The sequence below is a fragment of the Prorops nasuta genome, unplaced genomic scaffold, assembly GCF_024137725.1.
Source record: "Prorops nasuta isolate Cenicafe-Biocafe unplaced genomic scaffold, Cenicafe_Pnas_1.2 PNAS00023, whole genome shotgun sequence".
Lineage (NCBI taxonomy): Eukaryota > Metazoa > Arthropoda > Insecta > Hymenoptera > Bethylidae > Prorops > Prorops nasuta.
In genome coordinates this window covers 3,741,197-3,866,878 of record NW_027116820.1, presented here as the reverse complement: position 1 = coordinate 3,866,878, position 125,682 = coordinate 3,741,197, and the positions used below count along the sequence as shown (strand labels likewise).

At 35.9% G+C, this 125,682-nt stretch overlaps 5 protein-coding genes, 2 long non-coding RNA genes and 2 pseudogenes across 7 annotated transcripts; 4 read left to right on the top strand and 5 right to left on the bottom strand.

Annotated features, from left to right (window-relative positions):
* Positions 1-13,836: 13,836 nt before the first annotated feature.
* Positions 13,837-14,505, bottom strand: LOC136781626 (uncharacterized). Its single transcript, XM_066740520.1, has one exon. It carries the CDS (start codon positions 14,413-14,415, stop codon positions 13,837-13,839), a length of 579 nt encoding a protein of 192 aa, XP_066596617.1. The 5' UTR covers positions 14,416-14,505.
* A 21,233-nt stretch (positions 14,506-35,738) lies between these two features.
* On the top strand, positions 35,739-40,016 carry LOC136781625 (uncharacterized). Its single transcript, XM_066740519.1, has 5 exons — positions 35,739-36,532; positions 36,665-37,409; positions 37,638-38,151; positions 38,392-38,888; positions 38,976-40,016. Exons 1-5 carry the CDS (start codon positions 35,739-35,741, stop codon positions 40,014-40,016), a joined length of 3,591 nt encoding a protein of 1,196 aa, XP_066596616.1.
* A 21-nt stretch (positions 40,017-40,037) lies between these two features.
* On the top strand, positions 40,038-40,622 carry LOC136781624 (uncharacterized). The gene has a single exon (XM_066740518.1). It carries the CDS (start codon positions 40,038-40,040, stop codon positions 40,620-40,622), a length of 585 nt encoding a protein of 194 aa, XP_066596615.1.
* Positions 40,623-44,676: 4,054 nt separating this feature from the next.
* LOC136781623 (GPN-loop GTPase 3 pseudogene) lies at positions 44,677-45,508 on the top strand (annotated as a pseudogene).
* An 8,110-nt stretch (positions 45,509-53,618) lies between these two features.
* LOC136781622 (uncharacterized) lies at positions 53,619-54,988 on the bottom strand. Its single transcript, XM_066740517.1, has 4 exons — positions 54,786-54,988; positions 54,452-54,675; positions 54,024-54,168; positions 53,619-53,841 (listed from the first exon to the last, which is right to left on the bottom strand). The coding sequence occupies exons 1-4, from the start codon at positions 54,986-54,988 to the stop codon at positions 53,619-53,621; spliced, it is 795 nt and encodes a 264-aa protein (XP_066596614.1).
* Positions 54,989-59,759: 4,771 nt separating this feature from the next.
* Positions 59,760-73,324, bottom strand: LOC136781621 (GPN-loop GTPase 3-like; annotated as a pseudogene).
* Positions 73,325-83,236: 9,912 nt separating this feature from the next.
* Positions 83,237-85,810, top strand: LOC136781560 (uncharacterized). The gene is made up of 6 exons (XR_010823947.1): positions 83,237-83,612; positions 83,691-83,885; positions 83,979-84,116; positions 84,666-84,828; positions 84,915-85,150; positions 85,244-85,810. It is a non-coding gene; the product is annotated as an uncharacterized lncRNA (long non-coding RNA).
* A 6,375-nt stretch (positions 85,811-92,185) lies between these two features.
* On the bottom strand, positions 92,186-94,759 carry LOC136781559 (uncharacterized). The gene is made up of 6 exons (XR_010823946.1): positions 94,384-94,759; positions 94,111-94,305; positions 93,880-94,017; positions 93,168-93,330; positions 92,846-93,081; positions 92,186-92,752 (listed from the first exon to the last, which is right to left on the bottom strand). It is a non-coding gene; the product is annotated as an uncharacterized lncRNA (long non-coding RNA).
* Positions 94,760-99,787: 5,028 nt separating this feature from the next.
* LOC136781620 (uncharacterized) lies at positions 99,788-100,552 on the bottom strand. Its single transcript, XM_066740515.1, has one exon. It carries the CDS (start codon positions 100,550-100,552, stop codon positions 99,788-99,790), a length of 765 nt encoding a protein of 254 aa, XP_066596612.1.
* Between the last annotated feature and the right edge of the window lie 25,130 nt (positions 100,553-125,682).

Here is a 125,682-nt window from a genome sequence, read left to right as displayed (position 1 = left end):
AAATTCGACGCTGTCAGCATCTCTCTTCTCATTGACGTCCATATTTCAGACAGAGCCTGATCTCTCGTTCTATATCAATTGATTTCATCTGATTATCCTTCAACTTCTCAAAGTGAGATTCCCGAAGAATATTCAGTACTTCAGACGAGATATCAGGCTTTTGCGATTGAAGACCATAATAAGCATTTTGGCCAGTAGAGGTATAATCCTTTTTCCGAATTCGACTTTTCTCCGAACGCATAATTTTTGTTTGCAAAACCTTCTTTTGACGTCGCTTCACCAATGATGTTATTGCGGAAGGAACTTGCTTCGACAAATCTTTATAAAAGCCTGTCAAGACATCTTGCTTGTTGTACTGCAGGACAGCTGCACTAACGCGAGCATTGTACGAGCCTCGCGAGCCGAAATTGATTCGTTTTCCTCCAATTTTCTTACAAATAATGGAGTTAAACGATTCGACTGCGTTGTTCGTAGCATTCAATATTAAACTCGCTGAATAAGCACTCAGATATCTGACAGCATTATCCACTTTTTCATAAAGGCCGTGACACTTTAAAAATGGGACATAATTTTCTCCAGTGTCACACTCGCCGTTATAAATACGAGCAGAACATCTGACGTGCTCACCAAAGATATGCTTTGGGATATTTAAAATATCCCTCTGCAATTCTTTTTTCTTAAGTAATTGAGAGCTATTTTCTTGGCGACGCAAAGCAATTGCTTTTACGATAGCTTTACGAATTTTACATTGATTTTTCAAAACAACATTTCTTATTTCGTAAAAGCCACGATTCTTTTTGCCTTCTTCCGGCTGAGCCTTCTCAGAAATAACTCTCAATTTCTTACTTAAATTACGGAGCAAATGGTTCGTGCATTCAATTTTTTGCACTTGCACGTTTTGCTCCCGATAAGGATTATTATCACGAATTGATTTATGAACATTACTGTCACCATCAGCGATAAATGTTCTATAAATCAATCCGTGCATTTCGATACTTCTTTGAAAACCCTCCACTATGGCGTCAGCTTCCATCTTGGCAGAGTTTTCAGCACGATCGAAATTCTTATAACAATTATGTGGTCGGGGTTGGTCGTCGGATGACATTCCTCTTCTTATATCGCATATAATGCAAAACTTATTGCGAACACCTACAAAGAGAACTTTTTTCGTACGGTAACCTATTATCGCTCCGACTCCTGATAACGAATTATAATTTGTACCGTACGATCTTTTCATCCAACTTCCATCCACGATCACAGTAATCACTGGAATACCGTTGAGAATGTCAGCATTATCTACAGCTAATTGTTTTTCTGCTTCTGCAGCTTCTTTCATTTCATTTAACGCTGCTTTAATGAAATTCTCAACGGTATCGTTCATATATTTATTATATGAACTTTGGCACATGCTTCGAACGTTCAATGAAGCTAAGAACTCCTCCAGCTGGTAGAATCCTATGCCGCTAGTAATACTACCAGCTACAGCAGCTTCATTCAACGGCATGTGAAAATCGTTATTTGGTTCCGACCAAATATTTGTTTTAAAGTGACACGTGTCACATTCGAAAAATAAATGCGTTAGGAGGCCATGTCGTATTGTCTTTACTAATTTCCAATGTTTAAAACGACATTCATTTCCCGTTAAATGATTACAATAAGATTTTTGTATTTCATTATACAGAAAATTAACATCTACGATTTGTCGTCCCTCGCAAATATTTTCCGTTTTGATGCAATTCTGGCTGACATTTTCTTCCGTTGTACCAGCAATTGCATCGCTTACCTCAGAGCTACTGCTAAAAAGAAGGTTCGATGAGCAAGCAGAACTGTACAATGAATCCACGACGGTTAGATCACTCTCTCCTTCAACAGAGTTCTCAAAACCGTCCTGGTCATTATTTACGTTCTGCTCAGCCAGCTCCCTCTTCTTTGCAGCTCGCGTCTTCAGCAGTTTCCGCTTCACAGACATCCTTCTCGATGGAGCTATGGATTTCTGTCTCATTTCTGCTAAAATAAAAGGTTTTTAATGTTAATATATTGAAAATTAATAAATATCTAAAGTACTGATTGTACGTCTTATATTTCTGAAACGAGAATGCATTGTTATATTTTAGTATTAACAATAATGCATGAATTGCAAACAAAATAAATGACATAATTATAAGGGCAGTGTACACAAATTTATAGACTTTATTCCACGTACTAAATCTGCGTATATTATTCTATTTTATAAATAGTTCTATTTATTTTCACTAAAATTATACAGGATGTCCTATGAACAATAATCATGCATAAAGCACAGTGAGAAGACCTTACAATTTTAAATAGAAAATTCTTATAAAATTTGTTATTATTGTTAATTATGGATTAACGTTAAATTAACTGTAAACCATAAATCCACATCAATTTTTGTGCCCTTCGGTAAATACTGAAGTATTATAAAAATTGTAACATTTTAAACAATTTCCTATGTATGAAAATTAGATATGCATAAATAATTGTAAAATCACGTTTTATTTCTAATAATGATAATAATTACTTTAATAAATCAATTTTTAATTTCACTAAAACTTATTTAATAAAAGTGTAGCGTTTTCCTTTTGAAAATATATCAATTTCCTAATACTATTGAGATTTTGGGATAACAGTGGTTCTCTCTTGTCGCCGTGTGAACCGCAAGCTTCAGCTTCATTTTCATTTCTTGTTTAAAACTATTATTTACTCACTTTTTGAGAATACTGCAAAGTATTTTAAAAACTATATTTTTTCAACAAATGTAAAATAATACTTCCGTAATTATGTATAATCATTTGATTGTAATAGGATAAAAAAGTCTTATTTTGTTAAAAATTGGAAGAGAACTGTTGCAAGAAATTTATTTTCTACGCGTATGGTTGTATGAAAATTGCTTTAAGATAATACAAATTGGATTAATCGAAGAATAACTATCACAAATTCAAATTACAAGAAAGTAAAATAAAATGTAATAAAATAATAATTAGTAGACATACTATGCCGATTCTAGCCCCCCCCACTCCTGTCCACTCGGCTGAGCCTGGTTGCGAGGTAGTAGGGAGCCAAGAAATGCTAAGTGGTGGTGGGGGAAATTGGAGGCTCCACGTGAGCTTGAAGCAAGTATAGGCGAGAGGATTGCGGGGGTGCGGGAGGATACTTGCAGCATTTTGACGTCACACCCCCACTCGTCTGACGTCAGGTTCCAGTCGGTAAAATTAATTTCCTATATGTGGTAAACTGGATTCTTATAAGGTTAAGGAGTTCGGGTAGGTAAATAAATATACGATTAATTCCTGTGAAGTTAATAGTTCAATTACTTACCTAGGCATAAAAACCTCCGTAAAGAGGGAAAAAGCCTTGGTAAGCTGCATCACTAATATTATTGTTTTATTGATATAAATGAAACACATAGATATTTAAATAACTCATAATAGATAACTATTAGCATTAAAATGAAATTACAATTTATTAAAATAAGCTTAACTATACTTTTTACACATTCTTCACATTCATATCCATTACCTCAATCATTTCCATGCATTCATAGTCCTCTCACTCCGACCCCACCTCTTTTACATCCATGTCTTCTACCATAACTATCTCCATATCTTCATTGTCAGAATCAGTTTTTTCATCCATACTAAAAATCTCAAGTATAGTTTCGGCATCACTATCAATCGCTATCAATCACAACTACACTCTTATCCTCCACTATATCACTACTAAATAAAAGTTCGATTATAATTTCAATATCCCTTTCAAATCCATTTAAAAGTTCTAAAATGTCAGCATCTACTTCTGTTTCTGCGTCTATTTCCACAATTTGTTCATGAGCACTGCTACCAATCACAACTACACTCTCATTCTCACTGCTATCTTCATCCATACTCAAAATCTCAATTATAGTTTCATCATCACTATCAACCTCAACCACGCTTTCATTTTCACTGTCAATTACAACCACACTCTCATTAATGTTTGTTTCTTCATATAAAAACTGTACTTCATCCTCACTTTCTACAACTATCACTTCCATTTCTTCCATTTCTTCCTCATCGCCCTCATCGTCCTCCACTACTAGATCCATTTCACCCTCTTCATCCCTCAAAACCTCCTCCTCTTCATCATCACCATCATAACCATCGTCATCACTACTCATTTCCTCCACTTCTTCAATGTCATTTAATAAAAGTCTTATTATCGCCCCTAAATCTGTCCCAACACCAATTTCATCTAAAAGATTTATCATATTACCATCGATTGAGGATTCTCGGATTATACTATTACCATTATACATATTTTCGGTGCACATGTTTACGTTTATTTTAATTGAAACAGATCGGAGGTAGAAGCAAACTTTAATGAGCAGTCTGGAACTACTCAGATTTTTATAACATCTCTAACACCAGCTATCTTAATAAGAAACGCCCTTTCAACGACAGTGTTGAGGGTACTTATGCGTGTCATTTGATGAAATTACACCCCAAGTTTAGATAAACAAACACACATCATCATCTTACTAAGCAATGAAATTAAAATCATCGTGAGAATGCATTTAATAAAGATTCAAGAGAGAAGCATGCTTCAGATATACAAATATCTTTGTGGTATTAATTTCAGCACGAGAAGAAAATTAAGAACTTCTAATACGCTCCACGCTAGACCTTACTATAAAACAATATGTCTACGTATGATGAAATTGAGATCTCCAGCAAGATTATATCCCTTTTAAAAAATTTTAATGTAAATTTTGGATTTTTATTCAGACGATAGATCTTTACAGATCAGTGGTAAAATCTCTTTCTCTGAACTGAAATAAGAGTAAGTTACTTCCAGGAAAAAATATCATCCTTTCTTCTCACTCCTCGAGAAGTACAAATGTCTTACTAAGCAATGGAACCAAAAATCATCGTGAGAATAAACGTAACTACTATGATTTTTATACCATCTCTAACACCAGCTATCTTAATAAGAAACGCCCTTTCAACGACAGTGTTGAGGGTACTTATACGTGTCATTTGATGAAATTACACCCCAAGTTTAGATAAACAAACACACATCATCATCTTATTAAACAATGAAATTAAAATCATCGTAAGAATGCATGTAATAAAGATTCAAGAGAGAAGCATGCTTCAGATATACAAATATCTTTGTGGTATTAATTTCAGCACGAGAAGAAAAAATTTGTCAAGAAATTTTATTAATAAGCCTATGTCGTTTAATTCTTAAATAAGATACATATTAGAAAGGTTTGTATGAACGATGTATGTTTTGGATGTTCAAATACTTTTGATGCATCAAATTTCAGCGAAAGAGAAGCCTGCTTTAGATATACAAATATCTTTGACGTATACGCTCCACACTGGACCTTACCGTATAACGATATGTCTACGTATGGGGGTGAAATTGAGATCTTCAGCAAGATCATATTTTTTTAAAAAATAATAATATATATTTTATCCAGATGATAGATCTTTACAGATATGTTGATCGCTAACACATTGAAGATCATCAATATGTCCTTGAATGATTCATGCATATTCTTTTAATAGAGTCATAATTTGATTAATCAGCAGTATATCATCTTACACGTTTTCAACAAAAAATTATTTACCCCTTCCACCAATGAATTTTACCCCTTCCAACAACATTTTTTTCTATATAAATGGATTCGAACAATAGTGAACCAGCTTGAATCTGTTCAAACTTTAGTTAGTGCATCGACCACACAACCAGCAAGAATCTTCAAATCAGTACTTTAGTTAGTGCATCAACCACAACCAGTAAGAATACTCAGATCAGTTTATACCTCAGTCTCAACTGATAAAGAAAGGTAGGAATATATTATTCAAATATTGTTTTAATTTTCAATAATAATAATAATAATAGTTTTCTGCAATACAGGGTCTAGATAAAATGGCATTTTTAACTGGAGTTAATGCATTCGCTTTCATCCCTGAGAAGACATTTGTTAAATTAAACAGTCTCGAGGAAAATAAAGAATATGAAATAATTGAAATGATGAAAATAAAGACTAAATATGGAATGAGGATAATAGCGAAACTATCAACGGAGGATTGGTTTTATCTCCCTGCCCGGATGGTTGCCTTACTCGAATCGCAGGATCAGTTTACGGAGCTGATAAATGCAGCATCACAAAATATTTTAATCATGAAATACTTAGGCGGGAATTATAATAATTTAGAATTTAAGATTAAACAATAAGTGTTTTGCATAATAAATGAGTGAATAAAATGCTTTATATATATTTATTAAAAAGTGCTTTATTTTTTTTCTAACCTTACATATCTAACTTACATTTCTAACAATATTCGTAAGCGGATTATAGTCTACAATTTTATCATGTATAATTAAACAATAGGCTGTAGTATTACTCGGAATATTTTTCCAACACTCGATTTCAATCTTAACATCGACCGTGCCGGTTTTCACTGACTCGTTTTGATGCGAACAATCAATTACAAAGAGCGGACCGTATTGCAAGAAGTTTAGGTAATCGAGCATTGGTTTCGACAGTTTTTCTCCAGCATAATATGAGTGGAAAAACTTTACATACATATCATAGAGTACGGAGTAGCGAGATTTCGTGAAATCAGTATCGAGACGATCGTACGGATAAAATTCAGAATTTAAATAGACTTTAACATCACGTACATCGCAATCGCTAAATTTAAGTACATTCGAATATTGATCGTTCTTCTTATTTTTTCTAAACGCCAGTGTCACGTACCGAGGCTTCTCCAATTGTGTAGCTGCTTTAACAGCCCATGTATGTCGCTGTGTTTGAGGTAAAAAGGGATATTCGTAGAGCTCCCAGGAACGAAAAGCCATGGTGAGATTTTTATTCTGCTCGATAATGCGTAGAAATTGTAGTTTGGTAAATTCATTTAAAGTTACGTGAGGCATTCTCCATTGCACTCGATGCAGTTCAATCCCAGAATCGGTAAACTGATTCGAAGAAAATATTGAATTTATATCATTACGCGCTAGTATCAGAACGAGCTCATGGCGTGCATTGATAACGACACGTTTGTAATCTTCGCAGAATCCCAACAGCATATGCAGGGGAACGCAAAAGCTGAATGTGTCAGCAACATTTTCACGCTCTTGAGTGGCAACGAACCAGCCAGAATGACGTAGACTCATACTCTCTTCACTGCTTAAAGATACGAGATTCTTCATACTGGTAGTGATACCAACGTTTTTGCACCGATCAATCTCAATACCGTTCAATTCATAACGAATTTCATCGAACAGAAATGCCATGGAATTAGCGTCGAGCATAACTTTATCCGTCAAAGGTGTAGTAGCAGCACGAGTACCTTCAATCAGCTTCCCCTCTATGTAGAGGTAACTACCACTGGGCAAAAGAATCAAATCTTGCTGTTGTATTGGGATACGAATTTCATCGCTATTTCCCAATGATGCATTCGCATACGGATTGTAAGCATGTATTTCCAATTTAGTGATGCGGTTGTCGTACGCAGGCTGTGCGGTAACGTTCAATGGATCCATGATTTCTTTTCTTCACAGTCAGACCCAATGAGTGTAAAAAATTTATATTTTTTCTTGTCAAAACTTTTTTGTCACCGATCACGTTTTTCCCTATTTCACTCTGAACTGATGTATTCAGCTCTGTTGCAGCTAATTGACTGATTGGTTCATCGAGTAATGTTGGTTTATAATCGTCGGTATTCTTATAAATCAACATCTTCTAATGTGTAATCGTATGGTGATTTCCTCCTTTCCAAAATTTACAGGACGATTGTCTTGATCGAGAATACGTAATGTGAGACGATCGATTACCCTTGCAATGACTGGCAAGTAAATGACGTTCTTCGGTGTTTCCGAGATTTTATAGCCTGGTGGAACGCTTGGGAAAAATTCGTGGATGACATGTCGTGGTCTACCGTTCGTATATGCACCAGCGGTAATATTACATTCGATACGTAGAATATTTACTTTTAAAATGTTCACAGGTTCCTCCGATTCAGCCCAAGTGTTTGGTAGGATTACGCGGTCTGACGAAAATCCTAGCAGAGAACCAATATTATTAATTTTTGTAAAATCAATAGAATATTTGCACATTATTTCACTTTTCAGTGTGTTATTATTGGCACGCAGAATAATAACATTATCATCATAAGGTAACTCCGACCGCATACGCAAGTATTCATTTATCGCACTCAACTCATAACAGCCTGTAGGTATGGTTATTAGTTTATTTTTACCAAAGTAAAAATTATTATTCGTCTCATCTACATTGGCGATCGAGTAGAAACTTTGAAAATCTACGAGCCCCAGTTCATAGTGACCGTCGTCTAGATTGATCGGAGGGAAAAAATTTGATTCCAACACATGACCGTGTCCTGATAGCGTAAATGTTAAAGACATTTTGTCTGTTCTCTTAGAAATTTAACACACAACTGACCACAAATGCTCGTATCATACGACTGATATTGGTCGTGATTGTAATAAATTGTACTAAGCGGACCGAAGTACTGAACAAGTTCAGTCGGTGGTTTCAGATTACCGAAAGAATCGAAATACTTTACAAGATTATTGCATTTAACGTAGGCAACCCAGTGAGTGCCTGGACCATTAGAATCGTCAAGGTTAACGATTGCACATTCATTAGACCATGGACCGTTTCGTGGTAGACTTGTACGCATAAAGACTCCACGGAAATTTGGTATATCACGACATACGTGAGATAATTGAATATTACTTGTAGCACCAGATCTTGGTAGACCGTGTACAGTTACTTTTTTGTTCGCTTCTTTGACATTGATTTTTTTGCTACGCCTCCTCCGCTTCGTTTGTACGGTGCGAGATACAGCCCCCGTCCGTCTCTTGCAGTTGCTTCTATCATACGATTGTGACGCTGCATTTCTTCCAACTGTTTTTTCGCAGCTTTGGCATCGTTTACAGCTTTCGCTATACCTGATGCTCCACCTGCTAGTGCTCCCACCGCACCTAGCAGTGGGAGCAGAGGCAACAAGCCGCCCCGTTTTTTAGGCACTCGAATTTTACGTTTTTTTACAGCACTATTTCCAGTTTTTCTCACTGCTGCTTTCCTCACCATATCTGTTTGTAATCCTAAACCAAGTTTACGCTTTGCGTTCATAGACGCCCAGACAGCTGTTGCTGCAGCACGCTCACCCAAGGTTGCGTCACCAGCTGTGATACGTCTACGTGCACGTTTTGCGAGCACTTTATTAGCTTGATGACGCTGCGATAGGTCTTTGTATTGCGAATATGCGATATCGTGTTCCAGACAGGCTTCGTCCAGCTGGTTCACACCTCGATCACCGCGTGCTAATCGTTCTTGAAGTCGAGTTCCTGGTCCACAGTAATTGTATCCCGGTAAATGAAGCTCAATCGGTAGTTTGTTTATTGTTTTATTGAGAAATGATCCACATCCAACGCACGACATGTATAACAATCTTTTATCAACGGTGGTAGTCCATCCGCATGAGTAGTATTAGGTAGATTGAAATGTTGTAAACAATAGCGATATTTTTGAACCTCAGGATCTGCACGAATATGCTTGGGTAATTTATTCCAATATCTGTCAATACTGTGTGAAAAGTACTTTAAAAGTACAATTTTCGGTACGTATTCCAATTGATCACTGCTTAACTCCTCCAAACTTGTAACATCCAACACAAATGCAGGCATAATGAAAACTGATTCAATTCTCTGATTTCATGCCTATAAATAGCTCGTGCAATTAAGATTTAACCTCACAGTCGTTCGAGAATGCATTTCGTAAAGCAGCCATTAAGTATCAATATCTCTAATACCGATTATCACACTGCCACCGTTAGTGATATGAAACGTCATGGAACTTTGCTACCGTCAACTATAAGCTGTATAGTTTGCGGACCCTCAAATTGTGGGAAAACAAACGTATTGCTAAGTCTTATTGAGAGTCCTCACGGTGTAAGATTTGACAACCTGTACGTTTACTCGAAATCGTTACAGCAACCGAAGTACCGTTACTTGGAATAGCTATTGACAGATATGGAGGAAATTGGTTATCATCAATTTTCAAATAATAGTGAGGTTATAAATGTGACAGATGCATTACCAAATTCAATCTTTATATTTGATGATGTGGCAAGCGATAAGCAGGACAATATCAGAGACTACTTTTCAATGGGTCGGCACTCGAGCATCGATTGCTTCTATCTTTGTCAGACCTATGCCAAGATCCCAAAACATCTGATTCGTGACAATGCAAATATGATAATCATTTTTAAGCAGGATGGGACTAACTTGAAGCATGTTTACAAAGATCATGTAAACACTGATATGACATTTGAAAAATTTTGCGAATTGTGTTCAAAGTGTTGGCAGGAAGATTATGGATTTTTAGTAATTGATAAGGACAGTGGTATGCAAAATGGTCGATATCGGAAGGGATTCAATCAGTATGCAACCATCGAGTAGCATAAAGCATCATATCAGTGCTGGAAAGTGTTAGTTTAATGTAGTGCATTGAACAGTGTAAAGCTTTTAATTACACAAAACGGACCGGTTACATTATTAAGCAAACCAGTTATACAGATAAACGGGTCACTTGGATCGGTAAACCGGTCAGTCGAATCGTTAAAGAGGTCGGTTAACCGCTAAACCGATTGATTGAACCGCTAAACAGGTCGGTTGAACCGCTGAACAGCTCGATTGAACCGCTAAACAGGTCGGTTGAACCGCTAAACAGCTCGATTGAACCGCTAAACAGGTCGGTTGAACCGCTAAACAGCTCGATTGAACCGCTGAACCGGTCGGTCGAACCGCTAAACCGGTCAATCGAACCGCTGAACAGCTCGATTGAACCGCTAAACAGGTCGGTTGAACCGCTGAACAGCTCAATTGAACCGCTAAACAGGTCGGTTGAACCGCTAAACCGGCAGGTGAACCGTTGAACCGGTCGGTCGAACCGCTAAACCGGTCAATCGAACCGCTGAACAGCTCGATTGGACCGCTAAACAGGTCGGTTGAACCGCTAAACAGGTCAGTTGAACCGCTAAACAGATCGGTTGAACCGGTAAACCGGTCAGGTGAACCGTTGAATCGGTCGGTCGAACAGCTAAACCGGTCAATCGAACCGCTAAACAGGTCGGTTGAACCGCTGAACCTGTCGGTCGAACTGCTAAACTAGTTGATTGAACAGCTTTAAAGATCGATTGAACTAGCACATTAACTGCTTAAACAATTAAAAGTTTACAAAAAAAAATGGATGAAAAGTCACTACTTAAGAAGATTGCTGAAACGAGTGAGGTGATTCGTGAAAAACATCGCGCACTGAAATCGGAAAGATCAATGGTGGAAAGTAAATTGAATGAAACTTTTAAACCAATAGTTGATCCACTGAAAAAACTAGTTATGCAAACAGATAATAGCAATGAAGAATCTTATGACTTAAACATTAATCTAAATCATGACAAGAAGCGGAAACGTTATCATACTTCAACCCCCAATGAGTATATTATCAAGAAAAAAAAGAAATTGCATAACAATGACGGTACTCTTACAAATAAATCATTGATGATCTATGATGATAATGATGAAAAATCTACTTTTGATAAATCAATATTACCAATGAAATCAATGCCAGAATCTACATCATTACATTCAGAGCCTGGACAAGAATCTGCATCATTACATTCAGAGCCAGGACAAGAGTCTACATCATCATCACATTCAACATCAAGACAGGAAACCTTAGGATTGCTCAAAAAACAAATAAATCATTCCATAGATTGGAGATCATTTCCACCTATTGCACGTCATTATATGCATTTGCTCCTTTTCGGTAATAAAGATGAAATCGATCACGGTTTCGGAGTTACATTAGATGAAAGGAACCAATATGTGATGGGAAGATGTACATTTGATATTAGTCATGAAGGTGATATTTTAATTGATAAAAAGCGCTATATTGGTACGAGAGGGCTTTTTGAATTAATCTTCATGAAAGAACCTGATAGAAAGCTCTACACCATTGATGACAAGATCATATATAAGCAAATCCTTGAACAAACTAAATCATATAAAAGAGCAAATGATAGTTACCAACAGGTTCAAGGGAATAAGGGTCCAAAGTATAAGAAAATTATTCAACCACTAATTTACAATAAAGTACCATCACAACGAGTGATAGCTGGTAGTGGATTTATGCGTGTTACTGATGAGTCTGTAAACTATATACATTGGAACGATCCTAATGAATTAGTTGATCGATTGCGACTTTTAATTGCATCAACCACCGCAGGTCATACAAACCACCATAATGAAATACAGTCAATAATAGAAGAGTTGCGTGAAGAGGATCTTATTCTATAAAAGGGTACAGTTTATAAACATTTTCTTCAGTTGCGTACCACACGTCAATATGTCAATTAACAAATTTGGTAGTGGTTTTAACGTAAGGAAAGAATTTAATATTGGTACATTAAATGTGACTAAAAGAGCACTGGATTTGAATAATAAAAAAATAGTAAATTTGACTATTGATTCTGATAATAATACATGTGCTGTGAATATAAAGTTCTTGCAACACAGTTTAGCTAAATTGGAGGAGAAAATTGAAGAAAGAATAAATAAAAAAATACAGGAGATTGAGGCAAAACTTTTGCAAACAAACAGCAAGATTAATGATGGATCCAAAAAGTGAATGTTTAGGATGCATCATATATTTCATACTCATGATAATCGATTGCTTTCGAAAGAAAAAGAATCATGAGTGAAAAAAAGAAACAGAAATTATATGTGCCTGGGGGAAAGGTTGTAAAAAGCGAATCAGGGAAAATCGTGAGTGAAGAAAAGAAACAACTGGTGCAAGAGTTACATGTCCCTGCGAGAAGAAATTTTCCACGACGAAAAGTCATAATACGTGGTTTCGATGATCTCTGGCAGGCTGACCTTGTTGATATGCGTTATTATGTGATACTGGTCATCACTATATTCTGACAGTGATTGATACCTTATCGAAGTATGGTTGGGCAGTAGCGCTTAAGACAAAAAGTGGTAAGGAAGTGACCACAGCTATGGGAAAAATTTTAAAGAGTGGAAGATGTCCCAAAAATTTGCAAACTGATAATGGTAAAGAATTTTACAACAACGAGTTTCAACTGCTCATGAAAAAACGTGGAATAAATCATTACTCCACGTACAGCACGTTAAAAGCGTCAATAGTCGAACGTTGGAATCGAACCTTAAAAACCGAAATGTGGAAACGTTTTACACTGGACGGTAGTTACAAATGGCGAAATATACTGCAACAGCTGGTAGATGATTATAACGCGCGAAGACATCGTACTATAGGAATGCGACCCGTTGACGTGAAACCTGAGCATGCTGAGCATCTGCTTGCTACTGTATATAGCAACATTAAGATCGTTGGACGTACCAAGTTCAAGGCTGGTGATTTCGTGCGAATCAGTAAATACAAAAATGCGTTTGCTAAAGGTTACACACCGAACTGGACTACTGAAATATTTCAAATTACAAAAGTGCAAAGGACAAATCCTGCCATGTATCTACTTAGAGATTCTCGTGGTACAGACATACATGGTGGATTTTATGAATATGAACTTTTAAAAACAGCTAATCCTGATGTATACTTGGTAGAGAAGATATTGCGTAAGAAAGGGAATAAGGTATTTGTAAAATGGTTAGGAATGGATAAAACGCATAATTCGTGGATAAATAAGAATAATGTTTTGTAATAATAATAATAATAATAATTTATGTAATATAATATAATACAATAAATACAGCTATTAAAATCTACTCTTTTAACCTATAATGTCCCCAAGGTAGAGTCGCTACAGAACCGGGTGTTATGTGACGTTTATCGTCATACGGACTGAGAGCAATTTTTCGCTGAGTAGTGGAAAACACCTTGTGCAATTTCGAACGAATTAAATTTTGGTTACGGGACTGTACGGTGAAATTATCCAAACAATCCTTGTAGTCGTCAAAAGTTATGTTTCTATCGATAACATAACCTTTGACCCCCTTAGCCTTTTTGGTAATTTTCGTACAGTCCTGCACCTTAAAGGTATACATTTTCGCTCTCAGTCCAACGAACTCGGTCATGATCTTTCCATTGTTCTCATCCTTCATTAGCCCAGGCACTTTTTTATTGACTCGAGGTAAGCCGTACCGATTATCAGGAGGGTAATCGCTGGTGTCGAATTTGACCAGATCACGTTTCATGACCGAGTAAACATCGTCACACTCGATACTGTACACTAGACTGTCCGTGTCGGTATACATCGCTTTACATTTACTGCCGAATGTAGGAAGCATATAATCGTAATGGAATTCATACAGACAGGTCTTTGAAATATCTAAAATGCTCATGCCTACGTACACGGGCTTATCAAACTTCGCGGATAATTTCGACAATTGAATAGCGACCAAATTCTCTTTAAATATCGCACGACTGTGAAAATTCGGTTTGGAAATCAACGCTTCCGCCCCGTATCTTCCCTCCCACTTGGTTACGAGCCTCACGTCAACTTTATTCCTAACATTTTCCATAGTCTTACCAAATACTGCATTGTTCATTAGCTTGAAGAGATTCTTCTCGAAATCGTTTGTCGAGGCTGTCCGCAAGCGTGTATTTAATTCGATATACGCCTTTAGCCAGGTGGACTGCCGGAACTTTAAACCGCGATAAATGCGTTTTAAGACGATACCGTTACGTATACACTGCTGTAGAGCACGGTAGTGTATCACATAACGCGTCTTATCGTCGACGGTTGCGAGCAGTTTCTCCTGGTGTGAACCTGGCGGCTTCTCACGCACCGGGCAGAATGGTAGATCGGAGTATTTGTCGTGAAGCTCGCGTGGATATTCCAAGTCCACCTCCAAAATATAGCCTTCGGACGAATCCTCGGACACATTAAGGATGTCGAGATTGGCAGCGTCATCGATCCATTGGAAACCGTGGGTAGGCAACGGTTGACACATTGCCCATCCATATAGATTATTAACGTCGTAATACATAAAGTATTTCGACGGTTCCGCCGGATCGTAGATTCGCATGTACCGATTGTTGGCCCTCTCATAGCGGTGGGAGCACTGGCTCAAACCACCGCGTATACCGCGTTCAATAAAAAGCAACATGTCCACATCGGTGAAGAGTTCCAGACGGATTCCCGAATGCTTGAGCATCGCGTCCCAAGTGAAGCCTGGAAGCGTATAATAGTGAGCAGGATCTAAACTATAATTTTTCATGCAGCTATCGCGAAAACTCTCGAAAACATCGGCCAACAATAGGACATCGGTCTTTAAATAAAGATCGCTGTACTCCCCGAGTGTTGTCACAGAGAATTTGGTCCATACCTCTTTGGCATAATTATATGCTTCTTCCGTGATATCGCTATCGGACAGTCTATTGTAGAACAACTCTCGTGCAGGTAAAACCGTTTCTTCCAAGCGAGTAATGTTATCCACATAATCGTAAGGAAAAATACCTTTTCTCGTAAGCAGGCTGAACTGTTCAATACTTAATTCCGAAAATTGTGACTCTAAATTTTTCAGCTGAGATCTATTCAGATATGAACTCAATTTATCCAAACTGGATGCCATAAATTTGAACGAATCGATGAATCTTAGCTGTATATTATACTTTCGCAGATATTTACTAAATGAAGTGTATTTTTCCTTATTTACAGGCAGCAAATTTACCGATCCCTCAAGCGTATTCACGATCGCCTCGAAAATAAAATGTGAATCATAGCCGGATAAATTATGGAATATTACGGGAATAACATGCGAGTCTTTAAAGTTTAAGTTGCAATTATTATGAGCCGGTCCTCTATATCTACCAGTTAGGTGATCATGATCGCGAATACGCACTTGATTTGGAAGAAACGGTTTTCCACAAATGTGACAATTAGGTTCACTGTAGTGCCGCGAAATTTCAACATCACTAAGAGTATTCATCGGTATTACAGTCTTCAATTTTTCGCTGACGATGCGTGCAATGCTCTCGAGCTCGCATACGAACCATTCGATGCAATTAGCATCTCGATGTGAATTATAACATGAGAGTGACGCATTGCGAGCACTTTTTAAATAATACCCTACACTAAAAGGTACATGTTTCTGATAATCGTAACTATTTTTACTACTATTACTACTATTGTCAATTTTCTCTAGTAAACATTCAAAGTCTGCATAGACGACAAACGGCACTCTTTCACTGTTCTTCTGGTTCTTAAAAGATACCCAACAGTCTTCTGCATTCTTTGGCAGTATGACACGGATATTGTCATTAAGCTGCACACAATCCCTCTCATGAACCTGAAGTTTATCTGCCGTATGAAAATAGTGTAGACAGCTAAACAAAAAAAATGAATATGATTTTAGTATGAATATAATATTTATGTATACATATATTTGTACATCCATTACAAACCGTTCACAAATATGAATAGTATGTCCCCTTTTATTTGTCTGGTTGCTTATTAATCTAGAAAGATTTCGTATACATAGAAAGTGTGCATTTCCTTGGTCATCTGTGATAAGAAGGAGATTAACATGTCTCGATCGCTTCTTCTTCGTTAGCTGAAGAGGTGTGATGTTTATTTCAGTTTTGCTTTCATTTTCCTCCTCCTCCATTGTGAACACATTGACTGAAATGTCATTATCCGATTCAAATTTCGGGATCTGTTTCAGAGTGGTTGGAAAGGTTAAGCTTCCAACGTCTAAAACAGACCGATAATGCGGATAGGAGGATGTGCGGTAGGTTTTGGCGGGTGGTTTTGCAGGAAAAAGCGCTACCGTCACAGCCCATGCAAAACATGCACTATCCTCATTATCAATGTTTATCACAGCTCTTTTATGTATTATACTGGGTGGTAATTTGACTCCACATCCAGCACGCAGTGGATTATAATGATTTATATTGACTATCAAGTTCAATATTCTTTCCAAAGCCCATCCACTATCGCGTTCTTGAAACTCGCTCAAGTCATTCAATATTGTCTCTACAATATTTTGCCTATACCAATCGCTAAAATTATCAGTTTTATATAAAACATAATTTTTTGTACTAATGTTCTTATCATCACTAATATCCTTACTAATAAATTGTCCATTTAACACACAGTTTATTTTAACACAATTTACACTACAGAATACTTTATTTACACGGGTATGTACAATTTCTTGTGCATTTAACAGAAAATCACGTGGTTCTATATAATTTGAGTTTATCACCATACCACTGCATATTCGGCTATTAAACGCTGATTCAAGCTCGTCCCAAATGAGTCCTTCCGCTGCATTGGAGCCAGAACCAAATTTAATGAAACTCTTATCCTTTGCCGATCGGAGGAGGAGGCATTTAATGCTCGCGATCTCGGCAAAGTGTTTCTGTCGCGTACCTACTGAAGCATTTCGATCAATGTTTCTTAATTCCTGAATATAATCACGACATTCGCGAACCCATGTAGAGTATTCATCCTCTGTTCTAATTGAGCTAAACTTTTTTCGAAGTTCGGTATACATTTTGTAAATGTATGATCACTGGAAGATCTCTGATAAGTTGCTTCGTGTCCAACAATAAATCGCTGGGTGAAACTATAATGAAACTTTTCACCCGCGATGAATCTTTTTATAATTCGTATGAAGATGAAATTTGATATACTTAGTCATCTATTTATGTGTATGTGTGAATGTTAAAATCGTTTGAAAATGGAAAAAAATCAGGTATCAGATATCCAATATGCTGATTCTTCATTTTAAACACGTGCCGTGAATCAGAACAATAAGAATACTGCAGGAGTTTGATACAATAATGCAAATTGAATTTTCAAGCTGATTTATTTATTCCTTCTTTTTCTCATACATAAATTTCATATAATAAACATTCCTCAACGCACACATAATATTATGGTTTAGACATGTAGGTAGGTGTGTATTGCTATTACTATCTTTCAGTCTAAAATCACCCCACTCATATTCATCGATATCACTTATAACAAAATCGCAGATATTACTAAGCCAATTCTTCTTTTCGAGTCCCTTCACGAAAATCTCTTCATCCTCATTTGAACTCACATATTTCCTTATAACCTCTTTGTATCTATAGTAAGGCGAATAACCATCCATCCAATTTAAACCATGATGATTATAATATAACCAGCTAGATGGAATGAAAAACAAGAAACTCATCATTTAAAAAGATATACATTTGGAGAATCAATTATACTTACTTTGATTGCTTTATCTCCGCCTCATTTAACCATGTATATGGAAACGGTGGTGAAAATAAAATGTGAAACACTTTTCCATCACGTAAGACTGCAAATTCTTTCACTATGAATGATTTATCTTTCAATCGAAAACCTTGAAAATCCACAAATGTTGGAGCCATCCTTTCAATCTTCAAGATTTTTTTGGAAAAATTGTGTTAAACTGTTGTCCCTGCTCCCTCAACCGATTTATATACTCGAGAGAGTACTGGACAGTAAGTTGCACCCCAAGCACACAATGAATAAATCAAATATTTGCACATGCTATTATATATTAGTTTAAAAATTGCTGAGCTATGGAAAAAAGTAACACACTCAGCTACATTTAGGGTAAAGCGGCTTCAGCGGGGTCAGTAACATGCTGCAAAGATTCAAGGTTATGCGAGCGAAAAAATCACCCCAAAGAGAATCTGTTTTACCATCTAGGAAATTGCTTTTACCGACTGGGACCTGACGTCAGACGAGTGGGGGTGTGACGTCAAAATGCTGCAAGTATCCTCCCGCACCCCCGCAACCCTCTCGCCTATACTTGCTTCAAGCTCACGTGGAGCCTCCGATTTCCCCCACCACCACCGCTTAGCACTTCTTGGCTCCCCCCACTACCTCGCAACCAGGCTCAGCCGAGTGGACAGGAGTGGGGGGAGCTAGAATCGGCATAGTATGTCTACTATAATTTTCTATTAATGATTGAATTGACCTTTTAGAATTTTACGGAATAGGATATTTGTTGATAGACAAAGAATAACACGAAAGACAATAATTAAAGCGAAAATGCAATGCAAATAAAATTCTATTTGAATTAATTTTGTTTTTAAATAATTAAATTGCAACTGGGGCATACAATTTCCTCTAGTATGCCTTTGCAAATTATTTTTAATAACTCAAATGGAAATTAAAATACACGCCTTACAAGTTATCGTAATTCATATTTTTTATGATGAAATAAATTGTCAAATTTCACGTTCCCTATACACAGGGTGGCCATTCATTATGAACAAACCGATCTAATATAATAGAAAAGCTAATTATGGAGAGTAAATTATTAAACAATTTGCTAATGTTACGTATATTCTCCAAGTTATGAAACAATTGATTCCATCAGATGGTCTTCATAAATTTTTGGGTACTTATCAAAAAGTTTTTTTTGAATAACAATGTATATTATTTATTTGAAAAGAAACTATTTTTTTTAAATTTGTACGGTCTCATGAATCTTACAATTTTACAGTTTAACGTAAAACGCAAAGTGGTAATTGCATTATGTTAATCTTCCGTATTTTGTATTAATTTTCATAATAGATACCTATTAGTGTATGACTGAACATAATATATCACACAATGTTACCAACCAAACATGTTAAAAAAATTTATTTCTATAGGATGATTGGATGTTGAATTTAGAATAATATCCAATGCTTATTGCTTGAAAAATGAGGTTTATGAAGTTAATCATTTGTTCGCGCGCTTGAAAAGCCCCGCTCAAGATGTATCTTCAACCTATTCCCCACTACATATCTGTTACTTCTTACGCTATACACTGGTGAAGTATTCTCCCTCCATTTTGATCAATATGGCGTCTCTTGTAACGCGTGCATCCTCCTTGACAGCATGAAAGAGGGAGGAAGCGAAGTGAGAAATGTTTCTTGTGTGGAGAAATTGGGAAGTCGAATTATTCTATCTGTGCAGATTACGAAAGTGCAAAAAATCATCTGTTTTGGTTACAAAATTGCAGTATGCAGACATCATTCTTCTTGAAACTTACAATCCATCTGTTGATCGGAATGGTACACCATGTTACAGCAATTTCCATGAAATAAAATTAAAATTATAAAAATGCTATCACCTGAGTAAGTTATATATTGGAATATTTAATAGAAAGTAATAATCTTAAAGTGGAATGTTACACGTTTGTTTCATAAAATAATGAAGAAAAATATAACAATTTTTTAATTCCAAAATGGCTTACAAAGGTAATAACATTATATAAATATTGAAATTACGAGCAAAACTTAAGATGTTGAGAAATTCAATAATTACAAGCCGGAAACAAACGTGACCGATAGTTTTGAATAATATCACTGTCAATATAAAGTTAGTATATATATATGTAGATACGTAATTTTTTCAAATATTATTATAATCAACTTTATTCAAATTTATTTTCAATCTTTTTATCATGCACATATAACTTAACGATACATGGTTCATGTAATGCGGCTTATATTACTAAAATAATTACACATTAAATTGAATTTCGATGAACAATGCAATTGTAGAGTATTATAGGTTATGAAATATTGAAGGTTAGAAACCATGCATTATCCTTAGTTATCAATACTGAAATGCCTTTTCATAATACTGAGTTTTTGGAAAATTACGCTAATTCTTGCGTAACCGAGAAAAGCAAACAACTATTATTATAAACCAATTTTAAGATACCAGTAAATTTTACCAGTAAATTTTTGAAAATTGTTTGGCAACACATACTTCTACCCAATGAAATTAAGAAAATAATGATTGCTAGGGACGGAGCTAAACTACGAAAATGCTTTTTATAAAGAATATATGCAGAAATGCACCTGCGAAAATAAGTTGTCCAGTAATCACCAATATCAGTGCAATCAATTATTTTTTACAAGTCTCTAATCTAAAATATTGTTGAAAAAATCACTTCATATAATTATTCATATTATCGAATTTGTTACAAAATTTTGATTCATTGAAGCATTTCGGCCTATTTTATTTATGAAAAAAATGGCGGCCTTGCTCTCTCATGAGAATATCACTCTTTTATTAAATATTTAATTGCCTAGAAGGATGTGTAGCCAAATATATTTGCTAAATTCTTTGATATGAATTGCTTTATAGTAATAGTTCTTTACATTTATGGTAATTTTAGGCTGAATTTTTAAATTTATTTTTTATTGATGTTTGGATAAATATTAAATATAGTAAGGGAAGTCTTTAGCATTGATTTATAAATGCCAAAACAATTTTTTCATCCGTTTTTCAATTTCTAATTTTTCTCATACTTTTCATTAAAAATTGTGGCCACTTTCAATATTATATGTATTTTTATCATGATAATTACCATGATTTTCTTTTCATGCAATTATTGCAGCTTTTATATTTTACTAACACAAATGATATAAATTAATAAATTATTTAGAAACATGAAATTACAATATTTCCTTATTTCAAAAATCATGCTTTCAAAGTGAATAATATAATTAATTTTTAATACAATCTTATTTAAATTTAATAAAATTGATTAAAATCTTTTGATGTAAAATGCATTCTGTTTAATTGAGAATTTAATGGGCTAGAAGACTGTTTATGTGAAAAATATTAAAAAAATTTCTTGCTATTTCAAAAATCCAGCCCAAAGATGGAAAACGTTAGTTTATCCATCTATTCTGAATTCTGTTTAGTTCTTGGTTAAAAAAGGGCATTAAGGGAGTCGCGAACCCTCACGAAATGCATACTGTCTTATTCAGAATTTAGTGGGCTAGATGACTGTGCTATTGCAAAAAATTAAAAAAATTTGCTATTTCAAAAATCAAGCCAAAAAATGGAAAACGTTAGTTTATCCATCTATTCTGAATTCTGTTTAGTTCTTGGTTAAAAAAGGGCATTAAGGGAGTCGCGAACCCTCACGAAATGCATACTGTCTTATTCAGAATTTAGTGGGCTAAATGACTGTGCTATTGCAAAAAATTAAAAAAATTTGCTATTTCAAAAATCAAGCCAAAAAATGGAAAACGTTAGTTTATCCATCTATTCTGAATTCTGTTTAGTTCTTGGTTAAAAAAGGGCATTAAGGGAGTCGCGAACCCTCACGAAATGCATACTGTCTTATTCAGAATTTAATGGGCTGGATGACTGTGCTATTGCAAAAAATTAAAAAAATATCATGCTATTTCAAAAATCCAGCTCAAAGATGGAAAACGTTAGTTTATCCATCTATTCTGAATTCTGTTTAGTTCTTGGTTAAAAAAGGGCATTAAGGGAGTCGCGAACCCTCACGAAATGCATACTGTCTTATTCAGAATTTAATGGGCTAGTTGGCTACTGGAAAATACACCAAGTAATGCAATGGAAGTCTCAGTTTTTTAGGTCTACAGTTTTTAGTTTCCTAAATTTATTCGCTGTATGCTCTATTACATACAAAATATTGAAATCTTGAATTATTTTCATATTTACAATATCTACATGATTTTATAATAATTTTGATCAACTATTTGATTTATATTTTCAAATTTTAATCCAAACTCACCTGCAAGGCCTTCGCTCTCAAGGATTGGCTTAGAAATTCATCCCTTTTTCGACCTTTTTCTTAACTGTTACCCTCGATATCAACTTTGAATTATGGCTCTTTCTCTGGCAAACTAGTGCCATTTATATTTAGTTTTTATTAACAGAAACTAGGAAATATACCTATTAATAGAATAGGAGCCTCAACTTCTTAGATATTATGTTCCCAATTTCTTAAATTTATTTACTGTATGCTCTTTCGCCATGCATAAGAACAAATTGTGTTAGATTGTTTTCATCAGTATAGTTTACATAAACTTTTTGATAACTATTATATACATTTTGAGGGTATAATAGGCTGTAAAGCTTTGAATTTACATAATATTGATAGAAAGTTAATCAATTTTTTACATTTGTGAGGGGCTGGTCTTACACATGAAAATTTCATTCTACTAGTTTCTGTGCAGAAATTATAGTCTTCCAATACAGTTATAATTTGACTACACTTGAACACAAAAGGTAATAATGCAAGCTGGATAAGAAATAAAAAGAATGCAGTGTGTATTTTGTCCATAGATATTGAAAGTTGAATGCCTAGCAGCTTTTGTTTTACGTATTAAATATTATATATAATATGTTTTCTGACAACCGTTACACTCATTATACATTGTTCTCCAAGATTATTTATTATTAAATCAAAAATGCTTTTACAGTCTACCCATGCAGCATGCATAATCAAAAATTCATTTTTACTGTCTTTCAGTCAACTTTTGGCTGCAATGTTGTGGCTAATATCAGTGTCATCTAAAAATATGTCCTATTTATGGAAAATACTTGTACATAATTGTGAAGTTTGTAAGAAATCCCTTCGGCAGTACAGGTACTAATAGGGAGGCTTGAACAAAAGATAATTCAAGTGGTACGTAAGACAATTATGTAATAGATACATCTGTTAATTTACTTCTTTATTCGAAGGTTTGGCATTTTGGAATAATCTGATCTTATAATATTCCAACATGCCAAACCTTCGAATAAAGAAGTAAATAACAGATGTATCTATTACATAATTGTCTTACGTACCACTTGAATTATCTTTTGTTCAAGCCTCCCTATTAGTACCTGTACTGCCGAAGGGATTTCTTACAAACTTCACAATTATGTACAAGTATTTTCCATAAATAGGACATATTTTTAGATGACACTGATATTAGCCACAACATTGCAGCCACAAGTTGACTAAAAGATAGTAAAAATGAATTTTTGATTATGCATGTTGCATGGGTAGACTGTAAAAGCATCTTTGATTTAATAATAAATAATCTTGGAGAACAATGTATAATGAGTGTAACGGTTGTCAGAAAACATATTATATATAATATTTAATACATAAAACAAAAGCTGCTAGGCATTCAACTTTCAATATCTATAGACAAAATACACACTGCATTCTTTTTATTTCTTATCCAGCTTGCATTATTACCTTTTGTGTTCAAGTGTAGTCAAATTATAACTGTATTGGAAGGCTATAATTTCTGCACAGAAACTAGTAGAATGAAAAATTGTCTTACGTACCACTTCACTTATATTCTGCTCAAGTCTCCCTATTAGTGCCTGCACTGCCTGAGGGATTTCTTACAAATATCACAGTTATGTACAATTATTTTCCATAAATAGAAAATTATTTGAAGCACCTATTGATAGCAGTAATTGTTTATTGCCTTTCGGGTTGGCCACAAATTGTTAAAATGGTATTCCAGGAATTTGGCAATTCACAAAAATTGTAGGATAAACATTATGGTAAACCACTTGCACTGTGCGAATCACTTTTTTTAAAGGAGACCTTTGGAAAAGGGGTTTACAAAAATACATATTTTTACAGGTTACATACATAAGTATTACCTGCTACATTGAAATTTAATTAAAGAAAAATTAAATTGTAATAACAATGTAGAAGGATTTATCTGGTCATTAGAACATCTTAATTACAACTGAAAATAGGATATTGCAATGACCAGAAGTCAAATTAACCAATTTTTCATAAAATGGAAAATTAGTTAATTATTTAAAAATAAGCATTTCTGCTGGTATACGGAAAAACCTTACCTTATATTTTATCTCCTTCCTCCTTTTTGAAGAGTGTGATGAAGTGTCGGTGAATTAGCACAAATTAAAATTTTTTTATGGAGCACTTACGTTCACTATAAGACATTCGATCACACACTGAATACGTCACTTTCAGTTTTCACGCAAATTGAACACATACATATGTCAAATCACATACATGAAGATGCAGCATTGAACACACTTTTTACCGTAAAGAAAATGAGATTGCAATTGTTATGTACTAAGATATAATTTTCAAAGACTTTCAGGTAGAAGAATAATTTTAGGAAACTCAAATTATATATGTAACAATAAAATAAATGTTGCAAGCTTGAAGCTCATGTTAGAACAGCATTTTCAATTCATTAAAAAAATGAAGGAAAACTCTCCAGTTTAATATTAATAAGTTTAGAGATGTTCGAAAACAGTAATTTTCGGTATTCTCTGTGAGAAAAATAATTTATAAAAATTTTAAACTAAGCGACAAAAGATCGATGGGACATATTCTTTCTGATTGGCTGATACATCGTGCTAGTATTATTATGTCTATAGGTTTGTTCTTGTTACCTACACTTTCTACACTTTTTCATATTTCTGTCTTCATCCTTCGTATAAGTTGGAGCCGTAAAAAGTACATAAAGTGTCAAAAGTGTTGGCAACAAAAACAGACCTTATGATTGCATAGAATGTGGCGGGGAGAAGAAGAAAGATCATACATAAACACAGTGATGTCAGATCGAGGATGCTGGGACCCCCCACTATCCGTCCGTCCTCTACCCAACACACTGTGTTGACTAGAGAACGGACGATAGTGGGGGGTCCCAGTATCCTCGATCTAACATCACTGCATGAAGAGTCGCCGAAAGTGATACACAAAGCCGACTGCAACAAACTGAAACAAATGTAAGTATTACATTATATATGAATATTATCATTTTCTATATGCCATCTAAACTTTCAGTATTTAGTTTTGTTCATTTCTGTTGCATGCAGCACCAAATTACTCGTCTTGTAGTCGTATTTTAATCAAATACATGACAAAAATACGACTACAAGAGAATGAATGTTATACGTAAGTGACTATTGCATTAGAATTAACTTCAATTTACGTATATTTTTGAATAGATTTTGCATGGATTGACACGTAATGATACATGGAGTGTGAATAATAGTGTTGGAAGTTTTCACAATAATCAAAATATGGCATATTTGAAAAATAACAAAATTTCTTATTTTATTGTCGTTTTTTTTAACTAACAAACTTATAATATTTTTCAGATGTCATACGAGGAAAAATATCCGGCATTGGGGGCCGTTCGGCGAAGTAGCCGGAGATCGGCTGGGGGGAGTGCCCCACCGCAGGTGGAACAAGTGCCGTCCCAGGCGCGGCAGGAGGTACCTGCTCCACCCGCGCCACCAGCGCCTCCCGCGCCACCCACGCCACCAGCGCCACCCGCGCCACCAGCGCCTCCTGCGCCACCCGCGCCCCAAGCGCAAGTAGAGGAAAATGGCCCACTGGCAGCACCCGCCCCCGAAGTAAGTAAAATTATTATATTATATATTTAATACTTAAATGGTTTTTAAAATAAATAATAATTCTGATTGTTTTCAGACGCGGGAAGATATTATACGCGAATATTTGCGTCAAAAGCGGAGGGAGAAGAGGGGGCGGCGTGCTGCGAAAAAAGCAGCGGAGAGGCAGCTGCAAGGAGAAAGAGGAAGAGGAAGGGGGCAGCGGCGTCAACCGCGGCAACAACCGCAGCATCAACAATGGCAGCAACAACAAAGCCAACCGCAGCAACAACAACTGCAAATGATGCAGCAACTGCCGCAAGTTGTACAAATATCTAATCGACAACAGCATCCACTGCAACCGCAATTTGCATTGAACTGTTACAATGGAGTTCAGTAAATGCAAATTGCGGTTGCAACAGTGGTTGCTGTTGTCGAAAAAAAAAAATAAAAACACAAAAAAACAATAAAATTGTAAAAACAAAAAAAAACTACAAAAATTGTAAAAATAACAAAAAAAATAAACTTTTATAAAAACATATTTCAAAGATTTGTATTTACTGGGAAAGGGAAAATTATTTCATCTTATACGATGCGTGCATGCGTAGATTTTATAGACCTCAATATAGCATAATGCTTTGCAAATATTATCATGGATTGTAGACATTCTATCCACTCTCCCTAACTTCCAAAATTTAAATTACGTGTAAACTATAGACTGCGAATAATAATTGTCATTTTATTAACATATATGTATTTTTATTAGGAAGGGGGATCTCAATACGCTTTTTGGTTGGAAGTTTCTGAAATAATACTTTTTTTTTATAATACCAAGTGAAGAAACTTTTACATTACATGTTTTTATTAGTATAATAAAAATAAAGTGAGAAATAATAGTGAAGTTAAAATTAACAATATTTATTACAATTTAACTGATTAATACAATATTAAAACGTATTATAAAGATGGAATGTATAACAAAATATATTATGGTTAAAGTTGGTTGTCTGCACAAGCTTTAGGATAAGCTGATACATGAATATACATATCAGTATGTAAAAGAATATTCTAACTAAATATATAGAAACAGAAATATATGACAGATTGAAGTGATAAAAGAGAAATGATTGTGGCAATCCCGTTACCTCATTACCATTAAATACAAAATTGTCTGTGTATTAAAATATTATCTCTACATACCATTACATGATATACATCTATATTTTTGCAACCGTTTACCCTATCCATCTTTTATTGCTGTAGCTATTTTCTACTTGCTTTTTGAAAATCCTGTGAAATGGAAATAAATAATAATATTATCAAATTTAAAAGTGAACTAATTGATTCAAATTTAGTCATTGATATATATATATATATATATCAAGAGACACGGTAGTGTCTCGACGGCAAGTACATAAAAGTAGGTATAGACATGTCTATACCGCCGTCGAGGCACTACTGTATCTTATACAGCAAGTTTGGCTGTCTCAATTTTTAAATAGATTTTTCTCCGTAAATGAAACACTGTCATGATTTCAGTAAAGCTTTTCTTGAAATGGTTTGGAACAAGCTTTTATTTGAGCCCATAAACATCATAATTGGTTCACGCAATCCAGAGATCTCATAATCTGTTAGCTATATATATAACGAATTTAATTTCTTTCCGTCATCTTCTTCTTCTCCAGTCAGAATGTATGTCTCGGGCTGAAGTTAATCGCTAAAGAAAATGACGTAATTTTTACAAACGCGACGTTTAAATAATCGATATAATCGATAACTAATATGGCGACTACTGTTAGCTGTCAATTGAATGTCAATTGAATTGTAAGGTTTACCGGTATAACCTTAATATTTTTATAAAAATGAATTGGCTGTAATGATAGTGTAATAGTGTAATATAATCAAAACTACGGATAATTTAAGGGAGAAATATGAAGGAGCCAGCAAGATTATCAGATAAGTCACATTGTATTGAAAAATATGTATAAAATTTAATGTTTGGTGGTACTTTGTGGGATTTTTTTTATTGCAGGTTATATAATATTCCTTATATGCATATTCCTTGTATGCAGCTCTGATTTGAAGTCCTAGCAATGCCAAATGCTCTAACAATTCTTGGAAATATCCTGTTATTGAAGAATGTAGATTGAGGAAGATTGTAAATGAAACAGAGAAGGATGAGGTTGTTACGTTAACTTATAATCAAGACACATGGTAGTGTCTCAACAGCAATTAACATAAACGTTTTTCAGTAAAGTAAGTGCATTGTAAAAAAAATTTGTTTTATTAAAACAAAGTTATATATAAGGCACCATTTCATAGTTTGCAGTATGATGCCAAACCAGTGCCAAATAATGTATCAAATCTTGGAAATACCCTGTTATTGGAGGATGCAGATTAAGGAAGATTTTAAATAAAACAAATATCATATATGCATACAAATATTTCAGACTAAATTATAGTAATGCTTGTTTGGAAAATATGAAGCATTCCGGTGAACCTTCATTTACGTAGAGTACCAGTTGACTAGTGTTTGGATTTAAGCTAATTATACAATAATAGATGTTTACAAAAGACGCAAAGACACCCAAATATTACAGATCTTTAGTCTCAAGGAAGTTAAGTCACCAAGCACTAAAGAAAATGGAGATGGAGCAACATCAAATACTGGTAAGTAACTGAGATGCTTCATGTTTCTTCAAAAATTTATTTTCTTTGAAGATTGAGATTGTTAAATGATGAATTTGATTTTAGGTTTACTCGTAGTGTCAACATTTATTATTTTACAGTCACTGTGCAAGTGTATTATAGCAAATAGTAATACTTGTGCTTTGACTTAAATACATTTGGTACAATTGAATTAAATATCCAAGGAGGAAGGTTCGCATACATACTGGCTATTGGAGTTGAATCAACAATTGTGCTTTTCACTCCTGCATTCTGGTACTTGAAACAGGCAAAGATGAAAGCATTGAAAGATTGGCAAAGTAAGAATAAGCCAATATTCAGAAAAACGTCATCCATTGCACAGCCATAATTTAAGGATGAGACTCATTGGATGAAATTCTGTAAAATTGAGTTAATAACTGTTGATTGTTTTCCTCTGTTACCTATACTAGTATTCTGCGCTAAAGGTAGTATACTGGTCATTGGTATGGATGAAAAAATGAACGTTTATTCTCAATTGAAGCAAAGTCTAAAAATTAATGGTTTCCACTCCATTTTGTAGCACCAGAAATCCGACCAGTTTCAAAAGTGCGTAGAAATTTGCGAAATGAATATCTGAGGATTCTGGCATAGGAAATGTTATAAGGACGACTCGCCAATGTATCTCCCATGCCACCTTTGTCAAGAGTTAGCAGCATAAATCTAACAATGATTGGTGTTAAAAAGAAACGTGGTATACAAAACGACAATGTCTGCTTTGATTATATGCTTAATTGTAGCTTATTCAAAGCTTTGCGAATTGCTTGTCCAGCCTTGCCCCAGTATCATCTCAAGCAGTTGATGAAACCAGTGAAGTCTGGCGAGGTCAGATGGTGATAGAATGTCAAATGTCGGTAAGCAAATAAGATGCTTCATGTACCTTCAAATATTTATTTTCTTTGAGGAATTATAATTCTTAAATGATGAATTTGATTTCAGGCTTACTCATAGTGTTATCATTTAGTATTTTACAGTCACTGTGCAAGTGTATTATAGCAAACAGTAATACTTGTGCTTTGACTTAAATACTTTTGGTACAATTCAATTAAAAATCCAATGAGGATTTTTCGCACACATACTGACTATTGGAGTTGGATCAAAGATTATGCTTTTCGCTCCTGTATTCTGAGACTTGAAACAGGCAAATATAAAAAGTATTGAAAGATTGGCAAAGTAAGAATAAGCCAATTTTCAGATAAACGTCGTCCATTGCTTAGCCACAATTTAAATATGAGATTTATTGGATGAAATGATATAAAATGCAGTTAATAGCTGCTGATTGTTTTTCTCCATTACCTATGCAAGTATTCAAGACGAGAGGCAGTATACTGGTCATTGGTATGGATGAAAAAATGCACGTTTATTCTCAGTGGAAAAAAACTCAGTCTAAAAATTAGTTGTTTCGACTGCATTTTGCAGCACCAGAAATCAGACCAGTTTCAAGTGTATAGAAATTTATGAAACGAAAATTTGAGAACTTTGGCACAGGAAATGTTATAAGGACGACTTGCCAATGTATCTCTCATGTCACCTTTGTCAAGTGTTAGCAGCATAAAGGTGACAATGATTGGTGCTAAAAAGAAACGGCGTATGCAAAACGACAATGCCAACTTCGATTATATGCTTCATTGTATCTTATTTGAAGATTTACGAATTGCTTTTCCTGTCTTGCCCCTGTATCACCTGAAGCAGCTGAGGGAGTTACTGAAGTTTGGCAAAGTTAGATGTTGGTAAAAAGTCAAATGTTGATAAACAGAAAATGTAAATTAATTAAAATATATACATTTTATTTCATTATTTTTATATGTTGAAAGTATGTTTATTGATTATGAAAAATTCCAGTCTTGCCCCTGTATCACCTGAAGCAGCTGAGGGAGTTACTGAAGTTTGGCAAAGTTAGATGTTGGTAACAAGTCAAATGTTCATAAACAGAAAAGGTAAATTAATTAAAATATACAAGGTGTAACATTGAGCTAGGTCAATAATTTAAAGGGTTATTGGGGAGGTCATTTATACCAACTTTTGTTAATGAATATAGGGTCGCTGAGCCCTACATGAGTTTCTACCAGTGTTTAAAAAAAAATTATGTTAGAAAATGATATGTCAAATTAAGACGTTCTCAATACTTACGAGCAACTTTAGATTCATTTCCTTCTTGAAACAAGAATATCTTCATAGGCCCGGTGTCACTTGCGCAATCTTAACACACTACACTAAAGTGTTACACCACTGTATTTCGTTTGCCTGGTCACTACACACACACACAACATTAATTATAAGTTTAGAAAAATATTCAAATTGTTTGCCCTCCAGGTATTTTTGTTCTAAGAAGGAAATTAATCTAAAGTTGCTCGTAAGTATCGAAAACGCCTTAATTTGACGTATCATTTTTTTACCATAATTTTTTTTTAAACGCTAGTAGAAATTCATTCAGGGCTCAGCCACCCTACATTCATTAACAAATGTTGGTATAAATGACCTCCGTAATAACCCTTTAAATTATTGACCTACCTCAATGTTATACCCTGTATACATTTTATTTCATTATTTTTATATGTTGAAAGTATGTTTATTGATTATGAAAAATTTAATCATACTTTTATTATGGTGAAACTGAAAACATTAAAAAACTAGCCTGAGCATTAATTATAAAGTTCATTTATACAAAATACATTACAAATATCAATAAAATCAATGTGTTGACTGCGATATTTTTTCAATATAAATATATATATTTTTATTAGTTAAGCGCTGCTGTTTCAAAACATGAGAAGGGTGGAGATTTTCTTTAAAATCTGTAGAAATTAAAAGAATAATTTAATTTTTTAAATATTATACTCTTACAAAACGTTATGAAATTCCACAAAAAACAGACTTCGCCTGTAAAAAAAGGCGGCAAGTACATAAACCATCTAGCATAAATAATATAGTAAAATTATCTAATTAAAAAAAGTAGTGAAATTCAAATATTAGGCAAGTATATTTTTTCACCTTACCAAAGTTAAATTTTTGAAAAAAAAGGAACAACAAAATTACTTGCCGGGCCCGTAATGTCCATGCACAGTGAGAAATAGAATCGTCTGTGGTTCGGCTAACTTCACTCTGTATTTTAACATGAAATTTGCTGTACTACGCTATAGCTGAATCTCACACATGATTCAATTTCCCACTGTGCATGGACATTACGGGCCCGGCAAGTAATTTTGTTGTTCCTTTTTTTTCAAAAATTTAACTTTGGTAAGGTGAAAAAATATACTTGCCTAATATTTGGATTTCACTACTTTTTTTAATTAGATAATTTTACTATATTATTTATGCTAGATGGTTTTGTACTTGCCGCCTTTTTTTACAGGCGAAGTCTGGTGTTTGTGGGATTTCATAACGTTTTGTAAGAGTATAATATTTAAAAAATTAAATAATTCTTTTAATTTTTCTACAGAATTTAAAGAAAATCTCCACACTTCTCATTTTTTGAAACAGCAGCGCTTAACTAATAAAATAATATATATTAATATTGAAAAAATATCACAGTCAACACATTGAAATTATTGATATTTGTAATGCATTCTGCATAAATGAACTTCATAATTAATGCCCCGGCTACTTGTTTAATGTTTTCAGTTTCACTATAATAAAAGTTTGATTAAATTTTTCATAATCAATAAACATACTTTCAACATATAAAAATAATTAAGTAAAATGTATGTGCGAAACAGTGCCCCAAGTTGGCTCCGAACCTGTGGTAAGAAAGGAAGGTCTTATTCTAGAATAAAATATTCAAGGCAGAGGTAATAGGTAAAAGTGTTTTTTATTCAAATAAATAAAAAATATACAAACGTTTACAAAGTATTTTTATGTACAAGAAAAACCGCGATATTTACAATGGCGAAGGCCTAGGGAATTTGCTGTCGTTAAATTCTAGGGAATTTCTTTTCGCAGAAGATTCCTTAGAACCCCAAGACTCAAAATTCCCCAGGAGGGAACGCGGACTTAGAAACTCCCTGACTGGACAATTTTTCCTAGGGTATTCCCTAGTAATATCCCCAGCCACGGGAGGAAGCGAAGTAGGAGAGGTGGATTTAGGGAAGGGGAAGTCCCCTTACCCCTCAGCCCCCTTCTCCCAGAGCTATGGTGGCTCCGAGCCACCCCAACCCCTAGGGTGAATCTACCCCTCCCACTACCCGACTCGTCGAGAGCCCTGGATTTGAGGGTCGGAACACTGGGTCCGAAGTAGTCCTCGGAGGCAGTGTGGAGGGGAAGGAGAGGGTGGACTTCTCCCGGGCAGTCCCCGGAGAAATTTCCCTTAGGAGGGAGGAAATGCCGCAGAGGGGTAGTCCCCTCTTGGTTGGCAGTGGGTGGTGGGTGATACTTACCAAAGTAGTCGACCCGTACAGTTCGCCGGTGGAGGCGCTCGTTGGCTGGCCTGGTGGAGGCGTCAAAAATGCCGTGGAGGCGGTGGTGCCGAAAGGCTCAAAAAAAGGTGATGCTGTTGCTGCGGGTAGCAGCGGTCGAGCAAGGCTGAGGTGCGATGGGTCCTTATCAAGGACCCATCTATATAATTACGCGACACTAATCTTGCCAGCGAGAGAGCTGCCGCGGGCGCTGGCCACCTAGTGGCCAAGCGCGCAAGTAGTGTCGCTTCGCGGCCGCGACGCGCCAGGGCCAGAAGACGCGCAAGCGCGCCGTGGAGAGAGAGACAGATAGAGCGGCTAGACGCTGTCGGTCTAGCCGTCTATTGTGAGCGCAATAGAGATGGGAGATATAACAGAGAAATGCGGAATCTACTTCGCAACATTTTCTGCTCCTCCCAATCTCGAACAATGTATGTTTTAATTAATTTACATTTTCGGTTTAACAACATTTGACTTTTACCACCATCTGACCTTGCTAGACTTCCCTAGTTTCATCAACTACTTGAGTTGATATTGGGGCAAGACTGGACAAGCAATTCGCAAAGCTTTGAATAAGCTACAATCAAGCATATATTCAAAGCTGACAATGTCGTTTTCAATACCACGTTTCTTTTTAGCATCAATTACTATCACATTTATGCTGCTAATTCTTGACAAAGGTGATATAGGAGATACATTGGCGAGTTGTCCTTATAACATTTCCTGTGCCAGAGTTCTCAAATGTGTGTGTGTTCGTTTCGCTAAATTCTATACACTGTTGAAACTGGTCGGATTTCTGGTGCTGCAAAATGGAGTGGAAACCATTAATTTTTGGACTGAGTCTCAATTGAGAATAAACGTGCATTTTTTCATCCATACCAATGACCAGTATACTGCCTTTGGCCTAGAATACTAGCATAGGTAACAGAGGAAAACAATCAACAGTTATTAACTCAATTTTACAGAATTTCATCCAATGAGTCTCATCCTTAAATTATGGCGGTTCGAGATCGGGAGGAGCAAAAATGCTGAGAAGTAGATTCCACATTTTTGCTATATCTCCCTGTCTCTATTGCGTTCACAGGGGACGGCTAGACCAACAGCGTGTAGCCGCTCCACCTGTCTCTCTCTATCTCGCACCGCGGCGCGCTTGCGCGTCTACAGGCCCTGGCGCGTCGCGGCCGCGGCACAGCTTGCGCGCCTGACCACTAGGTGGCCAGCGCCAGGAGCAGCTCTCTCGCTGGCAAGTTTCGTGCCGCGGAATTATAGATGGGTCCTTGATAAGGACCCATCGCACCTCAGCCTTGCTCGATCGCTTAGCAACAGCAAAGCACCGCAGCAACTTTTTGAGCCTATCGGCACCTCCGCCTCCACGGCATTTTTTGACGCCTCCACCAGGCCAGCAAACGAGCGCCTCCACCGGCGAAATCTACGGGTCCACTACTTTTGTAAGTATCACCCAACCACCCACCGCCTACCAAGAGGGGACTACCCCTCTGCGGCAATATCCTCCCTCCTAAGGGAGATTTCTCCGGGGACTTCCCGGGAGAAGTTAAACCCTCTCCTTCCCCTCCACATTGCCTCCGAGGACTACCTCGGCCCAGTGTTCCGACCCTCAAGTTCAGGGCTCTCGGAAGAGTCGGGTAGCGGGAGGGGTAGAATTCACCCTAGGGGTTGGGGTGGCTCGGAGCCACTATAGCTCTGTGAGAAGGAGGCTGAGGGGTAAGGGGACTTCCCCTTCCCTAAAACCACTTCTCCTACTTCGCTTCCTCCCGTGGCTGGAGATTTTACTGGGGAATACCCCAGGGAAAATTGCCCAGTCCGGGAGCTTCTAAGTCCGCGTTCCTTTCTGGGGAATTCTGGTTTCTGGGGTTCCTGGGAATCTTCGTCTACCGAAATTCCCTAGAAGTTGACGAGATCAAATTCCCTAGAAATTCGATAATTTTAGTCTAGCGGTTTTTGTAAATATATATTGTAAATTGTGTATATTTTTATTTATTTAAATAAAGAATTCATTTTGCCTATTACCTTGGCTTTGAATTTTATTCTAGAATAAGACCTTTCCTTCTGACCACAGGTTCGGAGCTCTTTTGGGACACTGTTTCGCACAAATTTTTGGTCCTTCGAGCCGGATTTCCGGCAAAAAACGTTCGAAGTACATCAGTGTTCCTGAGTGGGCATTCCGGGCTGTGTTTTGGATTGTGGTTTTGTTCTGGAATAGGGTTTCAAAAATGGCTAGCTCAGGGGAATTATAAGAAGCCATCAACTACGTGCCCATGATTCGGGATGAATTCGTTCGGTTGGTCGTTAACGTTAAGAAGCGTGGAGTGCACAATTTCACCCTTCCCTTTTTGGAAGATAGGCTTGCAGCCGTAGAGAAGTGGCTTAAAATGTTGCATATAAAACTCACATTAAGATCACTACTCACACTAAACCGGCAGAATTAGCTAAAATGGAGTACGTAACCGATAGCTGGTATCAAGCGGCCCTTGATGCCATTAGTGACGCGGAAGAATTCATCCTAGGACATCTAGATGAACTTCGGTCCAATCAGGTAATGTCGGCATCAGGTCCCACTGCACCTTCAGGCGAAATAAACCACATTAGGCTTCCAGTTATCGATTTACCGAAATTTTCCGGGGATTACTTAGAATGGAACAACTTTTATGAAACGTTCCGTTCCATTGTTCACGACAAAGTGTATGTCTCCGGTCGGGACAAGTTCCATTATCTAAAATCCTGTCTGCAAGGAGAAGCAGCTACGGTCATTAAATCTTTAGCGATAACCTCCGAGAACTATGAGATAGCATGGGACACTCTGGTAGCTCGGTACACTGACAAACGGATGATCACGGATACGTTCTTAGATCAGACCTCGCAAGTACCCATGCTTCGGGGTGACAATTTTAAGGTTCTGAAAGAAGTTAGGGACTCAGTTACGGTTGCTCTCAACGCCCTTAAAACTATGGGATACGGCGTCGATCAATGGGATCCCATAATTGTTCATTCGCTGAAGAACAAACTGGATGACACCCTTCGTTTGGCTTGGGAGATGTATCTGGGAAGCAGCAAGGATTATCCCACGTTCATTCAATTCTCTGAGTTTCTAACGCGTCATATTAACTCCTTGCAATCATTAGGTAACAAACCTAAGACTTCCAAGAAGGAATCGGGGAGATCCTTGAAGTCACACGCTACTAGCGTGAATAGTACCGGTTGCGCTCACTGTGGTAGTAACCATCTCTTGTATCAGAACAAGGACTACCTTGCATTGACCCCTCAGGCCCGTTCAAAGTTCGCATTTTCACAGAATCTTTGCATCAACTGTCTGAGGCCCGGGCATAGTTGCTCCAATTGTTCTTCTTCGTCACGATGCAGGAAATGTAGTAAAATGCATCATACTTTATTGCATTTTGACAAATCTGGCACCGGGGGGAGCAAGGCACGGGGGACTACCCCCGGGGTCAACACCTCTTCCGAGCCAGGACCCTCTAGCTCGAATACTACAACACATCTCAGTGTTTCCGACACTCGATCAGTTCTATTGGACACTTTCTCTGCCAGAATTGACGCTCATGACAGTTCTCGTATTATAGTCCGCGGTTTAGTGGACACGGGTTCAGAAACTTCCTTTATCTCGGAAAATCTAGCTCAACAACTACGGGTATCACGAAAACGTGTCAACGCGACCATTCATGGCGTCTCTCTGAATTCGGCTCAAAACGTTCGAGCAGAGGTACAGATTACGCTTCATTCTCTATCACGACACGGTGTTTCGTTGGACATAACTGCATTGATCTTACCAAGGATTACGCAATATATGCCTTCGACTTATTCTCCGTCGTCGTTTCCAGCACTCAGCGAAATTGATCTGGCCGATAACTTCGCGTCAACCAGGGCTCCAATTGACATGCTTATTGGGGCAGACTATCTTGCAGCATTGATGGAAGGTCCGTACTTGCATTCTCCTGATCATACGTTGCTTGCCCAGCGGACTATTTTCGGGTGGATCGTAGCTGGGGTCGTACCCAAGACGGGTCACTCTCATACTGTCACGATGCATCATTGCTTTGAGGTGGAAAAAACTCTTCGCGACTTCTGGGAACTGGAAGAAGTTCCGGAAGTCAAACCCATGTCCACAGAGGACTCCCTCTGTGAACAACATTTTGTGAATACGGTATCACGCACCACCTCAGGTCGTTTTGTCGTTGCTTTAGCTATTCGATCCGACATCGAGAAGCACAGCTTAGGTTCTTCCTCTCGGGTAGCAGAGAAAACCTTAACACGAATACTTCGGCGATTGGAAACCTCTCCAGAATAAGCTGAAAGCTATTCTCAATTCTTACGGGAGTATCAATTGTTAGGACATATGTCTCCTGTTCCTATGAACTCTGAATTTCGCGTCTTCCTGCCTCATCATGCAGTTTTTAAGATCGAGAACCAGAAGACAAAGATTCGCGTTGTATTCAACGCATCTTCTAAAACATCTACGGGCGTATCGCTTAACGACACGTTATTCACTGGACCCAAGCTCCAACAGGACATCACGCGGAACATAATGAATTGGCGTGCCTTTCGATATGTTGGCGTGACGGACATTGTTAAAATGTTCCGACAGATTCTTGTGCGTTTTGAGGACCGCAAGTATCAGAACATTTTATGGAAGACTGATTCCGGTGTGCTTCAGGCTTTCGAACTCAACACGGTGACCTATGGTACGGGACCGGCACCTTTTTTATCCTTGCGAGTTTTGCGCGAATTAGCTTCCACGGACGGGGCTGACTTCCCTCTCGCGCAGGATGTTTTATTAAATTCTACATACGTAGATGATATACTCTTCGGGGCTCATGACTTAAAACAACTCAGTTCGGTCAGGGAACAACTCATCGCTCTACTAGCGAAAGGGGGCTTCTCCTTGAGCAAATGGGCATTCAATCAACCGGGGACTTCCCCGCTTGAACCTACCGAGCCGCACTCTTTCTTTGAGGATCCTGCTGGGTCAAGTAAAGTCTTGGGCATATATTGGGATCACGGGGATAATAGCTTTCGCTTCCGTGTTTCTCCTTCATCTATTGGTGTACTAACCATACGCATCCTCTTATCAGAGAATGCTAAGATCTTTGATCCATTGGGATGGATCTCTCCCATAGTCATCACTTTAAAGCAGTTAAGGCAATCCACCTGGTTACTTAAACTCTCTTGGGATGAAGAGATTCCTGAGCCTATTCAGTCCAAGTGGCTCAAGTGCTATGAGCAGCTCTGCGACTTTCAGGCTTTGAGTATTCCACGGTGGACTGGACAATTACTTACTACTAGAAAACGCGAATTAATCGGATTCTGCGACGCCTCAGAGCTGGCCTACGGTGCAGTCGCTTACGAACGTCTCACGGACGAAAACGGTCATCTTTCGGTACATTTAGTAATGTCTAAAACAAAGGTCGCGCCTATTAAGACCACTTCAATACCTCGGTTGGAGTTGGTTGCAGCCGCACTTCTAGTCAAGTTGTTGGTTCACGTCAAGGCAAGCTTGGTCGGGAATTGTGATGCGATTCGGTGTTACTCGGACTCGCAGGTCGCGTTAGCTTGGATAGCAAAGCAACCCGTACATTGGAAGACATTTGTGGCCAATCACGTTTCGTATGTTCAAACGCATTTACCTAAAGCCAGCTAGCATTATGTACCCACTAAGTTGAATCCTGCAGACTTGTGCTCAAGAGGAACCAGTGTTCAACAGTTATCAGAGGACTCACTTTGGTGGCATGGGCCTGCTTTTCTCCGTGAGCACACCGCAAATCCTGTTCAGGTCTTTGAAACCGCAGAAGAAAGTCGAAAGGTAGCGTTAACCGCTCAACTAGACACAACTAAGTGTTGGTTTTTTGATAAGTTTTCGTCTTGGTCTAAACTGGTCCGAGTTATGGCCTATGTTCTTCGATTTGTCCAGCGGACCAGGAAAACCGGCCAATGGGAGGACTCCCTCCTGTCCGCTTCAGAGATTCGCGACTCTATAGTCGCTATAGTACAGGTTGTTCAACGGACACACTTCGCAGCCGAGCTTTCAGCCTTGAATCATGGGTCACGTATACCGTCTCGGTCAAAGCTTCTTTCCTTACATCCGGTCATTGATTCACAAGGAGTCTTAAGAATAGGGGGGCGGCTTCGGAAAGCCGAAATTTCTGAACAAATGAAGCACCCCATTATTCTACCGGATTGCCACACAACTGCCACACTCATTAGGCAAACCCACCTAGATACACTTCACGGGGGACTCCAATTGACTTTGTCCACGTTGCGACAAAAGTTTTGGGTCATGAATGCGCGAAATCTAGTAAAGTCATGCGTTCACAAATGCATCACGTGTGTTCGCGAACGCGCTAAACTCGGTAGCCAACTCATGGGTTCACTTCCTGCCGCTCGGGTTTCTCGCAGTTTTACTTTTGAACACACCGGAGTAGACTATACCGGGCCCTTTCTGGTGAAATTACATCGCGGTCGTAATGCAAAATCTATAAAATGCTACGTGGCAGTGTTCGTATGTCTATCTACCCGTGCTGTTCACTTGGAACTCGTCTCTCGACAGGATACCGAGGCCTTCCTCGCCGCGCTGTCCCGGTTTATCTCTCGTCGTGGAAAACCCGCCTTTATGTACTCCGACAACGGCCTTAACTTTCAAGGAGCGGCCGCAGATCTCAAACGCGCCTACCAATGCGCTCTAGAAGCCGCCCGCACTTAGACAACGGATTCCCTCAGCGAAATGGAGTGGAAATTCATCCCGGTCGCTACACCCCACTGGGGTGGTCTTTGGGAAAGTGCTGTAAAAAGTATGAAGCACCACCTGAAGCGCTCCATCGGAGTTTTCGTGCCTAATTTCGAGGAAATGACCACACTGCTGTCCAAGATTGAGGCCTGCCTCAACTCACGGCCTATTTCGCGGTTACATGATGATCCTGAGTCGTTGGACGTACTCACTCCGGGGCATTTCTTGTCAGGTCGGGCGTTAAATTCTCCCACGGAATTTTCCACATTGGATTTACGCGAATCGTCATTAAACCGTTGGCAAAACGTGATTAGAATCACCGAAACATTCTGGAAGAAGTGGTCTTCCGAATACCTCCACACGTTGCAGAATAGGCCAAAATGGCAGAACACGAACTCGGAATTTGGTGAAGGAGATTTGGTCCTGATCAAAGTACCCAACAACCCCCCGCGCATGTGGACCTTGAGGCGGATTCTCAAACTAGTCCCAGGGGTGGATGGGGTAGCTCGCGTAGCTATACTTAAAACCGCGAGAAAAGAGATTCATCGGAGTCTCTCGCAACTTTGTAAACTCCCTTCTTAGCCGTTGCTTTCGGGTCGTATCAGGGTCTATCTTTACCCTGCCTTACGTCATCCTGGGACTCTTCAGGTTGTCATCTCTCCTTCTCAAGCTTCCTGGGACTCGTCAGGTCGCTTAACTTTCTCCTTCTTAGCTTCCTGGGACTCTTCAGGTTGTCTATTATCTTTCCTGGTTTCCTGGGACTCTTCAGGTTACCACCTCCTCTCTCGGGCGTCCTGGGACTCTTCAGGTCGTCCTGTCTCCTGTTCCAACCTTCAGGAACACTTATGATTTCCGCCATGTCTTTTCTTCCAAAACTCCCACGATACTTACTGAGTCTTCGTACTCATCATTTGCCTTTTTTGGTGCAGCGCGATTGATCATGGCGGATTATCCCTTGGCTCACCTATTAGGCATCGGATATGAGGACGAGGGGGACGATGCCCTCGAGTTACATGCCCCCCGGGAGGAGTCTGAATTTCGGTTACTTTTCGGCCATATTCTCCTGGAGGGGCAAAAGAAGACGCCGGCACCGTCACCACCTCCAACCCCAGCGTCACGACCGCTGGCGAGACGGCAGAGGCCCGTCATCGCCTCAAAGAAGAGCATTGCCTCGGCGAACTGGTGTGGGAAAGTCCTCGACGATCCCAGCGCCAGGGAGTTCGAGCGCAATGCTAAAAAAATCAGAGTCCGGGCATTCGGGCAGGAGATAGAGGTGCCCCTCTATACGGCCCTGAAGTTGCGCCGCTGGAAGGACTGGGCCCCGCAGGGCAAAATAACCCTGCGGTGGTCGCCGGCCCTAGAGCTTCATTCAGCCAAGCTGCATATGAAGCTGAAAAAATAGTCGTCTCCTCCCTATCAGTTTTATATCTTTTATTTTTTTTTTGTAAATAAAATTTGTTTAAACTGAGTTAACTTTCTTCTTCCTTGTCTTGACGCCATCGCGTCAACGGAAGGAGTTTGTTCGAGATCGGGAGGAGCAAAAATGCTGAGAAGTATATTCCACATTTTTGCTATATCTCCCTGTCTCTATTGCGTTCACAGGGGACGGCTAGACCAACAGCGTGTAGCCGCTCCACCTGTCTCTCTCTATCTCACACCGCGGCGCGCTTGCGTGTCTACAGGCCCTGGCGCGTCGCGGACGCGGCATAGCTTGCGCGCCTGACCACTAGATGGCCAGCGCCACGAGCAGCTCTCTCGCTGGCAAGTTTCGTGCCGCGGAATTATATAGATGGGTCCTTGATAAGGACCCATCGCACCTCAGCCTTGCTCGATCGCTTAGCAGAAGCAAAGCACCGCAGCACCTTTTTGAGCCTTCCGGAACCTCCGCCTCCACGGCATTTTTTGACGCCTCCACCAGGCCAGCAAACGAGCGCCTCCACCGTCGAACTCTACGGGTCGACTACTTTGGTAAGTATCACCCAACCACCCACCGCCTACCAAGAGGGGACTAACCCTCTGCGGCAATATCCTCCCTCCTAAGGGAGATTTCTCCGGGGACTTCCCGGGAGAAATTAAACCCTCTCCTTCCCCTCCACATTGCCTCCGAGGACTACCTCGGACCCAGTGTTCCGACCCTCCAGTCCAGGGCTCTCGGAAGAGTCGGGTAGTGGGAGGGGTAGAATTCACCCTAGGGGTTGGGGTGGCTCGGAGCCACTATAGCTCTGTGAGAAGGAGGCTGAGGGGTAAGGGGACTTCCCCTTCCCTAAAACCACTTCTCCTACTTCGCTTCCTCCCGTGGCAAGGGATTTTATTGGGGAATACCCCAGGGAAAATTGCCCAGTCCGGGAGCTTCTAAGTCAGCGTTCCTTTCTGGGGAATTCTGGTTTCTGGGGTTCTTGGGAATATTGGTCTACCGAAATTCCCTAGAAGTTGACGAGAACAAATTCCCTAGAAAGTCGAAAATTTTAGTCTAGCGGTTTTTGTAAATATATATTGTAAATTGTGTATATTTTTATTTATTTAAATAAACGACTCATTTTGCCTATTACCTTGGCTTTGAATTTTATTCTAGAATAAGACCTTCCCTTCTGACCACAGATTCGGAGCTCTCATGGGACATTGTTTCGCACAATGGATGACGTTTTTATGAATATTGGCTTATTCTTACTCTGCCAATCTTTCAATGCTTGCATCTTTGCCTGATTCTAGTACCAGAATGCAGGAGTGAAAAGCCCAATTGTTTATTCAACTCCAATAGTCAGTATGTGTGCGAACCTTCCTCCTTGGATTTTTAATTCAATTGTACCAAATGTATTTAAGTCAAAGCACAAGTATTACTATTTGCTATAATACACTTGCACAGTGACTGTAAAATACTAAATGATAACATCTGAGTAAACCTAAAATCAAATTAATCATTTAAAAATCTCAATTCTTCAAAGAAAATAATATTTTAAAGAAACATGAATCATTCCATTTGTTAATCAACATTTGACTTTTTACCAAAATCTGACTTTGCGAAACTCCAGTAACTCCATCAGCTGCTTGGGGTGATACAGGGGCATGACTGGAAAAGCAATTCGCAAAGCTTTAAATAAACTACAATCAAGCATATAATTAAATCTGACATTGTCGTTTTGCATACCACATTTCTTTTTAGCACCAATTACTGTTACATTTATGCTGCTAATTCTTGACAAAGGTATAACCTATCGGACAGTTGAAACCCACATCAGTTTAAAGAGAAGAAACAACTAAAAATGTATTTTGTTAATGATTTCAATACCTGGAAGTTTAGCATATGGTTTTTAAATACTTTAACAATTTCTTGCAATTAATATACTCTTGATAATCACCGATGCACATAAATGTTGAAAGTATACTTCTCCTTAGCACAGTGTTGAAAATATATAAATATCAAGTAACACGGTAGTGTTACGCGGCAAGTAATTAAAAGACAGCGTGACACTACCTACTTTTACGCCAAGATTGAAAAAAACTATACCTATGGATATTTCCGATTGATATATCTGGTAATTGGTTTATTTAATCAAATCTAATAAATTTTTCATATTACAATGTCGATATAAGCTTTCCAACAAGATCACAAACATTCAAATCGGTTCGAACATTGTAGAGATATTAATATTTGTATTTTTGAAGTGCCCTTTTCCATTAATTTCTTCCGACCGAAAAATTTCTTCCGACCGAGGTATAGTGTCTGCATCGGATCTCTCACTCTTTCACGTTACAGATCCATCTACTGTATCTTCTATCCTTTATTAGCTGTGATCTTGGCTGCGTTCATTTATTAACTGCAAGTGCTGAAACTCTATAATGTATGTAACGTAAACTATAGGTTTTCAATACTGACAGTACATAAATGAACACAGCCGCAGAATTATATTCTCAAACGTTGCAATTGATGGCAATACATATAGTGGCTATTCTTATATTTTAATAAAATGAATATGCAATACGTTTAACTAGTTACGGAAACTGTTGGCTCATCTAATAAAATGAAATTGAGATACGTTAAATTAGAGTTTTGTGACCTGCAGGTAGTGGAATAGTGGAATAAATATTAATAACACATTTTCTGTAAATAACCTCTCGTATTATTATTATATTTTTATAAAATGCTTAACAGTCAACATATTGTTCAATAAAGCAACAGTAAGCATTACATGAAAAAAAAGTAGTGGAAGTAATAATTTGGATATAGCAGCTAAATATTTTGAGTCTGAGCCATATGTGAATATTTCAGAATTTATTCAATTAGATGATGCTATGAAGGATAATGAATTGGGAGTTGTACCAAACGAAGGCCTTGTATTTAGTATGGAGTAAGATATATAAAATTCAAAGATAAAGATATTAAAATTTATAAATACATATTTAAGTTTTTTGAGCTATATTTTGTTGTATTATTTTCAGATATATGGTGGAGAATTCTGTTTGGTATACGATGATACATGGTGCCTATTCTTGTAGTCTAATAAAATAAAAATGAGATAAGCTCAATTAGTTACGGGAGCTACAGGTAGTGGATATGTAAGTATTATCACAATTTCTGCTCATAACCTTGAATTATTATTACATATTTATGAATGATAGGCAGTCAATATATTGTTAAATGCAAGAACAACAAGCATTGGAAGAGAAAAGAGTAGTGGAAGTAATCAATTTGGATCTAGCAGCTGAATATTTTGAGTCTGTGCCATATATGGATATTACAGAATTTATTCAATTAGACGATGCTATGGAGGATGATGAATTGGGAGTTGGACTAAACGAAGGCCTTGTATTTAGCATGGAGTAAGATATATAAAATTCAGAGACCAAGATGTTAAAATATAAATACATACTTAAGTTTTTAAAGATATATTTTGTTGTATTAATTGCAGATATTTGGTGGAGAATTATGTTTAACTGGATGAAATATTAGGAGATGTAGATAGTGGCTACAGGATCTTTGATAGTCCAGGTCAAATTGAACAGTACACACAAATGACAGTCATACGCCAACCGATTAACATGCTGCAAAATCTAAATTTTCATATATGTAGTGTATTTTTAAAAGATAATCTATTTATGATGGAGCTGTGTTTTTATCTAGCACTATGGCTGATCTTAGTGTTATGATAAATCTTAAAATACCTCATGTAAGAATTTAAAGCAAGGTAGATTTATTATCAAAGTATGCAAGAAAAATGTATGGTTACTTAGAGCCTAATCCATATTGTTTATTTGCAGATATGAGCAATGAATCTTGAAATGTAAAATATTTTTTGAAGTTGACAGAAGCTTTTGGTAGGCTGTTTGAGGATTACTGCCTAGTTCGTTTTTATCGATTAAATGTCAAAGAGGAGGAATGTATATCAGATATTAAACTTACAACAATTGACATTATACAATATGGAGGAGATGCAGATGTTAAAACACAACACTTTGATGAACCTAATTAAAATGAGTGATAGTGCAAATTATTATAAAATTAATGTAACATTTTAAACAGTTTAATTATGCATTTTTTTATATTATTCAGAAAAACTTGGAGACTAAAGCTAAATTATATAAAGAGCAAACTTATAATTAAGTGAAGCTCTCATGGTAAATTATGTAAATTTATTTTTACATAAACTTATCTTGCATGACAAAAAAGTGTTCAATTGATTTACCTAATTAATCTTTTTCACAGTAATAGGAGCTATATAGTTAAGTATGAAATTCTTATAACAAAATTTTTTAACCTTATTGGGCTTTAGGAGAACTACAACGAATAGATTAACAATGAGTACAAATCACTGTTATAACAAAACTAAATATTTAAAGCTTAATGAGAATTAGTAGAAATTTTTTTAAATGTACCTAAAATGGCCACTCATGAAAATCTGATAAAAATACATATTTTTCTTAACTATAATCCCCATGAAGGTACAAAGTACCTGGAGAGAGCATAAGTTTACGGGGTTGCCAGGTAAAAGGTGAGAGGAAAGAAGACTGGCTACCATTTTAGTACCTGTAGAAATGTAGCTATATATATTATTATATATATGTCATATTGTTAATCTAGAATATCGTGAACCAAGATAAATTAATAATACGAAGTGAATGTAGATGATTGGTGAATGGCGGGAAATAGGAATATTTACCAAATGCAAACTGATGCAACCTGTCCATTGAACTCATTAGAATGTAGTGTAATCTATAATGGGCTATTACCGTTATTATATAAACCTATTAAGGTATTTAAAGTATAATACTTTAAATAAATTAAAAAGAAAAAAACAATAATTTATATAAAAATACGTTATGGAAAATATTGCACATTCAAATTAGCACAAGAAGTTTATAAAAGTTTGATTGAATTTAATAATTGCATATAGAATAAATAAAAAGATATTAATGAAATTGCCCTCTCCAGGTACTTTATACTGCCATGTTATTTGCACATCAACACAGTAACAATAAAGTAAAAGTGTTAGGCTGTAGTATATACACATACTAAGTCCATACTGCATATTACGTAAAATATCCGTCAAAAATAAAGAAATTTATTATTAGAAAGTGTTGATGGCATGAATGCATCATATATCATCTAGACTCTACCAGAACTATATCCATTACCTTAATGTTACTGTATTGGTATAAATGGAGAAAATACTTGAATTTTAAAATACTTTTTCAATGAAACTATAAATAATCATAAAAAGTTTTGCTTTTAAATATTAAATTTTTCATTAACTTACAAAGAATCTCGGAGAATCATAATGTCAATAGTGTATTCTTATCCATCTATGAATTTATTAATCTTAAATCTAAACATTACTACGGTAGAAATAATTTAATGTAAGCTTGCGTTACTGTATAATTTATGCTTTGAATTTTGTAAAAAGTGAATGCTGGTTTGCTGTTGAAGAGACAGAAGAGTTCTTATATTCATAATAAACGGCATAATCAGCTCCGGAAATTGATGTCATATTACCAGCTTTCCGTATAATCTAAAATGCATAAACGGTAATGTAATATATGAAATAAATATCCTATATTGAAATATAAATCAATAAATATCAAGTAACACGGTAGTGTTACGCGGCAAGTAATTTAAAGAGCCGCGCGACACTACCTACTTTTACGCCAAGTTTGGACTCACGATTTTTCCGATGGATATATTTTCCGATCGGTTCATTTAATGAAAATTTTGATGAAGCTTTCATTGTATAAATCGATTATAAGCTTTCGAATGAGACTACAAATGTGTAAATTGGTTCACCCAATGCTGAGATCTCACGATTACGTTCCACTAATAGCTCAAGTCATTTCATTCAGCGTTTCTTCTCTTCCTGACCAAGATTTTGGTGTCTCCATCGGACCTCTCACTCTTACACGTTTAAGCGTTATCTTCTGTCCTTTACTTTTGCTCTTTCGAATGTGTTGGTGCTATAGGTGTGAAACTGATTCCAATATGGCCGCAACGCAGGCGCGACGTATATGTTGTATCCATCGAAGTGTTCGTTTTGTTAGTATGATTCGCACGTAAGTTTTCCACGTGAAGTCATGGTTTAAATTTGGATGCATCAATTATATGGCAGTGATTCAGAAATCAATTAGATAAGTATTGTTTGTTAGAACAAATATTTAAATATTTGAGCGATGGTACTTTGTGGTTTCTTTGTTTTATAGGTTACAGGAAATAGAGTGACTAATAGAAAACCATGCGTTTATAAACGCTCATCACATTCCAATTAATAAAGTAATTGATAACAAAATGATGCCAAAACAAGGAAAATAGTTGTGGTATAGTCTATAACCCTTAATACGCGCGCGCGCAGATAATTTAGGTTAGTTTCAATGCATCTTAAAGAACAAATTAAAAGTTAAATAACATTTTTCAATATCTGATTTTTATTTACTCAGTTTTAATATTAATTGTGTTTATCAATATTATTATTATAGTAGGTGTTTTCAAAATTACAGATTGTGTTAGGAAAATGCAGAAAGCAGATGAACGAATGGCAGATCGAACAGCTTACATATATAAAGGTATGCAGAAACAAGAATTAAACATACATTGATCTTTTGTGACTAATTTTTATGAGGTTAGAAGGTTGTATTAATAAATATATCTTCTTTCATCATTTAAATTTGCCATAACTTGCTTTGTAAGTATGTTTAAAAATTGAATCTAGATATTTTTATATATTTATATACGCAGATACATACCAGCATATACTTTAAACTTACTCGATTTAGATCAGATATAATGGATTACAATGGACAAATTAGAAGGTAAATAACATTTAACAATTAATATTTAGATTTAATTCAGTCTCAGTCTTTCTGTTATATATGTTAGTGAATATTATTATTGTTTCCTAAATAACAGATTGTTTTGGAAACATGCAGGAAATAGCTGGAATAATCGAAGATCGATGAGAATGATATATATCCCCAAGTAAAAACAATTTCGTGTAAAAAACAACGGTAAATAATTTGGTCCTTTCTCTCCACAAAAATTAAAATCCCAATAAAATACCATCAAAAAAAAATTTACACAAAATAAATCTCAAGCAAAAATACCGGCAACACAAAGAATTGAAATCACTTAAATTCGATAAGTAATTATTTGATCCCAAACAAAAATAGCGGCAACACAAAGGATTGAAGTCACTTATAAATTCGACAAGTAATCAAGCGGTAATATAAAGCACTGAGGTCGCATAATTTAGGCAACTAAAAAAATGTAAATAAATAATTAATTATTATATCATTTATGTATACATACTACTTGCCAGGAGGGGCCAAATAGTGTTATGTATATTTAAATCTTCGTTACAATTGCATATTGAAATATATACTACTCTACACTTTTTGGCCCCTCCTGGCAAGTAGTATGTATACAACAATGATATAATAATTAATTATTTATTTACATTTTTTTAGTTGCCTAAATTATGCGACCTCAGTGCTTTATATTACCGCTTGATTACTTGTCGAATTTATAAGTGATTTCAATCCTTTGTGTTGCCGCTATTTTTGTTTGGGATCAAATAATTACTTGTCGAATTTAAATGATTTCAATTCTTTGTGTTGCCGGTATTTTTGTTTGAGATTTATTTTGTGTAAATTTTTTTTTTGATGGTATTTTATTGGGATTGTAATTTTTGTGGAGAGAAAGGACCAAATTACTTGCCCTTGTTTTTTACACGAAAGTGTTTTTTTTTTTTAGGGATCTCAGAGCTTTTTGTAATATGTGACAAAGATACATCTTAAGAATTTCTTTATGCAAATAATACAAAATGTAGTGAAACTCTTAAAGAAAGAATGTGTATTCTAATAAATAAATTTTATTGGAAGGGAATATAAATTGAAATATATAAATATTTATAATGTGAACAATAATCAATTTTATTTAACAATATTAAAAAAGGAAAAGTACAACATTTTAAATACTACATTGAAAAAATATAGCTAAAAACAATGAAAAATTACATATCAACTCGTTATAAATAGTTTTGATGAAAAAAGATACAATAATTTTCTAAACAAAAAATATGTATTACGGGATTTTATTTGAAACGGCGCGATACTCAGTGAGAAAATAATTTTAATAATGATAGAAACTCATTTTGGAAATCATATCATTTTTAAATACTTTACTCACTAGATATATTGCAGCCGAAGGCGCTATAATTGCGGCTAATATTTAGTGAAATGGCGTTTTAAACGCAGCCGTGGTGCTAATATTGTTGAACATGTTATCACGAGTAAAACGTTTTTACCCATGATAACAACTTTCAACATTTATAAAAGCAGCCGTTAGAGATACGAATAACGTAATATTGAATTAATTAAATTTCCTCAAAGAATATGATAAACGAACCTTTTGAATTTCTGGGACATGTTTTCTTTTGAACGATATGATAGTTCGCATATATCCATGATTTATCCTTTCGAATCAAAAACGTATAATGACCAGTTGCAGCATCCTTGCCGTTATGGAAAATCGCACAATTCGCTTTATAAACTTTATCACCCATTTCTAATTTCTCAATAGGTATACCTTTAATGTTTCAGTTTTTAAGAACAATCCAATCTTTAACGTTTTCTATATATTCAATTTTGGTATTATATAATGATAATTTAACAATCAGAGCTTTGTTAGTAACTGTACTAGCAATTTTTTGCTGAAGTTCTAAAGAACTCATGCAATTACTGCACAAAGAATTCTATAGTTTTTTTCCACTTAGAGAAGTTGCTCTGAATTATTTCTTTCGTGTGCTCCAAGAATTACTTATGCATAATTTTTTGGGAATTAACAAACTCTTCATACCATCAAATAGCGTAAGTAATAAAATATTATTACAAGATTGGGTAATATCTGTATGACAACATGAAGTACTGCATTTGTCCGTTTTTGTTAGATAATATTGCACAACGCGATTCAAGCAACTTAATTTATCACACAGAGCAGTGATTAAATCACCAGCATCATACTGCCGCTTTCCAACAAATTGGATTTCAGCATATTGTCTAATATCAATATTTTTTACAGATTTATCAATAGTTTCTGTAAGCAAGAATAAAAGTTTTTAGATCATTGTCTGCTCCTATACGAGATAGTACTTCTAATTGAATAACAATTTACAATGCACTGTATAACTGCATTTGCGTATGAAGAAATATAATCACGTTTCATTATTCCTCTAATGTATTAATCAATATCATTTACATATACAGAAATTAATGACAAATTTAGATGATGAAAGTTCTACTTATTACTAAAACCTTCTATCCTCATTAAAATTAGTCACCAAAGATTTTCGTAAGTTATGTTTCATCTGCATATCTTTACGCAAACAAGTGACTGCTTAGCCTATTTCCCACTATTCTAGATGCTCCTTCTTGTTTCTGATATAACCTGTAAATAAGAAAATTATAATATAAACATTGCTAATTAAGATAAAATATGTATAAATTAAAATTAGATAGGTATTATACGATACAATTTTCTTTCAATTGTTGCTTTGCTACTTATAGCTCAAGTCATATATAATAGTTCCCAGGCTTACTTTTTAAATATACATATACATCGATTAATGAATAATTAAAATGATGAAAGATCTGTTTATTACAACAACTTTCTATCCTCATTAACATTAGTCACCAAAAGTTTTTGTAAGTTATAATGTTTTATCTGCATATCTTTACGCAAACATGTGACTGCTTAGCCAATTTCCCCCTATAGAGTAGCGGAGTAGCGCTTTAGGACGGAGCGCGTGCCATCTGGTGGGCTTTTCGGGCAATAAATGTGAGCAAGATATATCTAGCTATACCTGGCTGTAGCCGATATAGGATAAACATTTAAAAAATTTTATTTAACATACGGATATTTGTCTTATTATAAACAGGGCAAATAATTGTTAAACATGAATAGAATGCTCTACGGTCATTTTCAATCAGTTAATTTGGATCTTTTTCGCAAAAAGACTATAAGGAAAGGTCAAAAGTTGGTTACTGGTTATCACGTCAGTAATGTTAGAGAGAAAAAAAACGACAATTTGTCCGTTATTCAGGGTACAGTTCTTAGAGAGACTCCTGGCTCTCTGAGCACACGAACAAAAGAAAATTTATACTTTCCTGCTGCAGAGGTACCTATAAACATTTCCCTTTCCTTTTTTTGTTCAAATACTTCATTTCTTAAGATCCCTACAGAAATCTACGTATTATTAAAATAATAAACATATTGTATTTAAACGGAATATTTATGCTTATTGGTTATCTAATGGTGTAGATATTTATAAGGGTTTCGATATCAAAGAAGCAATTCCTCCATTTCTATTTTTTTCTCATCTTCCAACAGCTTAATGCCACCCGAAGTGTGGTGAATACAACATGTACGTGTAAAGCCGGTAACGGCTTTTGCAAACATGCAGCAGCAATCTGTTTGTATGTAAATACAGAGAATACCCTTTCTAAAACAGATGAACCTATGATATGGAAGAAGCCTTCAGAAGTTCAGTTAGAAAAATATCGAAAAGGTTGCAGAATAAACGAAATTTTGACAGGGGTGAAAGAAAATATTATGCTGAGAGAGTTTTTTAAATTCGATGACGTCCAAAATGTCACAGATTCTTTCCTGGCAGAAAATTGCTCCTTTTCTATTATGATGAAATGTGAGAAACGTTGTACCGATATGAGAGTAGATAGAGAAGTAATAAGAATACAACGAGATTGCAAATGAAAAGATTTGATAGGATGTCTATATGATCTCCAAGTCTTCAATTCTTTTATATCATATCATGCGTTTAAGTGTTCAACCGTGGATAAATCGAAATTAAAATTCTCAATTATGAAATGTCCGCAACAGTATAATGCCTTATATGACGAAAGAGTTGTTGTGGACAATAAAAGATGGAGAGAAATTTGTTTCGATTCAATTGGTCAGTCTCAAACAGCTTCCTGGTACCGCGAAAAATTCTATAGAATTACAGCAAGCAACAAGGCCCATCGCATTAAAACGAGACAAAAAAATTTCGAAAGTTTAGCAATCCAATTTATACGTCAAAAATACGATGGTAGAATGACAGAAGCCATGCGTTATGGATTGGAAATGGAGCTACGTGCTAAAGAAGATTTAGCAAAAATTATAAATAAAAAAATTTCCATGTTAGTCTAGTGATATGTGTAAATCAGCCTTTTCTAGGTTGTAGTCCAGATGGAATCACTTGGAACGAGTCTGTACTGCAACTTATTGAAATTAAGTGTCCTTACTCCTGTAGAGACAAATTAATTATTGATAAGAAAAATAAAGTATCGTTTATCGATTATTTAATTTTTAGTGCTGCTCATGAGCTTGAGTTGAAAGAGAGCCATATCTATTATACTCAAATACAAATTTCCTTGTACGTAACACAATTAAAAGAATGTCAATTATTCATTTGGTCTCGAAACAACTATGTTTTACTGACAATTCATCGAAACGAACAATTTTTGGAGGGTGTAATCTCTAATACTGAAAACTATTATTGCTAAAGAACTTTTTCACATGCTCTGTATATTTCATATTTTATTAATGTTAAAAATAATAGTAATATTCTATTGCCAGATAAACCATGTTTCTAACACTTGCGAATTTTATACTTGTAATATATGCTGCGAGAAACAAATATAATATTTAAATTTCAATATCAAAAGTTTATTCAGACATTTGTTCAATACCATCACTTACATCATTTTAATTATAGGCTGTTTAAGATTTGCTAAAACACAACACATGTATATAATTTGATCAATTTTCGGCAACAAATCCATAGTAATATTTTGTGTGATCTTAAAAATTTTAATTCTTTGAATTGCGCGCTCAATATGAATTCGAACACTTGCTATTTTATAACCTTCAAGAACTTCTTCTCTTGAAAATTGAGGATTTGTTGCGAATGAAGGCATAACTAGTACACATTGGCGTTTAAAGAGTTCAGTCCTAATTGTTGGAAAGCCTTTATCAGCCATAATTTCATCTCCAGTCTCTACCAAATTAATAAATCCTGAATCAATAACAATGAATACACCAGTTCATCGGCCACCATATCCTTTAGATACAAACGTTATCATGCCAGATGGACTGATTCCAATTAAAAATTTGATAGTAAAGCCAGATTTGTATGATGAATACATCATAACACGCTGATCTACCCCAGCTGGAGTCTGAACTTTAATTTCTGTACAATCTATAATTGCCCGACAGTTTGGGTAGTTTTTAAAAGCAGTCGGCAAAGACTCTTTAATAGCTTCTTTGCTTAGCCAAAATATCCAAGTTTTGTATATTCATACAATGTTTCCAAAACTTAATAGAATATATCGGAAACAGCTTCAGGAGAAATTTGCAAAATAATCCCAATAGCTCCAAAAGTTAAACCTAATCTAATTTTCATTAAAAATAAAAGTAATCTGTTTGGAGCATTTAATACTTTATAATACTGAGGCTGCCCGTGATTTTTAGGCTTGATAAATTTTAAAAGAATATTAAAAATCGATTGACTAATTCCAGTCAATTGTAATATATCTTGATCTGATTTTATTGTGTTCCAACCTGAGAATCCTGATTTCATTTGAGCGTCACAACCTACTCGAGCATTTTTCGTTAAAGGCTTATTTCGTTCTTCTACGATAATCTTCTTGGAACCATTTGAATATTTTTTAATAATAATGTATGCTTGGGTGGATGCTTGTTGGATTCTGTCAACAATAAATATTTGATATATCAGCCTTTTCCTCTATTGCGGTGTTCCACTCTGTTTGAGCAGACACATTAATCCCTAATTTAGGGGAATGTAAAATCTGACTGACTTCTAGAAAAAAATAATTTTTATTTTCTTTCTCACATTCAAAGCTTACAGAAAAAATACCTTCAGATATGAGAATACCAGAGCATGATGATTCTAATTTACGGTTCCTAGCTTCAAGTCTCTGTGTTCTTTGCAAGTCAACCTTTTTTAACTTGCCATAGACATCCGGAAATATAGTTGGATAGTATGCAGTTTGTCTTGGATCTTCGGATCGCTTACCTCCCTCGAAATGTAAACTACAAATTTTTGAATTTTTGTTTGGTTGCCATAATTTCCCTTTTACACTAACAGGAAAGAATGAAAAGAAAATGTAGGACATCTATTACATAATAATTAATATATTGATATTTATATCCGAATTTATTTAACAGAAAATATCAGGTAATATAATTACTCCAATCTGCGAACTGAAATAACCCACTTCTTCCGATGCTCAGTCTCCCAAGGTCTTCCTGGAAAAGAATAAAATTTAACATCTGGATTTCTAGAATCGCGAGATGTACATCCAACAACACAACAAACTCGAGATGACTTTTTAATAATATATTTTTCAGCATTCATTTTAGTTAGAGTTTGCGATGATTCGCTTTGATCCATGCTTCGTTCCCGCAGTCTCTTGCTTACAAGAATTGCTACCTATGGCCGTGTGGCGTCGCCACTTGAGCTACTCCATAAACGTATTATAGATGCTCCTTCTTCTTTCTGAAATAACCTGTAAATAAAACAAAATTTTAATATAAACAATGCTAATTAAGAGAAAATTTGTTTGGATTAATTTTAGATACATATTAATATAAACAATATAATTTTCTTTCAATTGTTGTTTTGCTACCTATAGCTCAAGTCATACATAATAGTTCCCAGACTTACTATTTAAATATACATATACAACAATTAATGACAATTTTAAATGATGAAAGATCTACTTATTACTTAAACCTTGTATCTTCAACAATTAGGCATTAACAGTTTACGTATGTTAAAATGTTTTATATGCTTACCTTTACGAAATATGTGACAGCTTAGTCACTTTTCCACCATTATAGATGCTCCTTCTTCTTTCTACGATAACCTGTAAATAAGACAAATTTATAATATAAAAAAATGCTATTTAAGAGTCAATTGGTTTGAATTAAAATTGGATACGTATAATACAATATCATTTTCCCTTCAATTGTTACTTTGCTACTGAAACTTTATCTCAAACATAATAGTACCCAAGCTGACTATTTAAATATATATACACAACACTTAATGACAATTTTAAATGATGAAAGATCTATTTATTACTTAAACCTTGTATCTTCAATAATTATAGGCACCAACAGTTTACGTATGTTAAAATTTTTTTCTGCATACCTTTATTCAAATATTTGAGAGTTTACCCAATTTTCCACTATTCTAGATGCTTCTTCTTCTTTCTGACATATCCTGTAAATAAGACAAATTTATTATATAAATAATGCTACTTAAGAGAAAATTGGTTTGAATTAAAATTGGATATGTACGTATTATATAATATAATTTTCCTTTTAATTGTTGCTTTGCTACATAAAACTCATCTCAAACATAATATAATTGAATAATTTTATAATATCCACAAATGGCTCATACTCAACATACAGCTGCTGGATACAAATTATTTCTACTCTTTTTTTCCATTCGGATGCTTGTTGTTGCATTATTTAAGAATATATTGCCTGGTAATCATTTTATAAGAATATAATAACAATACAAGAGGCTATGAACCGAAAATGTGATAATATTTAAATTTCCACTACCTGCAAGTCACAAATTAAATTGAAATAAGTATCTCAATATTATTGTATTAGAGTTTATTGATAAGCACCATGTATCACTATATACAAAACAGAATTTTCCAACATAATCTGAAATTAATACAAAAAAATATATCTGTATAAACATGAATATGTATTTATAAATTTTAATATTTTTGTCTTACAATTTTATAGATCTTACGCAGTGTAAAATACCAGGCCTCTTTTTATTCGAAATCTAAATTTATCATCCTCCGTAGCATTGTCTAATTGAATGATTTTCTAATATCCATAAATGGATCATACTCTACATAATCAGCACCTGGATACAATTTGATAACTTCTACCTTATTTTCCCATTCCGATACTTGTTGTTGCATTTTTGAAGAATATATTAGCTGCCAATCATTTTATAAGAATATAATAACAATAGCTTAAAATATATGTTGGTATATGACTGCATATAAGTATATAAAAGTACTTATATAGATTCAATTTTTAAACATACGTACAAACCAAGTTATGGCAAATTTAAATGATGAAAGAAGATTTATTTTGTTAATAAAACCTTCTAACCTCATTGAAATTAGTCACAAACAGTTGCTGTATGTCAATATCATTCTCATCGATCTTCGATTATTCGGCTATTTCCTGCATATTTTCAAAACAATCTGCTATTTAGGAAACAATAATAATATTCACTAACATATATAACAGAAAGACTAAGACTGAATTAAATCTAAATATTAATTGTTATTTACTTTCTAATTTGTCCATCGTAATCCATTATATCTGATCTAAATAACCTGAGTAAGCTTAAAGCATATGCTGGTATGTAACTGCGTATATAAATACATAAAAATATCTAGATTCAATTTTTAAACATACGTACAAACCAAGTTATGGCAAATTTAAATGATGAAAGAAGATATATTTATCAATACAACCTTCTAACCTCATTAAAATTAGTCACAAAAGATCAATGTATGTTTAATTCATGTTTCTGCATACCTTTATATATGTAAGTTGTTCGATCTGCCATTCGTTCATCTGCTTTCTGCATTTTCCTAACACAATCTGTAATTTTGAAAACACATACTATAATAATAATATTGATAAACACATTTAATATTAAAACTGAGTAAATAAAAATCAGATATTGAAAAATGTTATTTAACTTTTAATTTGTTCTTTAAGATGCATTGAAACTAACCTAAATAATCTGCGCGCGCGCGTATTAAGGGTTATATACTATACCACAACTACTTTCCTTGTTTTGGCATCATTTTGTTACCAATTACTTTATTAATTGGAATGTGATGAGCGTTTATAAACGCATGGTTTTCTATTAGTCACTCTATTTCCTGTAACCTAGAAAACAAAGAAACCACAAAGTACCACTGCTCAAATATTTAAATATTTGTTCTAACAAACAATACTTATCTAATTGATTTCTGAATCACTGCCATATAATTGATGCATCCAAATTTTAACTATGACTTCACGTGGAAAACTCACGTGCGAATCATACTAACAAAACGAACACTTCGATGGATACTACATATACGTCGCGCCTGCGTTGCGGCCATATTGGAATCAGTTTCACACCTATAGCACCAACACATTCGAAAGAGCAAAAGTAAAGGACAGAAGATAACGCTTAAACGTGCAAGAGTGAGAGGTCCGATGAAGACACCAAAATCTTGGTCGGGAAGAGAAGAAACGCTAAATGAAATGACTTGAGCTATTAGTGGAACGTAATCGTGAGATCTCAGCATTCAGTGAACCAATTTACACATTTGTAGTCTCATTCGAAAGCTTATAATCGATTTATACAATGAAAGTTTCATCAAAATTTTCATTAAATGAACCGATCGGAAAATATATCCATCGGAAAAATTATGAGTCCAAACTTGGCGTAAAAGTAGGTAGTGTCGCGCGGCTCTTTAAATTACTTGCCGCGTAACACTACCGTGTTACTTGATATTTATTGATTTATATTTCAATATAGGATATTTATTTCATATATTACATTACCGTTTATGCATTTTAGATTATACGGAAAGCTGGTAATATGACATCAATTTCCGGAGCTGATTATGCCGTTTATTATGAATATAAGAAATCTTCTGTCTCTTCAAGAGCAAACCAGCATTCACTTTTTACAAAATTCAAAGCATAAATTATACAGTAACGCAAGCTTACATTAAATTATTTCTACCGTATTAATGTTTAGATTTAAGATTAATAAATTCATAGATGGATAAGAATACACTATTGACATTATGATTCTCCGAGATTCTTTGTAAGTTAATGAAAAATTTAATATTAAAAGCAAAACTTTTTATGATTATTTATTGTTTCATTGAAAAAGTATTTTAAAATTCAAGTATTTTCTCCATTTATACCAATACAGTAACATTAAGGTAATGGATATAGTTCTGGTAGAGTCTAGATGATATATGATGCATTCATGCCATCAACACTTTCTAATAATAAATTTCTTTATTTTTGATGGATATTTTACGTAATATGCAGTATGGACTTAGTATGTGTATATACTACAGCCTAACACTTTTACTTTATTGTTACTGTGTTGATGTGCAAATAACATGGCAGTATAAAGTACCTGGAGAGAGCAATTTCATTAATATCTTTTTATTTATTCTATATGCAATTATTAAATTCAATCAAACTTTTATAAACTTCTTGTGCTAATTTGAATGTGCAATATTTTCCATAACGTATTTTTATATAAATTATTGTTTTTTTCTTTTTAATTTATTTAAAGTATTATACTTTAAATACCTTAATAGGTTTATATAATAACGGTAATAGCCCATTATAGATTACACTACATTCTAATGAGTTCAATGGACAGGTTGCATCAGTTTGCATTTGGTAAATATTCCTATTTCCCGCCATTCACCAATCATCTACATTCACTTCGTATTATTAATTTATCTTGGTTCACGATATTCTAGATTAACAATATGACATATATATATAATAATATATATAGCTACATTTCTACAGGTACTAAAATGGTAGCCAGTCTTCTTTCCTCTCACCTTTTACCTGGCAACCCCGTAAACTTATGCTCTCTCCAGGTACTTTGTACCTTCATGGGGATTATAGTTAAGAAAAATATGTATTTTTATCAGATTTTCATGAGTGGCCATTTTAGGTACATTTAAAAAAATTTCTACTAATTCTCATTAAGCTTTAAATATTTAGTTTTGTTATAACAGTGATTTGTACTCATTGTTAATCTATTCGTTGTAGTTCTCCTAAAGCCCAATAAGGTTAAAAAATTTTGTTATAAGAATTTCATACTTAACTATATAGCTCCTATTACTGTGAAAAAGATTAATTAGGTAAATCAATTGAACACTTTTTTGTCATGCAAGATAAGTTTATGTAAAAATAAATTTACATAATTTACCATGAGAGCTTCACTTAATTTTAAGTTTGCTCTTTATATAATTTAGCTTTAGTCTCCAAGTTTTTCTGAATAATATAAAAAAATGCATAATTAAACTGTTTAAAATGTTACATTAATTTTATAATAATTTGCACTATCACTCATTTTAATTAGGTTCATCAAAGTGTTGTGTTTTAACATCTGCATCTCCTCCATATTGTATAATGTCAATTGTTGTAAGTTTAATATCTGCTATACATTCCTCCTCTTTGACATTTAGTCGATAAAAACGAACTAGGCTGTAATCCTCAAACAGCCTAACAAAAGCTTCTGTCAACTTCAAAAAATATTTTACATTTCAAGATTCATTGCTCATATCTGCAAATAAACAATATGGATTAGGCTCTAAGTAACCATACATTTTTCTTGCATACTTTGATAATAAATCTACCTTGCTTTAAATTATTACATGAGGTATTTTAAGATTTATCATAACACTAAGATCAGCCATAGTGCTAGATAAAAACACAGCTCCATCATAAATAGATTATCTTTTAAAAATACACCACATATATGAAAATTTAGATTTTGCAGCATGTTAATCGGTTGGCGTATGACTGTCATTTATGTGTACAGTTCAATTTGACCTGGACTATCAAAGATCCTGCAGCCATTATCTACATCTCCTAATATTTCATCCAGTTAAACATAATTCTCCACCAAATATCTGCAATTAATACTACAAAATATATCTTTAAAAACTTAAGTATGTATTTATATTGTGACGTGGCCAATCCTACGCGGTTGGATGGCGTCACAAACTTAATTGCTAGAATCCACCTCTCGCTATCGGCTGCTCCCTCGAGTTTGACTATTGTAAAAATTAGACTAGAGGTCGACAAATAAACACTTTCATGCGCAAGTTAGACTAAGCGTTTCAGCCCAAGGTCGGGAGGAGACTCCAGGGTCGCCGCGGAATCCCACCACCACTAAAGGTCAGAAGTTTCATTTAGCCATTATATAACTTGTGTTTATCGCGTCACCAGGTGGTGATATCTAGTCATTTATCTCGAGTTGCACTTTTTGGCTTTCTTCTCACACATTATGCCTTTTATAACCTGTAATCGCTTGTACGGCGTGTCGACCGGAGTGTGGGGCCTTGCCTCTCCGCTCTCCTATTCCTCTGCCACCTCAAGGAAGGACACCGGCATCACCAGGATCATCACCCATAGACCCTTCAGCTTCGCCCTCTCGCTTTCCGGACTCCCGATAGTCGTCGCATCCCAACTCAACCAGATTGGGGCTAGAAGAGAAGCTCTATAGGTCGTTGTGCTATGCCAACTAGGCCTGAGTTAACGTAAAGTACGCCTAATATAAAGAAGGATCATATCCGGATGGAGTAATTATCGCCTAGCCGCCCTCGCGGAGAACATCTATCGACAATTGATTACGAAGCAGCCTCAGCCTAGGACTACCGCTCCCGCTACCGCCAACCACAATATTTGGAGTCGTTCAGGACGGAACTTCCGCCTGACGACGAGAAAAGAGGAGAGAGGAGTTAAGAGAGGAGGATCGCATGATGCCGCGGATCCTCGTGAAGATTCGGTAATCCGATCGATATCCGAGCCTATTAATCACTAGGTGGGGATGATCGTGAGATACTGAGAGCACTGTACCGCTATCGCAGTCGAAATTTGGCCCTTGTTGGAATCCGAAGTGAATCTGGAGCTCTCCGAACCTGACCTACGACTGTCTCCAGGAGCCTGGTTGAATCCACCGGACCGACTTTGTCCTGAGGAAAGTTGCCGTAATCGAGAGGAAGAGTTTGAGGTGTCGAAGCCGGAAGAATTGAGCGGATCGGTGAGTGCCTCCCTCGGGTCGACCATGCCAGTAATTGCCTAATTTGCGTTATATCGAGTCAATTCTCGTAGTTGCCAGAAAACCTTTACTTTTAGTTTTGCGTAGGATCATGGCCCGGAATTCAATACCGATGCATTGAAGAATTGTTAAAGTAGAGTCCCGAGAAGTCAGCTGGAGAAAAACGAATTATCTTCCTTATTATTTTAGTTATTTATCGTTGGCGATGTCGCGCGTCGAGGCCTGCCTGTTGTAGGCTCGACATAATTTTCGATATCTTTATAGAGTCTTACCGGGACAAAATTGCCCGAGTTTGGTATCGTTTAACGGATTGATAGTCCGAGATTGAGGGTCGCCGGGCATCAATTCCGTCTCCAGTTCACTTTCAGCTTGAAGAATCTGTTCTCCGCTTTTGAGGCGTGTGAGATAGTTAGAGTTCTCGTTGAGTAAATATTCGCGTCTGTTAATTGTCGGTATGGGTGATTGGCCGTGATCATAGGCAATATTCACCACCTTTTTCTCTAAAGTGAGTTGTATCCTCTTCATGTACCTCTACCTGATACTTATAATCCTCCGAGAAATTATCATAAAGTGTAATAGCTTGTGGCGGGCCAATTGATTGGCGAATTTCGACTTTTGCTCTTATAATCTGATTCTGAGGTGTTATTGATCGTTGTAAATAGCTTATTTTGTGAATAAACCTCAGAATTTTCCTAGGTAAATCATGCCTTCTCCTTTATTCGTATTTTGCCTCTTTAGTTAAGGATTATCGTAGCCGCTTTATCGAAAGCCTCTCCTTACCTTGCCCCTCTCCATTATCCAGCTAGGGACAGAGCTAGCCCAGCATTTTGGGGAATTTTAGTTGCCGATTAATAGATTTTTCGTATCGAATTCAGTTATAGAGAAAACTGGTCTACGTGGACCTGGCGCCCAACATACCGTTCATAGAGTTTCTTTAGAGCCTTTGAAGAAAGACGTAGGAATCATCGCGTATTAGTTTTTTTTTGGCTGTAACGTATCGTTTCCCCAAAATACCGTTTGATAGAGACATGCGTTATTTTGCTCTACGCGGCAAGTTTTATCCACCAGGGATTTTTGCCGCGTAACAAATTTTTGGCGCCCAACGTGGGGCTGAGAGGCCAAAAATTTAAGGAAATTTTTGTAGATATTTTTGAGATAACGGAAATTTTGTAGTCAATATTGAGAGTTATTAAGTAACCTATTATAGGTTTAATAGTGCTGATTTAGCCGTTATAGATTTTGGGTGTATATTCTTAGCGAGTTTTTGCGTGTAGGTCACGCTTGTTTGTTTACTCCGCGTAGGTGTACCGAGAGTAAGGCGAGTTAAAGCCTTACAAGTAAGCGCCACGTAAATAGTGCTATAAAAACGGGTTAGGATTTTATCCTAACACTATTTTCGCTTATAGTTTTATTATATGTAATCTACAAACAGTAGATTTTTAATTGTCTTACTGTACCTGTCCTATTGCTATTCCGTTTTGGCGAAATAGTATTACTCTTATTTCTTTTTCTCTCCCGAATCCTACGGTTTTGCGGCTTCGTTGTTTTTGGAGTAATCGTCTCAAGTCCACTTTCACGCCTTTTCACGACTTTCCGGTAACGCGTTTTCGCGACTTTTCAGGCACCTCGCTTCCATGAACCCCTCGTATTCGGTTTCCCCGGATTATAGATTCTAAACTATCGGTTATATATATATATACGGTAGTTCGGATTTTTCAAGGGATACAAGGGTGGCTCGGTAAATCATGCCCCAAGATTTGAAGGACATACCCGAACACCTACGGTGGGTGTTCGAACTCAACGAACATGACGCGAGAAAGAAATTGGAAACATATGGATTGGACACAAAGGGGCTTATTCCGGTTTTACGTTCGCGGTTATTTAAATATTTACGGGATATGGCTACCGGTCAAGACGTTACCCGGAGCGCGAGTATCGAAACCCCTTCTGTACGAGAGACCCCACAAGAACCGAAAGGTACCCCGATCCCGGTTTCTAGCCTCCCTACCGTTCACGAAACGATATCGGGAGCGAGACGTAAAAGTTTCCAACCGGACCTCTCCCTACCGCGACCCAGGAACTCCAGTCCGGTGAGAGAATCGTCGACCGACAGACCCAACCCAACTACTATCGCGCAAATTCGCGAAGAGATAACGGCCGACATTCTAAGAAGGCTAGGACATATCGGCCTCGATTCGCAGGCAAGGAATCTCTCCCCCGTACGAACACTAGACGCGGAGGAAATTGAGGAGGAGATTTTGAACTCTGCGGGGAGAGGAGCCCCAGGAGACCTCGTTAATTGGAAACTACCCCGTCGTCCGGGTCCCGAACGTTACCACCGAGTTCCGCCTCCCACCCAATATAGTATTCACGCGAATCGTTACCGAACGCGTGATAACGTGCAACAATTTTCCCACGTGCATGCCACTCTCAAGCGAATGAACGTTTCTTTCAGTGGCCGAGCGAACGAGGACGTAGAGGCCTTTCTACTGCGGTTGTCGGAAACACGTGGCGTTTTTAATCTTCGCGATTCCGAACTTCTGACCTACGTTCCGTTTGTGGTTACCGGCATCGCCCTACATTGGTTCCGAAGCCATCAAAGAGAGTGGGTGCAGTGGCGAGATTTCGAGGCTGCCTTCCGGTCCCGATTTGGAGCTCGATCCTTCCAAGTTTCGCTACAAGTCGAAATTGCGCGGAGGACCCAGGGCGACAGCGAGCCCGTCGCTGATTACCTAACCTGTATACGTGCCCTGATGGACCGCGTTACTCCTCCCTGGTCGGAGACAGAGAGATTAAATTGGGCTCACATTAATATGTTGCCGCGATATCAGGCCCTGATCGATATTCAAAGTGTATCGAGTTTAGACGCTCTTGAGTTCCGAGCGATGCGGATAGAGGCTAGTTTTCTTCGGCATTCCGGCTTCCCGCAACCTCCGACCCCGGAGCGCTCCTTGTTCCCTGACTTAGCGTACCGGCCAACCCCAAGACCTACGCGGCGTGCTCCTCAACCTGTCTTTTCGTTAGGAGAGCTCGAAGATCCTACCAGGGAAGAAACCGGGGAAAATAACACGAACCTATCGTCCACTACCGATCTCGTTGCTCTCGCCAACTCTAACGGCCGAACCTCGAATTCTACCGCCAAGTCTTCACCACCAATACCGACGACAGTCCCCGTCAATGCTTCACCGGGCGTGTCTACCGTTCACGCGATGAACACTAACCCTTTCGTACCCTCATTGGATTCTGACTCACGGACGTCGCCAACCACCGCCCGCACATTAATATGTTGGAATTGTCGAAAAGAAGGACACCGGTATGCTGCATGTACGATACCTCGAAATCTTTTCTGCTATCGTTGTGGGCATGCGGACGTTATTAGGACAAATTGCTCTACATGTTCGGGAAACCAGGGAAAGGCGTCGTAAACATGGCTACGTCTCCTTCCGCTATCGCCTCGGGATCGCAAGTCCATGTACCTCTCTCCATATCGTCACCCACTCTTACGCCCAAGGATACGGTCAAGCTTGACTCCTTTTCGATAATTTCGGACTCAGATTCTGGCATTTTTAAGATCGGATGTCAACCGAAGTCATTGTTCTATCTACCAGTCACCATCCAAGGCCAATCCATCTCGGTATTAATCGATAGTGGAGCCTCGCGGACTTTCATAGGAAAACGTGGAATTTTGTCTCTTGCTGAACTACCAATTCGAACCTCCAATACCGAGCCTGTCAAAGTTATGACCGCGGACGGACACCTAGAACTGTTGGAAGAACAAGTAACCGTAGCCATTTCCATCGAGGATCGGACTCTGCCGATTAATGTTGTTATTTTTCCGTCGCTAGCTGTTCCTCTAGTACTCGGATTAGACGCTCTTGCTTCCTTTGCTATCGTTATTAATTGCGCCGAGGCTAGTTGGTATTTCAGTGACGAACCATCTCACGTATACCCTTTCTATCGTGTTCTCGCGGAAATCGAGGATGAAGGCCTACCGAAAAACATTTCGGGATGTCAAGGAATAGTCGAATTATGCGATAAGGAAAAGTCTCGCTTAGAACAATTTTTAGATGAGCATATACCGCGTTTGCGGCAAGCTCCGGGGCTTACTCATTTAACCGAACACCGGATCGACGTAGGAGGTCACCCCGCAATTAAACAACGGTATTATCCTGTGACTCCTATCGTACAACAGTCTATTTACCAGGAGGTCGACCGTTTGTTAGCCGAAAATATTATCGAACCATCCCAAAGCGACTGGTCGTCTCCTATCGTGATGGTTAAGAAGGCCAACGTAACATATAGGTTTTGTTTAGATTTTCGACGGGTTAACGCCGTCTCCAAGAAAGACGCGTATCCTTTACCGTATATGAATGCCATTTTAGACAAGCTTCGCTCTGCTCGATATATTACCGCTCTCGACCTTAGTCAGGCTTATTTTCAGATCCCTATGGCTTCCGATAGTAAGGAAATTACCGCGTTTACCGTTCCGGGAAAAGGCCTGTTCCATTTTCGTAGGATGCCCTTCGGATTGACCGGTGCTCCGGCAACCTTTCAACGTTTGTTAGACAAAGTGATAGGGCCCGAGATGGAACCTCATGCTTTCGCATATTTGGATGATATAATCATCGTGACTGCCGATTTCGATGAACATTTGGAATGGCTGAGGCGAGTCTTTGCGCGGATTGTTGAGGCGGGATTGCTCATTAATCCCGAAAAGAGTGAATTCTGTAAATCCAAGGTTCGATACTTGGGTTTCAGAATTGATGAAGAAGGCTTGCGTACCGATCCCGATAAAATCTCGCCAATTTTACAGTATCCCCGACCCAAGGACGTTAAACAAATTAGACGCTTCTTGGGAATGACCTCCTGGTACCGCCGGTTCGTGCCAAATTTCGCTACCGTCGCCGAACCTTTAAATCGATTATTGAAGAAAAAGCAAATGTGGGTGTGGGACTCGGAACAAGAAGAAGCTTTTCAACTGCTCAAAACACGCCTAACGACTACTCCGATACTAACCTGTCCCGATTTCGATCTACCGTTCGTCCTTCAAACTGAAGCGAGCACGATCGGATTAGGTGCCGTATTAACGCAGAGCAAGGATGATCAAGAATTCGTAATAGCGTATGCTAGTCGAACCCTGACCGACCAGGAACGAAAGTATTCTGCTACCGAATTAGAATGTCTCGCCGTATTGTGGTCAATCAAGAAATTTCGAGGTTACTTGGAAGGGTACTCGTTTACTGTCGTGACCGACCACAGCAGTTTGCGATGGCTGCAAAATCTCAAAGATCCGACTGGTCGACTCGCCAGGTGATCGCTCGATCTTATGCAGTATAATTTTGACGTGATGTATCGAAAGGGGTCCTTAAATTTGTTGCCGGATGCTCTGTCAAGGATGTACGAGCCACTCGAAGGAGAAACTGACGATTCTACCGCTATCGAACCACCCAATCCCGATTTGGCGAACATAATTCTCGCTTTTCCGAACGACACCGATTCCGCCCTCTATGAGTCACCCGATGAGTCCGGTTCGAAATTAGTAACCAACGAGTGCGTTCCGCTCTCCGTACCGCCGAGACTTGGTCAATTTTCCGGCACCCCTTGTGAAAATATCCATGCAATCACTCGAAGCCAGGTGACTGACCCCACCACCTCTGTCGATGACTCTCCCGTTCCAACTGATGAGCCCAACGAGTCCACCCTCTTGTCCGACAATCATAATTTCAATGATACCAGAGATGAGTGGTACAATAAACGTCTTTCGATTCTTGCCGAAACCCCAGGAAAACTACCCAATTATCAGCTCTATCGAGAAAGAATTTATTACTACCGACCACGTTCCGATACCGATGCAGAATTAGAGGACCTTCAACCGTGGAAGCTGGTCTTACCGCAAAATATTCGTAGAGAAGCCATAACCAATGCCCATTCGTTGCCGCAATCCGGACACCTTGGTGTAGAGAAGACCTACCATCGCCTGACCCATCGATATTTTTGGCCAGGAATGTATCGCGATATCGCTACTTTTGTGAGATGCTGCGATATTTGTCAACGATGCAAGGTCGAGCAACAACCCCCAAAGGGATTCATGGGTCGTAGGATAGCGGAAACCCCCTGGGATATCGTGGCTGTTGATTTAATGGGCCCTCTCCCGAAAAGCGCTCGCGGATTCGTATATATTATCGTTTTTCAAGACCTCTTTACAAAATGGATAGAGTGTTGTCCTCTACGTGTCGCTACCGGAGCGAAGGTCAAGGAGTCATTTCACGAATTGATACTTTCTCGTTGGGGAGCCCCACGAGTCCTCCATTTGGATAATGGAGCTGAATTTGTTAATAAAATTATGAAAGACTTGTGCTCCGAATACCGCCTCGTACGTTCGACGACTCCTCCGTACCAACCCGAAGCCAATCCCGTGGAGCGAACTAACCGAGTCCTGAAAACTATGATCGTTTCGTTTTTAGGGGTAAATCACCGCGATTGGGATGTGCATCTTTCCGATTTTCGTTTCGCCTATAACACGGCCTGGCACACGGCTACGGGAGTAACTCCGGCCTTCCTGAATTTAGGACGAGAACCCGTACCAATTCGCCATTACCGAGAAGTCGAAACTGAGGAGCCTAGCCCTACCTTACCTACCGATATCGATACCTCTCTGTGGAAACAGCGCGTAAAACGTATGCGCGACTTACAGGAACGAATAGCGTTGAAATTAGAAGAAACCTTTGACAAAACTGCTCAGCGGTATAACGCTCATAGGCGGGATATTCGCTTAAGAATTGGCGATTTAGTATTGACAAAAACTCACAAATTATCGTCGGGCGAGGATCGAATAGCGGCCAAGTTGTTCCCGAAGTATCACGGCCCTTATCGCGTCATTAAACCCCTATCACCTACCGTCTACGAAATTGAAAGTTTGGAAAAGCACAAACGCGTTAAAACTCATATATCCGATGTTAAAATATACACTCCTCCGTCGTAGGATATTCCCGTTACGATTGATTCCGCTCCTTCTTATCCTACCCGGTTAACCAAAAAAAAAAAAAAAAAAAAAAAAAAAAACTATTGCTGGACTGGACGGTAAAGGTACCGATGAGTTACTTGGTTGAATGTAAACACGATCAGGGACCCCCAAACTCTCCCTTACTCGCAACCGATGGCGGCCACGGAGTTTCTCTTGTTCACTCTCGACGTCGGTCGCGAGCCATCAGTTGTGCACGACTGCTGTTGGTCGATCGCTATTACTACTACGATCTCTAATCCAAACATTGCGGTTCGCGGAAAAAGGGGCTAGCGTTCGACAATAACATTCGGGCGAGGAGTATCAAAGGAACACATCGTATAACGTCGACTGTTCGCGTACTCACTCGGGGACTCGAGTCCTGCCGAACCAAATAAGCCCGGGGTGGGGTGAAACGAACTTGGGCGAAGCATTTTCATACTCGCTACACTTCCTTCGGGGCATCGTGAACGCCTGGACCGTTGCATGCGACCGAGATAACCCAATACGAATTATATCGAGACCAAGTAGGTAAGATACGAAAACATCTGACTCAACCGATAACCACTCGAATAGAAGGGTGATAATCCTAACCCACGTTTCCTTCCCTTTTTACCATAGCTTGTCTCTATTAAACTACCAACTACCTAATTCCGAAGAACGTCTGGAGGAATCCCGGGAACATGCCTCTCACCTACAGCGACGCCGCCGTGTTGGAACCACTGGGGGAATTTCTCCCTGATATTAATGCACTATTGCGACGACCAGGTTTTAAACACGCAATTGAGGAAACCCTAGCTCGTTACCGACAGGCCATGGTGGCTCCTGGTTACCCTAGCGAATCAAGCCATGCCAGAAAACCCGAGGAGCATGACTGGGAGAAAACAGTCTTACCGGCCACGATGCTTGCCATTGGCCCCCCCCCAATCCACCCAAGCCCGAGGCCTACGACTTACGGGGGACTCCTCTCCGACGCTGGAACCTACGACCCAAGACGCTACAACTAACACCGATCCCCTGGTCAGTTTGACGGAATCAAGAGAGATCGGGACTCAGACGTCGCCCTTCCAGATACACGTAGAGCACTATCATGGCTGTGCGATCTGTCCCCGTACAACGACCCATTACTGGATGGGATCCGATGACACTACCGCTACCGACTATTCGGACTTGGGGAGTCAACCACCCGCCTCTCCTACCTTATCAACACCCACCACTACCATTCGGGGACCGAAGCCCGATGATCGATCATGGTTCGAGCGTGAATCCGGAGAAAACAAGCCAGCCCTCGCCGTAGCCCGTGCCCCAACAGCCCCTGGGTTTCAAGCAAATAAGAAGTGTCACAATTGTGGTCTACCGGGGCATTTATACAGCCATTGTAAACAACCGCGGGGAAGGTTTTGTTATCGATGCGGTAGATCGGGTGTGAGCCTTCGGGAATGTCCTCGCTGCGGAGAGGATTGGGCCCAAGAAACCGAGCTTCGGCTGGCTACGCTGGCCCGGGGAAAGAGACCATAGGTTCGGGGAAGTGGAAAACTAAAGAAAGGAAAAATATTATCCTGTATGCTTAGTTTATGTGTTCAATATTATCCTATATGCTTAGTTTATGTGTTCAATATTGCCCTGTATACTTAGTTAGGTACTCAATATTACCCTTCCGTCTATCGCGCACCGATTTCCATTCGTTTTTTTTCCTTTTTTTTTATAATTCTTAAGATTATTTCTTTTGTTCTTCTCCGTGACCGAGAAAGGTTCCTTAATGTGGATTGATGATTTGGTGAGGGAAGGGGAGTGAATCGAACCTAAAATGTGTTTTGGTTTTAACATAAATTATCATACCTACTTATGTTCCTAATTATGTCAAATTAGTTGTAATAAAAAGTTTTTCTTTAGTATCTCCTAATACCTCAATTGTCTAGTGTTATCTCCTTCGATCGTCTGGCCCCACCCTAACCAGAATTAACCACCCCCATCTTCCACTTTCCTTCCACAAATCCTTCCTATTTAAAAAAAAAAAAAAAAAAAGAAACCTTTGATAAACTGGCTGGTCGGGCTCAGGGAGAGCCTAAATTCGGTCTCCCATCACAAGGAGGGGGGAGTTGTGACGTGGCCAATCCTACGCGTTTGGATGGCGTCACAAACTTAATTGCTAGAATCCACCTCTCGCTATCGGCTGCTCCCTCGAGTTTGACTATTGTAAAAATTAGACTAGAGGTCGACAAATAAACACTTTCATGCGCATGTTAGACTAAGCGTTTCAGCCCAAGGTCGGGAGGATACTCCAGGGTCGCCGCGGAATCCCGCCACCACTAAAGGTCAGAAGTTTCATTTAGCCATTATATAACTTGTGTTTATCGCGTCATCAGGTGGTAATATCTAGTCATTTATCTCGAGTTGCATTTTTTGGCTTTCTTCTCACACATTATGCCTTTTATAACCTGTAATCGCTTGTACGGCGTGTCGACCGGAGTGTGGGGCCTTGCCTCTCCGCTCTCCTATTCCTCTGCCACCTCAAGGAAGGACACCGGCATCACCAGGATCGTCACCCATAGACCCTTCAGCTTCGCCCTCTCGCTTTCCGGACTCCCGATAGTCGTCGCATCCCAACTCAACCAGATTGGGGCTAGAAGAGAAGCTCTATAGGTCGCTGTGCTATGCCAACTAGGCCTGAGTTAACGTAAAGTACGCCTAATATAAAGAAGGATCATATCCGGATGGAGTAATTATCGCCTAGCCGCCCTCGCGGAGAACATCTATCGACAATTGATTACGAAGCAGCCTCAGCCTAGGACTACCGCTCCCGCTACCGCCAACCACAATATTTGGAGTCGTTCAGGACGGAACTTCCGCCTGACGACGAGAAAAGAGGAGAGAGGAGTTAAGAGAGGAGGATCGCATGATGCCGCGGATCCTCGTGAAGATTCGGTAATCCGATCGATATCCGAGCCTATTAATCACTAGGTGGGGATGATCGTGAGATACTGAGAGCACTGTACCGCTATCGCAGTCGAAATTTGGCCCTTGTTGGAATCCGAAGTGAATCTGGAGCTCTCCGAACCTGACCTACGACTGTCTCCAGGAGCCTGGTTGAATCCACCGGACCGACTTTGTCCTGAGGAAAGTTGCCGTAATCGAGAGGAAGAGTTTGAGGTGTCGAAGCCGGAAGAATTGAGCGGATCGGTGAGTGCCTCCCTCGGGTCGACCATGCCAGTAATTGCCTAATTTGCGTTATATCGAGTCAATTCTCGTAGTTGCCAGAAAACCTTTACTTTTAGTTTTGCGTAGGATCATGGCCCGGAATTCAATACCGATGCATTGAAGAATTGTTAAAGTAGAGTCCCGAGAAGTCAGCTGGAGAAAAACGAATTATCTTCCTTATTATTTTAGTTATTTATCGTTGGCGATGTCGCGCGTCGAGGCCTGCCTGTTGTAGGCTCGACATAATTTTCGATATCTTTATAGAGGTTTACCGGGACAAAATTGCCCGAGTTTGGTATCGTTTAACGGATTGATAGTCCGAGATTGAGGGTCGCCGGGCATCAATTCCGTCTCCAGTTCACTTTCAGCTTGAAGAATCTGTTCTCCGCTTTTGAGGCGTGTGAGATAGTTAGAGTTCTCGTTGAGTAAATATTCGCGTCTGTTAATTGTCGGTATGGGTGATTGGCCGTGATCATAGGCAATATTCACCACCTTTTTCTCTAAAGTGAGTTGTATCCTCTTCATGTACCTCTACCTGATACTTATAATCCTCCGAGAAATTATCATAAAGTGTAATAGCTTGTGGCGGGCCAATTGATTGGCGAATTTCGACTTTTGCTCTTATAATCTGATTCTGAGGTGTTATTGATCGTTGTAAATAGCTTATTTTGTGAATAAACCTCAGAATTTTCCTAGGTAAATCATGCCTTCTCCTTTATTCGTATTTTGCCTCTTTAGTTAAGGTTTATCGTAGCCGCTTTATCGAAAGCCTCTCCTTACCTTGCCCCTCTCCATTATCCAGCTAGGGACAGAGCTAGCCCAGCATTTTGGGGAATTTTAGTTGCCGATTAATAGATTTTTCGTATCGAATTCAGTTATAGAGAAAACTGGTCTACGTGGACCTGGCGCCCAACATACCGTTTATAGAGTTTCTTTAGAGCCTTTGAAGAAAGACGTAGGAATCATCGCGTATTAGTTTTTTTTTGGCTGTAACGTGTCGTTTCCCCAAAATACCGTTTGATAGAGACATGCGTTATTTTGCTCTACGCGGCAAGTTTTATCCACTAGGGATTTTTGCCGCGTAACAATATTTTAACATCTTTGTCTCTGAATTTTATATATCTTACTCCATGCTAAATATAAGGCCTTCGTTTAGCCCAACTCCCAATTCATCATCCTCCATAGCATCGTCTAATTGAATAAATTCTGTAATATCCATATATGGCACAGACTCAAAATATTCAGCTGCTAGATCCAAATTGATTACTTCCATTACTCTTTTCTCATCCTATGCTTGTTGTTCTTGTATTTAACAATATATTGACTGCCTATCATTCATAAATATGTAATAATAATCCAAGTTTATGAACAGAAATTGTGATAATACTTACATTTCCACTACCTGTAGTTCCCGTAACTAATTGAGCTTATCTCATTTTTATTTTATTAGACTAGAAGAATAGGCACCATGTATCATCGTATACCAAACAGAATTCTCCACCAAATATCTGCAATTAATACTACAAAATATATCTTTAAAAACTTAAATATGTATTTATAAATTTTAATATCTTTATCTTTGAATTTTATATATCTTACTCCATACTAAATACAAGGCCTTCGTTTGGTACAACTCCCAATTCATTATCCTCCATAGCATCATCTAATTGAATAAATTCTGAAATATTCACATATGGCTCAGACTCAAAATATTTAGCTGCTAGATCCAAATTATTACTTCCACTACTTTTTTTTCATCTAATGCTTACTGTTGCTTTATTGAACAATATGTTGATTGTTAAGCATTTTATAAAAATATAATAATAATACGAGAGGTTATTTACAGGAAATGTGTTATTAATATTTATTCCACTATTCCACTACCTGCAGGTCACAAAACTCTAATTTAACGTATCTCACTTTCATTTTATTAGATGAGCCAACAGTATCCGTAACTAGTTAAACGTATTGCATATTCATTTTATTAAAATATAAGAATAGCCACTATATGTATTGTCATCAACTGCAACGTTTGAGAATATAATTCTGCGGCTGTGTTCATTTATGTACTGTCAGTATTGAAAACCTATAGTTTACGTTACATACATTATAGAGTTTCAGCACTAGCAGTTAATAAATGAACGCAGCCAAGATCACAGCTAATAAAGGATAGAAGATACAGTAGATGGATCTGTAACGTGAAAGAGTGAGAGATCCGATGCAGACACTATACCTCGGTCGGAAGAAATTAATGGAAAAGGGCACTTCAAAAATACAAATATTAATATCTCTACAATGTGCGAACCGATTTGAATGTTTGTGGTCTTGTGGAAAGCTTATATCGACATTGGAATATGAAAAATTTATTAGATTTGATTAAATAAACCAATTACCAGATATGTAAATAGGAAATATCCATAGGTATAAATTGGTTCAATCTTGGCGTAAAAGTAGGTAGTGTCACGCTGTCTTTTAATTACTTGCCGTGTAACACTACCGTGTTACTTGATATATATATATATATATATAAAGGTAGACAGAAAGAATAATTTGACATACAGCAACTGTTTATGACTAATTTCAATGAGGTTAGAAGGTTGTATTAACAAAATAAATCTTCTTTCATCATTTAAAATTGTTATTAATTGTTGTGTATGTATATTTAAATAGTCAGCTTGGGTACTATTATGTTTGAGATAAAGTTTCAGTACCAAAGTAACAATTGAAAGGAAAATTATATTGTATTATACGTATCCAATTTTAATTCAAACCAATTGACTCTTAAATAGCATTTTTTTATATTATAAATTTGTCTTATTTACAGGTTATCGTAGAAAGAAGAAGGAGCATTTACAATGGTGGAAAATTGACTAAGCTGTCACATATTTGCGTAAAAGTAAGCATATAAAACATTTTAACATACGTAAACTGTTAATGCCTAATTGTTGAAGATACAAGGTTTAAGTAATAAGTAGATCTTTCATCATTTAAAATTGTCATTAATTGTTGTATATGTATATTTAAATAGTAAGTCTGGGAACTATTATGTATGACTTGAGCTTTAGGTAGCCAAGCAACAATTGAAAGAAAATTATATTGTTTATATTAATATGTATCCTAAATTAATCCAAACAAATTTTCTCTTAAGTAGCATTGTTTATATATTAAAATTTTGTTTTATTTACAGGTTATTTCAGAAAGAAGAAGGAGTATCTATAATAGGGGGAAATTGGCTAAGCAGTCACATGTTTGCGTAAAGATATGCAGATAAAACATTATAACTTATAAAAACTTTTGGTGACTAATGTTAATGAGGATAGAAAGTTGTTGTAATAAGCAGATCTTTCATCATTTTAATTTTTCATTAATCGATGTAAATGTATATTTAGATAGTAAGCCTGGGAACTATTATATATGACTTGAGCTATAAGTAGCAAAGCAACAATTGAAAGAAAATTATATTGTATAATATGTATCTAATATTTAACCAAACAAATTTTCTCTTAATTAGCATTGTTTATATTATAATTTTGTTTTATTTACAGGTTATTTCATAAATAAGAAGGAGCATCTAGAATAGTGGGAAATGGGCTAAGCAGTCACTTGTTTGCGTAAAGATATGCAGATGAAACATTATAACTTACGAAAATTTTTGCTAACTAATTTTAATGAGGATAGAAGGTTGTAGTAATAAGTAGAACTTTCATCATCTAAATTTGTCATTAATTGCTGTATATGTAAATGATATTGATTAATACATAAGAGGAATAATGAAACGTGATTATAGTTCTTCATACGCAAATGCAGTTATACAATGCATTGTAAATTGTTATTCAATTAGAAGTACTATTTCGTATAGGAGCAGACAATGCTCTAAAAACTTTTATACTTGCTTACAGAAACTATTGATAAATCTGTAAAAAATATTGATATTAGACAATATGCTGAAATCCAATTTGTTGGAAAGCGGCAGTATGATGCTGGTGAATTAATCACTGCTCTGTGTGATAAATTAAGTTACATGAATCGCGTTGTGCAACATTATCTAACAAAAACGGACAAATGTAGTACTTCATGTTGCCATACAGATATTACACAATCTTGTAATAATATTTTATTACTTACGCTATTTGATGGTATGAAGAGTTTGTTAATTCCCAAAAAATTATGCAAAAGTAATTCTTGGAGCACATGAAAGAAATAATTCAGAGCAACTTCTCTAAGTGGAAAAAAACTATTGAATTCTTTGTGCAGTAATTGCATGAGTTCTTTAGAACTTCAGCAAAAAATTGCTAGTACAGATACTAACAAAGTTCTGATTGTTAAATTATCATTATGTAATACCAAAACTGAAAATATAGAAAACGTTAAAGATTGGATTGTTCTCAAAAACTAAAACATTAAAGGTATACCTATTGAGAAATTTGAAATGGGTGATAAAGTTTATAAAGCAAATTGTGCGATTTTCCATGACGGCAAGGATGCTGCAACTGGTCATTATACGTCTATGATACGTAAGGATAAATCATGGATATATGCGAACGATCATATCGTTCAGAAGAAAACATGGCCCAGAAATTCAAAAGGTACGTTTATCATATTCTTTGAGGAAATTTAATTAATTCAATATTACGTTATTCGTATCTGTAACGGCTGCTTTTATAAATGTTGAAAGTTGTTATCATGGGTAAAAACGTTTTACTCGTAATAACATGTTAGCACCACGGCTGTGTTTAAAACGCAATTTCACTAAATATTGGCCGCAATTATAGCGCCTTCGGCTGCAATATATCTAGTGAGTAAACTATTTAAAAATGATATGATTTCCACAATGAGTTTCTATCATTATTAAATTATTTTCTCACTGAGTATCGCGACATTTCAAATAAAATCCCGTAATACATATTTTTTGTGTAGAAAATTATTGTATCTTTCTTCATCAAAACTATTTATAACGAGTTGATATGTAATTTTTCATTGTTTTTAGCTATAATTTTTCAATGTAGTATTTAAAATGTTGTACTTTTCCTTTTTTAATATTGTTAAATAAAATTGATTATTGTTAACAATATAATTATTTATATATTTCAATTTATATTCCCTTCCAATAAAATTTATTTATTAGAATACACATTCTTTAAGAGTTTCACTACATTTTGTATTATTTGCATAAAGAAATTCTTAAGATGTATCTTTGTCGCATATTACAAAAAGCTCTGAGATCCCCCCAAAAAAATACACTTTCGTGTAAAAAAAAAGGGCAAGTAATTTGGTCCTTTCTCTCCACAAAAATTAAAATCCCAATAAAATACCATCAAAAAAAAAATTTACAAAAAATAAATCTCAAACAAAAATACCGGCAACACAAAGAATTGAAATCACTTAAATTCGACAAGTAATTATTTGATCCCAAACAAAAATAGCGGCAACACAAAGGATTGAAATCACTTATAAATTCGACAAGTAATCAAGCGGTAATATAAAGCACTGAGGTCGCATAATTTAGGCAACTAAAAAAATGTAAATAAATAATTAATTATTATTTCATTTTTGTATACATACTACTTGCCAGGAGGGGCCAAAAGTGTTATGTATATTTAAATCTTCGTTACAGTTGCATATTGAAATATATACTACTATACACTTTTTGGCCCCTCCTGGCAAGTAGTATGTGTACAAAATGATATAATAATTAATTATTTATTAAATTTTTTTAGTTGCCTAAATTATGCGACCTCAGTGCTTTATATTACCGCTTGATTACTTGTCGAATTTATAAGTGATTTCAATCCTTTGTGTTGCCGCTATGTTTGTTTGGGATCAAATAATTACTTGTCGAATTTAAGTGATTTCAATTCTTTGTGTTGCCGGTATTTTTGTTTGAGATTTATTTTGTGTACATTTTTTTTTATGGTATTTTATTGGGATTTTAATTTTTGTGGAGTGAAAGGACCAAATTACTTGCCGTTGTTTTTTACACGAAAGTGTTTTTTTTTTTGGGATTAATCTTACTTCATCCAGTCAACTCTATTCACCCCTAGTATGATAACCTATCGGACAGTTGAAATCCACATCAATTTAAAGATAAGAAACAGTTAAATATGTATTTTGTTAATGATTTCAATACTTGGAAGTTTAGCATATGGTTTTCAAATACCTTAACAATTTCTTGCAATTTATATATACTCTGGATAATCACCGATGCACATTAAATGTTGATAGTATACTTCTTCTTGGCAGTGTTAAAAATATATAAATATTAATCTTACTTCATCCAGTCAGCTCTATCCTCAGCAACTTAATCCACGTAGTTTCATCCTCAGCAATCAAGAGACACGGTGTATATTATATTTTAATCTTTCACTCCACACAGTTCGACTCTTAGTAGTCAGATAATAAACACATCACTATTTAATCTGCAATAAAATCACACAAAGTACCAGAAAAATATATTACATTTTATATCATAAAATTCATTTTTATACTTATCTAATCTGTTGATTCCTTTATGTAATTAAAATTCCTTTTAATGAGTATAACCTCATCAAATTTAAATAAGAACAGCCTAATCATGTTTTTTCATTTATTTCATAATTAGGTTCAAATTGTTTTAATGTTAATACTGTCAATCTTGCAGCTTAACCTGATATACCGTAATAAATGAAGTAAAACATATATCTAGGAGATACACACAGACACACTGTTTACGATTGTGTGCAACTATATTTACGTTTACGTCTACTGACGTCACTAAACCTACGTTAAGCAGCCCACTTCAGCCCGAGACATACACTCTGGCTGGAGAAGAAGAAGAAGAAGATTATAAAGGAGAAGAATCTCAATTTTCGATATATATATATAGCTAACTCAGTATGAGATCTATGGATTGCATGAACCGTTTTTAATTTTCATGGTCTTAAATGAAAGCTTGTTCCAAACTAGTTTAAGGAAAGCTTTACTTAAATCATGACAGTGGATCATTCATGGAAATAAATCGGTTTGAAAAATGAGGCAGCCAAACCTACTGTATAAGTTAACAGTAGTTCTCGGTGGTATAGACATGTCATTATCGACTTTTATATGTACTTGCCGTCGAGACACTACCGTGTCTCTTGATTAATACAACCTTCTAACCTCATTAAAATTATAGGTCACAAAAGATCAATGTATGTTTAATTCTTGTTTCTGCATACCTTTATATATGTAAGCTGTTCGATCTGCCATTCGTTCATCTGCTTTCTGCATTTTGCTAACACAATTTGTAATTTTGAAAACACATACTATAATAATAATATTGATAAACTCATTTAATATTAAAACTAAGTAAATAAAAATCAGATTTTGAAAAATGTTATTTAACTTTTCATTTGTTCTTCAAGATGCATTGAAACTAACCTAAATAATCTGCGTATTAAGGGTTATAGACTATACCACAAATATTTTCCTTGTTTTGGCATCATTTTGTTACCAATTACTTTATTAATTGGAATGTGATGAGCGTTTATAAACGCATGGTTTTCTATTAGTCACTCTATTTCCTGTAACCTATAAAACAAAGAAATCACAAAGTACCATTGCTCAAATATTTAAATATTTGTTCTAACAAACAATACTTACCTAATTGTTTTCTGGATCACTGCCATATAATTGATGCATCCAAATTTTAACTATGAATTCACGTGAGTAGTGTAGCAATGCGGTTCCGATGACAGGGAGTGGGGGTAGCTGTTTTGTGGTGTGGAAGGGGGATGGATGGGGATAAGATTCTCTTAGTATGGTAGTGGTGGGGATGAGGAAGGAAAGGGTCTTATAATGGGATCGAGTTTGGTTAGGGAGGGTGGGGGTATTTTTCACCCTATGTCACAGTTGGAAGGTCATATAGTGGGACCGAGTTTGGTTAGGTAGGGTGTAGTTTTCACCCTATGTCACAGTTGGAAGGTTTTATAGTGGGACCGAGTTTGGTTAGGGAGGGGGTATTTTTCACCCTATGGTACAGTTGGTTAGTTATCCTACGGGGCCCTAGTTGTGGGAAGGTTTTTTCACCCTTCGAAGTCGATGGTTAGTTACCTTACGTAGCCTAACTATTTCCGACTCTGCTACACAGATAAACTAGGTTGAGTTAATTGCTAGTTCCAGTAGTCACCGCTAGGTGAATGCCTTCCTTAATCTTCTTTCGCGTCAATGGTATTTTAATATTACATGATTACACACACGGGTGAACTAGTTCAATTTAAAAAAGATGTTTGTCTGAAATTATACATTCGCGGTACCACGGGATACGGCTATAGAGAAGCTAGCCTTGAAGAGGAGGATGTGGATGAAAAAGGAGGAGGAGGATGAGACATGGAGACTGGATGAGTAACTGATAGTAAAACTTTAGTTATTGAATAAAAAACAGTTTTAAGAATTTTGATAGCCTTCCCTGACTTATCTTTTAGCCATTTTTAGCTTTTCAGGTAAGCATATCATACGATCCATCTAACAAGCAGGCTAGGTATTAGAAAGGGAAAGAGTTGTCAGTGCACTTCATTTTTTTGGAGGGGTAGGTAAAGCAAAAAAAAACATAACTTTTACCTAGACTTTAAGAAACTGTATTGGCAACATTCTAGCGATTGGAGAACTGATTGTAGAGTGTGCAGATATCTTCTAGAATGGATATGCTCGAGCACCGGACGTCTGAGATCGTGCCATGACTTGTTCAAAACAAACGTCTAGACTAATGTTACTTGATTTATGACCCCTTTAGAGCCCCGATTTTTTCATATTCTCTCATTTTTTTATATGCCTAGCTATCGAGAGGAATGTGCTCGTAAATTTTCCCGTTTCACTTTTCACTTAAGAAAAGTCTGCAACACGTTTATGCAATTAGAAGAATTCTGGAGAACCCACTGGTAACGTGTTATGACTTGTTTAACGCAAATTTTCCCTAGTTCACTTTAGAAAAGTCTACAACATGATTATGCAATTAAAAGAATTCAGGAGAAACCGCTTGTAACGTGTTACGACTTGTTTGACGCAAATTTCGTAGGCGGGCAAGAATACCCAACCACCCAAATATTAACTTCCAATAAGAATGCATCTCATCCCCTTCCATGAATGCATCTCATCCCTTCCACCATTTCTAAAACCCTTGTTGTTAGCAATCGGGAAATTTCAGTCAGTCAGTTTTCATTAGAAGCTTCAAGGAGGTGAAAGATCCAGTACAAAGCTATATTCCGAATATTTTCCTTGCTGTACCACAGAAACTCTTTTGGGTGGTAAGAATTATTCTTTTATTATTATTCTCTTTTCTTGCTATTCTATTTCAATGTTTTTCTTTTCTCAATTTCTATGTTTTTTCACAGAAAAATGTATTTAACCAAGATCAATGCACTTGCAAGTGTAACTTACGAACCTAAGACTTTCGTAAAGCTGAATACTTTTGAGGAGAATAAGGAGTATCAAATCATTGAATTAGTGAAAATTAAGACCAAATATGGAGAGAAATTAATAGCGAAGATAGCTACAGACGAATGGTTCTTCCTACCCTCAAGGATGATGAAATTACTGGAGTCGCCTGAACTAATCAAAGAACTTCAAAATGCTGCATCAGCGAATACATTAAAAATCTTATATGTTGGAGGACGATACAATAATTTAGAATTTAAAGTTACCCAATGATAATCATAAGATAAATTTTGGAAATGTTTGTAAAGAATGTTTTTAAGGAATGACATCAATAAATGTTTATTATATCTTATTTATTTATTTTTTCTTTATCCCTAACTACATTAGTAAGATACATATAAATCTAGTCTATTAATTTACATTTCTAGCAATACTAGTAAGCGGGTTATATTCAACGATTTTATCATGTATAATTAAACAAAACGCAGTAGTATTACTTGGAATATTTCTAGTACAATCAATCTCAATTTTAACGTCAACAGTGCCTGACTTTATAGATTCATTTTGATGCGAACAATCGATGACGAAGAGAGGACCGTATTCCACAAAGTTTTTGTAATTAAGCATTGGTTTCGATTGTTTTTCTCCTGCATAATATGAATGGATAAATTTAACAAACATATCATATAGTACAGAATAACGGTTTTTTTCGCTATCACTATCAATTCGGTCATATGGATAAAATTCTGAATTCAGATAGACTTTAACATCACGAACAGAACTGTCATTGAATCTAAGCACCTCCATATGCTGCGTACTCTTCTTATTTTGTCTAAATGCTAGTATAACATATCGAGGTTTCTCCAATTGTGTTGCAGCTTTTACGGTCCATGTATGTGGGCTTCAGGCGGGTATACAAAGGTTCACACTGTAGTATTAATCTTAACTGAGGCTTTATTGAACAAGAGTCTTGAGAGTACACGTCTATGTCTGACCGTGTCTGGACAGGGAGTGAGTAGTGGGGTAAGGTAGATCCGAACGGTCGCATGACTGGATCAGTGCTGCCCTCTAGCGTGAGCATTAATAAGTACTCAGATACCCCACAGTACTCCCATGCAAAAAAAAAATTTTTGTGCGAGACAGTGCCCAAGTAGGCTCCAGCCCTGTGGTCAGAAGGGAAGGCTGTATCTGAGAATAAAAGTTCGAAGACAAATGTAAGAGGTAAAAGAGTCTTTATTCAAAATAAATAAAGATTATACAAAATTTTACAATATTTACAAAAAGAACCGCTTAGACTAAGATGATCGACTTTCTAGGGAATTTCGATATACGAAGATTCCCAATAACCGTAGAGACTCGAATTCCCCAGAAAGGAACGCGGACTTAGAAACTCCCTGACTGGACAATTTTTCCTAGGGTATTCCCTAGTAAAATCCCCAGCCACGGGAGGAGGCGAAGTTGGAGAAGTGGTTTTAGGGAAGGGGAAGTCCCCTTACCCTTCGGCCGCCTTCTCCAAGAGCTCTAGTGGCTCCGAGCCACCCCAACCCTTAGGGTGATTCTACCCCTCCCACTACCCGACTCGTCGAGAGCCCTGGATTTGAGGGTCGGAACACTGGGTCCGAGGTAGTCCTCGGAGGCAGTGTGGAGGAGAAGGAGAGGGTTAACTTCTCCCGGGCAGTCCCCGGAGAAATTTCCCTTAGGAGGGAGGAAATGCCGCAGAGGGGAAGTCCCCTCTTGGAAGGCAGTGGGTGGTGGGTGATACTTACCAAAGTATTTGCCCGATGAGTTCGCCGGTGGAGGCGCTCTTCAAGATGCCGTTGAGGCTAAAAAGGCTGCTTCGTTGCTGCGGTTGCTGCTGCTACGCAGTCGGTTGAGCAAGGCTGAGGTGCGATGGGTCCTTATCAAGGACCCATCTATATAATTACGCGACATTAATCTTGCCAGCGAGAGAGCTGCCGCGGGCGCTGGCCACCTAGTGGCCAAGCGCGCAAGTAGTGTCGCTTCGCGGGTAACCGGACATTTCGCCTAAAAAATTTGTCGTGTAGAGTATACTGTCTACGTAATGTTATGAAAGTGACTAAGTTTGCGCAGCTCTCGAGCGCCTCTAGTGGAATATAATGTAAATAAAATTCACAATCCGGCAACGTTGGCCAGAACTGTCAGATTACAGGTTGTTATTGTTTTGGTGATTCTAATTATCAGGTTAGTAATAATTATGTAATAAATTTTTTAAATTTAAAAGAAAACGATGCTTTGTGTAAATTGTTTGTTGCAGGTTACTTATAAACTCATATTTCCCCACTAGATTGATGTGCATAATTAAGAAGAAGTAACATTGGGTTGTTTTGCTGTCATATTTCATGTGTATGTTAAATATTGAAAAATACTCTCTGATTGTGTATAAATAAGGTAAAAATAGAAATATGCAAAATAGCACGATTATTGACAACAAGAATTGCGATATTTTGCTTATCAAGAGTCTTCAATAATAATATTCTCCTGAAAAGTATATAGTGGATATATCGAGCACTAGAACTTGATTTAATATGTCTGAAGGTAAATGATCTTGCATATTATTCAATGTATTTATAATTTTAAATGGTTTAATTATTATAATAACTGCTTTTAATGCAGATGCCATTATTGCAAATAGTGATATGCTATTAGTAGCGAAGAAAGGTTTGGGAGAATGCTAAGAAAGTGGATAATTTGACTGAAGTGCTTGAATAACTGAAAAAAGAATTTGAAAACTTCAAATAATAGAGGATGCGTGATTAATAGGCATAACATAAGCTGAAGAGAGCATACTCTTAATAACAGTTTCAATCGGTAAGCCAGAAATAGTTTTTTATCCTTATAAATCCATTTCCTTAGTATACCCGTATAAAACATTTGTTTAAATTCATAAATTGTTTTTTTCAGTTATAACTATAATACCACAATTTGTCAAGATACATAAAAATATGAGAAATGATAATTTGATAGCATCTTACCTTACTTAATGAAGAGATGAAGTCACCAGAAATAATGAGAGTCGAAAAGTTTGGATTGCATAAAAAGGTGATCATTTTAAGTATAAGCCTAATTATTACATGAATAATTTTATTGGATTTTAATTTTGCGACACTATATAGATTAGTTCTTTGTGAAAATTATTGAAGCATTTTAAAAATCTTGAAGAGTTTACGAAAGGTTTCCTTTCACTGTCATTAAGAGCTATTTAAAATTTTGTGCCGCAGGAGTTTCTATATGCTATTTGAGAGGAAAAGTGCAGTATTCAATCCGAGTCCTGTTTTATTGTGGTTTAGACCATAAATTACATTACATTTACTCGCATATTTTATGCAACTTAAAGATATAGCTTTTGAAATTTATAAGTGTCAGATTATTAATAAAATTATTCATTATATTAAGTATTTGCTATTGTAAAAGAAATGAATGCTTTATGTGTAACGTATCTGCAATAGTTTGATGTTATACACACTCACTGGAGCAAAAGAGGATGAAGCGAATAAACACAGTTAACATAATATTGCAGCGAAGCATTATATCATTTCATTTACACATGTGTGTTAAATATTAAAATGGTGATCCATTCTTTTTATTTAGATAAACGTTAAGAATACAAGGATGCAATTGACATAACTGTGAACAACAAGGATTAAACAATTTTGCTGCATACTGCATATGTATATTTGCTGAAAACATGCTGAAAATTAGGAGTTAGGTGTATCAGCAATACAATAAGCTCATTGAAATATATTTGAATAAGGTAATGATCTTTCATATTATATACTTAACATCTATAAAATTTAAGAAAATGTAATAATTATTATGATAACAATTTTTTTAATGCAGCTGTTATAAATAAAACCAGTTTTAAATTATTGCTGACAAAGTGATTTAGAAGGCTGCGAAGAAACTTTAAATGTATATATCATCTAACAAAGAGACCTCAGCTCACAGAAAGGGTACAGTTATGAATTTTCATTTATTTCCTGATATGGGTTTCATTGACTTTTGAAATCTTGGAAAGAGCATATTATTAAGAATATTGTCCAGCTGTAAGGCAAAAACTGCTTCATATCTTATTAGTAAGCTGATATATTCTCTAAATATCTCATTATAAATCACTTGTATTAATTTATCAATATATTATATTAAAGTTGCAAAAATTATAATTACAGAATTGGATCAAGAATAACATATATACGAAGATGGAATATGTATTTTGACAGCAGACTTACTTGGCTTCATTGAGGGTACCCATAGCAATATATTGAGATAGTTCATTAACAAAGAAGTTCATTATAAACTATAAAAGCACGCGAGTACAACAAATTCTTGTCGATTAAATATATTATTGATGACAGTGAAAATTAGCTCTTTCTGTAACTTTCAGTGTTTTGGGCAATGTCTTTCAACTCTTGTAAACCCTAACAAAGAACTCATTGTTACTGTTATAAAAACAGTACTTCAAATATTCTCCAAAAGAGTTTTCCGTGCTAAAATAGAATAAGCAGAATTCATCGTTGTGAATAACTGAAAGTTTTTGATAAATAACTATTCAATGGGAAAAATTTATTATAGGAGTGGAAAGAAAAGTACAAAAAATAACTGTAAATAATGTATTACTTTATATTTATGCCTTATATCACAAATACAGTACGTAGAAGTAAGGTAAAAGAGCGACTATAATATCATTAATTTAATTTTTTATTTAAATTTTTATAATATGTAACTTTTAAGGTTTAATATAAACAATACATGCATAATATGTTTATAATTATGATCTTATTATATATTTTCCATTTCTGAAACTCCTGCTTCCCTTGTTCTAATTTCTTCGTCCTTTTTTAAAGAATATAATATATGTAATTAGATGATTTCTTTACAAGAATGTACACCCATTAATTATAAATACAATATATATACGAGTTTAAGCATGATATACCGTTTTACCCTTTTATAATGAGTAGAAGAGTGGATTATTCGATGAGGTCGATTGAAGGCCTCTTATGTATATTAATATAAATTACCCTAAACTCTTTATCGGATGATTGTATAATTTTTACTTTTGATTCGAATCGAAAACACTTTATTCCACAGTTAACTAGTTGACTGTGTATACATATAATCATGATTGATCTGTCATATGTATACGCTGAAATATTCTTGCATCTAGTCTCTGCAATTTTTTACATTGTATTGTTTTTTATCATTTCATTCATCCGTTCACTAGATTTTTCATTTTCAAGTTACAAATAAATAAGCGACTATGTACTTCTCTACACGTGCGTTTAAATTGTCATGCATTGTATATCATCACTTCAGCCAAACCAGCACCATTTAATATTTAATTTTTATTTGAAAAATCTATCAACAACTAAATGAAATGGTTATTTTTCAATATAATTTGTCGGAAAGCCCTTGAGATCAGTTTCCAAAGTATTGTATAATATATAAAGGGATTTTTTTCGTTTTGTAAATTAGTGATTCCGAGTTATTGTAGGAATACATTTTTTTATTTAAACTAAAACTTAATAATACTTAATCTCTCTTTAAGGCGTATATGTCTGCTATATAGGAATTTCTTCGACTAGATCAAATTATCCACTTTTCTATACATATCAGATATAAGATATAACGCCTTTTGTCTAGTGTATATCTTATACATCAGATATCCTTTACTGTGAATAACGTAAATCTTGCACCTTTTATTTATAATACTTACATGAATTAGCTTATCAATTTTTTTCATGAATTTCTTATTAAAACTGGCTAAAGAAGTTAGGAAATCGAGAATAATTTCTGCTTCATTATCTTTTGTAACATGTTTAAATGCGTTTTTATATAACTCTATTAAATTTTTTTCATAATTTTTCGCATCATTTCTGCGTCTATTGACATTTTTATAATGCGTGTTCTCAATAGTGTACATAAATATTATGCCAGTTAATTTGTCTGTAAAAGATAATGATTAAAAGAATTTAATTGGTTTTAAGCACATTTTAAAACCACATGTTTTTGGTGATGAATGACTAGCTTCAATGAATAATATATTACTATTATGTAGCTAACACGAACATTGACTTTAGTCAAATATTTTACTTTCCAATTTAATGGCAATAATAAGGAATATATTATTCAATGTATCAGTATGTGTTCCATAAGTAACTAATTTACTCTGTCAAAAAATTGAAAAGACAAAAATAATATTCGTGCTAGCCATATAATTTATTCATACCTATAAACTTAAAGATATCTGGGTGAGATCCCATATCTTTTTTAAGTGCCCTATGATATCGTTCGATATTATTATTGGTTCTGTCGTCTGTGTTAAATACAGAAAGGGGTTTAAGATCTACTCGTTTCATCCAATAATTTTTAAAATAATTTAATAATTTTTCAAATCTTTCTGACATTTCGTCTGTTATTTCTGCGATAACTATCTGTAATGCCTGTTCAATTAAAAATGTCGGAAGTAGTGGCAAGTTATACAGATTTCTCATGATGAGTACAATTTTCATTTTATCCATTGGTAAAAGTTTTGAAAAATTGCTGAAAACTTTATATTTTTTTGCTCGCTTTCTAACATTCTGAAAGAAGTCTTAGTTAATTGCACAGCAATTGTCTTCAACTAGCCATATTTAATTGTAAGAACAGCCAATTCGTTTGCCGATATGCAATTATCGAAATAATGATATACAAAATAATGAAAAATATTTGAAATATACATTGTTTGACTTAAACTAAATTGAAAGACTGAAACCGCTAATATCGCCTCGAAACGTCATTTAAATATGAAATCCTTTTTAAGTTTTTTAATTTATATAATCTTCTGTGCTATTTCACGATCTCTCAAAAATAATAAGTGATTTTATCATTTCCTCCAATTGTTCCTATAATTTGCCTTGAAATTGTACAGAGTGAGGCAAAAGTGTAAAACCGTTTTAATATCTCGAAATGTAGGGGTCTTAGAGAAAATGTTGTAAGTAATAATCTGTATTATTTTTAAATATCTACTAGATAATGTGATTCGTTTAAACTTAGATGAAGTGATGAACGAAATTTGAAGGGCTCTTAATTTTTCAAGTGAAACACCCTATTTTATTAAATAGCATATTTTTGTAGCTTATCCCAAGAGCTTTCCAAAATTTTCTACCGAGCTATTTTATCATTTTGTCATTCATTAAATATTTAAGCTTCAATTTGTGTATAGGTGTCAGTTACTGAATTAGACAGATTGTGTGTGATGCACGCACGCAGCTACGAATACACACGCATAATCCGCTCAAATATTTGATTTCAATCGATATAACCAGTGAGCTATACAGGATAAAATGATAGTTTAGTATATATAGTGTTTTGGAAAGTTCTTCAGATAAGCTACAAGAATATGCAATAAAATTTGATGTTTCCGTTTAAAAAATTCAAGCTAACTTTGATATTTACTTCATCACTCTACCTACAGTTAAACGAATTACTGCATTAATAGATTTTTAAAAATATCACAATATTATTATATACATTTTTTTACGACTTTTAGTTTTTAAGATATATAGACAAGTTCTATATTTTTGCATCAATTTATATTATACATATAGATATTGAGGCTTAGTTGAAGTAGTGAGATTGTGCTGCATACATTGATAACAGTCGTTCATTTGCTTATTTAATATGAAATTAAAATATGCATTCAATTACTTAAAAAAAAAATAAATGTATATAGTTTATTATAATGAACGTGAGATAAACTATAATATTAATGAACTAAAAAATTTATATCCGTTCAAAAACCCAATAGAACATTCATGTCATCTTCAAATAACAATTATAAAGACTAAATTAATGATATTTTCCAATACTTCTCAAAGCCTAATTATCTTTTAATTAAAAACATTTTTCATATTTTATATATTTTTTTTAATATTTGACTGAGAACAATTAATTGCTGCCTCTGTGTACTTACATAAACAAAATGGAAGTAGCAACCAACAATTTGTGCTTTCGGGAAATGATGTTTCAATGCGTTTTGCAGCCCCTTTTCATAGTCGACATGTATTTGATCGGGATTTAAGTCGACAATTTTCAATTTAGTGAATAATAACATTTTTTCATACATTTTTTGGGTTTTCTTATTTGTTATCACCCATATAAAAGGCACTGCCTATATCAATATTAAAGTTTATAATATATAGAAAATATATTATTCAGAAATGCAAGATATATCCATATTATAAACAATTTGCAACGTTTTTGCCTCGAAAAACCGATAAATACCAGCAATCTACTCCCAATTTTTAAAAAAATGTAATTTTGGAAGGTCATTTCATGTCCCATTAATATTATAAATTTATCGTTCTTGTATTTGGTCAAATTTTGTTTCAATTTATTGATAAATATGTTTAAAGTATCGTGCGTTTCTTATCAAAATTAACAACTTTGACTTTTCATGTAAAACCATTTAAAAGAAATCATTTTTCTGTTTCTAAATCATTACAACATCTAGGCGTGTTCGTTTTCAGTCACGTTACGTACTTTATCTTAAGAAATCAAAACCCACTGTTTATTTCCGATTTCAATTAAATTTTGCATAAAATATAGCGTTAGAAAGAATAATACAAAATGTTTATTATTCATTAACGAAAAAGAATTTGAAGGCTTAATAATAAATTCTCTTTATTTTATATGAATTAAGGAATAAATTCAAAATTAATTTAATACCTATATCTACACAAATAAACGTTTCAAAAAAGGTACATTACACCATAACATATTAATATTAAAAGACTTACATATATATTGAGATGAAATAGTTTTCAGATTTATTATACATTTTGCATAAAAATTAAGAAATTTGCTTCTATCTTTCAATCTGTTCCGCTAATAAAAGATATAGAAATATGTATCTTTTCATTATTAATTGTCATAACACTAATAGTTTTTGTACATATTTAACGAAATCAGAAATTAACAATTGCGTAAGTTTCCTTTTAAACGATTATTGAAATTTAAATAGAAATTCTTACCTTATCGTTATGTTCGCTCATTAATGTTATCATTTGGAAAGCCTTTTTTATTTTTGGCGTGATATCAAAGGTGCCATCCACGTAAAGATTTTTAAAAATTCCAATTAATTCTAACAATTTTTTATCAAACAATACAACGAAGGCAATATCGTTCTCTATATACTCTAAAACTGTAATTTCATGTTGACTATCCTTCACTTTAAATTTTAAATAATTGTTGAATGTCAAGTTATTCAATATCCTTTTTAAATTGTTAAATGTAACATCTACATGGGGGTACCGTTTACCTTTCCATCTTCTTACTGAACGACTGATTTTATGGAAAGGGATGATTTCTGCACCTGCGTGATTTCTGTGGAAAAAATAATATTATATATATATAATTCACTGAAGAAACAAATTTAATTGATTTTTTGTTCCGTAAGATTAGATGCTTCCACAGAAAACATCATATGCACAAACAATGGAAATTTAACTCCTGCCAAATTCACCTATAGGAATTTGTAAATCTCACATTACATTCATATTGTTGAAATAGTTCTAAAACGTGCCAGAAATCATATTAATACATAGAGATGTTTCAAGAATGTTTCTGAGAAGTATGTTAATTGAAGTTTATTTTCGCGATGATAGCCTCATAGAACCAGTCTTTAAGGAAGTCATGAAAAAGAATTTTAGATAAGAAAGTTATGGAATGTAGGGTATAAAGGTAACCGTAGCACACCCTTTTAACAATTAACTAAGTAAATCTTTCAAAGCGTCTGAACCGCGGTTGTACGTATATATACCTATCATCTATTATAGAGGATTGTATTTTCAATTCACTGCTCAAACTGAAAACAATTTTTTTTAACAGGGTGTTACATTTCTTAGACTGAATACCTTATAATATATTAGTAGATATCATTATTGCTAATTTAATAAATTTTACACAAAACTACATGTATGGAGGCTTATACATAAAGGTTTCCCGTAATTTTTTTGAAAGGAACAGCCCATTTTTTAATATATACATTCTTGTAGCTTTTTAAAAGGTTTCCAAAACACTACATATTATTAAAGCATAATTTAATTTAGTAGTTCACTAAAGATTCCAAATGGAAATTGTATGTAAGTGTGGAATAACCTGAATCAGCGTATGCGGCCGCTATGCAATTTCGATTTTTACATTCGTATTTCGCAAAAAATGGTTACTTACTTTAGACAGCACTTATTATAAACATCCCTGGATGATGTAGAGGGCATTATATTTGAGGATTCAGCAAATTCTTTAATTTCACATTTAAATGTTTTACCTATTTTCTCATTTTGGTTAATTGTATGATTATGTTCTTTAATCAACCTAAATTCACAATTGCCATTTTTGTTGGAAATCTTCGCTCTACCAGGGCATGCATTTCTTAAAGCACATCTTAAATACCTAAGAAATGTATACATAAATTGATTTCTCTTTCAACCATATAATCCAAAAGAAAAATAGCATTTAATCCTTACGTCATGCAGGTACCGTCCTTCCTTTCATAATTTCTTATCTTGTGGTATGAAAAACCATCAGCAAATTCTTTTAAAATAGACATTTTTTTTAATTAAATCTTATTACAATACGTCTCACTGCGATTCCACAAACAATCTATGTTACTATGGTAATACTATTACATAATTAATGAAGTTTAAAAAAAAAGCTACTAATTAGAGGCTGCTAAAAAAAATAGATTAAAGTATAATGATTGATGTGTCTTTCATTCTGCAAAATAGCGGAATTCATATGACTTAAAAAAGTCATAAAGTATTCAGAAACCTCTATTTCCAAAACGAAAAACCCCTTTATATATCATACACAATACTTTGGGAAACTGCAATCTTAAGGTCTTTCCAACAAATTATATTGAAAAGAAAACCCATTTCATTCATTTGTCGATAGATAATTGGAACATAAATAAATATTAAAAGGTGCTGGTTTGGCTGAAGTGGTATACAATGCGTATTATTCTTTAAAAAAGGACGAAGAAATTAGAACAAGGGAAGCAGGAGTTTCAGAAATGGAAAATATATAATAAGATCATAATTATAAACATATTATGCATGTATTGTTTATATTAAACCTTAAAAGTTACATATTATAAAAATTTAAATAAAAAATTAAATTAATGATATTATAGTCGCTCTTTTACCTTACTTCTACGTACTGTATTTGTGATATAAGGCATAAATATAAAGTAATACATTATTTACAGTTATTTTTTGTACTTTTCTTTCCACTCCTATAATAAATTTTTCCCATTGAATAGTTATTTATCAAAAACTTTCAGTTATTCACAACGATGAATTCTGCTTATTCTATTTTAGCACGGAAAACTCTTTTGGAGAATATTTGAAGTACTGTTTTTATAACAGTAACAATGAGTTCTTTGTTAGGGTTTACAAGAGTTGAAAGACATTGCCCAAAACACTGAAAGTTACAGAAAGAGCTAATTTTCACTGTCATCAATAATATATTTAATCGACAAGAATTTGTTGTACTCGCGTGCTTTTATAGTTTATAATGAACTTCTTTGTTAATGAACTATCTCAATATATTGCTATGGGTACCCTCAATGAAGCCAAGTAAGTCTGCTGTCAAAATACATATTCCATCTTCGTATATATGTTATTCTTGATCCAATTCTGTAATTATAATTTTTGCAACTTTAATATAATATATTGATAAATTAATACAAGTGATTTATAATGAGATATTTAGAGAATATATCAGCTTACTAATAAGATATGAAGCAGTTTTTGCCTTACAGCTGGACAATATTCTTAATAATATGCTCTTTCCAAGATTTCAAAAGTCAATGAAACCCATATCAGGAAATAAATGAAAATTCATAACTGTACCCTTTCTGTGAGCTGAGGTCTCTTTGTTAGATGATATATACATTTAAAGTTTCTTCGCAGCCTTCTAAATCACTTTGTCAGCAATAATTTAAAACTGGTTTTATTTATAACAGCTGCATTAAAAAAATTGTTATCATAATAATTATTACATTTTCTTAAATTTTATAGATGTTAAGTATATAATATGAAAGATCATTACCTTATTCAAATATATTTCAATGAGCTTATTGTATTGCTGATACACCTAACTCCTAATTTTCAGCATGTTTTCAGCAAATATACATATGCAGTATGCAGCAAAATTGTTTAATCCTTGTTGTTCACAGTTATGTCAATTGCATCCTTGTATTCTTAACGTTTATCTAAATAAAAAGAATGGATCACCATTTTAATATTTAACACACATGTGTAAATGAAATGATATAATGCTTCGCTGCAATATTATGTTAACTGTGTTTATTCGCTTCATCCTCTTTTGCTCCAGTGAGTGTGTATAACATCAAACTATTGCAGATACGTTACACATAAAGCATTCATTTCTTTTACAATAGCAAATACTTAATATAATGAATAATTTTATTAATAATCTGACACTTATAAATTTCAAAAGCTATATCTTTAAGTTGCATAAAATATGCGAGTAAATGTAATGTAATTTATGGTCTAAACCACAATAAAACAGGACTCGGATTGAATACTGCACTTTTCCTCTCAAATAGCATATAGAAACTCCTGCGGCACAAAATTTTAAATAGCTCTTAATGACAGTGAAAGGAAACCTTTCGTAAACTCTTCAAGATTTTTAAAATGCTTCAATAATTTTCACAAAGAACTAATCTATATAGTGTCGCAAAATTAAAATCCAATAAAATTATTCATGTAATAATTAGGCTTATACTTAAAATGATCACCTTTTTATGCAATCCAAACTTTTCGACTCTCATTATTTCTGGTGACTTCATCTCTTCATTAAGTAAGGTAAGATGCTATCAAATTATCATTTCTCATATTTTTATGTATCTTGACAAATTGTGGTATTATAGTTATAACTGAAAAAAACAATTTATGAATTTAAACAAATGTTTTATACGGGTATACTAAGGAAATGGATTTATAAGGATAAAAAACTATTTCTGGCTTACCGATTGAAACTGTTATTAAGAGTATGCTCTCTTCAGCTTATGTTATGCCTATTAATCACGCATCCTCTATTATTTGAAGTTTTCAAATTCTTTTTTCAGTTATTCAAGCACTTCAGTCAAATTATCCACTTTCTTAGCATTCTCCCAAACCTTTCTTCGCTACTAATAGCATATCACTATTTGCAATAATGGCATCTGCATTAAAAGCAGTTATTATAATAATTAAACCATTTAAAATTATAAATACATTGAATAATATGCAAGATCATTTACCTTCAGACATATTAAATCAAGTTCTAGTGCTCGATATATCCACTATATACTTTTCAGGAGAATATTATTATTGAAGACTCTTGATAAGCAAAATATCGCAATTCTTGTTGTCAATAATCGTGCTATTTTGCATATTTCTATTTTTACCTTATTTATACACAATCAGAGAGTATTTTTCAATATTTAACATATACATGAAATATGACAGCAAAACAACCCAATGTTACTTCTTCTTAATTATGCACATCAATCTAGTGGGGAAATATGAGTTTATAAGTAACCTGCAACAAACAATTTACACAAAGCATCGTTTTCTTTTAAATTTAAAAAATTTATTACATAATTATTACTAACCTGATAATTAGAATCACCAAAACAATAACAACCTGTAATCTGACAGTTCTGGCCAACGTTGCCGGATTGTGAATTTTATTTACATTATATTCCACTAGAGGCGCTCGAGAGCTGCGCAAACTTAGTCACTTTCATAACATTACGTAGACAGTATACTCTACACGACAAATTTTTTAGGCGAAATGTCCGGTTACCGCTTCGCGGCCGCGACGCGCCAGGGCCAGAAGATTGCGCGCGCCGCGGAGAGAGGGACAGATAGAGCGGCTAGACGCTGTCGGTCTAGCCGTCTATTGTGAGCGCAATAGAGATGGGAGATATAACAGAGAAATGCGGAATCTACTTCGCAACATTTTCTGCTCCTCCCAATCTCGAACAAACTCCCCCCGTTGACGCGATAGCGTCAAGACAAGGAAGAAAGAGTGTAATCAGTTTAAAACAAATTTATTTACAAAAATGAAACTAAAAGATATAAAACAGAGCAGGACGACCTGAAGAGTCCCAGGACGCCCGAGAGAGGAGGTGGTAACCTGAAGAGTCCCAGGAAGCCAAGAAGGAGAGAGTTAAGCGACCTGACGAGTCCCAGGAAGCTTGAGAAGGAAAGATGACAACCTGAAGAGCCCCAGGAAGCTTGCGAAGGAAAGTGGCAACCTGAAGAGTCTCAGGATGCTGGAAAGCAGGGTGAAGATAGACCCTGATACGACCCAAAGTGAGGGCTAAGAGGGGAGTTTACAGAGTTGCGAGAGACTCCGTTGAATCTCTTTTCTCGCGGTTTTAAGGACAGCTACGCGAGCTACTCCGTCCACCCCAGGAACTAGTTTGAGAATCCGCCCCAAGGTCCATATACGGGGAGGATTGTTAGGTACTTTGACAAGCACTAAATCTCCTTCACCGAATTCCGAGTTAGAGTACTGCCATTTCGGCCTATGTTGCAGAGTGTGTAAGTATTCGGAAGACCACTTCTTCCAAAAGGTCTCGGTGATTCGATTCACGGTTTGCCAACGGTTTAATGATGATTCTCGTAAATCCAAGGTGGATAATTCAGGTGGGGAATTTAACGCCCGTCCTGACAAAAAATGCCCCGGAGTGAGTACGTCCAACGACTCTGGATCATCATATAACCGCGATATAGGTCGTGAATTTAAACAGGCCTCAATCTTGGACAATAGTGTGGCCATTTCCTCGAAATTAGGCACGAAAACTCCGAGGGAGCGCTTCAGGTGGTGCTTCATGCTTTTTACGGCACTTTCCCAAAGACCGCCCCAGTGGGGAGTAGCGACCGGAATGAATTTCCACTCGATTTTACTGATGGAATCGGTGTTCTGAGCGCGTGCAGCTTCTAAGGAGCATCGATAGGCGCGTTTTAGTTCAGCGTCCGCTCCTTGAAAATTAAGGCCGTTGTCCGAATACATGACGGCGGGTTTTCCACGACGAGAGATAAATCGAGTCAGCGCAGCGAGGAAGGCCTCGGTGTCCAGTCTGGAGACGAGTTCCAAGTGAACAGCACGGGTAGCTAGGCATACGAATACCGCCACGTAGCATTTGACGGACTTGGCATTGCGGCCGTGGTGTAATTTTACCAACAAGGGCCCGGCATTGTCTACTCCGGTGTGTTCGAAGGTAAAGCTGCGAGAAACCCGAGCGGCAGGAAGTGAACCCATGAGTTGGGTGCCGAGTTTAGCGCGTTCGCGGGCACACGTGATGCATTTATGAACGCATGCCTTTTCTAGAGTGCGTGCATTCACGACCCAAAACTTTTGTCGCAACGTAGACAAAGTCAGTTGCAGTCCCCCGTGAAGTGTATCTAGGTGAGTTTGCCTAATAAGAATGGCCGTTAATTGGCAATCCGGAAGAATAATGGGGTGTTTCATTTGTTCAGAAATTTCGGCGTTCCGAAGCCGCCCCCCTATTCTTAGGATTCCTTGTGAATCAGTTACCGGATATAATGAAAGAAGCTTTGAGCGCGACGGTATACGTGACCCATGATTCAAGGCTGAAAGCTCGTCGGCGAAGTGTGTCCGTTGAACCACCTGTACGATAGCGACTATAGAATCGCGAATCTCTGAAGCGGACAGGAGGGAGTCCTCCCATTGGCCGGTTTTCCTGGTCCGCTGGACAAATCGAAGAACATAGGCCATAACTCGGACCAGTTTAGACCAAGACGAAAATTTATCAAAAAACCAACACTGGGCTTTGTCCATTTGAGCGGTTAACGCTACCTTCCGACTTTCTTCCGCGGTTTCAAAAATCTGAACGGGATTTACGGTGTGCTCACGGAGGAAAGCAGGCCCATGCCACCAAAGTGAGTCCTCTGATAACTGTTGAGCACTGGTTCCTTTTGAACACAAGTCTGCAGGATTCGATTTAGTGGGTACATAATGCCAGCTGGCTTCCGATAAATGTGTTTGGATATATGAAACGCGATTGGCCACAAACGTCTTCCAATGTACGGGTTGCTTTGCTATCCAAGCTAAAGCGACCTGCGAATCTGAATAGCAACGAATCGCATCACAACTCCCGACCAAGCTTCCCTTGACGTGAACCAATAACTTGACAAGAAGGGCAGCGGCGACCAACTCCAGACGAGGGATTGAAGTGGTCTTGATCGGAGCGACCTTTGTTTTGGACATTACTAAATGTACCGAGAGTTGACCGTCCTCATCAGTGAGGCGTTCATAAACGACCGCGCCGTACGCAAGCCCTGAGGCGTCGCAAAATCCAATTAATTCGCGTTTTCCAGTAGTAAGTGATTGTCCAGTCCACCGTGGGATCCGTAAAGTCTGTAAGTCTCGGAGCTGCTCATAGCACTTGAGCCATTTTGACTGAATAGGCTCGGGAATTTCTTCATCCCAAGAGAGTTTAAGCAACCAGGTGGATTGCATTAACTGCTTTAAGGTGATGACTATTGGAGAGATCCATCCCAATGGATCGAAGATCTTGGCATTCTCTGATAAGAGGATGCGTTTGGTTAGTACACCAATGTGAGAAGGAGAAGCACGGAAGCGGAAGCTATCATCCCCGTGATCCCAATATATGCCCAAGACTTTACTTGATCCAGCAGGATCCTCAAAGAAAGAGTGCAGCTCGGTAGGTTCAAGCGGGGAAGTCCCCGGCTGATTGAATGCCCATTTGCTTAAGGAGAAGCCCCCTTTCGCCAGTAGAGCGATGAGTTGTTCCCTGACCGAACTAAGTTGCTTTAAGTCATGGGCCCCAAAAAGTATGTCGTCTACATAAGTAGAATTTAACAACACATCCTGTGCGAGAGGGAAGTTAGCTCCGTCCGTGTAAGCTAATTCGCACAAAACTCGCGAGGATAAGAACGGTGCCGGTCCCGTACCGTAGGTCACCGTGTTGAGTTCGAAAGCCTGAAGCGCACCGGAATCAGTCTTCCATAAAATGTTCTGATACTTGCGGTCCTCAAAACGTACAAGAATCTGTCGGAACATCTTAACAATGTCTGTCACGCCTACATATCGAAAGGAACGCCAATTCATCAGGATCCGCGTGATGTCCTGTTGGAGTTTGGGTCCAATGAATAGCGTATCATTAAGCGAGACGCCAGTAGAGGTTTTTGAAGATGCATTGAATACAACGCGAATCTTTGTTTTCTGGTTCTCGGTCTTAAAAACTGCATGATGAGGCAGAAAGACGCGAAAATCAGAGTTCAAAGGAACAGGAGACATATGTCCTAACACTTGATACTCCTGTAAGAATTGAGAATAACTTTCAGCTTGTTCTGGAGAGGTTTCCAATCGCCGAAGTATTCGTGTTAAGGTTTTCTCTGCTACCCGAGAGGAAGAACCTAAGCTGTGCTTCTCGATGTCGGATCGAAAAGGTAAAGCAACGACAAAACGACCTGAAGAGGTGCGTGATACCGTATTCACAAAATGTTGTTCACAGAGGGAGTCCTCTGTGGACATGGGTTTGACTTCCGGAACTTCTTCCAGTTCCCAGAAGTCGCGAAGAGTTTTTTCTACCTCAAAGCAATGATGCACCGTGACACTATGAGAGCGACCAGCCCTGGGTACGACCCCCGAAACGATCCACCCGAAAATAGTCCGCTGAGCAAGAAACGTATGATCAGGAGAATGCATGTACGGGCCTTCCATCAATGCTGCAAGATAGTCTGCACCAATGAGCACATCAATTGGAGCCCTGGTTGAAGCGAAGTTATCAGCCAGATCAATTTTGCTAAGTGCTGGAAAGGACGACGGAGAATAAGTCGGAGGCATATACTGAGTAATCCTTGGTAAGATCAATGCAGTTACGTCCAACGAGACACCGTGTCGTGATAGAGAATGAAGCGTAATCTGTACCTCTGCTCGAACGTTTTGAGCCGAATTCAGAGAGACGCCATGAATGGTTGCGTTGACACGTTTTCGTGATACCCGTAGTTGCTGAGCTAGATTTTCCGAAATAAAGGAAGTTTCGGAGCCCGTGTCAACTAAACCGCGGACTATAATACGAGAACCGTCATGAGCGTCGATTCTGGCAGAAAAGGTGGCCAATAGCACTGATCGGGTGTCGGAAACACTAAGATGTGTTGTAGTATTCGAGCTAGAGGGTTCTGGCTCGGAAAAGGAGTTAACCGCGGGGGTAGACCCCCGTGCCTTGCTCCCCCCGGTGCCAGATTTGTCAAAATGTAATAAAGTATGATGCATTTTACTACATTTCCTGCATCGTGACGAAGAAGAGCAATTGGAGCAACTATGCCCGGGTCTCAGACAGTTGATGCAAAGATTCTGTGAAAATGCGAACTTTGAACGGGCCTGAGGGGTCAATGCAAGGTAGTTCATGCGCTGATACAAGAGATGGTTACTACCACAGTGAGCGCAACCGGTACTATTCACGCTAGTAGCGTGTGACTTCAAGGATCTCCCCGATTCCTTTTTGGAAGTTTTAGGTTTGTTACCTAATGATTGCAAGGAGTTAATATGACGCGTTAGAAACTCAGAGAATTGAATGAACGAGGGATAATCCTTGCTGCTTCCCAGATACATTTCCCAGGCTAAACGAAGGGTGTCATCCAGTTTGTTCTTCAGCGAATGAACAATTATGGGATCCCATTGTCGACGCCGTATCCCATAGTTTTAAGGGCGTTGAGAGCAACCGTAACTGAGTCCCTAACTTCTTTCAGAACCTTAAAATTGTCACCCCGAAGCGTGGGTACTTGCGAGATTTGATCTAAGAACGTATCCGTGATCATCCGTTTGTCAGTGTACCGAGCTACCAGAGTGTCCCATGCTATCTCATAGTTCTCGGAAGTGATCGCTAAAGATTTAATGACCGTAGCTGCTTCTCCTTGCAAACAGGATTTTAGATAATGGAACTTGTCCCGACCCGAGATATACACTTTGTCGTGAACAATGGAACGGAACGTCTCATAAAAGTTGTTCCATTCTAAATAATCCCCGGAAAACTTCGGTAAATCTATAACTGGAAGCCTAATGTGGTTTATTTCGCCTGAAGGCGCAGTGGGACCTGATGACGACATTACCTGATTGGAACGAAGTTCATCTAGATTTCCTAGGATGAATTCTTCCGCGTCACTATGGGCATCAAGGGCCGCTTGATACCAACTATCGGTTACGTACTCCATTTTAGCTAATTCGGCCGGTTTAGTGTGAGTAGTGATCTTAACGTGAGTTTTATGCAACACCTTAAGCCACTTCTCTAAGGCTGCTAGCCTATCCTCCAAGAAGGGAAGGGTGAAATTGTGCACTCCACGCTTCTTGATGTTAACGACCAACCGAACGAATTCATCCCGAATCAAGGGCACGTAGTTGATTGCTTCTAATAATTCCCCTGCGCTAGCCATTTTGAAACTCTATTCCAGAACAAACCACAATCCAAAACACAGTCCGGAATGCCCACTCAGGAACACTGATGCACTTCGAACGTTTTTTGCCGGATATCCGGCTCGAAGGACCAAAAATTTGTGCGAAACAATGTCCCAAGTTGGCTCCGAACCTGCGGTCAGAAGGGAAGGTCTTATTCTAGAATAAAATATTCAAAGCCAAAGATAAGAGGTAAAAGGAGTTTTTATTTAAATAAATAAACTGTACAAAATTTTACAATATGTTTACAAAAGAACCGCTAGACTAAAATGATCGACTTCCTAGGGAATTTGTCGTCGTCAAATTCTAGGTAATTTCGGTAACCGAAGATTCCTAAGAACCCCAGAGACTAGAATTCCCCAGAAAGGAACGCGGACTTATAAACTCTCGGACTGGACAATTTTCCCTAGGGTATTCCATAGTAAAATCCCCAGCCACGGGAGGAAGCGGAGTTGGAGAAGTGGTTTTAGGGAAGGGGAAGTCCCCTTACCCTTCAGCCTCCTTCTCCAAGAGCTATGGTGGCTCCGAGCCACCCCAACCCCTAGGGTGATTCTACCCCTCCCATTACCCGACTCTGTCGAGAGCCCTGGAGTTTAGGGTCGGAACACTGGGTCCGAGGTAGTCCTCAGAGGCAGTATGGAGGGGAAGGAGAGGGTTAACTTCTCCCGGGAAGTCGCCGGAGAAATCTCCCTTACGAGGGAGGATATTGCCGCAGAGGGGTAGTCGCCTCTTGGTAGGCAGTGGGTGGTGGGTGATACTTACAAAAGTATTTGCCCGATGAATTCGCCGGTGGAGGCGCTCGTCAAGATGCCGTTGAGGCTAAAAAAGGCTGCTTCGTTGCTGCGGTTGCTGCTGCTACGCAGTCGGTTGAGCAAGGCTGAGGTGCGATGGGTCCTTATCAAGGACCCATATAAGTAATTCCGCGGCACGAAACTTGCCAGCGAGAGAGCTGCTCGTGGCGCTGGCCACCTAGTGGCCAAGCGCGCAAGCTGTGCCGCGGCCGCGACGCGCCATGGCCAGTAGACGCGTAAGCGCGCCGTGGTGAGAGATAGAGAGAGACAGATGGAGCGGCTAAACGCTGTTGTTCTAGCCGTCCTCTGTAAGCGCAATAGAGATAGGGAGATATAGCAGAAAATGTGGAATCTACTTCTCATCATTTTTGCTCCTCCCGATCTCGAACAACAACAATAAATTAATAATTGCGAATGCGTCTCTCGCGAAAAGTAACGCTTATATATATCGAATAGAGAATGAAATTGGGTTATCTACACATCCCATTGTTTCGTCCGAAATGCATACTGACATTGATATACATTGTTTTTTTTTTCAGAAGTCTTTTATTCCTTTATATGTTGATCATATACAGATTTGATAAAGTAGACATTTTGCAGTGAACATATACCATAATGATTCATACACTTGGGTAACGGTGGTTCGAAATTTTTACTCCATCCAAGACTAAATTTACCCCACTCACACCCCTTCGCATTGTATATATTTTCTAAGTTGCAAATTTTTCTCAACCAATCATATTTCTCCCGTCCTTTCACGAAAATCCAATCTTCCTCGTACGACGTTACATACTTTCTTATTACATATTTATACTTGTAATAAGGTGAATGACCGTCGGTCCAATTGAATCCATGTCGATTAAAATAAAGCCAACTTTAAAAAGAAAAAAATCATATACACAACATTACATTTAAAAAAAAAAAAAAATACTTACTCATTCTGTTCTCTCTCGAGATCGCTCAACCAAGCTTCTTGAAATGGTGGTGAAAATACATTGTGATACACTTCATTATCACGCAATACCGCAAACTCTTTAACTATAAAACTTTTGTCGGTCAATACAAAACCTTGAAAATCAACGAATGTCGGTGTCATTATCGTCGTCGTCAGTCGCTCGATGCAATACTGAACGATCTTTTTTTTTACCGCATTTAAGAAATTTCGTTTCCCCCTCCATCAGGGGAACAAATATGCTAAACGTATTAATATTCAATGTTTTTTTTCCCCCATTGTGATTGTTACCTATAGTTTAATCACAGTATACTACAATAGGAAAAAAAATATCTTACGGAGATTATGCAGAGGGTATATCTTTCTTTGATTAGGAAAGAATGGATTCCTTATCAAATGTAACTTTATATTTTAAAGAAACGATAAAAATTCTTCCTCTCTAAGGGAATAACGATAAAGTCTTTCTCTCGACGAAGATATTTCTTCGGATGCTTCATTTCAGTTCTTTTCTTCGTCGAGAATAGCGCGAGCGCAACGATGCATAGAATAACTCACATAATGGATATAGAAGGTTTCTTAGTTTATAAAAAAGAACTTAAATATAAAGATATAGCTATAATTGATTTAATAAGTAACCAAATTTCTTACGCATCTTTTCGTTTGCGTGACACTATTAACAACCTTAGTGAGAAAGACAAAAAAACTGTGTGGTATTTGCTCAATATGGTGCATGGTATAAAATACAGTGATACTGGATTCGAGAAATACGAGCAGGAGGATGTGGAAGATTTTATTAGAGGTTGCCTAACGTGCGAGAATCCCGTAGTAGCCTACAAGGGAGGGAACATTGAAAAAAATCTATTGAATAGGATGAATGTGGATAATATTAATTTAGAAGTGTATGGTTGCCCTAAGTTTAAAGATTTAATTAAATTATATGATTTTGAAAAAACTCCGTGCAATTTACACGTTCGAGAGAAGAACTTGAACAATGAACGTATCCACTGTCCGTACGAGGAGGTGTCAGTTTTTGCCAAATGGATAAAAGCAAATATGTGATTCTTTGAAAACTATTTAGAGAAATAAAGAGGAGAACACAAGTCCTCAAATCTTCATTCAATCTTATACCGTCGTCGGTGCTGCACACAGGAAAAAAAATGAGCTGCGAAAAGTGTAAATTAATCATGATTCAAGAGGATATTGTTCCTCTTTCACCCACTCTTCCCAAAGAATTGACAGAGGAATACGTCAATCGAATTAACAATTTTTTCAATCGTTACTTCGAAGAGTATGAACGGAAACTGTATCTTTATTTGCATAAAAACTGTAAGTATTTATTTTTTACATTTTTTCATAATTATTGTTTGTTTGTTTTTTTTAAATAGAGTGAAGAAAGACGAAGAGAAACAGGCTGAGGAAAAAGATATTGAGTCAAAGGAGACGAAGAAGGAAGAGGAGGAGGAGGAAAAAGAGATTGAGTCAAAGCAGACGAAGATGGAAGAGGAGAAAAAAGTAGAGGAGGAAGAATGTAAGTATTTATTTTATCTTTTTTACCTTCTCATAATTATTACCTGTTTGTATTTTTAAAATAAAGTGAAGAAAGACGAAGAGAAAGAGACTAGGGAAGATATTGAGTCAAAGGATATGAAGAGGGAAGAAGAGGAGAAAAAAGTAGTGGAGAAGGAGGAGGAGGAGGAAAAAGATATTGCGTCAAAGCAGACTAAGAGAGAAGAAGAGGAACCACCACATTTCTTTTTCTTTTACTATTAAATTATTTTATCCAACAAATTGAAAAAATATCATTGTAAATTAACCTCTACTATTTCTTTTATCAAATAAATTGAAAAATATTATTGTAAATATACCTTTTACTAATTCATCTGGAGTTAACGGAAAGAAACCTAATATGTATTGAGAAATGGATATAAACTTCTCTCCGCATTGATAATGAGATGTAAACTTCATCCGAAGTGGAGAGAGAAAGCTTATATGTATTGATAAAGATATGTAAACTTCATCTGGAATACGTAGAGGAGAGCACTCTTCACTTCAGTCTTCAGTGAGACATCATGAGCTCCACACGACCAATAAGTTTACCAGAGAAGAAACTTACATTAAAAGACTTAGAAAATAAATATTGCAAACCAGTGGTAATAGTAAGGCCATTTCGGCATAATAAGAGCAGCAGCAGCAGGATCAGCAGCAGCAGCAGCAGGCAGTGCTAAGAGGGTATCGCTTGATACTTGAACAGCAGCAGCAGCCACTGCGGCGACCACATTCGCTGCCCGTAGCCCTGCAGATGCTGCCCGCAGCAGTGCAACCTGCAGCGGACCAACCTGCAGCGGAGCAACCTGCAGTCTCGCGTAGGCGGCAATTGTTATTACGGTTACGTAATATGCAGCCTATGTGAGCTTGTGGGTTGTATGACAGACAGTCACCACCAAATCGGTAAGAGTTAATGAAAGTCAAAGACTAATAAAAAATATAAAAAATGGCTTAAAGCGAAGGAATCTCGCATTCACTTTTTCTCTTGCAGCGATTTATTAAATCGTAGTACTACTTTTGTTCGACATAGAGTGCTTTTAATGTAGCATAGAAGCTACTTAAATAATTTTTTTTAATTATAGATGCTGTTGCTGTTTTTATTGGGATTCGACAGGACGCACATTTCCTGGTTCATTTATATATTTTTATAAGTAAATTTGTATTTCAATAAAGAGGGTTTTTTATGCCGAAAGGCTTTTTCCCTTACATTGGTGTTTCTTCAATTACCTCTCCACCAATCCACTGTACCCCGTAATATAAGTATTGCAAATAAAAAAGAAAAAAAAGTGCAAATCATAACATAAAACCCTTGAAGATTTCCATTCAACCGACATCGGACGATGCTTCGACTGAGATATTCCAGGGGGATCTACAGCTTGAAAACTGTTCTGAATGTTTTCAAGTGTTTTTCAAATACGTCCCAACTACTTTTCTGTAGTTAAGGTCACGTAGGCTCCGCTCTTATTACAGAGCGGATGGTAAGTATCTCCGACGATGGATATACAAATGAATATGACGATCGTCAAAGATACTGTAACATAAATAAGGGGGAGAGATCACTGCATCGTTCTCTACGAATGTTCTTTCTCTTTCCAGTACGAGTCCATTACGCATACATTGTTGCAGAGCGCGATAATGTATTAAGTAACGCGTCTTATCGTTTAAAGTAAACAGCAGCTTCTCCTGGCTCGCGCCTGGCGGTTTATCTTTCTCTCTATTTCTCTTTCTCTCTCTCTTAGGAATCCACTGCTTAACGTAAGAGGGAGGATGTCACATGTGTACCCCACACCAAAGGAGTTTAACGTGGGTGACACACACACACACACGCAAGTGACGTCTCCCCTCTTACATGAAATTCCTATAGTGGATCTGTGAATGGGTACGCTCATTCTACTTTGTGCACTTGAGCAGATATAAGACAAATATTATTGAAAAAAATAAAAAAAATGTACGATAAAATTTAATCTCAACTTTACGATTTCCGGTGGTACCTGAAACGGATAAATCCAGATAGAAAGCTGTTGGATGTCATCAGAGACCGTAAGTTACAACCAATTAAATAATATTTTTTTGTTTTTCACGTGAAGCAAAAATGTCAATCAGCCCCCTATTACACAATATAAAATTACTTTTTCCTTATATTATTAATGTACGTTTTAACCAATAGTAATTTTATATTGTGTAATAGGGGGATGATTGACATTTTTGCTTCACGTGAAAATAATACATAAAATAATATATTTATTTTTTTAATCATTCGCATGCAGTTTTACGCGAAAAAATTATCGAGAAGGAGCACACGCAATACATGCGGGAGGGCATTAAAACGAGGAATGCTGAATGGGAAGAAGAGATTGTGAGGAAAGTAAATTTCCAAGATTTCGACTTTTTCGGCATCCGTCGGATGCAGGAAGGGGTTTGGGGGTCACCCAACCTCCAACACGAAGACCCTCATGACGAGGAAGGGTGGCCCCCCATCAGAAGCGAGAAATATATTATTAATTTTTTTAAAATTTAATTATTATATTCAATTATAAATTTTTTTATGTGTGTATTATTAAAAATATATTTATAAATTTTAATTAAAAACTCCAAATATCGTTCATTTCATAACCCCGAAATTCTATTTCTCCTTCTCCTTCTCCTTCTCTTTCTCTTTCTCTTTCTCTTTCTCTTTCTGCATGCGGACAGTCGAGCGAAGCCAGGAGGAAGGCAGGCGTGCAATTCCATGAGGATTCAGGACCGGTGCCTACTCTCTTATCTCAAGCGACGCGATATAGACGTCGCAATTCTCCTTCTCTTTCTCTTTCTCTTTCTCTTTCTCTCTTTCTCTCTTTCTCTCTTTCTCTCCTTCTCTCTCTAAGGCCTCCACTGCTTAACGTAAGAGGGGGGGAGGTCACATGTGTACCCCACACCAAAGGAGTTTAACGTGGGTGACACACACACACACACGCAATGCGCACAACCGCAGAGGGGGCAATTCCCCTACTTCCCCTACACCCGCGGGACCCCGACCCCCTCGCCCATCGGTCTCAGCCGAGGAGTGGGGCAATTCCCCTACTTCCCCTACCCCCGCGGAACCCCGACCCCCTCGCCACCCGGTCATAGAACCCTCCTAGCTACTCTACTTCAGTGTTATAATTTCTGATCGACAGGGAACTACTGCAGAAGAAACACATTATTAACAAATTTTAAAGATATAAATTATTGAGCTATCTAAATATCGGTATACGGTGATTAGTGGAGAAAAGTTTGACAAACAGAAAAGTGAATTTTGGCACGTATGGGCATTGGTTCGGTACATTGACTTACAGCAGAAAGAGGAGAAAAAGGGTTACGAATTAAAGCGCCAATCAAATCAAGAGACACGATAGTGTCTCGAAAGCAAGTACATAAAAGTAGGCATAGACGTGTCTATACCGCCGTCGAGGCACTACTGTATTTTAAACAGCAAGATTGGCCGTCTCAATTTTTAAATCGATTTTTCTCCGTAAATGATACACTGCCATGATTTCAGTAAAGCTTTTCTTGAAATGGTTTGGAATAAGCTTTTATTTGAGCCCATGAGCATCAAAATCGGTTGACGCAATCCAGAGATATCATACTCAGTTAGCTATATATATATGGAAAATAAGATTCTTCTTCATAATCTTCTCCAGTCAAAATGTATGTATGTCTCGGGCTGAAGTTAATCGCTAAAGAAAATGACGTAATTTTTACAAACGCGACGACTAAATAATCGATATAATCGATAACTAATATGGCGACTACTGTTAGCTGTCAATTGAATGTCAAATGAATTGTATGGTTTACCGGTATAACCTTAATATTTTTATAAAAATGAATTGGCTGTAATGATAGTGTAATAGTGTAATATAATCAAAACTACGTTTAATTTAAGGGAGAAACATAAAGGAGTCAGTAAGATTGTCAGATAAGTCACACTGTATTAAAAAATATTGTGACCCTGTACTATTTTATGATATTACATGTTCACTAGAAAGACATATGTTTTCCTCTAGAACGATGATACATATTATGGTCATATTATCAAGGCCATAATACCGCGTCATGTATGATTGGCCTACCTATCATCTGAAATACTGTATAAAGTTCGGTGATTGATGGGCTATAAAAGTAGAGTAACGATCCTGGCCCATAAGTCGTATGTTAACTGGTCCTAACGAACTACGGCTTTCCGCGACTCCCGAACATTCAAGTTGAATTTTCAGAAGAAGTCGGATCTTGGGTCTGATTGGTGGTACCAATAACCTAATCGGCTCCGCCAATTAGATTTAGAGTTATGAAGAGTTGGGGGTAAGGGACAAGGTTGCCAAGTCCGCCATCTTGAATAGTACTACGCTCTATAGTAAGTGAATTTTGATATAAGGAATGCAGACTGCACAAAGTATACTGCCAGCGGAAATACATCAGTAGCCATCTTAAATGCAGAACGTAATATATCAAAAATTATATATAGTATATTCACAGCCTGTCACCGTGAACGGCGTGAACGAAGACAAATGTTAGTATACGGAAAAATAAAGTGTAATAAAGAAATAAGGAGTAGTGACAGCTTTGATCTATCTGACAGCTGATGTACTTATGGTATAAGTGAATGAATAAAATAAAAATGCTTTTCCTAAATTGATTTTTAATTTTGATAAAATGGTCAAATGTAGCCATTAATTAATTAGATTTGGTAATAAATACAAAAAATGCGTTTTATTATAACAAATGAGTTGAGGTAAAATAAACTCAATGTTTTTATATTAATCTGTTAACAAATGCATTTTTTTATTTATTATTGATGCCAATAAATTAATGGTTATTAAAAAAAAAATTCCTTCTAATGAAAAAAAAAATGAAAAAATTTTAAACTTCACCAAGACTCGAACACGAGCCCACCGCATGACAAACGGCAAACTTACCGCCTGCGCTACAGCGCTCACCTGATGTACCAAGAGCAAAACAGCCTTTTAAAGACTGACTACAATTCTTTCACTAACTCGTCATAAACGATCAAGAATTAGCTGTAATAATAAATACATTTATCTACATAGCATTATTGTACTAAATTTATTGTTTTTAATTTGAAGCATACATTTTGCATGAAGATATGATAATTTAAGGGTAACCATTCAGTACTCTATATACAAAACTATTCATATGCTCAACTATCATAAATTAATTAATATTATAATATTTGTTATATGTAGTCGAATAACTATGATAAACCAGCATATGAATAGTTTTGTATTTAGAGTATTGCATGAACACCCTTAAAGTATCGTATCTTCATGTAAAATGTATGCTTCAAATTAAAAACATAATAAATTTAGTGCAATAATGCTGTGGAGATAAATGTATTTATTATTGCAGCTAATTTTTGATCGTTTATGACGAGTTAGTGAAAGAATTGTAGTCAGTCTTTAAAAGGCTGTTTTGCTCTTGGTACATCAAGTGATCGCTGTAGCGCAGGCGGTAAGGTTGCCGTTTGTTATTCGGTGGGCTCGTGTTCGAGTCTTGGTGAAGTTTAAAATTTTTTCATTTTTTTTTTCAATACAAGTAATTTTTTTTTTAATAACCATTAATTTATTGGACTCAATAATAAATAAAAAAATGCATTTGTTAACAGATTAATATAAAAACATTGATTTTATTTTACCTCAACTCATTTGTTATAATAAAACGCATTTTCTGTATTTATTACCAAATCTAATTAATTAATGGCTACATTTGACCATTTTATCAATATTAAAAATCAATTTAGGAAAAGCATTTTATTTGCTTTGAGTTTTTAGGTAAACGCAGCACCACTTCACTCGGATGACACGTAAAAATGTCACGGTTACCGGTAGTCGCTCTTCTTCTGACGCCAATGTTGCCTGAAGTCCAAATCACACCTATGCTCTCCAGGCATAGTTGTGTTTGTACCGCTTCCCTTTAAATTTTCTATACTGCTGCTGGCTAGCGCTTATCTTCATTTTTGTTGCTAAAAGCTTGATTCTGGCATCACTGCCGTGTGGAACTATTAGTCTGCTAATAAAAGCAGAGGCTTAATTTTAAGAGATTGCAACATATAGTAATTAATATAGATACAATTGTAAAAAGAAAACAAAAATTTCATTTTACATATATTAACTTTAAATAAAATCCCACAAAGTACTGTAAAATATCTAACATGTTATATTATATATCTAATCTGTCAGCTTCTTTATTTTAATATTCATCTCAATTATCACAGTTTGATCATCAGCGATGACACAGTAACCACATTATGGTGACTCTATTCTTTTTTTTTAATGTTCGATCCACATAGCTTCATCCTCAGCAGTGATACAGTAAACACACGTACATTACTATAATTTAATCTGAAACAAAATCCCACAAAGTACTATAAAACATCTTACATTTTATATTATATATCTATTCTGTCATTTTCTTTATTTATTATTGCATTTACCTAAATTGCTGACTCATTTATTTTAATATCTGTCTCAATTAACACAGTTTGATCCTCATCAGCGATGACACAGAAATAACATTATGGTGAATCTATTATTTTTGTTTTAATGTTCAATCCACATAGCTCCATTCTCAGCATTGACATAGTAAACACTTTACAATAATTTAATCTGAAACAAAATCCCAAAAAGTACTATATAAAATCTTACATTTGAAATTACAAATGTAATCTGTCAGCTTCTTTATTTGTATCGTATTTACCCAATGTGTTGACTTGTTTATTTTAATATTCATCTCAATTAACACAGTTTGATCCTCAGCGATGACACAGTAACCATAATATGGTGAATCTATTCCTTTCATTTTAATGTTCAATCCATGAAGAATAGAGGGGAGGAGAACGAACAGAGTACAATAGGAATGGTCGTTATTTTCGATGCTTGATAGGAGACTCCGTGTGCAATTTTGTAACGGCGCTAGTAACAGTGAGAGTTTTAAGAATTAAAATGAGCGCAGTCAATTTAAAAATTAAAACATTATTGATATCGTTTGGATTAATACTGCTTTTAATTGAATATCTTTAGAAAGCTGTATTTAAATTTTAAACCCTAATTTATGAACTCTATATTTGGAAAATATTAAGACATGACTTTTCCAATTACTGATAAATTTATCAGTTGGTTAAAAATTGAAATTGAAAAATTATATAGAACGGCTGGCAATTTTTGCTAAATAGAATGAAAATTTTATCGATAGGTGGAAAAACGGCTCCAAGTATTATAAATAACTGAATAAAGTTTATTAAGATATGTAAAATATATTAATTTCAATCATACAAGTAATATATTTGTTTTATTTAATTCTTCTGACCAATTCTTTATAAACGTATATGCATGCATGTAAAATATATAGAATATAAAAGCAATTCTCATTTGTAAAACAATATGTTAGCAATTTAAAAGTAGATATTATTATAATATTAGAGTCATATTACGTCATTATTTAGTGCATAATTCTACTAAAACAAGTGAGATACTATTGTAATATTCTTATAATTAATAAAATAGAGTTGCTTTTTGAAATGTTATAATAATAATAATATTTTCTATGGACTAATAGTTGAAACTGATATCCCTAATATATAGTATATACCTATTGTACCCAAATTATATTTTTGCGTTTTTACGTAATGATTTAGTTTTTATTCTTCGCTCATTATTTTTGGCATTGGTAGATTTGGTTAAGAAATGACCTCTCATAACGAGATATAGGTGTATAACCTTTATCGTCAATTCCTTTTTATGGTCCTTGCATCCTACAGATGGAATGTGTTTCATTTCTCCAAATCTATCTAATACTATATAGAAAATATCCAATTTTATGCCACACTGTGATACGACATCTAATACTGTTTTTTCCAACATTTTAGTTAGATTAAAAAGCTGGTCACTTGCATAACTAAGACCACCATGGCTCATTAAATCAACTACTTTGTCTCTAGGTTTGTTACATTCTGAACGTAAACTGTTGGAACACAAAGCACACTTTGTTGATCGTCCAATTTTATGTACAACATATCCGGCTAAATAAGCTTGTACTTCATCACTGGTTGATACAGAATTATAATTATGATCCATAAAAGGATCGGTTACCTTCTTGTCTATGTCATCTAAAGTTTGCTCAGATAAATCTAAGCGGCCTTCTAACAGGGCAGCTAGTTTTTCTAACCATAAGTCTTTAGATGGTTTATCTGTAACTGTTTCTGGTTTTTTCATTAAAGTTGATAGAATTTCTGAACCTGATACATTACTCCCTTTTGGAGGTTTGACCAAAGAATAAGTGCACAGTAATCGAAATACCTGTGTGAATAGCAATGGATCAGGATGGTCATTGCTGCCGCACGCATTTCGCATCATGCCAAAAAATCTCTAGAAAAAAATGAACCTTAGATAATTATTTAATAACGATTAAATTGACATTATATAGAATTTTTGCTATTATTATACCTCTAGTGCATCTTGATTCAATCGCGCAGTCATAAGATACTGGAAATTACATTCCTCTTGCAAGGTTTGTAAAATATTTATAGTAGCACGTAAAGTAATTTTAAGACCTATCATTGTGCTATGAGAAATGGGTATATGTAATTTTTCACGTTGTACGTGATTTTCCCAATCATTCAGATATTGTTCAAATTCCAAAACAGTCTATAATTATAAGGGATATTAGGTCATGTAAAAAGTAATAGCACCAAAACTTTCAGATAGGTTTCATTAACAATTCAGCAACTTTGAAATATTACAGCGTGTTTTTGAAATATATCTACAATTTTGGTGCTGTTAGGGATATTAAATCTGGATAGAAAAGAAGAAGCTGGAATTAGTACAACATATTATTGAGAAACTGCTAATACATATAAGCTGTACACAGTATTAATTATGTTTTCTGAAAAATGAAAATAGTATTGTAACAATTTATCTATTATAAATCACATTTAAGGCAAAAAGTTCAAACTTTCATTTAACTGTGATTAAAGAATAGTGAATATAACCTTTTGTTGTATATTTGTGTCGTTTAATCTGAGCGCGTCTTTAGGCGTCCGTGACATCATCGCACTGATTAACATATTCATTCTCTTAATAAATTGTTGAGTTGGAGTAGAATCTTTAAGCTGACTACATGCTTCTTTATTTTGGTAAAATGCCATTGCAACGTGTACTGATTCTGCAAATAACTAAAAATATATATTGAAAATGGAAGAACATACACATACTAAACAAAGGATTTGAAATACAGGGTATCTTAAAAATCGTCATAAAGTCAGAAACACTTTATAAAGAGGCCTATTATGAATAACAAAAAATCACGTGATATTATATACGTATATAATCTAAAAATGTGATAGATATAATCAAGAGCGATGCAAATTGACGCTTCAGTTATTTCATTTAAGTATTTTTCAGTTATATTCTATAATATATGCAATACCATACCAATATGTTATTCCAACTAAATGTTAAAAAATTATAAAAACTGCTCAGAGCAGACCCAGCTATTAACCTGTAGAGGACCGGAAATCCAATATATTAGCTCAAGTTTTAATTGGCTTTTCTATGTAATCAACCTATTGTAGTAAGTATTTATTCAATCCATTTTATAAGAGTCATATGTCACCTCAAATCCCGGCTCTCCAAAGGTTAATTGAACTTGAAAATGTGTCTTAAAGTTGATAATACGAGCCGAACTTATAACTTGGCTCAGACTAAAATTATTTGTTTATTTTCGGCAAATTTACTTAAAATAAAATATATATAATGGTGAGATATTAAAAAAACAATACAATAAGACGTTTACGAAATTATTAAAGCGTCAACTTCTTATACGCTTTTAACTGTTAATATACGCGTATACATGCAATTAAGCTTACGTGTGAAAGCTTTCTAAGAGGTTTCTATTCACAATTGGTTCTTCCATAAAGGGCTTGTGGCTTCATACCAAACATGAGGAATTATTTTTAAAAAACTATCATGAAAATAACTTGTTGTGAGTAATTTACAAATGCTATATAATTGCTTTCAAGACATAATATTTTTAATCAATTTCATTTTATATTTAAGTATCATTATATTATAATAATCATTCAATTGCGGTGCAGTAATATATTAAGTATACATTTATACTTATATTTCCAGAACGTTTCTTTATAAACAAATTTCAAATTCCATACCCCAAATGCTAGCGGCACATTCATTTTCTGGTATCCTTTGGGATTCAGATGACTTGGAGTCAGCTTATAGGCAATTCTTAAATTGTGTAATGGATAATTTTCTAATTCAAGAAGAGCTTTCCAGTGATCCATTTTTACAATACCATCTGGAGTCTGAAAATATATTAAATGTCATGACAAAATTTGCTAATTAAAATGTTTAGAATTAGAAAAGGTTAACATGCCCAAAATTGTTTTTGTTGCACAATCCCATTCCTAAAACATTTGATTAAGTGTGGAAAATCTGATATGAAGTATAGCCTTTTTAATTTATCGCAGGGGTGCTCACACGAAATATTGTCTAATGTGATACCGAACAGCTTCCACATCTTTCTGTTCCATGCCGCTCCATCAGTGGTCACAACATCAACGTGAAAACCAGAATTGCTAAGCAAAATTATACACTCCAAAACTAACTTGTGCAAAATTTCGCTTGTCACTGCGTTCCTACTTAAAAAGCACCCTAGCACTTGTACCCAAGCTCCTCGAAAAGGTTGGAACATAAAGACCAAAGCATGGTCTCCTTGAATACCTTCTATTTTACCTGGTACATTTTCGCCCAAATAAACGAGACCATTTAAGAGCAATGTACTGCGGTTAAATGATATGGCTTCACTTAGTTTCATTTCATCCACTAAAAGAGCTCCTGCAAGAAAACCATTCAAAGTTAGAATATTAAATTTTGCATAAGCGTTTTTAATCAACGTTTCAAATTTATAACAAATTTTAATTTAATTTGAAAATTATATAAAATTAAATATTTTTCATTTTATGTAAACCACATATATGTATGCATAAAATCGACAATTCAGGCCAAGCCAACACTGGCCAGAGCAATAAGTCAAAAAATGATATCATATATTTTAAATTTTCAAGAAATGATAACTTAATGTGATCACATTTTGTTAACTTTCAATTTTATGATATCTTGAATATGATATCACACATATGCACTTACAAAATGACAACATTGAGCTTTTATTTGTTAAAACGTTAACAATATGATATCATTATTTGACGCATTGCTCTGGGCAGTGTTGACTGGGAAGCTGTACTGTAGACTTTATATTTATTATATTGAATATTTCTTTAGTTAACACTAACTTATATATCGTTGTATTTTGGAAACACCAGGATCTGTTCTATCAAGTTAATTATCTTAAATTGTATACAAAAAATTACTGCTCTTCAAAATCTTAAAGGATTTCATTGATAATTAGGAAATATTACAAATTGTTCTTTAATTAGATTTTATTTGAAGAGGATAATCACATTGTTATTTGAAGTTTAGAATTTTAGAATGGCAGTTTTGTATAATGAATTAATTTAACTTCATAATTTTTATAATATATATTACCTTGTTAACAAACAAATTTTTTATTTTCCTAAATGTAAGATAATTAATTTTATGAAACCGGTTTGGCCATTTCGAAAACAGTAGGACGAATTCAATGATAATCCACCAATACCCTTATGACAGTAGAGCTACTATTTTAATAATATATAATACCTAGCCTTTGCAACTTCAATATATATATAGTCCACTTATAAGGACAACATAAAATGAATAATAGTTAATTTCCTATTCTTTATGATCAGATAAAACACAAAACTATAAATATAAAAAAAAATTTATAATAATCTTTTAATTTATATTCTGTCGTCATCATTAAAATACATTGCCATATGCAGCATTATAAATGCAGCAAGTTTTGTGATTTTCACTGTTCATTTATCTAAAACGGACTACATTATACGGAGCGGAATTGAGTGTAGGTTCCATTTAAAGTAAGGATAGGAATTTGGAATATTAATAATTCTGCTTATATCAGCCATTTAAAAATGTTCCTTTCCTATAGTGAGATTCTACAAAACATTTAATAAATCTTAAAAATAATGAAAAAATATTAGCATCATCCAAATTGATTATCACCCTAATAGCAAACTTGAAAGAGATTCGAATTGAAATCAATTTTTACTGAGCTGAATGACTACAAGATAACTATATGTAGAAATTTTAATTACGTTTACTGTTAGGGATTATTTTATTAGTAAAGAGATAAATACGGTAAATGTAATAAATGGAAATATTATGAAAATGATATTGTGGAATTTTAAAAGATCAAACTGATTTACTTTGTTTAAATATTTTAAATACGGTAACAAATTGAAAGATTAATTATTTCTTTACTGAAATTTGCAATTTGAAAGAAAAGTGTGTATAGTAATTGAAAATTTGTAATCTCCTATAATACATCTTAAATTTATATATTATATGTAATAGCTATAAATTTATTTATTTAATTTTTAGTGAAAACCTAAGATAAAATACCACATAGTACCAGTATAGTTTGTTTAGTGATTAATAGTATCAATTTCCATCCTATTAAAAGAACAATTCCCAAGTTTTCACACCTACTCACCAATATTAAGGAGTTCACAAAAATCAATATTTATAATGATTACTTTTAGTATTATATAAATGAAGAAATTATATTTTCTGTTTTACAAAAGTATGTGCATGCATGTACATATTGCGTAAGACGCCCCAGAGCGTGGATACAAAATGACGTGTATCTCTTTAACTATAAAAGATATTAAATTTTTGCATAGGACATTTTCGAAGTCTTTTGTTATTTGCTTTTAAAAAGGTTATATGAAAAAATGGAATATTTCTTATGGTTAAAGAGATATGCGTCATTTTGTATCCATGCTCTGGGGCGTCTTACGCAAAACACCCTGTATACAAATAAATCAGTCAGTACTTAACATTTCATTTACCAAATGATCGGCTGATTAATAGCTTTAGGGTTGACAAAAGTATTCATTTATATAATAGGGAAAATAAAAATTAAAACAAATATATGTATAATATTGATAAATATTCTACCCCTTCTTTCGGATAATTCCATCTTTGAAGCTTTCAATCGTAGACAATTAAAAATAGCTGATTGGAAACCATAAGCAGAGCTATCTAGGGATTGCAAATGTTTATTCAATGTGTCTGGGCAAGGAAGTGGAAGGATATTCCTTTTCCGTATGTGGTCGTAACATTTTTTACTTTTGATACGCATTAAAAGGCATTCATACATCCATTCTAGCGTGTAACGCCGCTGTTTGGTATTTGCTGCTTTTGCAGTTTGAAAACAAGCTTTAACACCTTCCTGCTGCTCCTTTGGTAATGTCTTTATCACATTTTCAATTGAGTCCTCTTTCATTTTTTCACAATTTTTCATAGCTTCAGCTATATTGCATTGCAACTTTCAAATCTGCTTGTAATAAAGAGACACACTATATATGTTATCAAGAGAGGCTTATTATGGTATAATAAGATAAGAAAAAATATTAATTAAACTAACTTATGAGTTTGTTTGTATTCTGATATTACAAAAGTTATAGACTATTTTAATATTGTAGAAAATAAGTGATTACGTGAATGATATACCAATATGAAACAATTCGGGTTATTATTTAAGAAATTAACTGTACTTTTAAACTGATAATATTTACTACTTTGAATTGTGGTTTCATAATTTTTTTACTTAAGTTTTTTATTCATAAAATTAATGCTACTAAAGTAATTTCTATATTTTAAATCAAATTGACAAGTTATGTCATAAGAATTTTAACTAACTGATTTTTTAAACAATTTGTTTGGATTATTATCGAAAAATTTTAAAAAAGAAATGGAGATAATTATTCTGCTATTGTTTTAATTAAGGATCCTTAACATTTACCGTGGAGCCGACACTTTGCTTGTAAATTTAGCTCTTGTTCTAGTTCTAATAACAGATCTAAACCGTTAAAGTTCTGACAATATATGGAAGTATTAGAGGCTAATATTAATTATTTTTATAAAAGAAAATTAATTTACCTTTATTTCCCTACGTTTATTTTTTCTACGTAAATTGTTTAACCTTTGCCTGGATGATATGTATTTATCTTTCATGTACTCTCTGCGGCGACTTAAATTTTGTAAAACTCGTCTTTTTTGACGACAATTCACACATATGGTATCAGGAGAATTTAAAAAGCCTTGGCAATCTTCATGACGACTACAATAAAGAATTAGTATAAAATATTTTTAACAATTTACTGTCTCAAAAAGTTTTAAAAATTCAATTTTTAGTATATATTAAGTATATATTTCTTGAATTTAAATGACCTCCTGAATCTATAATGTGCGGGTTAGCATGGTTAACGGGAAGGTCTAGACGTACCGAAGCGCCGCGTAGGGCCACTCACACCACATTACGCGTGTGTGATGAGACAGTTCTTTAGGTCACTCACAGATGGCGCAGCGAATGTTTATATTCCGAGGCCCAACTAGTGACATTGCAGGAGCGGCGTTAATTAATTAAAATTACCTGTATCTCGTAAACGATAAGAGATACGCAAAAACGGTTAAAATTTTGGGGGTGTGACAATAGGGGGGTCGAACTTTCTCAGCTGAATCATATCCCATGTAGCAATTTTTTTTTTACAATTTTTTTAACAATAATTAATTAAAAATTGCATAATACGGATCATCTGTGCAAGTTCAATCCACCGGTGTTTCACTTACAAAATTTTTACCGTATTCGCGTTTGGCTCACCATTTTCAAGATATTTGCATATGGCGGGCCCGCAAAAAATGCCAAGGAGTAAATTACGCCTTGAAATATCTCGTAAACGGTAAGAGATACGCAAAAACGGTTAAAATTTTGGGGGTGTGACAATAGGGGGGTCGAACTTTCTCAGCTGAATCATATCCCATGTAGCAATTTTTTTTTTACAATTTTTTTAACAATAATTAATTAAAAATTGCATAATACGGATCATCTGTGCAAGTTCAATCCACCGGTGTTTCACTTACAAAATTTTTACCGTATTCGCGTTTGGCTCACCATTTTCAAGATATTTGCATATGGCGGGCCCGCAAAAAATGCCAAGGAGTAAATTACGCCTTGAAATATCTCGTAAACGGTAAGAGATACGCAAAAACGGTTAAAATTTTGGGGGTGTGACAATAGGGGGGTCGAACTTTCTCAGCTGAATCATATCCCATGTAGCAATTTTTTTTTAACAATTTTTTTAACAATAATTAATTAAAAATTGCATAATACGGATCATCTGTGCAAGTTCAATCCACCGGTGTTTCACTTACAAAATTTTTACCGTATTCGCGTTTGGCTCACCATTTTCAAGATATTTACATAGTGCGGCCCCATAATAAGATTCAGAAAATCTTATACATTTTTCGAATAATACAACAACGTGTTTCGTTCAATGTACGGCACAGACACTGTTAGTTACTCGAAAATTCTTTGATTTTTCTCGGTAATCATAAGAAAAGAGGCAAAAGTACTATTACTTTGAACTTTTTATAAGGTCAAACGTATATATATACAATTGCCTCTATAAAAAATAAGTTTAAACTCATTTTTCTTTATAAACCGCATGGTTTATAGTTTTTGTCAGTTTCTTCAACATAATGAGAAAATACAAAAACCATAAGCCATAGTCATTCTCATGACATTTTTTTTTTTTTTTTTTTTTTGTTATTACTATTGAGAAGGGGAAATGCTTTATGCATCTTCCAGTGGCTTGAGCCAGAGGGTATGTGGGACTACTAAACGTTTACCCACTAAAACCCCTCCTCATATGGTTTACAAATATAAACCATTAGTCGGAATCTTTGAAAATTATCAAAATTTCCAAAACTTTTTTCTATAAGCACTGTACTATAATGTACAATTGGCCATATAGAAACATATTGTTAAAAAGAAGAGCACCACCAACTTTTCCTCGTTTAAAATTAGGCATTTCAAACGAATATATGTGTATAAAAGATAGTATCCTTTATTCCTTTGGAAAAGCTAGCAATTCTTTCTTTTCAATAATTTTTATAAAATGTTTCCTCATTTCCGAAACATTTACTGAGTATTTTTGTTCACTTGGGTCTCCACCCAATGCTATAGCAGTTGCAAAAGCTGCAGCATATATACCGCAACTGAATGCATCTGGTTGAGCTTGGACCCTTGGACAGTGAATGTTACGTTCTTTTATCCAAGGGTATCTTAGAGATATGTATTGTCGTTCCTCTTTAGAAAGCTTCTTGTACGTGCAGTTTGGTATACTGTCGTACACAAAAAGCTGTTCTTCGTTGACATATACACATCTCCAATGATTTGTATGATTACCACCAATAATTGCAATGCTCTTAGGTTTTGTTGCAGATATAACCAAATTTGGATATACGTTAAACAAAACACTTTCAGTTTCGATATCCGTTTTCTCTCTTATGATACGGAGAATTCCATCGAGACTCTGATCATTGCAATAATTGTTTTCCGGTAATACATTCTCAATAATTTCTTTCAGAGTTGTGTGTGAATCATCGAAAAATTTTCGACGTTTCAAAACGGTATCCGGTGTATCACAATGCTTCGATACCTCCAGTATAACGCAATCATCATCATCATCATTCTCTGAAAGATTTATTGATTTTCTTTTTTCGCACGCAGTGCTATTTCTCTGCTTTTTCAGCTGTTTAGCACTGCGTGCCTTTTCTTGAGCATCCACAATGTATTGTGGATCGCGAATAGGCATATTGCGATTATATCGACTATCAATGATTTCCGGAAGAAGACAATGCTCATAAAATTGTGTCAACTTTACTTTCATTTCTTTATTCCAGAAATCATCGTCTTTGCTTACTCGCGTCCAAACAATACTCTTGGGTGTCCATACTGCAAAGACGCAATATTCTCGACGCGTTATATGTAATTGTCCTTGCACCTGATAATAATGAATATGATTTCTATTCATTTCATATCCATTATTATTCTTTCGAAGGACTGCACGCCACGAGGGTAACGACTCTAGAGCATCTTCCGCTGACATACTTTCTGCTGACGATGGGCATTTTATCTCAACTAGCCCATCGTCATCTATCAATCCGTCTGGTGATGCTCCCAAGTATGGATACTCGTTATCAATAAATAATCCGCAAATGCGAATACATTTATTTAATATCGTTTCCAATTGTTTCCTTGCATTAGATTCATTTTCTCGACCATAATGCAATGCCACGTTATCAATGAACGAGGGAAACAAAATCTTTTTAATTATAGTCGCACAAGACGTCGTTGGACGCCTGCGACATATTGGTCCGAAATTGGATGCCGTCAACATATTTTTTCTTAGAGACATCCATAAATCGGATTTGGCTTGATTTCTCGTTGCGATTTCAATATCACAAGAATTTACTTGATTTTCTCTTAGTTTATCAAGTAGAATCTCGCGCTTCCTATTGAAAACTGTTTCATCGAGATCAGGCCTTTGTGCGTTTAGTCCGTAAAATTTCTTATCATTTACGAACCATTTGTCACTTTTTTCTTTTCCTTCTTTTGCTTTATAAGCTCGAGTACTCGCTACTTTAGCCTGTCGCTGTTTCTCAAGCGTTAAAACAGCTGAAGGTATTGTTTTACCAGCATGTTTATGTACTTCGGAAAGTACTTGCTGGGTATTATGCTGCAATGTGGCCGCATATACTCTAGCATTATACTGGCCTCTTGCACCAAAATTTATTCTTTTGCCGGCGACTTCTTTACAAATAATTGCATTCAGTGATTCCACTTGATTATTTGTAACTCGAAGCAAAAGACTTTCCGAATGATGGCTCAGATATTCCAGAGCATCTTCGATTTTTGCATATAACCCATGCAAACGTAGCAAATGAACTTTATCGATATCGTTCATTGCTTCGCAGTCTTTTTCATAACTTCGACCCTTACAAGTTAAATGATGTCCGAAAAGGTGATTTGTTACGTTCATTATGTCCTTGTGTAACAAACCTGCCTTCTCTTCCTCAGCAATATTTCCATTGCTTCGAAATGCTACAGCTTCCTCAATCATTTTTCGAAATTTCAGAACTTTTACCTTCAAAAGTTTCCTAATTCCGAAAAATTCTTTGCTCCTAACGCCGTTTGGGTGCGGCATTATGGAAACCGCTGTCAATTTCTTGCACAGATTTCGAAACAGATGGTTGCTGCACTCAACTTTATTAACAATAACTCCATAATCCTTATATGGGTCATTATCAAGAATCGATTTATAAACATTACTATCACCATCGGCGATAAATGTTTTGTAAATCATTCCGTGCAATTCGATACTACATCGAAATCCTTCCACTATGGCGTCACTTTCCATAGCAGCGGAACTTGTGCCTCTATCAAAATTTTTAAAACAGGTATGTGGTCGTGGACTACAACCTTTTGCTTGATAGAAACTACAGAGAGCACAGAATTTATTTCGTATGCCGACAAAAAGTACTTTGCCGGTTACGTTACCAATTATAGCACCAACTCCTGATAGAGAATCATAAGTCGTGCCATAAGATCTTTTTATCCAGCTTCCGTCTACGATAACAGTGATAAACGGAATACCATTTATGACATTGCCTTTTTCAATAGCCAGTTGGCGTTCTACATCACCGGCTTTTTTCATATTATCAATGGCAGTTTCGTGAAATAGTTCCACGACACGTGCCATATACTTTATATAAGTCTGCTTTGTCATACTGGTCACGTTTATCGCTGCTAGACATTCTTGTAATTGGTAATGACCAATTCCAGAAGCAACTGATCCTAAGACAGCTGCCATATTTACATCTAAGATGTTCGTGTTTTCTATAGACTCTGACCAAACACTTTCTTCTACATGGCATTTGTTGCATTTAAAGAAAAATTGGGTCAGAAGTCCTTGCTTACGTGTTTTCACCAATTGCCAGTCTTTGAAGGCACAGTTATTTGATTTACTATGTTTTTCAAATACTTTTTGCAATTCAGAAAATACATAAACAAAATCGACTATCCGTCGATCGTTTTGAGCATTTGATATCTCTTGTATGCATTTTTGACTCTCGTTCATCAATGCTACATCTTCAATAATTGATGTAGTATTTGATAAACTTGAGTAGCCAGTACTGGAAGCGTAATTACTGCTGCTAACGTTTCGGTCTGCAGCATCACTACGCTTTATAGTAACGTCACCTTTTGTAGTAACAGTATCACTTCTAGAACTTATGCTATCGCAACAAATAACGTTACAATCCATAGCAACATTATCGTTTTCTGAAATATTTTCAGATTCATCAATAACGCCATAAGTTATAGTAGCATCTGAAACTATTTCATTATTATTGATATCGTTACATATGACAGTAACATTATCCTTTCCTGAAATGACTTCATTATTATAGATAATATCACCAAAAGCGGTAACATTATCATTTCGTAAAATCATTTCATTTTTGTTGATAACGTCACATAAGACAGTAACATTATCGTCTTCTGAAACCATTGCTTCAGAATTGATAACGTCACACATCGTAATAACATTATCGCATTCTAATTCTGCAGGACAGATAATATCAGAGGTTATGCTATCATCATTTCCTGCAGAGCTACTATCAACATTGACAACGTCACAATTAAGAGTAACATTGTCCATTTTTATATTGATAGATTCACTTACTTGGAAGCCAAAAATCTGAGGCGAAGGTACCGTTCGACGTTTCCTAGCTTCCATCATGGATTTACTCCACCTCCGTCTAGATTTCCTCTGAGACGGGAACCGCTTGCCATGCTCCTTTGACTTACCCATAACTTTATAAAAAAATAACAATATTAAATAAAGAACACATTAGAAAATAGATGAAGATTAAAAAAATTAAAAACAAAAGCGCGAAATCGTACTATAGCCGAATAGTTGCTATAAAACATACATAGCTGAATATTGATGAAATCGACTGAGCATTGCGCTGCAACGCATGGATGTTCATTTCTTTCAGGGGGGGGGGGGGGGAACTAAACGATTATGTCATCAGATTTGTTGCACAGAGCAAATACTCGATTTTCATATATCCAGCTATGTATCACCGAATCGAGACGAGATAGACGATAGGTTCAATGGAGACTTTTGTAGATCACACCAAGCTGAATAAAAAAGTTCGTATTGACGCTATGGTTATCTCTTATGGTTTCCTTAATAAATCCATTCGAAGTTTGCTTGACAATCGTTCATGATTTTGACTCGTACAGCCTCATTTTTCATTGAAAAAATCTGAAATTAATTTAGCGTGTTCCTCATTTCACATGCTTTCAGGTAAAACTGGAAAAAAATTGCTGGGAGCAATAGTTTCGCTGTGACAAATGTCTGAAAGTCACTCAGCGTGGATTGAAAAAAGATAAACGTACTGCTTGATGCCTCCCTAGGTTTCCTCGTAAAAATCAAAGAAATATTCAAGAAAATAAACACTTTGATTAAAGTAAATGTTATTTTCTACATCTAACCATCCCAAAATCATGTATTTATTAATTTTTATAGATCAGCTGTTGTTGGAAAGAGAGTGATGCGTGCCGTTGTGCGTTTGTCCTTTTTCAATCAACACTATGCAACATTTAAACATTTTATGGCGCTGAAGATAGCAGAAAGTTTCAGCAGAAAGTTACGGACGCAAGTTGAGAACCGCTGCTCATACTTAATTTTGCCGAAAAACGAAATAATTCGAGATGGCGCAGAAGCTTAAATTAATCGAAAAATAAAATATTCATTTGATATTCATTAAAAAACTTGGTTTAGTTCACTTCTATTTACGGTCATGAAAAGATGTCATCAGCGAGTCATTCACGACTATTATCAAATAGCTGGAAACTTTTTAAATTTTTTTCATCCATACAGTTTTATAGCTTATAAAATGCAGAAGAGAATGATGCTACTTTCGTGAAGGATCGCATCCTTTTTGTTATACTTTTTTAACATAGAAAGCAGAGATACAGGAGAAAATATATGTTTTTCAACCTTCGGTTAAAATTTTTAAGTAGCAGGAAATTTTTAAAATTTTTTAAAATCATACAGTCTTGTTGCCTATTAAATTCTGCATAGACCAGTATGTATTTCGTTAGGGAGCGCGACTCCCTTAATACATTTTTTGAAGATTGAAAGAAGAGATACAGATGAAAAATTTAGTTCTTGGACGATTGGCTAAGTTTTTCAGTTAGCAGGAAATGTTTTTAATTTTTTTCAAACATACCGTCTTTTAGCTCATAACATTCTGAAGAGAACGGTGCTACTTTCGCGAGGGATCGCGTCCTCCTTATATCTTATTTCAACAATAAAGATATGACTTTGTGAATCACACTAACACATTTTCAAACTTAGCCGATAGGTTGAAAAAGTGATTTTGATGACGCTGAAGATAGCCGACAGTCTCAGCCGACAGTTTCGGATACAGGTTGAGCACCACTGTTCATGCTCAATTTGCCTAAAATCGTAATATTTACAGATTAAATCACGTAGAAGCTTAAACTAATCGAAAATAAAACATTCCCAATGATATTCATTACAAAAATCGACTTACTTCACTTAATTTTACGGTAATGAAAACATGTCATTAGCGAGTCATTCACAGCTACTATCAAATAGCAGGAAATTTTTTTAATTTTTTTAACCCATAGTCTTGTAGCCTATTAAATTAAGGGTAGACCAGTATAAATTTCGTTAGGGATTGCGACCCCCTTATAAAATTTTTTAACATTGAAA

What these genes read in the sequence shown, in the direction of transcription:
- LOC136781625 (XM_066740519.1), top strand. Translation starts at nt 35,739, where the DNA reads ATGGAGTACGTAACCGATAGCTGGTATCAAGCGGCCCTTGATGCCATT. An exon ending in AACTGGAAGAAGTTCCGGAA is followed by an intron (nt 37,410 to 37,637) that starts GTCAAACCCATG and finishes TTCTTACGGGAG; the next exon opens with TATCAATTGTTAGGACATAT. An exon ending in TCATGACTTAAAACAACTCA is followed by an intron (nt 38,152 to 38,391) that starts GTTCGGTCAGGG and finishes TCCTCTTATCAG; the next exon opens with AGAATGCTAAGATCTTTGAT.
- LOC136781620 (XM_066740515.1), bottom strand. Translation starts at nt 100,552, where the DNA reads ATGGCTAGCGCAGGGGAATTATTAGAAGCAATCAACTACGTGCCCTTG.
- LOC136781626 (XM_066740520.1), bottom strand. Translation starts at nt 14,415, where the DNA reads ATGAGCATTTTAGATATTTCAAAGACCTGTCTGTATGAATTCCATTAC.
- LOC136781624 (XM_066740518.1), top strand. Translation starts at nt 40,038, where the DNA reads ATGGAGTGGAAATTCATCCCGGTCGCTACACCCCACTGGGGTGGTCTT.
- LOC136781622 (XM_066740517.1), bottom strand. Translation starts at nt 54,988, where the DNA reads ATGGATCAAAGCGAATCATCGCAAACTCTAACTAAAATGAATGCTGAA. An exon ending in ATTTCAGTTCGCAGATTGGA is followed by an intron (nt 54,676 to 54,785) that starts GTAATTATATTA and finishes CTTTCCTGTTAG; the next exon opens with TGTAAAAGGGAAATTATGGC. An exon ending in TGGTATTCTCATATCTGAAG is followed by an intron (nt 54,169 to 54,451) that starts GTATTTTTTCTG and finishes ATGCTCGAGTAG; the next exon opens with GTTGTGACGCTCAAATGAAA.